The sequence below is a fragment of the Hyla sarda genome, chromosome 10, assembly GCF_029499605.1.
Source record: "Hyla sarda isolate aHylSar1 chromosome 10, aHylSar1.hap1, whole genome shotgun sequence".
NCBI lineage: Eukaryota > Metazoa > Chordata > Amphibia > Anura > Hylidae > Hyla > Hyla sarda.
In genome coordinates this window covers 33,150,509-33,294,687 of record NC_079198.1, presented here as the reverse complement: position 1 = coordinate 33,294,687, position 144,179 = coordinate 33,150,509, and the positions used below count along the sequence as shown (strand labels likewise).

Sequence of the window (144,179 nt, the reverse complement as noted above, 5' to 3'; positions counted from 1 at the left end):
TGCATTGAGGGGTGTGGCCGTGACGTCACAACCCTGCCGCCCGCTCCAAGCTTTTGGAACAAAATGTTCCGAACGCTGGGGCAGCGGAGTACCCCTTTAAGGTCTCCGCCTGTTCTTACCTTAAAGGGGTACTCTGCCCCTAGACATCTTATCTCTTATCCAAAGGATAGGGGATAAGATGTCTTATCACGGGGGTCCCGCCGCTGGGGACCCCTGTGATCTCGCCTGGGGCACCCCAGCTGTCCTCACTCCACAGAGAAAAACTTGCTCTGTGTGTAATGATGGGTGATATAGGGGCCGGAGCATAGTGACGTCACAGCCCACCCCTTAATGCAAGTCTATGGGTGGGTGCGTGACGGTCTCCATGCCTCCTGCCATAGACTTGTATTGAGGGGCGGAATGTGACGTCAAGAGGGGGCAGGGCCGTGACGTCGCTATGCTCCGGACCCTTTTTTTAATTTTATTATTCCATTTCAATAACAGTAATTATACATTCTTTATAATAAATTTCTATTTCCTTAACATATTATCAATATTACAAAAAGTTTTTTTTATTTTTTCCCCTTCTCTTAAATTATTAACCTTCCCCCCTTGCCAGCGAGGAGTGCTGCGCCTTCATGCCCCACTCCTGCCTGACTGTGTTCCACTGCTGATGCGGTTATTGCGCACCCTCCAGGATCAACAATTTCGAGGAGTACATTTAGCCAACTATTGTGCACCTTAATTGAATATATATTAAAAAAATAAAAAATGCTTCCTCCCCTTTATTGCCCATCATTACGCACAGAGCGAGTTTGCTCTGTGCAGTGATGACAGCTGCGGTGAGATCGCCGGGACCCACGCAATTAGACATCCCCTATGCTTTGGATAGGGGATAATGACCGGGCCCAATTTTTCAAATCTGGCATGTGTCTCTTTAATCCCTTAAGGACCCAGCAAATTTTCACTGTAGGACCCGGCCATTTTTTGCACATCTGACCACTTTCACTTTAAGCATTGATAACTCTGGGATGCTGTTACCTTACATTCTGATTCCGAGATTGTTTTTCCATGACATATTCTACTTTATGTAAGTGGTAAAATTTTGTTGATACTTCCATCATTTCTTGGTGAAAAATTCCAAAATTTGATGAAAAAATTGAAAATTTTGCAATTTTTTTTTAACCCCTTAAGGACTCAGCCCAATTTGGCCTTAAGGACTCAGACAATTTAATTTTTACGTTTTCATTTTTTCCTCCTCGCCTTCTAAAAATCATAACTCTTTTATATTTTCATCCACAGACTAGTATGAGGGCTTGTTTTTTGCGCGACCAGTTGTCCTTTGTAATGACATCACTCATTATATCATAAAATGTATGGCGCAACCAAAAAACACTATTTTTGTGGGGAAATTAAAACGAAAAACGCAATTTTGCTAATTTTGGAAGGTTTCGTTTTCACGCCGTACAATTTATGGTAAAAATGACGTGTGTTCTTTATTCTGAGGGTCAATACGATTAAAATGATACCCATTATTATATACTTTTATATTATTGTTGCGCTTAAAAAAAATCACAAACTTTTTAACCAAATTAGTACGTTTATAATCCCTTTATTTTGATGACCTATAACTTTTTTATTTTTCCGTATAAGCGGCGGTATGGGGGCTCATTTTTTGCGCCATGATCTGTACTTTTTTTTGATACCACATTTGCATATAAAAAACTTTTAATACATTTTTTATAATTTTTTTTTTTAATAAAATGTATTAAAAAAGTAGGAATTTTGGACTTTTAAAATTTTTTTTCGTTCACGCCGTTCACCGTACGGGATCATTAACATTTTATTTTAATAGTTCGGACATTTACGCACGTGGCGATACCAAATATGTCTATAAAAAAAGTTTTTTACGCTTTTTGGGGGTAAAATAGGAAAAAACGGACGTTTTACTTTTTTATTGGGGGAGGGGATTTTTCACTTTTTTTTTACTTTTACATTTTTTTACATTTTTTTTTACACTTGAATAGTCCCCATAGGGGACTATTCATAGCAATACCATGATTGCTAATACTGATCTGTTCTATGTATAGGACATAGAACAGATCAGTATTATCGGTCATCTCCTGCTCTGGTCTGCTCGATCACAGACCAGAGCAGGAGACGCCGGGAGCCGCACGGAGGAAGGTGAGGGGACCTCCGTGCGGCGTTATGAATGATCGGATCCCCGCAGCAGCGCTGCGGGCGATCCGATCGTTCATTTTAATCGCGAACTGCCGCAGATGCCGGGATCTGTATTGATCCCGGCACCTGAGGGGTTAATGGCGGACGCCCGCGAGATCGCGGGCGTCGGCCATTGCCGGCGGGTCCCTGGCTGCGATCAGCAGCCGGGATCAGCCACGCATGACACGGGCATCGCTCCGATGCCCGCGGTTATGCTTAGGACGTAAATGTACGTCCTGGTGCGTTAAGTACCACCTCACCAGGACGTACATTTACGTCCTGCGTCCTTAAGGGGTTAACTTTGAAGCTCTCTGCTTATAAGGAAAATTAATATTCCAAATAAATTATATATTGATTGATACATATGGACAAGCTGCCTGAACTTCATGAACCGTATCACAGGAGGAGGGAATGATTTTTCAGCGCAATTCTATGTATTTTTTCCACAATAAATCATCTGCTGCTTATACTAGTCTGTAGACGGCATAAAAACCAGTTCACACCATTCGTAACACTTTTTTTTTTTTTTGTGGTGCTGCACTGTTGTGTCCTGCTGCAGTGCAAAAACGGACTGTAGTGCATTTGTCTGCCCTCATACGTGCATACCACATACCTACATCAAAGCAGTCTACTATTTTGAATCTGTAAATCTCTAACAAGTCTAGATACTGGGTAAGTCCTGGCAAAAGTAATCACGGGCTGGTGTTTTACAAAAATACAGAGTTTTTTGGCGTATTGTAGTGCATTTTTTTGCCCTCATACGTGCATACCTACATCTAAGTAGTGTACCATTTTGTACCTGTTAATCTGTCAAGGGCCTACATACTGTGAAAGTCCAATCAATAGTATTCACCGGCTGGTGTTTTACGAAAATACATTTTCCAAGTGTACTGTAGCGCATTTTTTTGCCCTCATACGTGCATACCACATACGTACATCAAAGTAGTGTACCATTTTGTACCTGTTAATCTGTCAAGGGCCTACATACTGTGAAAGGACAGCCAAAAGTAATCACCTGCTGCTGTTCTAGACAAATACTGTTTTAAGGGTAGGGAAGCGTATTGTTATACCCTCATATATGCACTAAGTATGTCAGGCAGAGAAGTGCCAGGACGTGCACAGGCAGAGGTCGCAGCAGACTAGGGGGCGAGTGGCAGCAGGAGTCGCAGCGAGAGGCCTTAGCTCCCGTTATCAGCTAGCGGTTGTGTCTCGACCAGCAACCCATCTGCCGTCGTCGATTGGTTAACACGTTCATCCACTTCATCACAAGTGGCATCTGACACCCCCAGTCAACAGTCGGTGGGTTCCTCAGACACAACCCTCAGTTGGCATGGCCCGGGAGCAATCCCTGTCCTCCCATTGCCTGTGTCCTATGCTGTTCCCTCTCCTAGAGAAGTATCTTATGCTGTGGGTTCAGCTCCATGAATTCACTGAGGACGATCTAATGGATGACAGTCAGCAGCTACTGGCCAGCCAAGAAGGGGAGGAGACATGCGCTGCTTCCTCCACTAGGAGAGCAAGTAGTGATGCCAGGGTTCAGGGTCCTGAAGCAGACTCTGTTGAGGAACCTGAGGAGGACATCAGTGACGTGCAGACACTTGTTGATGATGATGATGAAGCCGATCGCAATTGGGAGCTGGGTGCAGAAGGGGCTTCATCATCAGGAGAAGAGAGTTGCAGGTTGCCCTTGAAGCAGCAGCTGAGACAGCAAGGCAGTAGCATGGTTGGCAGTCAGCGGGGTGGCAGAAGTGGAAATTCTGGAGCCATACATGCCTGGGGGAGACCACCTGCTTCGCGGCAGCCTACCTTTCCGGGAGGTAATGGAACAGGGGTTCCTGGAGACGGCGGCAGTACCAGTCAATTAGTGCGGACTGTAGGTGGGAAAATCAGCTACTCGGCGGTTTGGCAGTTTTTCATCAAGCATCCGGAGGAGGTTCACGTAGCCATATGCAAGACATGCGGGCAGAAGGTGAACCGTGGCCAGGGTCCCAATGTTGGCACCACGGCCCTACGTCAACACATGCTTCGTCACCATAAAGCAGCCTGGGAGAACCGTGGCTCCGATGTAGTGGTCAAGCCTGCTGCATTACCCAGTTGCCAGCTGCTCCCTCCTTCAGACAGCCAAAGCTCCACCACCTCAGCCAAAGGGAGCTGTGTGTCATACCCTCCTTCTGTCGTACCAGATACTCCTACTTATCCCACTTTTAGTCAGCCATTCCACCAACAATCCATCTACAAAGCCATGTCCAAGAGACAAAAGTATGCGCCCACTCATCCAATGGTGCAGAAGTTGAATATGCTCCTGTCTAAGATGCTCGTGCTGCAGTCCCTCCCTTTTCAAGTGGTGGACTCTGCACCTTTCAGAGAACTAATGGCTTGTGCTGAGCCAAGGTGGAGAGTACCAAGCTGTCATTTCTTTGCGAAGAAGGCAATATCAGCCCTGCACAATTTTGTGGAGGAGAAGGTGGGCCAGTCCTTGAGCTAGTCGGTGTGTACCAAAGTGCACGGCAGCGCCATCGTCTGGAGCTGTAACTACGGTCAGGGACAATACATGTCTTTTACGACTCACTGGGTCAATGTGGTTCCTGCACAGCCACAAGCCCAACTTGGACAGGTCACGCCGCTTCCTCATCCACGCTGTCAGCCTGTTGGTCCTGTGACAGTGTGCGACTCCGCCTCCTCATCCTCCACCGTGTCCTCAGCCTCCACTGCCCGGAAAAGTCTCAGTGGCCCTTCAGCATACCATGTGTGCAGGGCACGGCGGTGTCACACAGTTCTTCACATGGTTTGCCTTGCGAAAAGATTAACCCAGACGAGGAACTGCTAAAAGTCATTTGTAAAGAAACCGTAGCATGGCTTACTCCATGAAATCTGGAAATTGGAACCATGGTGACAGACAACGGGAAGAACATCGTGGCCGGGCTGCGACAAGGAAGGTTGAAACATGCGCCCTGCATGGCACACGTGTTAAATCTGGTTGTCAAGCCGTTCCTGAAGTGTCCCCCCCCCATTTGCAAGACATCCTATGAATGGGAAGGAAACTTAGCATGCACTTCAGTCACTCGTACACCGCAAAGCACACACCCTTGAGCTGCAGTGTCAGAATGGTATCCCCCAACATAGTCTTATTTGTGACGTTGCCACACGTTGGAATTCCACCCTGCATATGTTGGACCGTCTGTACGAACAGAGAAAAGCCATCACTGATTTCTTGATGATACAAGCGGATAGGGGTAATCTGGTGTGTAACTTCAATGTGCACCAGTGACAGCTCATACGTGAAACCTGCCGTTTGCTCAGGCCCTTTGAGGAAGCCACATTATACGTAAGTCACCAGGATTACAGGATGAACGACGTCATTCCACTGCTTCATTTCCTACAAGTGTTGGAAATGATGGCTGGTCAGGGCAATGGAGACGTTGCGCCTACATCTCACGGCCACATGAGCCCTGTGGGGGCTAAACTGGAAGAGGAGGAGGAGGGGCAGAGTGGAGCACAGTTTAGGTTTGATGAGATGGACGGTGTTTCTAGTCATCTGACAGGAGAGGAGGAGCAGGCAGGGGAGCTAGAGGGTTATGAGGAAGGCGAGACAGAGGACCCTGACACACCGTAGCAGTATGCAGTGGAGATGGAGGCAGGGAGTCCCTCTGAGTCACTTGCACAAATGGCATGTTGCATGCTCGCTTGCGTAGTGACAGCCAAATTGTCACCATTCAGGAGCGGAATGACTTCTGGGTGTCCACCTTACTGGACCCTTGCTACCGGCACAAAATGGGTGCCTTTTTTACACCCACTGAGAGGGAGGACAAAGTGACCTACTACAGAGAGATCCTACGCAGTCAGTTGGCTGATGCCTATCGGCGCCATCGTATATCCACTAGCAGGTCATACTCGGGGAGCCGTCTGCGCTCACCTTCCACTGCCATGGCTGCTGGGGAGGGTTGGGGTGGCAGGAGCTGTACCAGCTCCATCAGCAGCAGCCTGATTCTACAGTCGCTGATGAGTAGCTTTCTTCACCCGCACAGTGAAGCAACTCATCAGCAGCAGGTAGACATGGAGTAGGAACTGAACCAGCAGGTGGTGTAATACCTTGACATGCCCATGCCAACACACCTTGAAAATTCGCTGGACTTCTGGGCAGCCAAACTTGATTTGTGGCAGAAACTTGCAGAGTTTTCCTTGGAAAAGCTGTCCTGCCTGGCCAGTAGTGTGGCATCAGAGCGGGTGTTTAGTGTGGGGGGGGGGCCATAGTCACCCCAAGGAGAACTCATCTGTCCATGAAAAATGTGGAGAGACTGTCCTTTGTGAAGATGAATCCGGCATGGATCAGCCAGGATTTCCACCCACCAATGCCAGATGCATCAGAGTAGATTGACCATGGTGCTACACCAACACTGCAGAAATATGGATAGTGCCAAACAGATTTAAGGCACTGCTCCCCAGTTACAAACATTCCAGCCACCTTCATCACCGGGTACTGGTATTGCCCCCCACCGCATCACTCTGTCACCGGGTCAATTTCAGGACTCCTGATGCTGCTGCTGCCATCTCCAGGCTGTTTCATTCAGCCACTATTTTGTCTCCTTATGCTTCTGCCAACTCCAGGCTGTGCCATTCAGCCACTATATGGTCTCCTCATGCTTTGGCCGACTCCAGGCTGTACCATTCAGACACTATATGGGCTCTTATGCTTTCCCCACCTCCAGGCTGTGCCATTCCCCCAATATATTGATTTCTGATGCTGGTGGGCCTGTCTTGGATATTACATTTTTTTTTATGTTAGCACTAGCAAACATACATGCTCAATCGAGATTTCAACATTGATCTTTTAATGTTAGGGGTTGTGAAGCCCTCTTATGTAAGCATCCTGCTGCCTGCTCCAGGCTGTGTGTTTCAGCAACTATATGGTTTAGTGACTCTGCTGGGCCTGTGCCAAAAAATGTTTGATGTGTTTCCAATAGCTAACATACATCTTCTATACAGATTTCAACATACATCTTCTATACAGATTTTAACATCTTCTATACAGATTTCAACATAATGTTAGGGGTTGTGAAGCCATCTTGTAAACTCATGCTGATGCCTGCTCCAAGCTGTGTGTTTCAGGAACTACTTGGTTTAGTGATGCTGCTGGGCCTAGGACATTACCCATATATGTTTATGGTAGCACTAGGTACCATACATCTTCAATGGAAATTTAAAAATTAATTTACTCTGAGAGATTGTGAGGCCCTATTTTCTCCTCATCTGCCGCCAACTCCAGGCTGTGCCATTCAGACACTATATGGTCTCCTTATGCTTCAGCCACCTCCAGGCTGTGTCATTCAGCCACTATATGGTCTCCATATATTGACTGTGTATTGTAGGAAACATGTGGCTATCCTTGAGTTACTCTCCCAGCATTATTGCCATGTTGATACCAGATCAGTAATAAAAGGAATATTGCCAAGGACTAGCAGAAACAGGGAACTGTGGATGCTGACCACCGGCTGTTGGAATTGACTGACTATCCCAGGTGGTAGATTTACCATTTTGAAGTTCCTCAGTTCCTGTAGGCTTTAAGTTGTTCATTCTTTGTTGTTGTTCTTCAGTTGCAGAATTAAGTTGTATCATGTTTTCCTGTTTCTTTGATGAGCTAATGTCACTGGAACACACAATATTCATATTATCACCTAAGGAAGGATCCTTTTCTTCAGAGAACGTATCTATCATTTTATTATTTTGAATGTCAGGTGGTATTCTGACAATTTTTGTGAAGCCCTGGGGTCTCCTCATGCTTCAGCCAACTCCAGGCTGTGCCATTTAGAAACTATATGGTCTCCTCCTACTGATGCCACCTCCAGGCTCTGTCATTGTGCTGACATGTGACATGGGACTCCTTGGTAGACTAGGTCCTTTGTACCCACACGCCGTGGCCCGAGCCACTAAAACTTGGGAGTTAAAAGATCCATTTCAAAATCCTCAATTTCAAAATCTTAGATTTCTATTTAAAATTCTTGTATTTCAATGGTCTCCTCATGCTTCAGCCACCTTCAGGCTGTACCATTCAGACACTACATGGGCTACTTATGCTTTCCCCACTTCCAGGCTGTGTAATTCAGCCAATATATTGTTTTCTGATGCTACTGGGACTGGGATATTAACTCCAAATATGTTCTGGTAGCACTAGCTAACAAAAATGCTTAATTGAGATTTCAAGATTGATCTTTCAATGTAAGGGGGTTATGAAACCCTCTGGTGTACTGCTGATGCCTGCACCTGACTGCTCCTGTGTCTTTCATGAATTACTTGGCTTACTGATGTTTTGGGCTTGGGCCTTACATTTTTGGATGTTTAGCATGAGCTAAATACATGCTTAATAGAAATTTCAACATTGATCTTTCAATATAAGGGGTTATGAAACCCTCTTGGGTACTGCTGATGCCTGCTCTGCCTGCTCTGAAATTTCTATTAAGCATGTATTTAGCTTGTGGTAAACATCCAAAAATGTAAAGGGGTACTCTGGCGCTTAGACATCTTATCCCCGATCCAAAGGGCGTAACAGCTGTCCCCATCGGCGGGACCCCTGCGATCAGGCATCTCATCCCCTATCCTTTGGATAGGGGATAAGATGTCTAAGCGCCGGAGTACCCCTTTAAATTTTTGGATGTTTACCACAAGCTAAATACATGCTTAATCGAAATTTCAAGATTGATCTTTCAATGTAAAGGGGTTAGGAAACCCTCGGGTGTACTGCTGATGCCTGCTCCGGACTGCTCCTGTGTCTTTCAGCAATTACCTGGCTTACTGATGCTTCTGGGCTTGGGCCTTAAATTTTTGGATGTTTTGCACTAGCTTACATACATGCTAAATAGAAATTTCAACATTGATCTTTTAATGTAAGGGGTTATGAAACACTCTTGTGTACTGCTGATGCCTTTTCTTGACTGTGTGTTTCCGGAACTACTTGGCTGACTGATGCTTCTGGGCTTGGGCCTTACATTTTTGGATGGTAGCACTATCTAACATGCATCTTCAATAGAGATTTCAACATTCACCTTTTAATTTTAGGGGGTTGTGAACCCCACTTGGGTACTCATGCTGCTTCCTGCTACACTCTGTCAGCCCTTTGGTCCTGTGACAGTGTGCGACTCCGCCTCCTCATTCTCCATTGTGTCCTCAGCCTCCACTGCCCGGACAAGTCTCAGTGACCCTTCAGCATACCATGTGTGCAGGTCACGGCAGTGTCATGCTGTTCTTCACATGGTTTGCTTTGGCGAAAAGTGTTAGAAACAAATGCTGGTCAGGGCAATGGAGACATTGCTCCTACATCTCACGGCCACATGAGCTCTGTGGGGGCTTGATGAATCTGACCCTTTGTACCCACACACCGGGGTCCGGGACACTAAAACTTGGGAGTTAAAAGTTCAATTTCAAAATCATTGATTTAAATTTCAAAATCTTAAATTTAAATTAAAAAAAATCATACATTTCAATGGTCTCCTCATTCTTCAGCCAACTCCAGGCTCTGTCATTCAGGCAATATATGGTTTACTGATACCGCTGCTGGGCCTGGGTCTGGGAATAAATATTTTGTTATGGTAGGTAGCACTAGCTATCCAAATCTTCAGTTTACATTTCTGAATTCATCTTTTAATCTTAGGGATTGTGAAGGCCTAGTGTTTACTCATGCTGCTGCCAACTCCTGGCTGTGCCATTCAGCCACTATATGGTCTCCTCATGCTGCCAACACCTCCACGCTGTGTCATTCAGCCACTATATGGTCTCCTCATGCTGCCAACACCTCCACACTGTGTCATTCAGCCACTATATGGTCTCCTCATGCTTCAGCCTCATCCAAGCTGTGTCATTCAGCCACTATATCTTCTCCTCATGCTGCCAACACCTCCACGCTGTGTCATTCAGCCACTATATGGTCTCCTCATGCTGCTGCCAACTCCTGGCTGTGACATTCAGCCAGAATATGGTGTCCTCATGCTGCCAACACCTCCATGCTGTGACATTCAGCCACAATATGGTGTCCTCATGCTTCGGCCTCATCCAAGTTGTGTAATTCAGCCACTATATGGTCTCCTCAAGCTTCAGCCTAATCCAAGCTGTGTGATTCAGCCACTACATGGTCTCCTCATGCTACCAACACCTCCACGCTGTGTCATTCAGCCACTATATGGTCTCCTCATTCTTCAGCCTCATCCAAGCTGTGTCATTCAGCCACTATATGGTCTCCTCATGCTTCAGCCTCATCCAAGCTGTGTCATTCAGCCACTATATGGTCTCCTCATGCTTCAGCCTCATCCAAGCTGTGTCATTCAGCCACTATATGGTCTCCTCGTGCTGCCACCACCTCCACGCTGTGTCATTCAGCCACAATATGGTGTCCTCATGCTTCGGCCTCATCCAAGTTGTGTCATTCAGCCACTATATGGTCTCCTCAAGCTTCAGCCTCATCCAAGCTGTGTCATTCAGCCACTACATGGTCTCCTCATGCTACCAACACCTCCACGCTGTGTCATTCAGCCACTATATGGTCTCCTCATTCTTCAGCCTCATCCAAGCTGTGTCATTCAGCCACTATATGGTCTCCTCATGCTTCAGCCTCATCCAAGCTGTGTCATTCAGCCACTATATGGTCTCCTCATGCTTCAGCCTCATCCATGCTGTGTCATTCAGCCACTATATGGTCTCCTCGTGCTGCCACCACCTCCACGCTGTGTCATTCAGCCCCTATATGGTCTCCTCATGCTGCCACCACCTCCACGCTGTGTCATTCAGCCACTATATGGTCTCCTCATGCTGCCAACACCTCCATGCTGTGTCATTCAGCCACTATATGGTCTCCTCATGCTGCCAACACCTCCACATTGTGTCATTCAGCCACTATATGGTCTCCTCATGCTGCCAAAACCTCCACGCTGTTTCATTCAGCCACTATATGGTCTCCTCATACTGATGCCACGTCCAGGCTCCACCTCCAGTGATTCTAAAAGCAATGCCAGTAATCTGCATGTTATTCTGAATAACTGTATTATTTCATTACCCCAGCACACTCCATATTTTTGAAAAGTTCGCTCATCTCTAAACACCACCATACCAGAACAATACTGCCATACCGTCACTAACACTGCAAAAACACATAACGTGACTGAATAACACTGTAATAACACACATAAATATCTATCTCTAACCCCCTCCCATGCAGGGTATATGTCTCACACATACATGAGATTACATATACATAGTGATACCTGTCATTCTCATTGTCAGTTACAGCTTAGTTTAGGTAGCTTTACATTCCATACACACTGGAAGGCCTTGACCATAAATAAAAAATCTTTTTAACCTCTTAAGGACCCAGCCAATTTTCACTGTAGGACCCGGCCATTTTTTGCACATCTGACCACTGTCACTTTAAACATTAATAACTCTGGGATGCTTTTAACTTTCATTCTGATTCCGAGATAATTTTTTCGTGACATGTTCAACTTTATGTTAGTGGTAAAATTTTGTCGATTCTTGCATCATTTCTTGGTGAAAGATTCCAAAATTTTATGAAAAAATTGAAAATTTAGCATTTTTTTTTACTTTGAAGCTCTCTGCGTATAAGGAAAATGAATATTCCAAATAAATTAAATATTGATTCACATATACAATATGTCTACTTTATGTTTCCATCATAAAGTTGACATGTTTTTACTTTTGGAAGACATCAGGGGGCTTCAAAGTATAGCAGCAATTTTTCACAACATTTTCAAAATCGAAATTTTTCAGGGACCAGTTCTGTTTTGAAGTGGATTAGAAGGGCCTTCATATTAGAAATACCCCACAAATGACCCCATTATAAAAACTGCACCCCTCGAAGTATTCAAAATCACATTCAAAAGGTTTGTTAACCCTTTAGGTGTTTCACAGGAATAGCAGCAAATTGAAGGAGAAAATTCAAAATCTTCATTTTTTACACTGGCATGTTCTTGTAGACCCAGTTATTGAATTTTTACAAGGGGTAAAAGGAGAGAAATCTTCCTAAAATGTGTAACCCAATTTCTCTCGAGTAAGAAAATACCTCATATGTGTATGTCAAGTGTTCGGCGGGCGCAGTAGAGGGCTAAGAAGGGAAGGAGCAGGATTTTGGAGAGTGAGTTTTTCTGAAATGGCTTTTGGGGGGCATGTCACATTTAGGAAGGCCCTGTGGATCCAGAACAGCAAAAAAAAAACCACATGCCATACTATTTTGGAAACTACACCCCTCAAGGCACGTAACAAGGGGTCCAGTGAGCCTTAACATCCCACAGGTGTTTGACGACTTTTCGTTAAAGTTGGATGTGTAAAGTTTTTTTCACTAATATGCTAGTTTTCCCTCAAAAAATTTTTTTTTACAAGGGATAATAGGACAAAATGCCCCCCAAAATTTGGAACCCCATCTCTTCTGAGTATGGAAATACCCCATGTTAGGACGTAAAATGCTTTGCGGGCGAACTACAATGCTCAGAAGAGAAGGAGTCACATTTGGCTTTTGAAAAGCAAATTTTGCTGAAATGGTTTTTGGGGGCAAGTCCCATTTAGGAAGCCACTATGGTGCCAGGACAGCAAAAAAAAAAAAAAAAAACATGGCATACTAATTTGGAAACTACACCCCTCAAGGCATGTAACAAGGGGTCCAGTGAGCCTTAACACCCCAGAGGTGTTTGATGACTATTCGTTAAAATTGGATGTGTAAATTATTTTTATTTTTTTTTTTATTCTAAAATGCTAGTTTTCCCTCAAATTTTACATTTTTACAAGGGGTAATAAAACAAAATGCCCCCCACAATTTGTAACCCCATCTCTTCTGAGTATAGAAATACCCCAAGTGTGGACGTCAAGTGCTCTGCTGGCGCACTACAACAGCTTTTGGGGAAAAAAAAATTTGGAATGGAAGTCAGGGGCCATGTGCGTTTACAAAGCCTTCCGTGGTGCCAGAACAGTGGACCCCCACATGTGACCCTATTTTGGAATCTACACCCCTCACAGAATTTAATAAGGGGTACAGTGAGTATTTACACCCCACTGGCGTTTGACAGATCTTTGGAACAGTGGGCTGTGCAAATGAAAAATTACATTTTTCATTTTCACGGACCACTATTCCAAAAATCTGTCAGACACCTGTGGGGCATAAATGCTCACTGTACCCCTTATTACATTACATGAGGGGTTTAGTTTCCAAAATGGGGTCACATGTGGGTATTTATTTTTTTGCGTTTATGTCAGAACCGCTGTAAAATCAGCCACTCCTGTGCAAATCACCAATTTAGGCCTCAAATGTACATAGTGCGCTCTCACTCCTGAGCCTTGTTGAGCATTTTACGCCCACATATGGGGTATTTCCGTACTCAGGAGAAATTGCGTTACAAATGTTGGGGGTCTTTTTTTTCCTTTTAATGCTTGTGAAAATAAAAAGTATGGGGCAACACCAGCATGTTAGTGTAATTTTGTATTTTTTTTTTACACTAACTAGCTGGTGTAGCCCCCAACTTTTCCTTGTCATAAGGGGTAAAAGGAGAAAAAGCCCCCCAAAATTTGTAGTGCAATTTCACCAGAGTATGGAAATACCCCATATGTGGGCGTAAAATGCTCAACAAGGCTCAGGATTGAGAGCGCACTATGTACATTTGAGGCCTAAATTGGTGATTTGGGTGCCTCCAGCTGTTGCTAAATTCCCAGCATGCCTGGACAGTCAGTGGCTGACCGGAAATGCTGGGAGTTGGTGTTTTGCAACAGCTGGAGGCTCCGTTTTGGAAACACTGCCATACAATACGTTTTTCATTTTAATTGGGGGGGGGGGGGCGCAGTGTAAGGGGGTGTATATGTAGTGTTTTACCCTTATTATGTGTTAGTGTAGTGTAGTGTTTTTAGGGTACATTCGCACTGGCGTGTTGCGGTGAGTTTCCCGCTAGGAGTTTGCGCTGCGGTGAAAAATTTGCCGCAGCCCAAACTTGAAGCAGGAAACTTACTGTAAATCTGTCTGTGTGAATGTACCCTGTATGTTCACATGGGGGGGGGGGGGGGCAAACCTCCAGCTGTTTCAAAACTACAACTCCCAGCATGTACTGACAGACCGTGCATGCTGGGAGTTGTACTTTTGCCACAGCTGGAGGCACACTGGTTGGAAAACCTTCAGTTAGGTTCTGTTGCCTACCTCAGTATTTTCCAACCAGTGTGCCTCCAGCTGTTGCAAAACTACAACTCCCAGCATGTACTGATCGCCGAAGGGCATGCTGGGAGATGTAGTTATGCAATAGCTGGAGGTACACAACTACAGCTCCCAGCATACCGAGACAGCTGTTTGGGCATGCTGGGATTTGCAGTTTTGCAACATCTGGAGGGCTACAGTTTTAGAGAACACTGCAAAGTGATCTCCAAACTGTGGTCCTCCAGCTGTTGCAACACTACAAATCCCTGCATGCCCAGACAGCAAACAGCTGTATGGGCATGCTAGGAGTTGTAGTTTTGACCGATCTGGAGGGATACAGTTTAGAGACCACTGTATAGTGGTCTCCAACTGTAGACCTCCAGCTGTTGCAAAACTACATATTCCAGCATGCCCAAACAGCTGTCTGGGCATACTGGGAGTTGTAGTTTTGCAACATCTGGAGGGCTACAGTTAGAGACCACTGTATAGTGGTCTCAAACTGTACCCTCCAGATGTTGCTGGGCACCGATCTTCTATTTGTCGTTGCTTCTGGCGACCAATAGCAGGGATAGGAGGGCTGGCACCCCTGCCACCTCACTGCTATCCCTTCAGGGGGATCGTGGGTGTCTTAGACAACTGCGATCCCCCTTATATTCCGGGTCACCATAGACCCGGAATTACCCGGAATCGCACAAAACGCAAGTGTGAATTCACTTGCGATTTGCCACGATCGCCGACATGGGGGGGGTCTGATGACCCCCTTGGGCATTTGCACGGGATGCCTGCTGAATGATTTCAGCAGGCATCCCGGTCCAATCCCCGCCCGGTGTGCGGCGGGGATAAGAATTCTCCATGACGAACGCGTACGTCATGGGTCCTTAAGTACCAGGGTGTCATGACGTACGCGTTCGTCAAGGGTCCTTAAGAGGTTAATGTTCTTTGTTTAAAAAAAATTATTATTTTTTAAATGTTTTATTTGTGTTTGAAAAGGCTGCCACTAGGTGTCTCCCTACTTGTCCAGAGAACATTTTCCCCCACCTTTTGCACAGACTTCAGACTCCTGCTGGCCAGGCAGAAGTCCAAAAACAGGAAATGCTGAGGGGCGTGTGTGCAGCCTTATACAATCAGAGCTCACCTCACACTGAACTGCTCCGGGCTGTGTGTAGCAGAGTGAGGGAGGAAGTTCTCCCCTGTATGGCCTCAGATGATGTCACGCCTGCTGGGGAACACCCCTTACCAGTCTGTGAATCAGACTGAGCAGAAAATACAGAACAATCTCAAGGTAGAAAACTAAAAAAATAATAAAAACAAAGGCAGGGGTAGATTATCATTCTATGAATGATGATCTTCAAATCTTTCCATGTATTTCCAATGGGATTTAGGTCAACTGGCTCATTTTTCCACTTTTTTTCTCTGATTGAATCCTAATACCCGGCAAAAGTCAACCACCCATTAGGACAAATCAAGTGCAAATTTAATGCCGAATGGACAATATCTTCTGTCTCCAGTACGAACTTCATGTTTAACATGGGAAATTTGCCTTGAATTGTGCAGAAAATCGTTCTTATACAGCTCCTCGTCCACTTGATAATGTAGTGTATCAAGTGACCCAGAGCCCACCACGTGGAGGTGGCTGCATTTCGGGCTCCTCCCCACCCCCACGCCCAATCATAAGTAGAGCTTATGAGGCTTAATCCGACTCTTTAGCAGGAAAGATGGTAGTAAATTGGCCTAAGGTATTCTCTTAGGATGTGGCCAATACCAGTTGTATAAGAACAACAGTGTATAAAATATCACAAAAAGTACACATAGGACAGGCAAACATAATTAACCCCTTAAGGACCAAGGACGTACCGGTACGTCCTTGGTCCTGCTCTTCTGATATAACGCGGGGTTACACAGTAACCCCGCGTCATATCATGGCGGGCCCGGCCTCTAATAGCGCGCAGCGCCGATCGCGGCGCCGCGCGCTATTAACCCTTTAGCCGCGCGCTCAAAGCTGAGCCGCGCGGCTAAAAGTGAAAGTGAAAGTTCCCGGCTAGCTCAGTCGGGCTGTTCGGGATAGCCGCGGCTAATCGCGGCATCCCGAACAGCTGACAGGACAGCGGGAGGGCCCCTTCCTGCCTCCTCGCTGTCCGATCGCCGAATGACTGCTCAGTGCCTGAGATCCAGGCATGAGTAGTCATCCGGCAGAATCGTTGATCACTGGTTTCTTATGAGAAACCAGTGATCAACATAGAAGATCAGTGTGTGCAGTGTTATAGGTCCCTATGGGACCTATAACACTGCAAAAAAAAAGTGGAAAAAAAAAGTGAATAAAGATCATTTAACTCCTCCCCTTTTCCAATAAAAAAAAAACACAGTGTAAATAAAAATAAAAATAAACATATGTGGTATCACCGCGTGCGGAAATGTCCGAATTATAAAAATATATCATTAATTAAACCGCTCGGTCAATGGCGTGCGCGCAAAAAAATTCCAAAGCCCAAAATAGTGCATTTTTGGTCACTTTTTATATCATTTAAAAATGAATAAAAAGTGATCAATAAGTCCTATCAATGCAAAAATTGTACCGTTAAAAACTTCAGATCACGGCGCAAAAAATGAGCGCTCATACCGCCCCATACACAGAAAAATAAAAAAGTTATAGGGGTCAGAAGATGACAATTTTAAACGTATTAATTTTCCTGCATGTAGTTATGATTTTTTCCAGAAGTACGACAAAATCAAACCTATATAAGTAGGGTATCATTTTAATCGTATGGACCTACAGAATACATATCAGGTGTCATTTTTACCGAAAAATGTAATACGTAGAAACGGAAGCCCCCAAAAGTTACAAAACAGCGTTTTTTTTTTCAATTTTGTCGCACAATGATTTTTTTTCCCGCTTCACCATAGATTTTTGGGCAAAATGACTGACGTCATTACAAAGTAGAATTGGTGGCGCAAAAAATAAGCCATCATATGGATTTGTAGGTGTAAATTTGAAAGAGTTATGATTTTTTAAAGGCAAAGAGCAAAAAACGAAAATGCAAAAACGGAAAAACCTCCGGTCCTTAAGGGGTTAAATACAATACAAGAGAAGAGAGACAACGTGTAAAGTACAGTGGTCCCTCAAGTTACAATATTAATTGGCTCCAGGATGACCATTGTATGTTGAAACCATTGTATGTTGAGACCAGAACTCTATGGAAACCTGGTAATTGGTTCTGAAGCCCCAAAATGTCATCAAAAATAGGAAAAAGTGAGGATTAAAGAAAAATAAGTAAATAACTAATATAGATAAAGCAAATTCTTACATATAAAAGTAAGAAAGATCTGCTGGGAGCTGTAAATCACTGTCTATGTCAGTGCTTCCCAACCAGGGTGCCTCCAGCTGTTGCAAAACTACAACTTCCAGCATGCCCGGACAGCCGTTGGCTGTCCGGGCATGCTGGGAGTTGTAGTTTTGCAACAGCTGGAGGCACCCTGGTTGGGAAACAATGGTTTATGTAGAGGACAGGAGCTTCTTTAGGGTCCTATACAGTACACAGTGTCCCAAATGGAGCCACCCTTACTTGGTGTCCAAAGGAGCAGCTAACCCTGGCACAGGTAAGTAGTAGTACAGAACTTGCAGTTCCTTCCTGTACTGTAGGGGGCACTACCAGACACCCAGTCAGTGCAGGCACTTCAGTACTACAGGTGATTTACCAGTAAAATGCCCATTCTGATTGGTCAGTTCTTCCAGTTGTGGCACATTTCACAGATCTGGACTGTCTGTACATTGTATTTTGAGTCTGGTTTCAAGTTACGATGGTCCAGAAAAAACATTGTATGTTGAAACTATTGTATGTTGAGGCCATTGTAAGTTGAGGGATCACTGTAATTAATAGTGTGATGTGGAAGCTTAAAGTTACTGGAGACTAGAGTATATGCATAAGAGACCTAAAAAAGTATACAAACAAGTCCTAAATACCACTTCTCCAGCAAAAATGCAACAATCCCAATGGGGGGAAAAAAGTTTGAAAAAACTACTACTACAGCACATTAAAGATCACCACGTTATACTCACTGGATCCGATCACACACACAGCCCCTATGCCGTTTCGCTACCCGCTTCATCAGGGCTCATTATACTCTTTGTTACGTTACGTGAGGGGTGTATTTTACAAAATGGGGGTGTTTTTCTTTTTTTGCGTTTATGTCAGAACCGCTGTATCCAGCAGCCACCCCTGTGCAAATCACCAGTTCAGGCCTCAAATGTACAGGGTGTACTCTCACTTCTGAGCCTTGTTGTGCGCCCGCTGAGCAGTTTATGTCCACATATGGGGTATTTCTGTACTCAGGAGAAATTGTGTTACAAATTTTGGGGTCTTTTTTTCCTTTACCTCTTGTGGAAATAAAAAGTATGGGGCAACGCCAGCATGTTAGTGTAAAATATAAAAAAAAATTGACACTAACAGGCTGGCGTAGACCCCAATTTTACCTTTTCATAAGGGATAAAAGGAGAAAAAGCCTCCCAAAATTTGTAGTGCAATTTCTCCCGAATATGGAAATACTCCATCTGTGGCCCTAAACTGTTGCCTTCAAATACGACAGGGCTCCGGTGTGAGAGAGTGCCATGCGCATTTGAGGCGTAAATTAAGGATTTTAATAGGGACAGACCCAGATGTAAGCATGGTGTTTGCCTCCTCCACCAAAATACCCTACGGCAATGTTACCCAAACAGGGTGCCTCCAGCTGTTGCAAAACTCCCAGCATGCCTGGACAGTCAATGGCTGCCCGGTAATACTGAGAGTTATTTTGCAACAGCTGGAGGCTCCGTTTTGGAAACAGTGCCTTAGGAAGCGTTTTTAATTTTTATTGGGGGGGGGGGGGGAACCTTCAGCTGTTGCTGCAAAACTACAGGCAGAGCAGGGATTTCAACTTTAACCCCTCCGCTCCTGCGATTGGCCACCTTACTCCTCTCCTTCAGGATGGTCGGAGCTCCGATCATCCCTATTTTCCGGGCGATCAGGTCACCAGAGACCCGATCAGCCCGGAAAAGCAGTGATTCGCCAGTCAGAATTGACCAGCGAATCACGGCGATCTCTGACAAGATATGCCGGCATGGCTGCTGGTAGATATCAGCAGCCATCCTGTTCCCATCACCGCCGGTAAACAGAAACATCCAGGGTGTACAGGTACGCCCATAGTCCTTAAAGGAGAACTCCAGACCATAAAAATTGTCCCCCATAGTGCCGGCAGTAAAAAAATAAAGATGTACATACCTTCCTCCGCTCCGCCGGGGCCTCTGGTAACCATCTACGGTCTCCACCGCAATCCACTTCCTGGTTGAATCAGCCAATCACCAGCTGCAGCGCAGTCCGACTTGGCCGGCGATAAGCTGAGCGGCAGTGTGAAAACGCTTCAGGACACAAAATTCTTCACTACACCGGTACCTGCGGGCGGGGCCGAAAAATTCACACTGCCGCTCAGCCTATTGCCGGCCAAGTCGGACTGCGCTGCGGCTGGTGATTGGCTGATTCAACCAGGAAGTGAATTGCGGCGGAGACCGTAGCTGGTTACCAGAGGCCCCGGGGGAGCGGAGGAAGGTATGTACATCTTTATTTTTTTACTGCCGGCACTATGGGGGACAATTTTGATGGTCTGGAGTTCTCCTTTAAGTACCAGGGAGCAAGGGCGTACCTGTACGCCTTTAGTTCCCAACAGGTTAAACTCTCACCGATCAGCTATGGATGACCTATCCTGAGGACAGTCTATCAATGACACCTCCTTTATACATTGATAGCAGTGATGCTCTTTTATTCAGGTTTGGCTCCCATCTGCTTTGTCAGGGCACAATAGGAGTTGCAGTTTTGGAGTTGGATAGCCAGTTTAACCCCTTAAGGACTGAGCCCTTTTTCACCTTAAGGACTTGGCCATTTTTTGCACATCTGACCACTGTCACTTTAAACATTAATAACTCTGGAATGCTTTTAGTTATCATTCTGATTCCGAGATTGTTTTTTCGTGACATATTCTACTTTAACATAGTGGTAACATTTTGTGGTATCTTGCATCCTTTCTTGGTGAAAAATCCCAAAATTTGATGAAAAATTTAAAATTTTGCATTTTTCTAACTTTGAAGCTCTCTGCTTGTAAGGAAAATGGATATTCCAAATATTTTTTTTTAATTCACATATACAATATGTCTACTTTATGTTTGCATCATAAAATTGATGAGTTTTTACTTTTGGAAGACACCAGAGGGCTTCAAAGTTCCGCAGCAATTTTCCAATTTTTCACAAAATTTTGAAACTCGCTTTTTTTCAGGGACCAGTTCAGGTTTGAAGTGGATTTGAAGGGTCTTCATATTAGAAATACCCCACAAATGACCCCATTATAAAAACTGCACCCCCCAAAGTATTCAAAATGATATTCAGTAAGCGTTTTAACCCTTTAGGGGTTTCACAGGAATAGCAGCAAAGTGAAGGAGAAAATTCACAATCTTCATTTTTTACACTCGCATGTTCTTGTAGACCCAATTTTTGAATTTTTGCAAGGGGTAAAAAGGAGAAAAATTTTACTTGTATTTGAAACCCAATTTCTCTCGAGTAAGGACATACCTCATATGTCTATGTTAATTGTTCGGCGGGCGCAGTAGAGGGCTCAGAAGGGAAGGAGCGTCAAATGGTTTTTGGGGGGCATGTCACCTTTAGGAAGCCCTTATGGTGCCAGAACAGCAAAAAAAAACACATGGCATACCATTTTGGAAACTAGACCCCCTCGGGGAACGTAACAAGGGGTAATGTGAACCTTAATACCCCACAAGTGATTCACGACTTTTGCATATGTAAAAAAAAAATAATAATACATTTTTTTTTACCTAAAATGCTTGGTTTCCCTAAAGTTTTACATTTTTAAAAAGGGTAATAGCAGAAAATACCCCCCAAAATTTGAAGCCCAATTTCTCCCGATTCAGAAAACACCCCATATGGGGGTGAAAAGTGCTCTGCTGGCGCACTACAGGTCTCAGAAGAGAAGGAGTCACATTTGGCTTTTTTGAAGGAAATTTTGCTCTAGGGGCATGCCGCATTTAGGAAGCCCCTATGGTGCCAGGACAGCAAAAAAAAAACACATGGCATACCATTTTGGAAACTAGACCCCTCAGGGAACGTAACAAGGGGTAAAGTGAACCTTAATACCCTACAGGTGTTTCACGACTTTTGCATATGTAAAAAAAAATGAAAAAATGTACCTAAAATGCTTGGTTTCCCAAAAAATTTACATTTATACAAAGGGTTAAAGCAGAAAATACCCCCCAAAATTGGAAGCCCAATTTCTCCCGATTCAGAAAACACCCCATATGGGGGTGAAAAGTGTTCTGCTGGCGCACTACAGGTCTCAGAAGAGAAGGAGTCACATTTGGCTTTTTGAAAGCAAATTTTGCTCTGGGGGCATGCTGCATTAAGGAAGCCCCTATGGTGCCAGGACAGCAAAAAAAAAACACATGGCATACCATTTTGGAAACTAGACCCCTAGGGGAACGTAACAAGGTGTTAGGTGAACCTTAATACCCCACAGGCGTTTCACGACTATTGCATATGTAAAAAAAAAAAAAATTTTTTACCTAAAATGCTTCTTTTCCCAAAAATGTTACATTTTTAAAAAGGGTAAAAGCAGAAAATACCCCCCACAATTTGTAACACAATTTCTCCCGAGTACGGCGATACCCCATATGTGACCCTTAACTGTTGCCTTGAAGTACAACAGGGCTCCAAAGTGAGAGCACCATGCGCATTTGAGGTATTCTACGCCAGTGATTCCCAAACAGGGTGCCTCCAGCTGTTGTAAAACTCCCAGCATGCCTGGACAGTCAACGGCTGTCCGACAATACTGGGAGTTGTTGTTTTGCAACAGCTGGAGGCTCCGTTTTGGAAACCTTGGCGTACCAGACGTTTTTCATTTTTATTGGGGAGGGGGGCTGTGTAGGGGTATGTGTATATGTAGTGTTTTTTACTTTTTATTTTTTGTGGTAGTGTAGTGTTTTTAGGGTACAGTCGCACGGGCGGGGGTTCACAGTAGTTTCTCGCTGGCAGTTTGAGCTGTTGCAGAAAATTTGCTGCAGCTCAAACTTGCAGCCAGATACTTACTGTAAGCCTCCGCCCATGTGAGTGTACCCTGTACATTCACATTGGGGGGGACATCCAGCTGTTGCAAAACTACAACTCCCAGCATGCGCTGACAGACTGTACATGCTGAGAGTTTTAGTTTTGCAACAACTGTAGGCACACTGGTTATGTATCACTGAGTTTGTGACCTAACTCAGTGTTTCAAAACCAGTGTGCCTCCAGCTGTTGCAAAACTACAACTCCCAGCATGTACGGTGCATGGTGTAAGGTGACTGCTGGGAGTTGTAGTTTGCAACAGCTGGAGGCACACCGGTCGTGAAACACTGAGTTAGGTAAAAAAAATAAATGGGTTTCACAACCAGTGTGCCTTCAGCTGTTGCAAAACTACAACTCTCAGCAGTCACCGACAGCCAACGGGCATGCTGGGAGTTGTAGTTATGCAACCAGCAGATGCACCACTACAACTCCCAGCATGCACTTTAGCTGTTTGTGCAAGCTGGGAGTTGTAGTTATACAACAGCTGAAGGTACACTTTTCCATAGAAAAAATGTGCCTCCAGCTGTTGCAAAACCATAATTCCCAGCATGCTCATAAGGGAATGCTGGGAGTTGTGGTGGTCTGCCTTCTGCTGTTGCATAACTACAGCTCCCAGCATGCCCTTTTTGCATGCTGGGAGCTGTTGCTAAGCAACAGCTGTAACTCACCTCCTGCTGCTGCTCCATGCAGGACTGTCCCTCGCCGCCGCTCCTGGGGCCCCGATCCCAACATGGACGCCGGGGATCGGGGTCCCCAGCACCCGGGGTCGTCTTCCCGCACCCGCCCTCCGGAAGAGGGGCGGAGCGGGAGTGACACCCGCAGCAGGCGCCCTGATTGGTCGGCCGGTAATCCAGCCGACGAATCAAGGCGATCGTGAGGTGGCACCAGTGCCACCTCACCCCTGCAGGCTCTGGCTGTTCGGGGCCGTCAGAGACGGCCCCGAACAGCCAGTAATGCCGGGTCACCGGAGACCCGATTGACCCGGAATCGCCGCAGATCGCCGACATGGGGGGCATAATGACCCCCCTGGGCGATATGCCGGAATGCCTGCTGAACGATTTCAGCAGGCATCCGGCTCCGGTCCCCAAACGGCTAGCAGTGGGGATCGGAATTCCCATGGGCGTATGGATACGCCCTGCGTCCTTAAGAGGTTAAAAAAAAAAAATCTCCAAACTTTTTTTGGTGAGTGTTTCACAACCAGGGCGCCTCCAGCTATTGCAGAATTACAACTCCCAACATGCCCGGACAGCCTTTGGCTGGGAGTTTTACTTGCAACAACAGCTGGAGACCCTGGTTGGGAAACTCTATTGTAGGCCTCTGACTGTATGGGCATTCTGGGAGTTGTAGTTTTGCAACAAATTGAGGCACCCTGGTTGGGAGACACTGTTGTTACAGTCCTAAGGTGCAGACTAGAGATGAGCGAACTTACAGTAAATTCGATTCGTCACGAACTTCTCGGCTCGGCAGTTGATGCCTTTTCCTGCATAAATTAGTTCAGCTTTCCGGTGCTCCGGTGGGCTGGAAAAGGTGGATACAGTCCTAGGAGACTCTTTCCTAGGACTGTATCCACCTTTTCCAGCCCACCGGAGCACCTGAAAGCTGAACTAATTTATGCAGGAAAAGGAATCAACTGCCGAGCCGTGAAGTTCGTGACGAATCGAATTTACTGTAAGTTCGCTCATCTCTAGAGCAGACAAAAACTTAATGCAGCCGTGTGCCAGACAGCACTCCTTACGCATTACACCATATTCCCTCCTGCTGACTAGAGGCACGCTCCTTTTAAAACCGCGGGACGCTGTCACGTGACGTGCGTAACACCAGGCATGCCGGGTAACGTAGTCCTGAAGATAGAAAAGTTGTAGTTCTTTACGGCGGAAGCTCCCACCCACCACGGGGTTTCCTACGCTGCGAGCACGGCTTCTCTTCCTTTCTGTCCGACATCTTTGAACGAGCAGCAGCATGGTGAGGATCGGAGTGGCGGGGATTGGATTTGTAGCGAGCTGGTGCGGGGTGGAGAGGCCGTGCTGGCCCGTATGGTTTCCTCAGTGTGCTGCCTATCGCTTGTGCCGTGTACCGGGGCGGGATGAGCCGCTGGGGGGCGCACTCTGCCGGTTGTGATATACCGGCCTGTCCGGACCGCTCTATGTCCGTGTGTTTTTCTGAGGTGTCGGCTCTGCGGCCTGGTGTCCGGATCTATAATGTCCCCGGGCACATAGTGTTTCCGTCAGTCCTCTGCCCGGTGTATCCTATGGAGGTGTCTGCTGACAGAGGCCTTGGTTATATCAGTTCATACACGAATACCTGCACTGCTCTCCATATTGTTTGTGGGGCGCATAGATCTGTGACTGACTACAGAGGGGCTTCTTACATTAGTGGGGGGTCTGACTGCAGGGGTGTCCACTGATTAGAAAATAGGGGGTCATCTGTGGGATTAGACTGCAGTTTTCCCCTGTATCATGTAAATCAGTATTCTCCAAACTGTGGACCTCCCAGCTGTTGCAAAACTACAACTCCCAGCATGCCCGGAGGGCATGCTGGGAGTTGTAGTTTTGCAACAGCTGGAGGTCCACAGTTTAAAGAATATCGATGTAAATGGAGCTGGGGGTCAAGCGTGTACACCACTGCACTTAACACCTTTTTGTACTTTTCTTTTTTACTCATTACCTTTCAAAAAAATCATAACCCTTTAAATTTTGCACAAAAAAAAGAGGGCTTTTTATTTAGCGCCACCAATTCTAATTTGTAATGACTTCAGTCATTTTTACCCCAAAATCTACGGCAAAATGGGGGGGAAAAAAATCATTGTATAACAAAATTGAATCAAAAATGCCATTTTGGTGGCTTGTGTCTACGCAGTACATTTTTTGATGAACATGACACTAGGAATCGGCTTATATTCATGATTTTGGACCTTATTGGTAATTACCTTGCCGATAATGCGCAGCACCCCCCCCCCCCCCCCCACCACCGCTGCTGCCCCATTGCCTCCCCCATCCCCGGTTTTATAATTACCTGTTCCTGGGGTCCATGCTACTCCTGGCTCCTGCTGCATCCTGCGTTACGCTGCGCAATGATGAGACGTCCTCAACGCGACGTTACAGTCGGTGCGCACAGTGACATCTCAGGAGGATCCCGGAGCCAGAGGTAGTGTGGACCCCGGGAACAGGTAATTGTAAAACCGGGGATGGGGGAGGTATCCACCCCACTGGACCACCAGGGACGTGATAAAGGAACCTTTAGGGTATGTTCACACTGAGGAATTGGGGCGGAAATCGAGCAGAAATTTTCTGCCTCAAAATATTGTTACTTTTCCACAAGAACTCACAGAGATTTCGTGCGGAAATGCAGGTTTCATGCGGAGGAGGAGTATAAAGTATTTCTATTCATAAAATATTTTTTTTATTTTTATGCGGAAATTCCGTGCCAATTCCGCGTGGAAATGCTTCTGACTGAAAAAAACAAAACATTGATCTCTATGGGAGAACGACGCTAATTCTGCCTGAAAGAACATGTTTTCTTCAAGTGGAACAGAATACCTCGTCAGAATTCTGCTTGAGGAAATTCCTCAGTGTGAACTGAGGGGCAGAAATTCTGTACAACTCTATGGGGATTTCACTGCTGAATGATTTGGAGAGGAAAAAGAGAGTAGTTACTCGTGAAAATTCCTCAGTGTGAACGTACCCTTAGACGCTGCTGTCAGCTATGACAGCGGCGATCTAAAGGGTTGATAGCCGGCCCCGGCGATCGCAGCATGTCGGCTATTAAAGGAGTACTCCGGCGCGCACTTTTTTCATTTTATCCCGCCTAGGCTGCAAAATAAAAGAAAACACACTTTATCTTACCTGCCAACGAGCCCCCGGAGCTCCGGTACAGGTGTTCGGTCCCCGGGCTGTAGTCTTCTTACTTCCTGTTAGCCTGGCACGTCACACGGAGCTTCAGCCTATCACTGGCCGCAGCGATGTCCTGCCTCGGCCAGTGATAGGCTGAAGCTCCGTGTGACGTGCCGGGCTAACAGGAAGTAAGAAGAATACAGCCCGGGGACCGAACGCCTGTACCGGAGCACCGGGGGAGCGTAGGCACGTAAGATAAAGTGTTTTCTTTTATTTTGCAGCCCGGACGGGATAAAATGAAGGGTGCGTGCCGGAGTACTACTTTAACACCGGCCCCCAGCTACAGGAATCAGCTGGGGGCTGTCCGGTATTACTCGGGCTAGAGTTGGGAACCCGCGTCATACCCCGTTAACGGCACAAGGATGTGTATAGACGTCCATAGAAGTCCATGGTCTTTAACAGGTTAAACAAGGGGCTCCCATTCTTGTGATTGCTGGGTGTCCATGCAGTTAGGCTCCTATAGAGCATATACATATATCCTGTCATGAGGGTATGTGTTAAGCTATGATCTTTGATAAAGCCTTTGACATCACTGGAATATGGCCCAATAAGGAATGTTCTCCTTGCTGTCTCCAAGGATACCTGTTTAAAAATGCCGGCAATTCCATAGCCTGCTGCTAAAGCAAACAGTTTGTGGATTTGACTGAAATCCCAAAGGTTTTCTTGAGACTTCCAGTGAAAATATAGTTCACTTCAACTGCAGACTATGGAGTTGCTGGCAATTTTAAACCTGCATCTTGCGCCACAACATCATTAGAGTTGAGCTTTAAAGGGATACTCCGGTGGAAAAAGTTAGATTTGTAAATTACTTTTATTAAAAAAATCTTTACCCTTCCAGTACTTATTAGCAGCTGTATGCTACAGAGGAAATTCTATTCGTTTAGATTTTTATTTTTTTTGTCTTGTCCACAGTGCTCTCTGACGCCTGATGCTCGTATCAGGAACTGTCCAGAGCAGGAGAAACTCCCCATAGCAAACCTATGCTGCTCTGGAAAGTTCCTGACACGGACAGGTGTCAGCAGAGAGCACTGTGGACAAGACAAAAAAGAAATTCTAAAATAGAAGAATTTCCTCTGTAGCATACAGCTGGTAAGTAGTGGAAGGGTAAATATTTTTTAATAGACATAATGTACAAATCGGTTTAACTTTCTGGCACCAGTTCATTAAAGTTTTCCACCGGAGTACCCCTTTAAGTTTTATTTCTTAGAGAGAACAAAAACCTTTTTTTATTTTTTTATTTGTGGGCTTTATCCAGTGATCATAAAGTGAATGTAATCCTGCCTGGGAACATGGAACTGTGCTAAAATAAGAGCTCATACGGGGGAACTAAATAGAACATGTGGTCTTTCTGCCAACAATCTTTGGTTTCTATGGAGATGGCTAAATATGACACTGCATCAACCCTAAAGGCCCAGAATATGATAGAATTGATGATTAGGTGTCTTTGTGATGTCCTTGTACAATACGGCTCCAATACGCCCAAGTGTGAAGTTAAAATTTGATGCTGCCCTAAAAAAAATAATTTAGTTGCCACATATCTATGTAAATAGGGATCGTGTGGCCGACAATGATGCAAGTGAAGGGCCACTTGAACAATCATTGAGCGCCAATCTGCTAGGTCAGCACTTGTATTGGGCATAGGTCTGCCCACATAAAAGGGTTCTTACTTAGTTGGCATTTGCTTTTAGCCCAGTCAGTATGTTTTGACACATTTGTTCTTGACTTAATGTTGTGTGCCCGTGTATTTGTAGTCTTTAATATTTTACTGTGTCTTGACAGCCGCCTAAAGACGATAAGAAGAAAAAGGATGCGGGCAAGTCCGCCAAGAAGGACAAGGATCCAGTCAACAAGTCTGGGGGCAAGGCCAAGAAGAAGGCAAGTCATTGTCCTCATCCAATGTCTGTGTGAGAATGGGGTCATGGTCCCTTTTGTGTCAGTGGAATTTACCAATCTATTCAAAATCGAAGCATTTTGTGCATTTCCAATTTTTTAATAGCAATTGAAAGTTATTGCCCAGCAGTATGGGGGAAAAAAGGAGGGGCCCACAGAATGGGTTAACAGTACACTTGCCAATCTGCTGCTGTACTGACAGGGCCTGATCACACCCTCCGGGTCTTAACTCGACCAGAAGAAAGCAAATCAATGACAAATCTGTGTATGACTGTGCCTGGTGTTTTGTTTTGGACAATAACACACGTTTCTCTCCTGCTTTGAGTAGAAGTGGTCCAAGGGGAAAGTCAGGGACAAGCTGAACAACTTGGTGCTGTTCGACAAGGCCACATATGACAAGCTGTGCAAAGAAGTTCCCAACTACAAGCTCATCACCCCAGCAGTAGTCTCTGAGAGGCTGAAGATTAGGGGCTCACTGGCCAGGGCCGCCCTTCAGGAGCTGCTCAACAAAGGTGAGAAAACTGGAACAATGGGGGAGATTTATCAAAACTTGTTAAAAGGAATATTTTATCCGTTTTCCATAGCAACCAATCGGATTGCTGCATTTATTTTTCAGAGGCATTTTCAAAAATAAAAGAACCAATCTAATTAGTTGCTATTAACTGGTCAACCTTTCCTCTGCGCAGACTCTGATAAATCTCAATTATGTGTATCACTCAACACATGGCAGGTATCGTCTTGTTTTAGGGAAGCTCACATTTCTACAGGGATCTAAGATGTTGGGACACAAACCTGACAGATTAAAGGTATTCCGGGGGTTAAATCTAATTACTGTCAGACTGATGTACATTAGAAAAAAAACTGCTGAACTTCCTTGCTACCCCAGCTGCTGCTGTTGGCACAGAGCTTGGCCCTGCTGTGCAGCACTCCCGTGTCAGTAAAAAGGCCTGTCTGCCTAGCTAGCAGTGTCTACAACAGTGTCCCACTTCAGCCATTGATGGGCAGGTCCTTGTACTGACAGTGCTGCGCAGTGGGACTGGTCCTTAAAGGGGTTCTCCGGTGCTTAGACATCTTATCCCCTTTCCAAAGGATAGGGGAGAAGATGCCTGATCGCTGGAGTCCTGCCGCTGGGGACCCCCGTGATCTTGCATGCGGCACCCCATTTGTAATCAGTCCCTGGAGCGTGTTCGCTCCGGGTCTGACTACTGTCGATCACGGGGCCGGCGGCGTGTGACGTCACGCCTCCGCTCCCGTATGATGTATATGACGTCACACGGGGCGGAGGCGTGACGTCACATGCCGCGGGACCTTTGGTCGCCGCTAATCAGACCCGGAGCGAATAAGCTCCAGGGACTGATAACAAACGGGGTGCCGCATGCAAGATCACGGGGGTCCCCAGCGGCGGGACTCCAGCGATCAGGCATCTTATCCCCTATCCTTTGGAAAGGGGATAAGATGTCTAAGCACCGGAGAACCCCTTTAATTTTGTCAAGGAAACATGGAAGTACTGAGCAGCAGGTAAGAGCAGGTGACGGTTTACATTCTGTACATAAACAACCTCTGATCTTCTATTTTGGGCTCAGTTTTTGCATCTAGAGATTGTTGACTTTCTGAAGTTTGATTTATGATTCAAACAACTGTCTTGGTATTTACAAAAATTGGCACTGCTTTTAAAAAGAAAATATAAAAAAGGTTTTATAATTGGGGGGGGGGGGGGAGAATCTTATAACTGGACAGACCAGCTTAAAAAATTGCTTCACAAACTTAAAGGGGTATTCCAGGCCAAAACTTTTTTTATACATCAACTGGCTCTGGAAAGTTTAACACAGCGGTCTTCAAACTGTGACCTTCCAGATGTTGCCAAACTACAACTCCCAGCATGCCCGGACAGCCAACGGCTGTCTGGGTATGCTGGGAATTGTAGTTTTGCAACATCTGGAGGGCTACAGTTTGAAGACCACTGGTTTAACAGATTTGTAAATTACTTCTATTAAAAAATCTTAAGCCTTCCAATAGTTGTTAGCTTCTGAAGTTGAGTTGTTTTTCTGTCTAACTGCTCACTGATGACTCACATCCCGGGAGCTGTGCAGTTCCTATGGGGATTTTATTCCATCATGCACAGCTCCCGGGACGTGACATCATCATTGAGCAGTTAGACAGAAAACTTGATAAGCTAATAACTATTGGCAGGATTAAGATTTTTTTTAAGTAATTTACAAATCTGTTTAACTTTCCGGAGTCAGTTGAGATATATAAAAAAAAGTTTTTGCCTGGAATACCCCTTTAAGCTTCCATACTGATCGCTTGGTCTGTCTCAATGCACAGTGGCTAAGGTGGGTCACCGCTGTTTCCAGGGATTGTGGGCCTGTGGTGGTGACACAGAAGCACTGAGCAGCAGAGGTTCAGGACAGGTGTCTCTGCTGTTTGCACTACTTAGGCTGACACTGGGTGAGCTAGTTTATAGGTACATGCTATGCAAATGTAAAACACTGCCTCTTAGGATCTTATCCTATTCTGATAAAATATCTGGTTCTCTCACCATGAGGGAAGAGGGAATACATAGATTCAATAAGGGCTGACCTTCTCCCATTGTCTGCATCTCGGATATTGGATGTCACTGTATTGATATCCCTCACTAGATCTTTGTGCACGGTTTCATTTTGCATATTTTAGTTTGTTCTGTTTGATATTTGTTGTTTTGCTGGGTTGTATCATGGCCACGTGCATATGCTATAATGAACTTAATTTGTTTGGCACTAAAATCTGTGCAACTCATTAGTACTCTGTATTCAAGATCCACCACATGCTTTTTATTTTATTCTTCTGCACGTGAATAAGGTTTAGACCCCCATCCATGTGCAAGCGTCACAAATATTACATTAAAAATTCTAAACTTGGCTGCCTTGTTCAGATATCCCTTTCTGATGTAATTAGTTTTGAGAATTAAGCAATTCCTATGTTCTTTTGTCTATTAAGGTTTGATCAAGCTGGTGTCCAAGCACAGAGCACAGGTTATCTACACTAGAAACACCAAAGGTGGTGAGGCACCTGCAGGAACAGAGGAGTCATAACCAGGTGAGTTCCCGCCAAGACAGCACGTTGTTGGATAAAACATTGTTGCTGTGCCTTTTGTATGCTTTAAAGGCTGTTCTGCCATAAATTGATGGGAATAACTTGCATAACATCATGACACTGCTGTTCTCCTGGGTCTTGTGGGAGACTTGCTTCTGACATCTCTGCAGTGCATTGAATATTACTGTAACTATAGTGCATTTATATTACATTCATAGTCAGCCTAGTAGGTAGACAAAAAGTTTAACTCCTGTGATGCACATTATTTAGGCTTTGATCGTGCACTTCCCCATCCGCTCTGTTTTGCAATCGGTTGAAGTCTGATCATTCAGACCCTGACCAATCAAAAACATTAGTCATGTTTCTTCAAATGTTTATATTTTCCCTGTAAAAAAAGAAAATGGCAGCAGCACACTTGGTCAACAAAATGGAGGCTCTTAGCGCACTTTTTGATCAAAACGTGTCCCCCATCCACCACGCGGAGGTGGCCTCTTATCGGATGGGTCCCTAAACACTCACCTACCTGTATTTTCCCTGCACACTTTAAATGTGAGGACTGATAAATATTAGGCAGTGTATTACTACTAAAATCTGTTCCTTTTTATTAGGATTAATAAGAACATGGTGTAAATACTGAATATGTTCTTCTGTTACAGGTCCTGGATTGGGAGCAGCCATGTTTTCTATGTAAATGATCTAATGAAAATAAAATTGTGACATAACTTGGTGTTTGTGCGGTTCTTATGTTAATCACAAAGTATCTCTCAATAATTAAGTGATTAAAGTCAAATGGAGTGCAACATCCACAGGAAAATCTGCAGCAAACTAAACATTTTTATGGGGATTTTTTTTAAATCTGGTCATAAACATTATAGACAGTTATTGGCCCCCAGAAGCTCCTTCTTATCCCCTCCAGGTTTCTGATTACTGGTTCTTTGCAAAATCATGTGACCTGTAGCCTCGCATGTTGACATCATATGATTATCGCTGGCTGCCAGTAAACTGACTGGAGGGGGGGGGGGGCGCAGATGGTGCATTTAGTTTTCCCTTCGTCATTCAGGTAAGGCCTTACTGGAAGAGCACAGATTAGCCAATCAGTACAGGACCTTGACAGGGGAGCTTTGTCAGGTGAACAATCCTGTTCCCTCAACAGTTCATAAAGTTAAAAAAAAAGAGACCGTAAAGTTCAACCTATATCCATATTGAGTCCCTGCTTAGTAGATCCAGAGGAGGGCAAACAACCTCAACTAAAGGTAAAAAATCCTTCCTTACTCCAAATATGGCATCAGAATAAATCTCTGGATCAACGTTCTGTCCCTATAAATCTAATATACATAATCTGTAATGTTTTCCAGAAATGCATCCAGACCCACTTTAACTCTATTACGGAGTTCCCCATGATCACCTCCTCCGGGAGAGAGTTCCAGTCTCACTCCTCTTACAGTAAAGAACCCCCGTCTGTGCTGGTGTAGAAACCTTCATTCCTCTAGACGTAGAGGATGACCCCTTGTTATAGATACAGTCCTGGGTATAAATAGATCATGGGAGAGATCTCTGTACTGTCCCCCTGATATATTTATACATAGTTATTAGGTCTCCCCTAAGCTGCCTTTTTTTTCTTAACGAAATAACCCTAATTCTGATAATCTTTCTGGGTACTGTAGTCCTCCCATTCCCCGTATTACTCTGGTTGCCCGTCTTTGAACCCTCTCCAGCTCCACTATATCTTGTACACTGGTGCCCAGTACTGTACACAGTATTCTATGTGTGGTCTGACTAGTGATTTGTACAGTGGTTGAATTATTTCCCCTATTAATGCACCCGATGATTTTATTTGCCTGGTCACTCACTACAGCTAAATTTCTTTTCCATATCAATTGTCCCAAGTATTCTCCCATTTAATACACAATCACAGCCCGGATTTTTCCTCCCCATGCGCATTACCTTATTACCTTACATTTATCAGTGTTGAAACTAATCTTCCACTTCCCAGCCCAAACATCCAACCTATCCAGATCCATTTGTAACGGTGCACTGTCCTCTATTGTGTAGTATTAGTATCATCCACAAATCTTGATACTTTACCATGTGTATGCATACAATGAATGCCCAAAATATAGGATCCTATACATTGGATATAAAACAAGAGATAGGCGTATGTAGATCAAAAATGTTTAACTTTTATTGAACATAAATGCATCAAAAAGACATACATTTAAAATCGTTAAAAGAAAAGTTTAAATAATGGCAGACAAGTATGCAGAATGGGAGGTCTGCAAGACATGTAACTACACAAGTATATAGGCTGAGCAAGCATGCAGTATATCAATGTAGACTGTATACTTTAACTGCAGTATCATAGGGTATTAAGATAATATATAAGGGTATACAGGCATCACCTAGTGGGAGCACAGTAGGACCTCCAATACCACCCAATGTTTTGCGTTTGCTTCTTCCAGGGGGCGTGAAGTAGAAGACAAGATGCTGTCTAATCTGGATTTGGTGAGATGTCTAGAAAGAACCAAACCATTTCAGACCATTTAAAATCTTCTAATTCTTCATGGACCAAAGAAGGGTTTCAAGGCTTCAAAGCCAACAATATCTCGTTGGATCTGTGGGTGCATTAGTTTGTTACTCCTCTAAAGGACTCCTGAATTCTCTAGAGCACACAAGATCTGTTTTCAGCTTCTTGGGCTGAACGCAAGTCTGTTCCTCTAGAACATATGTCAATCAGCAACCTAGAATACTCTAACTTTTTTTGAAGCATTACTTAGTTTTTTTTTTTTTTTTTAGATATTTTTTTTTTTGTCTAGCGAAACTATTCGCTAAGGCTGGGTTCCCATTACGTTTTCCACCATGCGGGAGCGCATACGGCATGGGGGAGCTAAAAGCTTGCGCTCCCATATGCCTTTCTATGCGCTCCCGTATGTAATTCATTTCAATGAGCCGACCGCAGTGAAACGTTTGGTCCGGTCGGCACATTTTTCCCCCATATGCGCTCTTACAACCGGACCTAAAACTGTGGTCGACCACGGTTTTTGGTGCGGGGGAAAAGCGCATACGGGGCAAAAATTAGGTGACCGAACGTTTCATTGCGGTCAGCTCATTGAAAAGAATTACATACGGGAGTGCAAGCCTTTAGCTCTCCCCTGCCGTATGCGCTCCCGTATGGGAGAAAACGTAATGGGAACATAGCCAAAGACTGTTAAATTCTGTAAGCCAGGAGAGCCCTCCCTAGGGGTTGGTATGAAAGCAAAAGGAGGAGAAAACAACGTGGCGCTCCCTGTGTAGTATTTCTTAGAAAAAGATACCCGTCACCAATACCCAAGGTGATGTACTGACCTTGAGACGTTGCGCACAGAGGTGTATGGGACCTCTGAGGTATGGTGGGGGGGTAGGAAGAGAGGAAGATGGTTAGTCTGCTGCTCTCACCCCATGTTTTGCGTATTCCCGAGGGAGATGGACAATGATGCGAATGTGGAGAGTGAAATAAAATGGGGTTTGTTGAGAGCGCTCCTGTATGACGACAGAGGTCTGAGCCAGCACTTACGCAGGACTAACGTTTATTGCAAAAAGTCACAGGTAAAACAGGACAACGTGTTTCGGCGCTCACTGGCGCCTTCCTCAGGTCCACAATAGTAGGTATGTGTAGTCCTGGCCAGTGTTCCTGCAGGTGGGCTTGTGGACACATATGATGTGTTGCAATTGATGTACTGTACATGTATACAGATGTACTGTATATGTCTTTCCTATAGATAATGAGGAAAATTCCTTCAATATAAACATAATACTACAACATGTACATCTTGCATGGCCGCATTTATAGGTGCTCATGTTGGTAAGCCATGTTTGGGAATCTGTCTTTTTTTATGTAAAAAGACTAGGGGAAACAAATTGTCCTATAGTGGGTGCTTTTTTTGGAGACACACCTGTATCCACCAGCAAGGGCGGACTTGGCATATATTTATGTATGATTTTGATGACTGAGCTATAGTCCGGACTGTACTGGGTGACAAAGGTGACCGGTAGAGATGAGCGAACTTACAGTAAATTCGATTCGTCACGAACTTCTCGGCTTGGCGGTTGCTTACTTTTCCTGCATAAATTAGTTCAGCTTTCAGGTGCTCCTGTGGGCTGGAAAAGGTGGATACAGTCCTAGGAGACTCTTTCCTAGGACTGTATCCACCTTTTCCAGCCCACCGGAAAGCTGAACTAATTTATGCAGGAAAAGTCATCAACTGCCGAGCTGATAAGTTTGTGACGAATCGAATTTGCTGTACATTCGCTCATCTCTAGTGACCGGTTGTTGTGTGAAATTGAAATGATCTTTATGAACTTTTTTCTGAAGTAAATTGGATTTATTTTTAGACCTGGACAAAGATATTGCACGGTCTATCTGCCATTTCTGATAACCTGTGTCGCAGATGCGATCCGACTTCCTCGGCTTCTGCCTCAAAATCCGCATCGTCTGAGCAGTTGTGTCTAGCTCGTACCAGCTCCCCCACGGGCATATATCTGTCTGTAATGGAGATACCTGTAGGGGGAGTGAACTCTCTCCTGCCAATTCATTAAAGTTGCACCTGTGTGAAATTGGTTCCTCCCCATAAAGGTACTCGAACTCAAGAATATTGTCAGTATGAATAAGATCGCTTAGACGATTGAAACGCGTCACTGCTGTCCTGTGTCTGTGTTGCTATAGCGAATAAATCTTGCAATTGAGCTACTGTGCTGGATATCTCTTCAAAATTTACAAAATGTTGTTTGTTTTTTTGTTTGTTTTTTTTTGGTCCCACATTATTTTTTTGTTTAGTCGTAGATTTTGTGGTGAAATGACTCATTACAAAGTAAATGGTAGCACAAAACAAGCATTCATATAGGTCTGTTGGTAGAAAACTAAAAGCCTTATGATTTTTAGAAGGGGAAGAGGAAAGAACCATCTTAGATGGAAAAAATCCTGAGTTAAGAGTTTATTAAATACATTAAACAGAATAGGACCCCTGTGGTACCCCACTAGTAAGTCACCCAATCAGAATAAGTACCATTAATAACCACCCTCTGTTTCCTATCACTGAGCCAGTTACTTACCTACTTACACACATTTCCCCCAGCTCAATCCTTCTCATTTTATGCACCAACCTTTTATGTGGCACCGTATCAAATGCTATGGAAAAATCCAGATATACGACATCCAGCGATTGCCCCTGGTCCAGTCTGGAGCTCACCTCCTCATAACAGCTGATCAGGTTAGTTTGACTGGACCGATCCCTCATAAAGCCATGCTGATACGGGGTCATACATTTATTTTTATCAAGATACTCCAAAATAGCATCTCTTAGCAAACCATTAAACTATTTTGAGTTTGTTTACTTTCGCCGAAGTTCTCCTTTAATCCTTGCAGTTCCATTTACTAGAACAGTGTTACCCAAATAGGTTGCCTCCAGCTGTTGCAATACTACAACTCCATGCAACAGCTGGAGAACAGTATCCGTTCTAGAACTTGGTAGCATATGAATATGTTCAAACTGGAAATTCAGCGAGGAAAATTTCCTTTCTGAAATTTTGTGGATCTGAAATTTTCTGTGGACTTGCCAAGGACACAAGCACTGTTCCATTGATAAACGGAACTTCTCAGCAAAACTGAGAACTTGCAGTCACAAAAGGGTTAAGAATTTTCAGGGGTTTTTTTTCTCCATGTCCACTGTTTTTACAAATCTTATATCTTGCAGTTTTCAAGCTGGCCACAAAGCCTAATAACAAACTGAACTCTTCTGTAGAGATCACTTCTCAACAGTCAATTTATTTTCTGCAGAGGTACGATTAGGCCATGTTAACATGGTGTAAAATCTGGGGAATATCTGCGTGTAAAACACGTGGACATTGCGCACATTTGAATAATCTGGCAGGAGCTAGCTCATAGACTGCAATGCATTTCTGAGCGAAATTGCAAAAATAGACCTGTCTATTCTTTTTGTGGGACACCTGAATGGGGATTTCTGCGGCAGAAATTCCACCGTGTTAACAATGCTGCGGAATCCCATTGAAATTAATGGAACACTGCTGCACGGGGTAATACAATGAAGTGCAATTTTTTTTTATGTGACACGTTTCAGGGACGGTCCACCCTTTTCTTCTTGTCTGACACCATTCTAAAGTGACACCATTATAAAGAAAATACATTCTTCGCAACACTATGTATGTTATACCTATAGAAAAGTGTAATTGTGGCCTCCATTTAGGTGGTCTCTGGTGGGATTTGCATTTTTCTGCTGGATGGAATAACACAGACCTATGTGGTATCTGGTATTTTTATTTTTATTTTTTTAATCAAAGAAACACAAATAGCATAGCACTATTCCACCCAATCAGGACCTCTAACACGGGCTTGTAGGTTTGACCACAGCTGAAATTCATGCAGGAAAATAATTTTTTTTTTTTTCTTTAGAGGATCTACTGGTGGCATTACCTACCGACCCTCCTCCTACTGGGGGCTTCAGTGATGGCCTGCTTGGCTAATCACCAGGCTAAAATGGGAACTCGGTTCAACCAGTGATCAGCAGAGCTGACTGTTACTTAAGCTTGCCTATTTCCCCAGAGTACCCCTTTAATTGTCATCTTAGATGAGGGTCTGACTCAGTTTTAACTGCCTTTATTAGGGCTCTTTCACACAACCGTTTATATCCTCTGAATCATGCCTGTCATGCTCCCCTATTCTGAACTCCTGATAATGGGTAATTAAGGATCCCATTCATTTCAACGGGTTCCTTTTTTGTATCCTTTATCAGTTATAATTATTATTAGTAGTAGTTATTGGTTTCTTCCGAGTGAGTACTTTATCAGACACGCATCTAGTAGTGTGTTGGATCTCCTTTGGCCCTCAGAACTGCAGCAATTGATCATGGCATAGATTCCACTAGGTGATGAAATTGTTCTGCAGAAATATAGGACAAGATCTTTTTTTTGCTCCTGCAATGTGTTCAATCCCGCCTGCCCCTGCAAACATTCTGACAGCTTTTACAGAGCCCTTCCGAGCAATTTCATTACCCCTCCTGCCATTTCATCAGCCCCTGTGACATTTCAGAGGTTTCCAGGACCCACTGTATGTTCTGTGACCGCCTGCCTCTGCCTGTTCAAGATTGAAAACCACCTGCTCCAGCAAGTTGTATATTGGGCCCTGTGGGACCCGCAAGATCCCAATCCCATTGCAGACCTCTATCCTGATATGCTCTCAACTCATTTAGGGTCACATGTAGCGCATCCGTCCCTAGAGGGTGCCTCTTGCTGTGTCCGTGTGTAATGTGTTGTCTTCTCGTAGCAGCAATCCACCGCTACGAGCAGACACACTGGGATCTGCGAGTCATGCGTGCATGCAGTTTACTCACAGACATCGTGGCTGCTCCCTGAGCTAGATGGAGAGCATCCATGATGTATGTGAGTAAACTGCACAGTGCTCACAACCCGCCAATCCCCGAGTCTGCTTTTAGCGGCGGATTGCTGCTACGAGAAGACAATGCAGGACACATGGGCACAGCAGGAGGCTCACTCTAGGGATGATCATCAGCACATCCGCAGCCTCAAATATGCTGTGGATGCACTACGTGTGTCCCTGTTATAAGGGGGTTATCCAGCTAATAAAATACTTTTTTAATGTACAGAATAGTGAATAAGTGTCTGATTGATAGGAATCCAACCTCTGGGACCCACTGAAATATCTAGAACGGGGCCTAACTCTCCCCGCTAAAGCTCACCTTCTGAAACCTTGCCAGGGACAGCTGGCTGAGACTGAACACTATTGTGACCAATGATTGGCTGAGTGGTCTGTCGCTGCTGAGGAAGGCCTGAGGAAGCGGGTCACCACGAAACGCGTTGCATTGTGGGAATAAACCTTTTTAAGTCTTTACCTGGTCTCAGCGCTCCTATTCATCCCGTTTTGTTGTTTGGAGACATCTTGTTTTTATCATGATTTTAGTCCAGCGGGAAGAAGCTGCAGAGACACCCTGAGGATATACCCTGATCCATTGTTGTACTTGGACGTAGTACAACTTTATGTGGTAAGCGTAGTTCACACATAGCGTTACCAATTGTACTCTGGTGTTACACTACGGAGCGCATCTCTTTGTGCTTTTTTATTTCAGTTATGAAAACAGGACATTTTACAAGAGAAGAAATGGAAGATATATTGGGGGAGAACTATGAAAACCTGTGCAGAGGAGCAGTTGCCCCTAGCAATTAGATTCCAGCTTTCTTTTTAACCTCTTCAGGACATAGGGCGTATGGATACGCCCTGCATCCCGAGTCCTTAAGGACCGAGGGCGTATCCATACGCCCGTGGGAATTTCGGCCCCCACCGCTAGCCGGTTGGGGACCGGAGCCGGATGCCTGCTGAAATCGTTCAGCAGGCATCCCGGCATATCGCCCAGGGGGGTCATTATGCCCCCCCATGTCGGCGATCGCCGCAGATCGCTGGACAATTCAGTCCAGCGATCTGCGGCGATTCCGGGTCAATCGGGTCTCCGGTGACCCGGAATTACTGGCTGTTCGGGGCCGTCTCTGACTGCCCCGAACAGCCAGAGCCTGCAGGGGTGAGGTGGCACTGGTGCCACCTCACGATCGTCCTGATTCGTCGGCCGGATTACCGGCCGACCAATCAGGGCGCCTGCTGCGGGTGTCACTCCCGCACCCACTCCGCCCCTCTTCCGGAGGACGTGAGCGGGTGCGGGACGTGCACCCCGGGAGCTGGGGACCCCGATCCCCGGCGTCAATGTTGGGATCTGGGCCCCAGGAGCAGCGGCGACGTCGAGGGACTGACCTCATGCGGCTGGATCGTTGAAGGTGAGTGACAGCCTCCTGCTGTTGCTTAGCAACAGCTCCCAGCATGCAAAAAGGGCATGCTGGGAGCTGTAGTTATGCAACAGCAGGAGGCAGACCACCACAACTCCCAGCATTCCCTTATGGGCATGCTGGGACTTATGGTTTTGCAACAGCTGGAGGCACATTTTTTCTATGGAAAAGTGTACCTTCAGCTGTTGTATAACTACAACTCCCAGCTTGCACAAACAGCTAAAGTGCATGCTGGGAGTTGTAGTGGTGCATCTGCTGGTTGCATAACTACAACTCCCAGCATGCCCGTTGGCTGTCGGTGACTGCTGAGAGTTGTAGTTTTGCAACAGCTGAAGGCACACTGGTTGTGAAACTCAGAGTTTTTTTTACCTAACTCAGTGTTTCACGACCGGTGTGCCTCCAGCTGTTGCAAACTACAACTCTCAGCAGTCACCGTACACCATGCACCGTACATGCTGGGAGTTGTAGTTTTGCAACAGCTGGAGGCACACTGGTTGTGAAACACTGAGTTAGGTCACAAACTCAGTGATACATAACCAGTGTGCCTACAGTTGTTGCAAAACTACAACTCTCAGCAGTCACCGACAGCCAACGGGCATGCTGGGAGTTGTAGTTATGCAACAGCTGGATGTCCCCCCCCCCCCCCACTGTGAACGTACAGGGTACACTCACATGGGCGGAGGATTACAGTAAGTATCTGGCTGCAAGTTTGAGCTGCCGCAAACTTTCTGCTGCAGCTCAAACTGCCAGCGAGAAACTACTGTGAACCCCCGCCCGTGTGACTGTACCCTAAAAACACTACACTACACTACCACAAAAAATAAAATAAAAAGTAAAAAACACTACATATACACATATCCCTACACAGCCCCCCTCCCCTCCCCAATAAAAATGAAAAACGTCTGGTACGCCACTGTTTCCAGAACGGAGCCTCCAGCTGTTGCAAAACAACTCCCAGTATTGTCGGACAGCCGTTGACTGTCCAGGCATGCTGGGAGTTTTGCAACAGCTGGAGGCACCCTGTTTGGGAATCACTGGCGTAGAATTCCCCTATGTCCACCCCTATGCAAGTCCCTAATTTAGGCCTCAAATCTGCATGGCGCTCTCACTTTGGAGCCCTGTCGTATTTCAAGGCAACAGTTTAGGGTCACATATGGGGTATCGCCGTACTCGGGAGAAATTGTGTTACAAATTTTGGGGGGTATTTTCTGCTTTTACCCTTTTTAAAAATGTAAAATTTTTGGGAAAACAAGCATTTTAGGTAAAAAAAAATTTTTTTTTTACATATGCAAAAGTCGTGAAACACCTGTGGGGTATAAAGGTTCACTTAACCCCTTGTTACGTTCCCCGAGGGGTCTAGTTTCCAAAATGATATGCCATGTGGTTTTTTTTTTTGCTGTCCTGGCACCATAGGGGCTTCCTAAATGCGGCATGCCCCCAGAGCAAAATTTGCTTTCAAAAAGCCAAATGTGACTCCTTCTCTTCCGAGACCTGTAGTGCGCCAGCAGAGCACTTTTCACCCCCATATGGGGTGTTTTCTGAATCAGGAGAAATTGGGCTTCAAATTTTTAGGGGTATTTTCTGCTATTACCCTTTTTAAAAATAATTTTTTTTGGGGGAAAACAAGCATTTTAGGTAAAATTTTTTTTTTTTTAACATTTGCAAAAGTATTAAGGTTCACTTTATCCCATGTTACATTCCCCGAGGGGTCTAGTTTCCAAAATGGTATGCCATGTGTTTTTTTTTTTTTTTGCTGTTCTGGCACCATAAGGGCTTCCTAAATGCAACATGCCCCCCAAAAACCATTTCAGAAAAACGTACGCTCCAAAATCCCCTTGTCGCTCCTTCGCTTCTGAGCCCTCTACTGCGCCCGTCGAACACTTTACATAGACATATGAGGTATGTGCTTACTCGAGAGAAATTGGGCTACAAATACAAGTAAAAATTTTGTCCTTTTACCCCTTGTAAAAATAAAAAAATTGGGTCTACAAGAACATGTGAGTGTAAAAAATGAAGATTGTGAATTTTCTCCTTCACTTTGCTGCTATTCGTGTGAAACACCTAAAGGGTTAAAACGCTGACTGAATGTCATTTTGAATATTTTGGGGGGTGTAGTTTTTATAATGGGGTCATTTATGGGGTATTTCTAATATGAAGACCATTCAAATCCACTTCAAACCTGAACTAGTCCCTGAAAAATTGTGAGTTTGAAAATTTTGTGAAAAATCGGAAAATTGCTGCTGAACTTTGAAGCCCTTTGATGTCTTCCAAAAGAAAAAACTCATCAATTTTATTATGCAAACATAAAGTAGACATATTGTATATGTGAACCAAAAAAAAATGTATTCGTAATATCCATTTTCCTTACAAGCAGAAAGCTTCAAAGTTAGAAAAATTCAAAATTTTCACATTTTTCATCAAATTTACGGATTTTTCACCAATAAAGGATGCAAGTATCGACCAAAAATTACCACTATGTTAAAGTAGAATATGTCACGAAAAAACTATCTCGGAATCAGAATGATAACTAAAAGTATCCCAGAGTTATTGATGTTTAAAGTGACAGTGGTCAGATGTGCAAAAAACACTCCGGTCCTTAAGGCCAAAATGGGCTCCGTCCTGAAGGGGTTAAAGGCGCCTGGAAAATGAAAGTTGGAATCTGGTTGCCATGGGCGAGTGCTTCACACAGTTCCTTTACACAAGGTTTGATAAATCTGCCATAACTGTACCACTGCAATCTACAATAGATAATAACACTACATCTCCCAACATGCCCTGGTGGCCTGTACACTATGGGGGAGATTTATCAAAACTTGTCCAGAGGAAAAGGTGCTGAGTTACCCATAGCAACCAATCAGATCGCTTCTTTCATTTTACATTGGCCTTTTCAGAAATGAATGAAGCGATTTGATTGGTTGCTATGGGCAACTCGGCAACCTTTTTCTCTGGACAGGTTTTGCTGAATCTCCATTCATCAAAACCTGCCTAGAGGAAAAGTTGCTGAGTTGCCCATAGCAACCAATCAGATCGCTTCTTTCATTTCTGAAAAGTCCTCTGAAAAATGAAAGAAGCTATCTGAATGGTTGCTATGGGCAACTATAGTTTCGCTGTAACTTGGTTGGTGTTTTTATAACTTGCTCAGTTTAGACTACATTTCCCGTGAGCCTTTGGACCCGGAAGTGACGTTTTAGTAGCCATCAGGTCAGATGACAGCGGAGACTACGGAAACATGGCGATCTTCAGTGTTTATGTGGTGAATAAGGCTGGCGGGCTGATCTACCAGCTGGACTACCAGAGCCCGCGGGCCGAGACTGAGAAGACGTTCAGCTTCCCCCTGGACCTGGTCCTCAAAGTGCACGACGACCGGATCCAGGTGTCTTTTGGGCAGCGGGACGGCATTCGAGGTAAGGGGGGGGGGGGGGGGAGAGAGTCCTGTGCTGCCTGCTCCGGTGATAGCGCTGCTTCTCTGCCCCTAAAGCGGTATTTCCCAACCAGTGGGCCTCCAGCTGTTGCAAAACTACAACTCCCAGCATGCCCGGACAGCCAAAGGCTGTCCGGGCATGCTGGGAGTTGTAGTTTTGCAACAGCTGGAGGCCCACTGGTTGGGAAACACTGAGTGCACACTAATTAAAAGACCTGCAGGAGAGGAGTGTCACGTAGAAGCCAATCAGATTGCAGCTTACATAGTAGGCCCAGCTGTGTACAATATAAACTGAAATCTGATTGGTTTTCCTCTCTGGGCATGATGGGAGTTGTAGTTTGAGGGCTACAGTTTGGGGAACACCAGAGCAGCACCCTTTCTTTTTACAATTTTAAGACTCATTTCCTTTTATACTTCTTTTTTCCAATGAATTAAAAAACGCAAACAGCGTGCCAGATCATCATGGGTCAAAGAGGTTATCCGGGATAAAAAAATAACAACTATTGTAGTGAATGGTGCTGAGTTTTCCATAGCACACCCGACCTGAGGACAGATGTGATGTGGTGTGCAGTATTTTTGGGAAAAAGCCACTATGTTTGAGAATATATATATATATATATATATATATATATATATATATATAATTTATTTTATATAAACATCTCAAACATAGTGGCTTTTTCCAAAAAAGACCGCACCGCATTACATCTGTCCTCAGGTCGGGTGTGCTAAAGAATGCAAAAAAACGGACAGACCCGTTGTAAGGTTCTGTTCACAATAGTGTCCTAGCAGCTATGATGTATGTAGAGATATATTATAGCTGCTAGGACACTATTATGCACAATGGGTCTGTAATTTTTATTTTTTTTTGCATTCTTTAGAAAATACTAAGGCTGCATGCACACCACGTTTTTGCTATACAGTGCCCGTATCAGGTTTTTGGATGAAACACGCATTCCTCAAAACCGGACTAAACTATATCAAAACGTGTGTACAAATTTTAACCCATATACGGTTGAAAAATGATGTCCGGTTGCATCCGTTTTTTTTTTTTTTTTAAGAAACAAATGTATCTGTTTTTAACTTTTCACTCCATTTTGAATAAAGTTTTACTTGTTTGATTGAAATTTCAAGAAAAAAAAACTGTGCAAAGTCAAAAACCGGATGGTGAAAAATGGATGGAACCGTACGCACATACGGTTCTGTACGGTTCCCATTGACTCCCATGTTTAAAAAAAAAAAAACGTATACGGTTTAATACAGTTTTTCACCCGGACCAAAAAACGTGCTAGACTGCGGTTTTGGGTACGGGTAAAAAAAAAATGGACAAAATCGTATAAGATGCAGAACGGACTAAACCGGATGATGCGTTTGACGTACGGTTTACAATGTTAAGTCAATGCATACAGTTTTCTATACAGTTCCATGCGGTTTTTAATTTGAAACCGTAAACGGGAACTGTATAGCAAAGACGTGGTGTGCATGCAGCCTAACGCTACAGACTACACTGTATTGACCCTGTTGGCTGTGTGCATGTAGCTGTACAAACACTGGAATTAGGGTGCATTCACACCACATATTTGCAATACAGCAGCCAGCGGAGGAATTTAAAAACCGGCCCCTGCTGGCAGGGCTGTGGAGGAGGAGTCGGAGGAAATTTTGGGTACCTGGAGCCGGAGTCGGCAAACAATGCACCGACTCCGACTCCTACTAAATTTAGATTGGAATAAATAAAAAAAAGCAAGTTTAAATGTCTCAATTCACAAAAAGTTATAATTAATGCCTTCTCTACTTTAAGAATAAAGACCAATGCATGCAGTGCCTCATGTAACCGCAAAACGAACACGTTAAGTGACCGTGAAGAAGCTTTTCATGTGCTTTACTATATGGCAAACAACGCACAATTAGGAGCAGCAATACTTATACTTTCCATAGTGTTGTGTTCTGCTGTTACAGGGAACCCATGGGTAACCTAGCCTCTCACTGATAAGGGGCTAAGGAAATATGTTTTTTGCAGGACTAGAGACACTTGTATAAGTGAAGGGAATGGAGGGTCAATAGTTCAAGACTGAAGCTGTAAACCACTGGAAAAACTGCTGCCATTCAGCTAAGGCTATAAAAACTTGTAAACTCGATTGTTAGCTTAAAGGGGTACTCCGCCCCTAGACATCTTATCCCCTATCCAAAGGATAGGGGATAAAATGTCAGATCGCCGGGGTCCCGCTGCTGGGGACCCCCAGGATTGCCGCTGCGGCACAGAGTTCGCTCTCTGCGTAATGACGGGCGATACAGGGGTTGGAGTACCGTTACGTCATGGCTCTGCCCCTCGTGATGTCACGGCCAGCCCCCTCAATACAAGTCTATGGGAGGGGGCGTGGTGGTCTTCACGCCCCCTGCCATAGACGTGCATTAAGGGGGCGGGCCGTGATGTCACAAGGGGGCGGGCCGTGATGTCACAAGGGGCGGAATTTTCTGTGATTTCATCACAGAAAATTCCGGAGTCGGAACATTTATCTACCGACTCCACAGCCCTGCCTGCCGGACTCCATTCGTTTGAATTAGTCGGACGGAGTCAGATAGGGACTCCCATCGGCTAATTTTTGGACCATATCCGTTTTACTGCTGGACAAAAAACTGTGGCATACCCATGTTTTCAGTTCGGCAACAAAACCGGATACAGTCCAAAAATAAGCCGACCAGAGTCACTATCTGACTCCGTCCGGTGGGAGTACGGCAGCAGCCGGTTTTTTAATTCTCCCCTTAGATCCGGCTGCTGTATGCACCCTTACTTGTTTCCCTTCCCTTTCCCTGTGCTGTGTATTCTTATCCTGGAAAAAAAATCTAAAACTTGGCAGACCTATTGTAAGGAAATAGTAGGTTATAATGCAGTGGTCTTCAACCTGCGGACCTCCAGATGTTGCAAAACTACAACTCCCAGCATGCCCGGACAGCCGTTGGCTGTCCGGGCATGCTGGGAGTTGTAGTTTTGCAACATCTGGAGGTCCGCAGGTTGAAGACCACTCTTATAATGCATCCTAAATAAGACACCCACTATAACTAGAGATGAGCGAACTTACAGTAAATTCGATTCGTCATGAACTTCTCGGCTCGGCAGTTGATGACTTTTCCTGCATAAATTAGTTCAGCTTTCAGGTGCTCCGGTGGGCTGGAAAAGGTGGATACAGTCCTAGGAGACTCTTTCTTAGGACTGTATCCACCTTTTCCAGCCCACCGGAAAGCTGAACTAATTTATGCAGGAAAAGTCAGCAACCGCCGAGCTGAGAAGTTTGTGACGAATCGAATTTACTGTAAGTTCGCTCATCTCTAACTATAGCGTCTGTGTGTCCAGGCTTCAGGAAGGCATTGGAGGCTCCCGTTATGTGATAACTTACCTTTACTGCTTGAGGAGTTGGTGCTCAATATGGTGGTTATCGCTCTCTCACTCTCTCTTTACAGTGGGACATGCTGTACTCTCCATTAATGGAATAGATGTGAATGGCAGATATACAGCGGAAGGGAAGGAAGTTCTGGAATATCTGGGAAACCCCTCTAATTATCCTCTCTCCATCCGCTTTGGACGTCCCCGACTTTCATCCAATGAGAAGCTTATGTTGGCCTCCATGTTCCACTCGTGAGTTGTAGAGCGTGTATGACCTAGAGATAACACTTTTCCCTCTCCAGCAGTTACTTCCTAGTGAAATCATTGTTTTTATAATTGTAATACAGAAGGATTTATCAGGGTGCAGCCGCTGAATATAAACAAAGGCTCTTAAATATTTTTCCTTATTTGCTTACGCATGCGAACTTACGGTGAATACAGCCGGTCCCACGCCTAACGGTTGTTTGCTTTATTCTGGGTAAAATAACACCGCTTTCAAAGTGCTCTAGAAGCCCAGAAAAGCTAGATACACTCCTGGGAGGATTAAGACTGTCATTCTAGACTTTTCCAGATTGTTTCGAATTGGCCACATTTAAAGAGAAATGCAGCGGAAAACTTTTACCTTCCCCTGTGCCCGGGCTGCAGAAATAAAAAAAATTAAAAAAAGTTAGCTCACCTTCCTACGTTGCCCAAAACCCCGGCCTCCTTGCGGCGGTATCTGGGTCCCGGTCCTCCGACGCTGCTTGGGTCCTTGCTTTTTGTCCTTGGAACGTCACATGGCGGTCAGCATATCGCCGGCCGCAGCGATGTCCTGCCTCGGCCAGTGATAGGCTGTTAGAAGCAGGGACCCGAGCAGCGCCAAAGGAACGGAACGCTGATACCGGCACAACGGGGGAACGTAGGAAGGTGAGCTAAAGTTTTTTTTTGCAGCCCGGGCACCGGGGAAGGTAAAAGTTTTCTCCCACATTTCTCCTTTTAAATCATAACCCTTTCAATTTTGCATCTAAAAATCCATATGATAGCTTCAAAATTACACCTTCTCTTTATTCTGTAGGTCCATACGATTAAAATGATTAGAGATGAGCGAACTTCCAGTAATTCGATTCGTCACGAACGTCTCTGCTCAGTGTTTGCTGACTTTAGCCTGCATAAATGAGAGATAACGGATAATCAAAAAATCCCATAGACTTGAAGGGGATTTTGTAACGGACGTTTAACATCCGTTATTAAGACTTTTCTAACGGATCTTTTAACGGAAGAAGTTTATAGTGTGAAAGCAGCCTTAGATGCGGCAATCAACTTTTGTCCGGCATTAGCCACGGGTCCTGGCTGCTGATAGCAGCCGGGACTGGGCGGGTGTGATGAGAGGTCAGCTCCTGAGCTCGCTTTGTAACCCTGCCATGCCTTGGCGCAGTTTTTAAATGGCGTTTTCCGGCAAGGGGTTAATGTAAGTTTGTTGAGAACTACAGCTAGCAGCTTGACATACATTTACACAAGTCCAGTCTGCTATGTATTCTTGTCTATTAAAGTCAAGTACTCCGGACCTAGATCTGGACTATAATGTGTCAATAAAAATGGCTTCTAAAGCAAGAAGACTCTGCTTTCTGTTTCCACTGACACTTTGATGTACTTATGCTCTGAGACATACCGTATTTATCGGCGTATAACACGCACTTTTAAAACTTTAATTCAAGGCAAAAAGTCTGCTTGTTATATGCCGATAAATCTTCTGGTCACTGATTTAAAGCGGCCGCAGCGTCTGCTTGTTAAGTATTAACAGCGCGGCCACTTTAAATCGGTGTTTAGTGGCGTCTCCTCCACGCTCTGTCACTTGTTTTCTCCTGCACTATCCACAGGTACTGGTGTGGTGGATAGTGTGGGAGACGCTGATTAAAATGAGCCCTACCTTGTCCGCATCTGCCCTACCTTTTAATCAGCGTCTCCCGCACTATCCACCATACCAGTACCTGTGGATAGTGCGGGAGGAAACAAGTGAGTTTCACTTTTCATTTTCCCTCCCTCCCTCATCATTCCCCCTTTTCCTGCTTTTCATAGATTTTTTTTCGTTACATGTCTACACTTCGGCAGGTCAGGTCAGACGGAGGGTCTTGCGGGGTCAGTGAAGCAGATGAGCGACGTCCTCTGCCGGCTTCTCTGTGCGGCATCACTGACGTCAATTTTCATTTCCTGTAGTCGCCGCCGAAAAGTGACATCCCTGATGCCGCACAGAGAAGCCGGGAGAGGACGTAACTAATCTGCTTCACTGAGCCCGCAAGACAGCAGAAGCGCAGACAAGTATGGAAAGGGGAAGAGTGGTCTTCAACCTGCGGACCTCCAGATGTTGCAAAACTACAACTCCCAGCATGCACAGACAGCATTTGGCTGTCCGGGCATGCTGGGAGTTGTAGTTTTGCAACATCTGGAGGTCCGCAGGTTGAAGACCACTGGATGCCATAGGAGGAACATGATGGGGGGGATGATGAGACGGAGAAATGATGAGGGGGGGATGATGAGACGGGGAAATGATGTGGGGGGGAATGATGAGGGGGGATGAGACAGGGTGGGGGGGATGATGAGGGGGGAATGATGGGGGACATGATGTGACAGGGTGGGGGATGATGAGACAGGGTGGGGCACTAAAGGCTTAATGTCTGTATGGCTAGTGGTGGTTTATGACGGGGAAATGATGAGACATGGGGGGTATGATGAGACATGGGGGGGGTGGCGATGAGAGGGGTAAATGTGGCACAGGGACTGATAAAAGGGAAGGAATGATGTGGCACTGGAGGGGACGGGACCAAACTGAGGTGCAGAAGAAAATGAAGTTGGGGGGATGATGTGGTATTTAGTCCAAGTCATTTATTTTACATTTTATTTTTTTTACTTAAATTTCCCTGTTAAAATGGGGGTGCGTGTTATACGCCGATAAATACGGTATTTTATTATAGATCAGGGGTGACTAAACCTGCTCAACATAAGAGCTACATTCTATAGACTTCAGATGTTTGAGAGCCGCAAGGCATGCACATACATAAAAATTAAGAAATACATGTAGATAGTAGTATTTATTCATATGTAGTATGCATGGATGTACTACATATTAATTTGTATTATATATCTTATTATTAGTTTGAATAGTGACAAAGTAAAAATATACATACGAGCTATAGGCCCCCATATATCAGTAGGTCCTCATCTCCATACAGCACCTATATAGCTGTAGGTCCATATTCCCATGAAGCCACCATATAGCAGTAGGCCCTTGTCGCCATATATATCCCCCATATAGCAATACGCCCTTACCCCCATACAGCAGTAGGCCCCATCTCAAGTGCTCCACAGTGGTGCTTTCTCTTTCTACCTCGTTCCTCTTTGGCAGGGAAAGGGAAGGACATGTAAAAGCAGATGTTCCTGCACGTGGCACGTTTGCTCCCCTGCAGCCACTATGTTCTTAAAGTGGCAGCGATTCTTAAACGTTGACGGATTGGAGGCTGAAGGTCAGCCGGGAGCCGCATGACACCTAGGAAAGTTGCTATTGCTGTTATGCGACCCCCGTTATAGATGATCAGTAGCTATTACTTTATAATTATTAGTTCCCTCTCATTAACTTGTTCTTAAGGCTTTTATTCTGTGTCTCCAGGTTATTCGCAATTGGATCCCAACTCTCTCCAGAGCCTGGAAGTTCTGGTATTGAAATGCTAGAAACGGACACCTTCAAGCTGCATTGCTTCCAGACACTGACTGGTGAGCTTATGTTCTATATTACGGTATATGAAGACCTGCTCTTTAGATTGTGCTATTGTAATTCATGTCCAGATGTATAGTTAGGAAATGTTCCTGAATAATATAAATGAGGTGTAATGCAAAGTTCTTACAATGACCTACATTTACCAATCTGTCTGAGACCAAAACAAGCTCTGGTAAAATGAAAGCTGAGCTATGATTGGTCGCTACGTGCAAAATCAGACCGGACCTTTCTCTGCCTTATGGATATATCTAGGCATTGTTTATTTTTTTTCATGGGGTATCTAATATTTGCAAAGTCGTATCATTTTTACTTTTTTTTTTTTTCTTTTTTCTGTTGTAGTTATTTCTTATCCGCACAACATATTTAACCCCTTCCCGCAAATGGAGGTATATTTACGTCCATTGTGGGCTCCCGCTGTATGACGCATGCTCAGCAGGTGAGCGCGCATTATACCCGGTGGGTATCAGCAACCGGGACTCACGGCTAATGCCAGACATCGCTGATCGGGCAGATGCCCGACATTAACCCTTTAGACGCTGCAATCAAAGTTGACTGCGTCGTCTAAAAGCGATGAACTCCTTTCTCGGCTAGCTCAGTGGGCTGATCTGGACTTCCATGATTTTAGCCGATCAGCTAAGAGGACGAGGGGAGGTGTCTTGCCTTCCTCCTGGCCGTCCGATCGGTTCTCCATGCTTTCAGCGAGCTTTGCCAGGCTAAAGCAATGGAGCACCGATAACGCTGATGACTGCTCTCCTATAGAGAAGCATTGATCAGTGTATGCAATCCAAAGATTGCAAGTTATAGTCAAGAAAGTAAATAAATATGCATTAACCCCTTCCCTAATAAAAGTATAAATCACCCCCCTTTTCCCATTTTTCAAATAAAATGTAAAAAAAAAAAAAACTAAACGTGGTATCGCTGCGTGCGTAAATGTCCAAACTATTAAAATATAATATTAATTAAACCACACAGTCAAAGGCGCAGGCATAAAAAATTCCAAATTACAGAAATGTGTTTTTTGGGTTTTTCCATATACTAGAATTTTTTTTTATAAAACTCGATCAGAAGATGCCATCAAAATAAAAATGGTACCCAATAAAAACTTCAGATCATGGTGCAAAAAATGAGCCCTCATATATCCCTATATATATGGAAAAATAAAAAAGTTTTGGGGGTCAGAAGGGGACAGTTATATCCCCTTGAGGACCACAGGTTTTTCCGTTTTTGCCTTTTCATTTTTTCCTCATCACCTTCTAAAAATCATCTTTCAATTTTGCACCTACAGACTCATATGAGAGCTTATATTTTGTGCCACCAATTGTACTTTGTAATAACATCAATCATTTCACCACAGAATTTATGGCGAACCTAGAAATTAAATATTTGTGGGGAAAATTGGAAAATAAAAGCCATTTTGTACATTTTGGGGGCCTCTGATTCTGATCCTAATTTACTACTTAAAAAAAAAATATAACTACATGCATTAAAATTAGTACGTTTAAAATTGTTCTCTTCTGACCCCTATAACATTTTTTTATTTTTTGGTATATGGGGTGGGTTATTTTACGGTATATGGAGGGATAATTTTTTGCGCCGTGATCTGAAGCTTTTATCGGTACCATCGTTGTTTTGATCTGAGTTTTTGATAACTTTTTATAAATATTTTACAGTATACAAAGTGACCAAAAATATGCAATTTGGACTTTGGAATTTTTTTATATGTTTAGATATTTTTAATATGGAATTTGAGAAAAGGGGGGGGGGGTTGAACTTTTAATAAGGAAGGGGTTAATGTGTGTTTTTAAACTTTTTAAAACTTTTTTATTTTACACTTTTAGTCCCCTTAGGTAACTTTTTGGAGGAATCATTAGATTCCTCATACAGAGCAATGTGGTTCCATAGACCCACATTGATCAGTGTAGTCTGCACTCAATTGATAAAGCCTGATTCTGCCAGGCTTGGTCGTTGTCAGAGCTGCAGCCAACACAGGATGTGAGGTAAGCCCTCCGGCTACCTCAACAGTGGATCACCTATCAGCTACAAGAATCAGGGGGGCCGGCCGGTATGGCGCGGGCTCGAGTCGGCTCGACATGTATACATGTCCATTGTCGTTAAGGGGTTAAACATGCTAATATTGGTGCATGTAGTTGTATTTTTTTTAAAGTAGTAAAATAAAACTTATATAAATTAGGTGTCCTTGTAACCGTATGGACCTACAGAATTAAGATAAGGAGTCATTTGTACTGCAAAGTGCACTGCGTAGAATTGGAAGCCCCCAAAATTTACAAAATGGCTTTTTTTTTTTTTTCAATTTTGCCCCACAAATATTTTCCCGTAGATTTTGCGGTGAAATGATTAATGGTATTACAAAGTAAAATGGGTGGCTCAGAAAACAAGCCCTCATATGGGTCTGTAGGTGGAAAATTGAAAGTGCAAAAATGAAAAATGGCCTGAGAGGTAAGGGGTTAAATCTGTGAGCTATATATTTATTGCCTAAAACTGGCCTGGGTACTGTTGGGAAATGTAGGAAAAATCTTTTAAAAATGCATATTATTTACATAAAGCAATTATGTGAATAAGGCCTTGGAGCAGGCTGGACATATCCTTACCAGGTCCAAAGGTTAGGCGCTGGGAACAACGTTTTGTAAGTTTACACAACCTGGTTGCAGAGGGATTTTTGCCTGGATAAAAAAAAAATGTTTATCTTTTCCTCAGTCATCAGTGCATTCCTCTTTCCTTTTCCTGATGTCTCAGCAGTCACCCCTAATAATCACAGATGGGCAACCATTCTTTAGTTTGTGGTCATAGTAAGTCTTTTCCCTACTATTGCTGCAGTTAAAAAGATTTTAAAAAAAAGACACATGTCAATCATGTTCAAATAAGGTAATTAAGGGGGGGGTGTATTTCTATATTTCTGCATATGCATTATTGGTATTTTTTTCTAAGAATGTATCTAACCCTGTTTTGAAGCTCTCAACCATTCCTGCTGTGACCAGTTCCTGAGGTAGACTGTTCTATAAAATCAGTACTGAACCTTGGGGTAAGCCAATAACAAGTTTCATGGTAAAGAAGGCTTGTCACTCCTGGGGACTAAACTTTTTTTTTTCTCCAGATGGAGGGCATGCCCCCCTTGTCTGGTTTTACCTGGTACCGTTTTTTCCCATATTTTTTATGGGACATTTATATACTTAATTAAGTTGATTATATCCCCCCTTGAATTCCTTTTTCTCAAGTCTAAACAAATGTAATTCTTTTAATTCTTTCCTCATAGCCAAGATGTTCCATGCCCAATATTAGTTAAGTTACGCCTCTGTACCCTTACCAACTCCAGAACATCCCTTTATATGAACTGGTGGCCAAAACTGAACAGCATATTCCAGGTGAGGCCGTACCAATGCTTTATAAAGGGGGAGTATTATGTCCCTTGAGTCCATGCCTCTTTTTATACATGACAATATCCTGCCGGCCTTGGAAGCAGCAGCCTGACATTGCATGCTATTCTGTAGTCTGTGATCTACAAGTACACCCAGATCCTTCTCTACCAGTGATTCTCCCAATGTTACCCCACCTAAGGCGTATGATGCATGCAGTTTTTTTTTTGTACCCAGGTGCATAACTTTACATTTATCCACATTAAATCTCATTTGCCAAGTGGATGCCCAGACACTTCAAATCAGCTTGTATATTATCTTCTATAGACTGTCATCTGCAAAGATAGAAACAGAGATCTTTATTCCATCCTCTATAGCTTTTTAATTATTATATATAACAGAAATGGGCCCAGTACTGAACCTTGGGGTACACCAATAACCATCATTAACCACCACTCTTTGGGTATGTTTCTTAAATAGGCACTGTCAGATACAACTTTTTATATGTTGTACATCTTGGAAAAACATTAACCTTTCTAATATACTTCATAAGACAAATTTATATAGAAATCACAGCTTTGCCCAAGCTGAAGCACAGGCGTAGACAAAGTCTAGTAAGTGAGGGTGGGCTAGGACTGCCTGATAGAACGCAAAGAGAGAGCACGGAGTGCTATCGTACAGGAGAGAGCACAGAGGAGTGCTATCGTACAGGAGAGAGCACAGAGGAGTGCTATCGTACAGGAGAGAGAGAGCACAGAGGAGTGCTATCGTACAGGAGAGAGCACAGAGGAGTGCTATCGTACAGGAGAGAGCACAGAGGAGTGCTATCGTACAGGAGAGAGCACAGAGGAGTGCTATCGTACAGGAGAGAGCACAGAGGAGTGCTATCGTACAGGAGAGAGCACAGAGGAGTGCTATCGTACAGGAGAGAGAGAGCACAGAGGAGTGCTATCGTACAGGAGAGAGAGAGCACAGAGGAGTGCTATCGTACAGGAGAGAGAGAGCACAGAGGAGTGCTATCGTACAGGAGAGAGAGAGCACAGAGGAGTGCTATCGTACAGGAGAGAGAGAGCACAGAGGAGTGCTATCGTACAGGAGAGAGAGAGCACAGAGGAGTGCTATCGTACAGGAGAGAGAGAGCACAGAGGAGTGCTATCGTACAGGAGAGAGAGAGCACAGAGGAGTGCTATCGTACAGGAGAGAGAGAGCACAGAGGAGTGCTATCGTACAGGAGAGAGAGAGCACAGAGGAGTGCTATCGTACAGGAGAGAGCACAGAGGAGTGCTATCGTACAGGAGAGAGAGAGCACAGAGGAGTGCTATCGTACAGGAGAGAGAGAGCACAGAGGAGTGCTATCGTACAGGAGAGAGCACAGAGGAGTGCTATCGTACAGGAGAGAGGGCACAGAGGAGTGCTATCGTACAGGAGAGAGAGGGCACAGAGGAGTGCTATCGTACAGGAGAGAGAGAGCACAGAGGAGTGCTATCGTACAGGAGAGAGAGAGCACAGAGGAGTGCTATCGTACAGGATAGAGAGCACAGAGGAGTGCTATCGTACAGGAGAGAGAGAGAGCACAGAGGAGTGCTAGCCCACCCTCACTTACTGGACTTTGTCTATGCTTGTGCTTCAGCTTGGACAAAGCCATGATTTTATAAGCCATGCGTTTTACTTCTATAATAATGCCCTCTCAGTTGGCTTGTAGCTACATATATAAGCAGCCTAGTAATGTTTATACCTCTGTCATATAACAGCTAGCAGGAGCCAAGAAAGATCGAGCAGCTTCATGTGTTCAATAGGTGGAAGCATCCAGCCACTAAAGGGCAAGGTCAAAATGTTCTAGTCTACATGGCTTTAAGTGCTATGTTCCTGTTAGGGGGGACATTAGGCCATTGGTTTATTGTAATATCTTGCAGTATGTGACCACCCATGGATGCAAGTTTGCTATCCAGCAGCACAAAATTAAGACCACATGCAAAAAAAAAAAAACCTACAAAAAAAAAAAGAACTTTGTGATTCTTAGCTTTAGGGTAGGGTCACATGTAGTGAATACACTTTGTATTTGTTGCTTTGTATTTCTGTGCTAGCAAAGTCTGTGAGTAATAATAAACACCTATAGACGTTGCTAGCACTGAAATACGCAGCGTATAGGTTATGTCTGACCCTACCCTTAAAAGAACATGCATTCCACAACTTTTTGTTTTCGTGTGATAACAGTACACTACACTGTGTACTGTGTGTGAATTAGGCCTTACTGTGCATACATTATATATACTGCTCCCTGTTATTAAAGACCATTGTTATTTGGCTCTTTCTTTGAAGGTATAAAGTTTATGGTGTTGTCTGACCCACGACAAGCTGGCATAGACTCATTGCTCCGCAAGATATATGAACTGTATTCTGACTACGCTCTCAAAAACCCATTTTACTCCTTAGAGATGCCAATCAGGTAATGTCAGCTATATAAAAAAAAACAATTCCACAAAGATAAGTGTGGTTGCATAAAAGACAGCCACTTCTCTAAAATCATCCAGCCCAGCAATAGGTGGTCCAGCTGCCGGGAGGGAAGGGGAAAGGCTGGGGGTTTGCAAGAGAGTTTTTTACAGTAAAAAATAAAATGTAGCATTACATTGTATATATTTAAATGAATGACCATGTATTTCATGGCTGGGCTGGGTCTACCAGTAGAGGGGCTACTTTTACTTATCTGCTGCCTCTGCTTCTATGTCTATGGTGTTCATATATCCCAGTAGGTTATTTTGACGGGGACTGCCCTTGTAAGGAAAAAAAAGGGGTACTCTGCTGCTCAGCATTTGGAACAAACTGTTCCGAACGCTGGAGCCCGGAGCTCGTGACATCATAGCCCCACCCCCTCATTATGTCACACCCCTCCCCCTCAATGCAAGACTATGGGAGGGGGCGTGACTGCTGTCACACCCCCTCCCATAGACTTGCATTGATGGGGCAGGGCGTGACGTCACGAGGGGGCGAGCCTATGACATCACGAGCTTCGGGCTCCAGCGTTCGGAACAGTTTGTTCCAAACGCTGAGCAGGGGAGTACCACTTTAAGCATTTTCCATGTATAAAGATCACTTATAGGCCTTTTAGCTAAGATTAGTTGTAGAAAACTGCATAAAATGTGTTCCAAGATTCTTTCACCTAACCTCATAGGTATTTGGGAAGACCTACTGAAAGTTTATTCCTTGACTCAATTCGAAATTCCTTTCTTTTAGGTGTGAACTCTTTGACCAGAATTTGAAGTCTGCTTTGGAAGTAGCAGAAAAAGCCGGAACATTTGGACCTAGTTCTTAGCTCTCAGCACCAATGCATCCTTACAAAAAGCAGATGCAAAGATCATTCTTTGTGGGACCCTTTTTTACAGCACATATGTGGTCCCTCCTTCAAGAATAATTTCTTGCACTGCTATTACTTGTATATAGTGTAAAAATGGTAACTTAAAACTGTTTCATATTAAGCAAATGTGAGGGGGGGAACTCTACTGTGTTAAAAGGGGTACTCCGCCCCTAGACATCTTATCCAAAGGATAGGTAAGATGTCTGATTGCAGGGGTCCCGCCACTGGGGGCCCCCGGGATCTCGGCTGCAGCACAGAGCAAACTCGCTCTGTGCGTAATGACAGGCGATACAGGGGTCGGAGCATCGTGACGTCACGGCCCACCCATTAAATACAAGTCTATGGGAGGGGGCCTGGTAGCCGTCACGCCCCCTCCCATAGACTTGCATTAAGGAGGCGGGCTGTGATGTCATGTGGGGGCGGAGCCGTGATGTCACACGATGCTCTGGCCCCTGTATTGTCCGTCATTACGCACAGAGCGAGTTTGCTCTGTGCAGTCATGACAGCCAGGTGCTGCAGTCTAGATCCCGGGGGTCCAACTGCGGGAGCCCCGTGATCAGACATCTTCTCCCCTATCCTTTGGATAAGATGTCTAGGGGTGGAGTACCCCTTTAAAGGAAATCTGAACTATTAGCAATTTAAGATGTCTAAGTAGTGCACAATCTGTAGGTGAAATTGCACTATTCTGATCCCTGTAAGTGTCTCTCGAGGTTCCTTTTGCCACTTAGAAAAACCTCAGACTTTGGTTTTCTTGACCATGTAAACAATCTGGCCACCTAAGCTGCCATTTTATTTGCTGTGATATGGGTGCAGTTTGCTGCTGCAACATGTAGCCTTTCCTGCTGTCTAAAAGATACTTAAAATTCCTTACAAACTGTATTGTGTACACTTGATTTCAATTATTGGCTGTACTTAAAGGGGTACTCCAGCCCTAAGACATCTTATCCCCTATCCAAAGGATAGTGGATAAGATGTCTGATCGCAGGGGTCCCGCACAATCTCTCATGCAGCACCCACCTGTCTCAGCTGCACGCAGCGCTGGAGGCTCCGTGTCCGAAACCTTACGAACAAGGGGCCGGAGTATCCTGATGTCACGACTCCGCCCCCTTGTCACGCCCCGCCCCCTAAATGCAAGTCTATGGGAGGGGGCGTGACGGCCATAGACTTGCATTGAGGGGGCAGGGTGTGACATCACAAGGGGGTGGAGTCGTGACTTCTTTATACTCCGGCCACGTGGTCGTAAGGCTTCAGACATGGAGCGATCATCGCTTTGTGCAGCTGAGACAGGTGGGTGCTGCATGAGATTGTGGGGATCAGACATCGATGAGATGTCTTAGGGCCAGAGTACCCCTTTAAAATACTAATAATAATAATAATAATGTCATTATGCCATAAAACAAACAAACAATAAAATGCTAATGTTGATTAGTTTTATTCTGTCACCTGTCTTTCCTGTAAATGTGTTGCAGTCACAAACCTTGTTGTCTTTCTTGCTACCCTTCCACATTCCTCAGTGATTCCCGGGTATCTGATGAATTGGAGAACTTGTGCTGATTTACTTTTCTAGACAGTCAAGACCTTGAGTTTCTGATTAGATGCTTCAGAACTTTATCATGTTGCTTACTAGTACTGCATAAGACAAAGCTTATTCTTAGTCTTCAGATGTGCCAGATTTATCACAATAGCTCAGGTTATTGGATAAATCTATCACATCTGCACATAGTCTACACTATTGGCTTTACAGAATAAATGTGTGCCAAAATGTTGGCTTTATTTGGACTGGACCGGCCCCATAGGTAGGCTGAGCGCACTGTCATGTAAGGAGCTCTGGCCGGCTTCTTACATGACAGCCACCAGGGCTAGCTGTGAATGAAGCGAGAGCAGCGGTGGTGGTTGCCACTCAGTGCTGCGTTATTTTATGCTAGGGACCCGCTGCTTACAGGTGGCTGTGATGTGGCTAGCAGGCTTTTTCACTTTTTAAAAACTTTTTTTTACATTTATTTTAAACTTTGTTTTAGACCATAGGGGACTATTTATAGCAATCATTAGATTGCTAATACTGTTCAGTGCTATGCATAGGGGTAGCACTGATCAGTATTATCGGTGATCTTCTGCTCTGGTCTGCTGAAAGGCAGATCAGTGCAGAAGACCCCGGGAGACGGATGGAGGCAGGTGAAGGGACCGCTGTCCGCCATCTTGGCTGATCTGATCCCATCGGCAGTGCCGCATGCGATCAGATCAGCCATTTTAAGTGCCGCACTGCCGCAGATGCCATGATCTGTATTGATCACTGCATCTCAGGGGCTAATGGCGGACGTAAGGGGTTAAGGACCACAGTTTTATTTTTTATTTTTTTTTCACTTTCCTATTTTTCCACCTCACCTTCTAAAAATCATAATGCTTTCAATTTTGCACCTACAGAGCCATATGAGGGCTTGTTTTTTTTCACCACCAAATGTACTTTGTAATGACATCAATCATTTCACCACAAAAAATGCCATTTTGTAACTTGGGGGCTTCCGATTCTACTCAGTGCACTTTTCTGTAAAAATGACACCTTATCTTTATTCTGTAGGTCCATACGGTTACAATGATACCCAATTTATGCAGGTTTTATTTTATTTTACTTGTTAAAAAAAATTGTAACTACATGCACCAAAATTAGTATGTTTAAAATGGTCGTCTTCTGACCCCTTATAACTTTTTATTTTTCCATATACTGGGATGTATGAGGGCTCATTTTTTGCACCATGATCTGAAGTGTTGATGGGACTTCTTTTATACTTTTTTTGGGGGGTATACAATGTGACCAAAAATACGCAATTTTGAACTTTTGAAATTTTTTACGTGTACGCTATTGACTTTGCGGTTTAATTACTGTTATTTTTTTTTATAAAGATTGTATGGTGAGCCACTTATCCACTTATGCTGTATCCAATTTACCCGAGCAGGCCAAACACCCACACCTAAAGTGAAAAAAATAGCAATTAAAGTGATAAAAGATTTTTGGCGCTCAAGGGTATATGGATATCGAGCTCAAGTGTACAGATAAATATATGTGAAAAACACCATACTATTAGGAACTGGATTAATAATAAATAACAGTATATTATACCGCAATATGAACAAATAAAATTAGGTAGTGTAATCACAGGGCCCTTGTGACACACCCCTCCCTAATAGATATATATTCTAAATATAAAAATAGTATGCAATATTATAAATATATAAAAAGACCTATTGTTATCTGTAATATTGCTATTGGCAAAAAAATACAAATAAATATATATATATATATATATATATATATATATATATCCTTAACCCCTTAAGGACTCAGCCCATTTTGGCCTTAAGGACTCAGACAATTAAATTTTTACGTTTTCATTTTTTCCTCCTCGCCTTCTAAAAATCATAACTCTTTTATATTTCCATCCACAGACTAGTATGAGGGCTTGTTTTTTGCGCGACCAGTTGTCCTTTGTAATGACATAACTCATTATATCATAAAATGTATGGCGCAACCAAAAAACACTATTTTTGTGGGGAAATTAAAACGAAAAACGCAATTTTGCTAATTTTGGAAGGTTTCGTTTTCACGCCGTACAATTTATGGTAAAAATGACGTGTGTTCTTTATTCTGAGGGTCAATACGATTAAAATGATACCCATTATTATATACTTTTATATTATTGTTGCGCTTAAAAAAAATCACAAACTTTTTAACCAAATTAGTACGTTTATAATCCCTTTATTTTGATGACCTATAACTTTTTTATTTTTCCGTATAAGTGGCGGTATGGGGGCTCATTTTTTGCGCCATGATCTGTACTTTTTTTTGATACCACATTTGCATATAAAAAACTTTTAATACATTTTTTATAATTTTTTTTTTAATAAAATGTATTAAAAAAGTAGGAATTTTGGACTTTTAAAATTTTTTTTCGTTCACGCCGTTCACCGTACGGGATCATTAACATTTTATTTTAATAGTTCGGACATTTACGCACGCGGCGATACCAAATATGTCTATAAAAAAAAAAATTTACGCTTTTTGGGGGTAAAATAGGAAAAAACGGACGTTTTACTTTTTTATTGGGGGAGGGGATTTTTCACTTTTTTTTTACTTTAACATTTTTTTACATTTTTTTTTACACTTGAATAGTCCCCATAGGGGACTATTCATAGCAATACCATGATTGCTAATACTGATCTGTTCTATGTATAGGACATAGAACAGATCAGTATTATCGGTCATCTCCTGCTCTGGTCTGCTCGATCACAGACCAGAGCAGGAGACGCCGGGAGCCGGACGGAGGAAGGAGAGGGGACCTCCGTGCAGCGTTATGAATGATCGGATCCCCGCAGCAGCGCTGCGGGCGATCCGATCGTTCATTTTAATCGCGAACTGCCGCAGATGCCGGGATCTGTATTGATCCCGGCACCTGAGGGGTTAATGGCGGACGCCCGCGAGATCGCGGGCGTCGGCCATTGCCGGCGGGTCCCTGGCTGCGATCAGCAGCCGGGATCAGCCGCGCATGACACGGGCATCGCTCCGATGCCCGCGGTTATGCTTAGGACGTAAATGTACGTCCTGGTGCGTTAAGTACCACCTCACCAGGACGTACATTTACGTCCTGCGTCCTTAAGGGGTTAATAGCAAACTGGGATCTGTAGTCCTCCCATAAAGTCTAATATATGGCTTTGAATTGGTAAATCCTTAATTGTCGTAACAAGGTATGCTGGGACTTATTGTTGCCGTCATACAGTTCAAAAGTACGTTATTCTCTGTTCCTTATACCAGTAAGTGTTCAGCATTCTTTACTGATATACATCCAAATGACGACAACCCTGTAAGTGCTCAGTTTTGGTATAATCAGCTAAAGAAGATATCCGGTGCTCACTTTTCTTATTTTATCTGTTCCGGACTGAAAAATAAAACAAATTTTCTCTTACCTGCCTAGGCTCCCCCGGTGCTTCAGTACCGGTGTTCGGTCCCCGGGCTGTATTCTTCTTACTTCCTGTTAGCCCGGCACGTCACGGAGCTTCAGCTTATCACCGGCCGCAGCGATGTCCCGCCTCGGCCAGTGATAGGCTGAAGCTCCGTGACGTGCCGGGCTAACAGGAAGTAAGAAGAATACAGCCCGGGGACCGAATGCCTGTACCGGAGCACCAGGGGAGCGAAGGCAGGCAAGAGAAAGCTTATTTTCTTTTTTTTTTTTTTGTAGCCCGGAACGGATACAATAAGATAAGTGAGCACCGGACATGTCCTTTAATGCTCGTAGCAAACTTCTCCAGATTATATTGCCGTTGTGCCGTATTAGTAGTTGGATTAGATGTTACCCGCTCGCTGTTGAATTCATGGTGGCTGGCGTGCTGTACCTCACGTCTCCACTGCCAGGATCACAATGAAGTCTTTCTGCCGAAGTCGGCCACTTTGCTGTCTCTTGCGTGTGAGACTGAGTGCACAGTGAGTGCGGAATATTTCATTAGATGAGGTATACTGTGGACTGCACCGCTTACCTGGTTATGATCGCCGACTATGCCGCCTGGCAACTGTTAGATTGCAGACTGCGCTGCTCAAGTGTGATGGGCAGCAGGAGATAGAGGATGGGACAGCTGTAAGTAGCGTCCTCGTGCAGTGCTGATGGGAGATCGGCAATAAACAGGGCAAATGGCGTACGCGCAGGTGTCGTTTTTACCGAAAAATGCACTGCGTAGAAACGGAAGCCCCAAAAATTTACAAAATAGCTTTTTTTTTTTCTTCAATTTTGTCACACAATGATTATTTTTGTTTCACCGTAGATCTTTGGGTAAATTGACTGATGTCATTACACAGTAAAATTGGTGGAGCAAAAAAAAAAAAAAAAAACCCTCACATGGGTCTGTAGGTGCAAAATTGAAAGTAATGATTTTTAAAAGGTGAGGAGGGAAAAAACGAAGGTGCAAGAAACAGAAAAACCCAAGAGTCCCCAAGGGGTTAAGGACATATTTTTTTTTTTTTACAAATAATAATAATATCACAGGCAGCAATAGGTCTTTTTTTTTTTATATGGTTATATTATTGTATATTATTTTTATATTTATAATTGATATCTATTAGGGGTGTCACAAGGGCCCTGTAATTACACTACCTAATTTTATTTGTTCATATTGCAGTATAATAAACTGTTATTTAATATTCATCCAGTCCCTAATGGCATGGAGTTTTTCACATATATTTATCTGTACACTTGACCTAGCTACCCATATACCCTTGAGCGCCAATTTTTTTAATCACGTTATATTTTTATAGTTGACGCATGCGACAGTACTATATATATATATATATATATATATATATATATATATATATATATATATATAATTTTATTTTATTTTTTTTTATGAAAGGGGGGGGGGGGGGTGATTCAAACTTTTATTACTGAAGGGGTTAGCAGGCTTGGAGCAACAGAACACCAATCGGATAGCGAGGAGAAAGGAAAGGAACCTCCTGCCATACTCTCAGACCCGAAAAGCCACTGAGCTAACCGGCAAGTGTTTTCTCCTGTTTTAGATGCAACTTTGATGTCGGCGATGTCCGGTATGAGCCGGGGGTCCTGGTTGCTGATAGCTCCTGAGCGCGGTTCACTTAACTGGAGCCAGCCATGGACGTAAATAACGTCCATGGTCATTAAGGGGTTTTAAGCAGGGAATTTGGATCCTGCATGCTCAATTAGTAGGCTTAGTGCAAGCACAGGAGAGGTGTAGGGTCCGTCCTGACGAGGTCACATTACCATGGTGGGATGGTACACATGATAAGAATTTAATTTTTTTTTCTTTGTATTGCAGTATTGCCATTATAAAGATTCATACTATACATACATCTTAGTGCTTTCAGTGTACTGTTGTAATTTTTGTTTTTGCACCAGCCTGATGTCACTCCTAATGTCACCCTCTCAGACTACCATTCATACATTCTGATATGAAGTTTCCACCCATCTGACTGTTTTAATAAAAAGTACAGATAGTGAACAACTAGTAAAATATCTATGTGGGAGATTTAGCACAAAATGTTGCACATGTGCCTAAGCACTTTTTTCTTTTCCGGGTACACAGAAAGTACCAAACAGCCGTACCTAAGCAACTTTCAGATTTCACTTTGCAGTGGTCACAAATTTATGAAGTGAGAATGTAGCACATAGGCATAAAAAACATTGCAAACCTAAAACCAGATCAGACCTGGCTTACAAAACTGCCTTTGGAGAGCACTTTTAAAAAGTTGCACAAAAAGTTTCAGCTGCCGTGTGGAATCATACAAAATGTTCTAAAGTGATTTATTGTTTTTTGCTTATGTGCGCCAAATTTATTAACCCCCTTGATAGTATAAATGTGTCACACATAAGAAAACTCGGGAAAACTGAAAAAGAGGAAAGTACTGGCACTTATAACTTTTTGTATATGTACAGTGGGGGGAATTTATCATTATTTGTCTATTGTAGAGTGTTCTACCCCTTTACACTGCTTGTCTATTGTACACTCTTGCTCAGAATTTACTAAGGCTGTTGCACTCCTTTGATAAATCTTGTGCAAATATAGAATCGCCCCCTCCTCGGTCTACCGTACACTCCTTCTCTACCTCACAGAAAAAATGGACACAGGGATTTTATTCTATTGCTTTGAGGCCTTGATTCCATATAATTTTTTGTCCATCAGCAAAAATGCCAGAAAAACTGTCCCAGCTTTTTCCTGTGTTTTGTCAGTTTTTCTTGTGTTTTTTACTAGCGTTTTTGCTGGTGTGTGGAAACAAAAAAATGTACTAAACTTTTAGTTTTTTTTGTCTTTGAAATTTAGATATGTGAATGCGGACTATGTCAGATTTGGTGGATTGCGACGATGAACAGCGTTTTTTTATTTTTTTTAAATGTCAATAAATGGGTTAACGAGGGCTGTGGGGGGAGTGTTTTTTTTTTTTTTTATAAAATTTTTTTTTCAATGTGTTGTGTCTTTTTATAATTGAATTTTCAGGCTTAGTAGTGGAAGGCGTCTAGTAGACAGAATCCATTACCAAGCAGGGGCTTAGCGTTAGCCCCCAAAACAGCTAGCGCTAACCTCCAAATATTACCCTGGTACCCACCGCGACAGGGGTGCCGGGAAGAGCCGATACCAACAGGCCCGGAGCGTCAAAAATGGTGCTCCTGGGCCTAGGCTGTAACAGGCTGGCGTTATTTAGGCTGGGGAGGGCCAGTAACAATGGTCCTCGCCCACCCTGGTAACGTCGGGCTGTTGCTGCTTGCTTGGGATCAGGCGGATACTGTTAAAATGAGGGAACCACACCCTTTTTTTTTTATTTATAAAAAAAAAAAAAAAACAACAACACATAGGGTCCCCCTATTTTCAGTATCAGCCAGATACCAACCAAGCAGCAACAGCCTGACGTTACCAGGGTGGGCGAGGACCATTGTTAATGGCCCTCCCCAGCCTAAATAATGCCAGCCTGTTACCGCCTAGGCCCAGGAGCACCATTTTTGACGCTCCGGGCCTGTTGGTATCGGCTCTTCCCGGCACCCCTGTGGTGGTGGGTACCGGGATAATAATCGGGGGTTAGCGCTAGCTGTTTTTGGGGATAAACGCTAATCCCCGGCCTAGTAATGGATTCTGTCTATATGACAGCTTCCACTACCAACCCTGAAAATTCAATTATAAAAAAGAAAGACACATTGAAAAAAAAAATGTATTTAAAAAAAACACTCCTACAGCCCTCATTAACCATTTTATTTAAAAAAAAAAACGCTGGTCATCGTCGCAGTCCACTGAATCCGACGTAGTCCTCCGCAATCACGTATCTGAAATGAGAAGAAAAGAAAAACAAGAAATATGGGTTAGTACATTTTTTAACTTTCCCCTGGGAAGAGCGCACATAATGCAGTGTGTTCCTAAACAGGGAGCCTCCAATTGTTGCTAAACTACAACTCCCTTCATGGGGGGCTGTAGTTAAGCAACAGCTGGAGGCATACTGGTTGCAAAACACAGAGTTTGTTACTTAACTCTGTTTCCCAACCCGTGCACCTCCAGCTGTTGCAAAACTACAACTCCCAGCATGTACGGTTTGTCAGTGCATGCTGGGAGTTAGTTTTGCAACAGCTGGAGGCGCACAGGTAGGGAAACACTGAGTTAGGAAACAGACAATGTTTCCCAACCACTGTGCCTCCAGTTGTTGCAAAACTACAACTCCCAGCATGCCCAGGCAGCCGAAGGGCATGCTGAGAGTTGTAGTTTTGCAACAACTGGAGGAGAACAGTTTGGAGACCACTGTGTAGTGGTGTCCAAACCGTAGTCCTCCAGATGTTGCAAAATTACAACTCTCAGCATGTCCAGACTGCCAAGGCATGCTGGGAATTGTAGTTCGGCAACATCTGAAGGGCCAATGTTACAGAACTACAACTCCCAGCATGCCTGGACTGTCTGGGCATGCTGGGAGTTGTAGTTTTACAACATCTGGAAGAGCACAGATTGGAGACTACTGTACAGTGTGGCCCTCCAGATGTTGCAAAACTACAACTCCCAGCATACCCAGACAGCCAAAGGCTCTCTGAGCATGCTGGAAGTTGTAGTTTTTAAACTACCAGAAGCAGCAGTGAAGCGCTTCACTGATGCAAATGCCGCTGCCGCCGCCTCCACTTACCCGCCGCCGCCAACCCGTGTTCCTCCAGCTGTTTGGTAAGTGCTTTGGTCCTCACTGCAGCTCTCGGCGTCATCTTCCCCTGCTGTGCCCGGACTTCTAGCGGCGAGCAGAGCAGGGAAATGAACTTTACCCCCCCCCCAGTCAGCTCATTCACTGTGATTGGTCCACAGGGACCAATCAAATTGATCGCTGACTAGGACCATCGACAGATGGTCCTGGGGGGTGTTGCAGAAGTTGTCCCCTGCTGAAAACAGCGGGGCTTCGGCCAGTTAACCCATGCGATGCCGCGCATCGCCGGGTTAACTGAATGACTTTTATAAAGGCGGATCGCAGCAGATCTCCAGAATGATCTGCATTTAAATGAAAAAGCCGGTGGTACATGCGGCTACATCGCGCTGCCACCGGCTTCTATATACACTGTCATAATTCATAATCCCCGCCGGGAGACCTCATTGGAGAATAGCTATTTACCAATCAGAGCTCTCCTCTCCCGGCGGCGGGGATTATGAATTATGACAGTGTATATAGAAGTAGGTGGCAGCGCGATGTAGCCGCATGTACCACCAGCTTTTACAGTTAATAAATGCGGATTGCAGCAGGTCTCTGGAGAATGACCGGTGCGATCTGCACCTCAGCCCCTGGACTACAACTACCATCATGGGACAGAGTCTGTCCATGATGGGAGTAGTAGTTCTAAATGTCCCGCAGCTGGGGAATGTGCAAGTGCCATCCCTCAGCGTTGCGGGACTACAACTACTCCCATCATGGGATAGACTCTGTCCCATGATGGGAGTAGTAGTCCAAGGGCAGAGGGGCAGATTTATCCACATTTATTAACTTTAGAAGCCGGCGGTACATGCGGCTACACTGCACTGCCCGCCAGCTCCTATATACAGCTCTTATAATTCATAATCCCCGCCGGGAGCTCTGATTGGTTAATAGCTATCCACCAATCAGAGGTCCCCTCTCCCGGTGGCGGGTATTATGAATTATAAGAGCTGTATATAGAAGCCGGTGACAGCGCAGTGTAGTCGCTTGTACCGCCGACTTTTACAGTTAATAAATGCGGATCGCAGCGGGTCTCTAGAGAATGACCCGATGCGATCTGTCCCATGATGGGAGTAGCAGTCCTTACTGTGCCAAAAGACACTTTTGGTACGTGTCCTCCGAGGTGGTGTATATTTGCGCAAGAAAATGCTGTTTACGCATTTTTTTGCGCAAAAAAACAACAACGCAGTTAGTAAATTGATTCTACAGTAGAAAATGCTCTATTGTAGAAATATCCATAGACAAGGGGATGAAAAGTTCTATCAAAATATGCGCAAAAAAAAAGACGCAAAAAACCACTTGCGCTTTTTTTTGCGCAAAAAAATTGACACAAAATAGCTCTATATACAATGATAAATTCCCCCCAGTATGTGTATATGCTTAAACTGTAATGTGCCTAGCCACATGCTTATTTAGCACAGTACAACATTTGTTAATACCACAGATATTGCTGACATCAAACATTGGGGGGTATATGAAGGTGAACGTGGTTGTCAAGGGTATAGGGCTGGTTCAGGCAAATTGCACTTGTCAATTGATCTGGAGCAGAAATTAAAGGGTTACTCTGGTGGAAAACAATTTTTTTTTAAATCAACTGGTGCGAGAAAGTTAAAAAGATTTGTAAATTACTTCTATTTAAAAATCTTAATCCTTCCAGTACTTATCAGCTGTTGTATGCCTCAGAGGAAGTCCTTTTCTTTTTTAATTTCTTTTGAGTCTGACCACAGTGCTCTCTGCTGACACCTCTGCCCATGACAGGAACTGTGGTCAGAGTGAAAAGAAATTAAAAAAAGAAAATAACTTCCTGTGGAGCATACAGCAGCTGATAAGTACTAGAAGGATTAAGATTTTTAAATAGAAGTCATTTACAAATCTATAACTTTCTGGCACCACTTGATAATTTTTTTTTTTTCCACTAGAGTACCCCTTTAATGGTGGTAAAATATAAGACAAAAGACATGAACTTGAATGCAACTGGATGTAGAAACGGAGTAGAGCATTATTAGTCCTGAACAGCTGTCACCTCTGGTGGAAGCTTATCTCCCACAGCAACAGTCATAAGATTAAATCCAACATGTTCTTTTCTCATTTCCCTGACTTCTGCATTCTCTTTTGGGAGAGAATGCTGTAAATACTGTATTTTTCGCCGTATAAGACGCACTTTTTCTTCCCCAAAACTGGGGGGGAAAAGTTGGTGCGTTTTATACGGCAAATACACATTAAAGGGGTACTCCGGTGCCTAGACATCTTATCCCCTATCCAAAGTCTCGCCGCTGGGGACACCCGTGATCTTGCACGTGGCACCCCACTTGTAATCAGTCCCTGGAGCGTGTTCGCTCCGGGTCAGATTACGGGCGATCACAGGGCGGGCGGCGTGTGACGTCACTCCTGTGCCCCCGTGTGACGTCACGCTCCGCCCCTCAATGCAAGCCTACATATAGGCTTGCATTGAGGGACGGAGCGTGACGTCACACGCCGCCTGCCCTGTGATCGCCCGTAATCAGACCCGGAGTGAACACGCTCCGGGGACTGATTACAAACGTGGTGCCGCGTGCAAGATCACGGGCGTCCCCAGCTGCGGGACTCCCGCGGTCAGGCATCTTATCCCCTATCCTTTGGATAGGGGATAAGATATGTAAGCACCGGAGTACCCCTTTAAAACCCTGTCCGATCGCGGTGATGCCCTGTATTAACCCTTCAGACGCGGAGATCAAAGCTGACCGCCGTGTCTGAAACGAAAGTGACACTAACCTGGCTGCTCAGTCGGGCTGTTCGGGACCGCCACGGTGAAATCGCGGCGTTCCAAACAGCTTACAGGACACCGGGAGGGACCTTACCTGTCTCCTCGGTGTCTGCTCCGTACCAGGATCCCCTGCATGGCCGGCGCTCTCCTTCGTCGTCATCACGTCGTCGCGCACGCCGTCACTTCATCCAATAGGAGTGGCGTGCGTAGCGACGTGATGGCGGTGAAGGAGAGCGCGGATACCGGGCAGCAGAGACATTCCAGAGCGACGCGGACACCTCGGGGACGCGGGAACAGCGATGGAGAGCGACATCCAGGGCAGCGGTGACGGGTCCGGAACGGCGGGGACACGTGAGTATTACCTCCTATTCAGTGGTCTTCAACCTGTGGACCTCCAGATGTTGCAAACTACAACTCCTGGCATGCACCAAAAATTCACCACTATTCTATCTGGTGGTGTTAGCTGACCCATCCATTTTTAACTTTCAGCTTATAGTCACATGTTTGTATACTTCACTTTTAGTTTCATAATTTACAACGAGAGCATCATGATTTTAGATGTTATTTGCATTGTTTAATTTGTTTATTATTGCGTTTCCATAATCCAGTTAGTTCTTTCTCCAGTTTATGCAACTTTTCTGTTGAAGGCTCTTTGTCTCCAGTTATATTTAATACCTCTACCATGAAAATCTTATCACCAAGCCTAAAAACAAAACAATTACAGGAAAAGTCCAACACTTCACATGGAGAGGCACTTGCAAAATAAATCACATTTCCTAGTAACCTTGTGTTAGGGGAGCCTTTAAAGGGGTATTCCAGGAAAAAACTGGCTCCAGAAAGTTAAACAGATTTGTAAATTACTTCTATTAAAAAAAAAAATCTTAATAATAAAAATCTTCCAATAATTATCAGCTGCTGAAGTTGAGTTGTTCTTTTCTGTCTGGCAACAGTGCTCTCTGCTGACATCTCTGCTTGTCTCGGGAACTGCACAGAGTAGAAGAGGTTTGCTATGGGGATTTGCTTCTACTCTGGACAGTTACCGAGACACGTTTCATCAGAGAGCACTTAGACAGAAAAGAACAACTCAACTTCAGCAGCTCATAAGTACTGAAAGGATTAGGATTTTTTAATAGAAGTAATTTACAAACCTGTTTAACTTTCTGGAGCCAGTTGATATATAAAAAAAAGTTTTTAAAACTTTAAAAATCCCTTTAAATTCGGCATGCTTTCTTTATGTTAAACAGTGTTCACTTATGATGCTTTCAATGTAGATTTTTTTCTGTCCTGGTCATGTGATGGACACATGTATCCAGCTGATCAATTACATTGGGGGAGATTCATCCTGTGCTGAGGAAAAGTTTTCTTATTTTATTGTTCAGAGGCCTTTTAAAAAAATAAATAAAAGCAATCTGATTGGTTGCTATGGGCAAATGGTCGACGTATTCTCTGCACTAGTTTTGATGAATCTCCCCCATTATGTCTTGTATCCTAGCCATACACCTGTGCATCTGTCACATGACCATGGGAAGATTTCTACCCACAAGAAATTCTAATTAAAATAAAGATCTTCAAAACCGTGAGAAATTGATACAAAACGTAATACAGAAAATATTCCAATTGGAGAGATGGCCTAGCACTGCCTGCATGGACAATGCAGGAGATAGGTGAATCAGCGAAAGCTACACGGGGGGTAAGTATCTTAACACAGTACAGGAACATATGTGGTGCTATACAAAATGAGCAACTCAGATGATAAACTCAAAAACAGAACAAGAAGAGAATCGGAGCACACACCTGAAAATCCTGCTGCAGCACTTTATTCATCATTCATGGGAAGAACATAGATATTGCTGTACCCTGTGTCACAAGCAGGGCTAAGATGGCAATAGAGTACACCCGGATGACAGCCGCAGTTTCACGCCATAAGGTGTTTCATCAGGCCCCTGGGAGCCTGATGAAAAGCCTTACAGCGTGAAACAGCGGCTGTCATCCGTGTGTACACTGCTGCCGTCTTAGCTCTGCTCGTGACAAGGAGCGTACACCCGGACAACAACCGCTGTTTCACGCTGTAAGGCATTTCATCAGGCCCCTGGCAGGCCTGATGAAACGCCTTGCGGGGTGAAACAGTGGCTGTCGTCTGGGTGTACGCTCCTGCTGTCTTAGCTCTGCTCATGACACGGGGTACAGCAAGAACAAGGAATAAAGTGCTGCAGCAGGATTTTCAGGTGTGTGCTCCGATTCTCTCCTTGTTCTGTTTTTGAGTTTGTAATATAGAAAATACTATACCTTTCTAGTATACAAAAATATTTATTTGCTGAAACTTAACTACCATTTTAAGTCATAACGCCTAACTTGGTGTAGGAAGGACCTTCACATATTTCAAAAGACAACTAACAGGAATACTGTACTTGTGGTGTAGGTTCAAACCAAACCCATTATTTTTTTGTTAAAGGGGTTCTCCGGTGCTTAGACATCTTATCCCCTATCCAAAGCATAGGGGATAAGATGCCTGATCGCGGGAGTCCCGATTCTGGGGACCCCCGTTATCTTGCACGCGGCACCCCGTTTATAATCAGTCCCCGGAGCGCGTTCGCTCCGGGTCTGATTACTGTCGATCACGGGGCCGGCGGCATGTGACGTCACGCCTCCACCCCCGTTTGACCTCACGCTCCGCCCCTCAATGCAAGTCTATGGGAGGGGGCGTGACAGCTATCACACCCCCTCCCGTAGGCTTGCATAGAGGGGTGGAGCGTGACGTCACAGGGGGCGGAGGCGTGACGTCACACGCCGCCAGCCCCGTGACCGAGAGTAATCAGACCCGGAGCGTGACTGATTACAAACGGGGTGCCTTGTGCAAGATAACGGGGGTCCCCAGCGTTGGGACTCCCGCGATCAGGCATCTTATCCCCTATCCTTTGGATAGGGGATAAGATGTCTAAGCACCAGAGAACCCCTTTAAGGTAAATATTGTATTTGACATATAGTGCTATGAAATGTGCACCAGACTGCTTCTGACCAAAGGCTCTTCCATGAAATGTAGAAGGATTAGATTCAAGTCTTACATGTTTATAGAGGTATCGTAATCTCAGTATTTCACCTGAAATGACAGGTAATTTTTTCTTTTTCATAAATACTAGAAGAGGATGATTTAAGAGATGTCCTGCAGGTGGAATACATCTGAGACAGAATGGGGAACGGCCAGATAATGTGCTTGGCACATTCAGTAATAATTCTGCAGTACTCAGAAATGAGCGCTACTCATAACTTCGAATCAACTCTCCCTCCTCCCTTCCTCCTGATTTTTCTTTTCAGGTTGTTGCATGTAGTTAGGGGAGGATTCTTGAACTAGGTCTCAATCAGATTTCTTAGGTAAGCGTCCCATCTTGGTCTGTATGTTCCTCATCAGAAAAAAGACTATGGTTACGCCTAAGCAAGCCATTTCAGCCGCCCAGAAAGCTGTATCCCAACCGTAATGTTTGGCAACTGTGCTGAAAGGTAATCCAGCAAGAAATCCTCCAACTGTGAAGAAACAAAAAGGTTTAGTACAAAAAAAATACTCTACATCCATAACAAGTATTAGTTAAAGGGATACTCCGGTGGAAAACTATTTATTTAAATCAAGTTAAACAGATTTGTAAATTACTTCTATTTAAAAATCTTAATCTTTCCAGTACTTCTCAGCTGCTGTATACTACAGAGAAAGTTATTTTATTTTTGAATTTCTTTACTGTCTGTCCACAGTGCTCTCTGCTGACACCCATGTCCATGTCAGGAACTGTCCAGAGCAGGAGCAAGTCCCCATAGAAAACCTCTCCTGCTCTGGAAAGTCCCTGACATGGACAGAGGTGTCAGCAGAGAGCACTGTGGTCAGACAGAAAAGAAATTAAAAAAGAAAATAACTTTCTCTGTAGTAAACAGCAGATAATAAGTACTGGAAGGATTAAGATTTGCAAATTACTTATAACTTTCTGGCACCATTAAATTTTAAATAAATTGTTTTCCATTGGAGTAACCCTTTAAAGAGTACCTGTCATGAGCTTAATACATATTTTAATCCTCCCAGTTCGCTCCCCCTGTTATGATATAAACCACCCCCTGCCTTTATTTTTATAATTCTTAGGTTTTCTACCTTGATATTGTTCTGTATCTTATTCTCACTCTCACTGAGCTCCACAGACTAGGAAGGGGCATTCCCCACAGGCATGACATGGCATAAAGCCCTGTTGGGGAGAACTTCCTCCCTCACTCCTCTACACACAGCCCAGAGCAGTTTAGTGTAAGATGGGCTGTGATTGGCTGAGACAGACCACACACACCCCTCAGCTCTCGAACTCTACTGTGTTCCCAGCAGTTTGCAAAGGGAGCTAATATATATAGCACTATGCACTGAAGACATGGTGACTTTACAGTCTAGCTCAAAGGGAAAAGGAGCTGTAACATTCAGTTCTATACACTACTTGAGGCTGGCTATGGTGCATCCAAGCCTAGCAATGCTTCTGGGGTGAATGGCAATGTATGGAATGTGATAGGCCATTACATTTTTATTTCATACAGAATCTGTATGAATCTGTAAGATAAACTCTTCTGTCAATAAGTGTATTTGAAGGTACAGTTTGGGCCTTCAGCAAGCTATTAGGACAGTATTTTGTTTTCCACACAAAGTCGCAGGGAATGATGCATGAAACGACTGTGTTAGTATTTTAGACTGCAGCAATACATTTTATTATGACTGCCATATTAAGCATCAGGTATAAATAAATGTAGACCCCATAAATGGGCTAGGCACCTTTCCCTCCTGTGCATCAACACTGCAGAATAATAGGGTCAGCAGAATAGATGGATTCCTGGTTATAGGTAAGTCTTTGCAATGAGCCAACAGGGTAGATATGAGGACATGAGGTGGATTTGTAAACTAATAAGATTTTAACTTAATATGAAAACCGGAAAATCATAAAAATAAATGACTAATATAAAAATAACTTACATAATACAATTATGAACAAAAATAATTTTTTTTTTTTAATATCTTTATTCTACTTGTTAATCACATTACAATATACAAAAACAGTTCAACTCCAAGTTATCACATTCAAGTGCATTTTTTCCCTTTTCTCCCCCCCCTTCCCCATCCCTCCCCCCTTGCCCCTCCCTATTTATCTTATTACCCTTCAAATTACAAACATAGAGAAGAGAAAAAAATTAAAAATTTCCTATAAATACTCACTATTTTAATTACTTCTCTCCATTCTTGAATGTCTGGTGCCTTTGGTTCTAACCATTTTCTAACTTTGATAAATTTTGCATAAAAAAGTAATTTTAACAATCTTCCTCTCTCCCCTCTAGGTAGATTTATATTACTATCGTCCCCTAAAAGTATCAATGCCAAATTATTTTTTATTCTACAATTTATCATTTCTTCAACTATTTTAATTATATTTTTCCAGTATTCTTGAATTTAGGCGCATTCCCATATAATGTGCAGAAAGCCTGCCCCCCCCCATGCCACATCTTGGGCAGTTCCCATCCTTTCGTTTACCTATTTTAAAAAGAAATGGCGGGGTGTAATCTATTCTGTAAATAATATTCCACTGGATCAATTGATGGTCTACATTAGGGGATGAGTTCTTTACATTCCTAAATACCTTGGTCCAATTACATGTATTTCCTACACCTAGCTCTTCTTGCCAGTACTTAAAGCATTTATGTTCTTTTTTCTCTTTTTTACCATTCCTCATTGTTTTATATAAATATGCCATTACTCTCTTTGTTATTTTACCTTCTTCTAAGTTCTTTACTATTCCTGTTCTTTCTACTATTCCCCTTTTCTCATCTTTCTCAATAGCCTCTAGAGCCGTTTTAACCCCAATAAACTCCAACCACATATTTTCCCGCAGTCCAAATTCCTCCTTTACTTCCACCCATCTCTTAACTCTTCCTTTCGCCCAGATATCTTTTATCCTTTTACATCCATATAAAGAGAACCTATTTTCCGCAATTTCTTTCAAATTCGAATTAAACCAAAGTGGTGCAGAGTCTAATGTCCCTTCTATTCCTAGCTCATTTTTAAACCTTTTCCATGTCCTATGTAAATCTCTCGCTATTACGTTTTTTCTCCATTTTGGCTCCTCAAGTTGCCCTGACTCTAGCACTTGAAATATATCATCATAATTCCCTTTAGTGATAAAAATCCAAATTTCTTCCACTCTGCCAAAAAATACTTAACTACATCCGGGAATTCAATGCCTCCCTTATCTCTTGCTTGACACAGGTAGTCGAGCGTCCTCTTCCTCCCCCATATAAGTGCATTTAATATTGCAATTATTTTACTAAATACACTCTTTTCACACCATATTGGTGAGGAACCGAACACTTACAATAACTTTGGGAGTACAACTGATCGAATAATAACTATTCTTTCCGCCCTTGAGAGATTCATACTATTCCACGTCTCTGCTTTTTTCTTCAGTTTCTTAATCAGCTGTTTTGTATTGAGATTATGATAATCCGCAATCTTTCCAGAGATCTGAATACCTAAATAACAACATTTTCCTTCTCTATCTAATTCTTTTATTTCTCGCATGGGGCCGATCTCTTTTCTTCCTATGGGCAACATTTCTGATTTTTCCCAATTTATCGCTAATCCTGCGTATGAACCATAGTCTTTGATGATATTCATAACACTACATAATGATTTTTCTGGTTCCTTTAAGAAAACCAGAATATCATCCGCATATAGAGAAGTTTTGTCTCCTCCTCCCCCCGCTCCGAACCCTTCTACTCCTTGGTCTGCTTTTATTCGGGCCGCCAAGGGCTCGATGACCAATGTAAATAGCAGGGGGGAGAGGGGACAACCCTGCCTTGTCCCTCAAGAAAGGCTAAATGTTTCCGATCTCCTACCCTCGATCGTAACTCTGGCCTCTGCCCCTGAATAAAGTAGTTTAATTAGGTCTACATACTCACTTCCAAAACCAAATTAATCCAGCACTCCCCAGAGGAACTCCCACTCCACCCTGTCAAATGCCTTGACGGCATCTAATGACAGGATGGAGTGGGACCCCTCCCCCAGCTGGATATTAGACAGTACTCTGTAGATGTTATGTTTTGTCATCCTGCCTGGGATAAACCCACATTGGTCTACATGCACCAGATCGCAGATTACTTTCTGCAACCTAAGTGCCAAGGCTTTGGCCAATATCTTCGCATCCGTATTTAATAATGAAATGGAAGTGACACTTACCATTAGCTGAGAGTGCCACAATGGCGTGGGAAGTTCCACAGAAATTGGAAGGAGCACTTTCATTAGCAATAACTCCAAACAGAGCTATGGGACCATAGGAAGAAAACCCAAAGATAGCTCCTAGAATGAGGATCCACACCTACCACAATAAGAATATCATATTAATGCTATGCTTTTACATAAAAAATAAAGCAACAATGAAAATGTTGTAGTCATTTCAATCTGTAAAACATAACCTATAATTATCTTGCATTAGTTGGCACTGATGTTAGCCTAATTTTGGTTTTATCTTTGGGGTGCGCTTATTTTGCGCCCATAAGCATATTGTAGGTATAGCAATTCCTCCCACCCTAAGCGCCTGGAGATAGTAAAAACATCCTAAGGGATGATAGTGTTCCCTTTCATGGGTTATGCAGTTTGTGCTGTTATAATGTCTGTGCCTCTTTGAGGGGGGGAAATTATCAAAACCTGTGAAGAGGCAAAGATGCCCAGTTGCCTTTTCAGAAGCCTCTAAAGAATGTAAGAAGCAATCTGATTGGATGCTATGGGCTACTGGGCAACTCTGCCTCTGCACAGATTTTATTAAATCTCCCCTTAAACCTCTTATTCCAACCTGTGGGGAATTAATGCATCTAAAGGCACTGTATATGCCGAGACATAATTATGTTAGCCATATACTATAAATGGCACTTGCTTTGTGTAGCATAGTCCTGCCTGGTACAAATCACGGTTGCCAATTAGCCTGGTCATCCTCAGACTGGTGGAATTTGTATACCATGTATTCTTGATTTATGTGCATTATGTGTAACACTGACGGTTGGAATCCGCTGTGTACTGTATGTCCTGGCACTCACCAGAACCACATTCTTTGCTCCGTGTCTCCACTGTAGGCCCCCAGGCTTGCTCCTTTGCACTCACTTCTGCTGCTTCTACCACTGCTGCCGTTCCTGCTCTGCTCTCTAGGGGCCATGCGCAAGCACTGGCTGTGTGTGCTTCTCTAAGTTTCCCTCGCCCATTCCTGTCAGGCACCACATATATAATGCTGCACACCCACCTCCTGTTGCCTGAGCAATTGTGTAGTTTACTACTAGCAAAGGTGTCAATTCTGTCCTGCTGATCCATATTCATGATCTGTGACTGTTTTCCAGACGTTGCCTCGTTCTTATACCTAGGTACCTTGCTGATTTTCCAGTGTATGATCTGGACTGTTGACCATGCCTGACCACGGTGAAAACCAGGGGCATACTTTCATTCTTAAACTCTACATAATGGTAGAGTTACTCTCTCTTCCTATGTTTTTGGTGGTAACAATTTAGTAACCAATGTGACTGACATTATAGTACTACCTGATATTTTTGTGCTAACATTTTATACAGACTCCATATTCGGGTATGGCTTCTTTTGTAACTATTTTTTTACCTTCCTTGTATGGTGGTTTTTAATGCAGATGTTGAATAAAACTTATTTCTTACAGCACCTCAATTTAGTAGGTATGGTTTATAATGTTTTTCCGTGAGGTTTTTATCTTGGTAGACATGCAGCCACATTTAGTACATGTATCTCTGTAATTGATATTATCTTACTGACCCACAAAATAAAGATAACTTGTAATTTTTACTGTACAGTGAACTTAAAGGGTGCCAATGAAAAGTACAACTTGTCCATAAAACACTCCCTCACTGGTGTTTCTCAATGGAAAGATAAAAACAGGCAGAAGCTGCCTCAAAATTGAATTGAATGAGTGAGGCGGGACAACCCCTTTAAGTGTATTAAATCAGTATGGTAACACCCAAATAATAATCACAAGTCTGTTATTAAAGGAAATCTGCCACCAGTGTCACCTGCACTAGCCTGTTGGTACCAACAGGTAGTGCAGGTGACACTGATGACAACGGTACTTACCTTGTCCCTTTCCATGCAGGGGATCTCCCGTATTCTTCTCCGGTATGCTTCAGCTCCAGGCCTGGCTTGGGGCAAGGGGGCAGAGCTTAGTGACATCACTGCTGCTGTTCTGTAGCAGCGGGACACAACAGAGAGCAGCAGTGGCTTGGGCAGAGCTTAGTGACGTCACTGCTGCTGTTCTGTATCAGCGGGACACAACAGAGAGCAGCAGCGGCTTGGGCGGAGATTAGTGACATTTCCGCTGCTGCTCTCTGCTGGGTCCCGCTGCTAGAGAACAGCAGCAGTGACATCACTAAGCTCCGCCCGCGCCCCAAGCTGGGTGCCCGGAGCTGAAACTAATGGAGAAAATTACCAGAGATCCCCTGTATGGAACAGGACAAGGTAAGTACCATTGTCATCAGTGTCACCTGCACTACCTGTAGATACCGACAGATTAGTGCAGGTGACACTGGTGACAGATTTCCTTTAATACATGAACATTTTTATAGTTTTGGAAAATTCTGCTTAACTTTTAACTATTAACCAGTCAGTAAAGTAAAGAAAATGTTGATCATAAGTGTGTAATGCAAATTCCTGAGCCTCAATGCCAGGTGAGAAGCAGCAAATTCTAACTTTTAGTCAGGTGGAAAAGAACAGAAAAAAGAAGTAAAAGAAATACAGAAACCTCTTGTTCATTCAGATTAAACATCTCAGCGAGAGGCTGGAGAGCAAGAGACAAGATCCCATCAACCTAAGAGAATGTGACAAGCAAAGAGTATATTTAAAGCATACAAAGAATGAGATAAAAGAATAAGCAATCAGTGTACTAAGACATGCAAAAGGTGAGAATCAACTGGATCTAGCATTCACATGTAACCTTTCTGCACAAGCTTTATGGTACCTTGGGTGATCCTGGGGTGACTGTAACACGGAACAGAAACAAAGATACAACCATTCCAGCCATCATAGACAGCAGAAGACCATGCCGAGGGTTGCCATAGTTCTTCAAACCTGCCTAACAATGAGGATGAAAAAGACATCATTCAAACAGTAAAGAAACTGGTGAATACAAGTGTAATTGATAAAATATCAATCTCTCGCAATATTAATATCTCTTTTCTGCACCTTTCTCTTTACTTATGCGTAGCGCCTATTTAAAGAAGCAATCCATCAACTTTGGACATATAATACTAACTCACCACTAGTATTCTAGTAGTGTAATTTGTTTATTCAGGTGATACCACTAAGCTTTAAAGGGGTACGCCGGTGGAAAACTTTTTTTTTTTTCAAATCAACTGGTACCAGACAAAAAAAACAGATTTGTAAATTACTTATATTTGAAAATCCTCCACAGGACGTAGTGTAGTTCTTTCCAGTCTGACCACAGTGCTGTCTACTGACATTTCTGTCCGTGTCAGGAACTGTCCAGGGCATGAGCAAATCCCCATAGCAAACCTCTTCTGACACAGACAGATGTGGAAGCAGTAAGCACTGTGGTCAGACTGGAAAAAATACACAACTACCTCTGGAGCATAAAGCAGCTGATAAGTACTGGAAGGATAAGATTTTTACAAAGAAATCATTTACAAATCTGTTTAACTTTCTGGCATCAGTTGATGTGAAAACATTCTTTGTCCTCCAGAGTACCCCTTTAAGATTCAGAGCAGAGCAAATGCAGTGAGGAGGCTGCATCCCCTTTGTTTCTACAAAGTCATAAGCATATTGGGAAAAGTAGGTATTAACATAGCCATATCGGGGGCTGAAGGGGAAGAAGAAATCAAGATGGCAGCCAATCTATGGATGACTCTCTTTAGGGCCCATGTCACATAATCCATCAAAAACCCCTCCAAAAATACAGCATTTAGGGTTTTTTTGTCTGGTCAAATGAATGGACGACATATTGGAAACCAGACAGACCCCATTAAACTCAATGGGGTCTGTTGAGCTCTGTAAGTATATGGCATGCAGCAGGCCTTCTGTCTTCTGTGGAAGCCCCAAGCTGAACATCCAACACAGATTTTAACATAGTCTTAGTGACAAGAACGTGATCAAACTCTACCATGTAATCAGAAGCTTTTCTGAAGGTTGGTTTGAAAAAATTTCCCAATTACATTAAAGATAGGATCAGATCTTGTTCCAAGTCGCCTTGGGTCACTTTTACAGGGCTGTATTAGGGCCACATTTTAGTGGCTGCAATAGCCAAATAATCTGCAGTTCTACAGACCAGGCCTTAAAATCAAAGGGTTTTATGATTATTTAAGTTCACATCATTAAACCTGGTAGAGGTTCAGGTACTGAAGCCAAAACAGTGGCTAAAATGTGGCCCCATTATGGACCCTTTAGATACTGACATCAAAATAAATTTCTGCTTTGAAGCCTTACAGCATCAATAATATCTGTCTTGTGTAATTTTACAGTAAAAAAAAATGTAAATAAAAAGATGCATTTGTGATGGTTGCATTGATAGTTCTTACTTTTGCTACAGCACGGTCCGACAGTAATCCAGCAGCAATACTTCCTATTAAACCTCCTACCTCTAGAGCACTCATGTATGAGCTTCCTGTTAAAGAACAATGGGAAAGAGTGAAAATGCCAGTATAACATAGAAAGATAATTTATGCATAAAGCCCTCCTATAAGAAATGGTTCGCTATGGCCCCAGTGAAATGGCCCTCTCTATGTGCAGCATTTATTTTTTATTTAAAAAAAAGGATTGCCCAATCTTACATAAATATGGCTTAAATCACAAGGAAATTTTCTGTATTGTATAATTTAATTTCTTATTTTCGCTGTTAAAATAAAAGTTTTTTAGTTTACAGTCAAAGCATGGAAATCCATCCTGATAGGTTAAAGGGGTACTCTGCTCAAAGGATAGGGAATAAGATGTCTGATCGCTGGGGACCCCCATGATCTCGGCTGCGGCACACCAGACATCCAGCGCACAGAGCGAACTTTGCTTCGTGCCGGATGACTGGCGATACGGAGTGGAGGCCAGCTCGTAATGTCACAGCCACGCCCACTCAATGCAAGTCTATGGGAGGGGGCGTGATGTCCGTGGCCATGATGTCACGAGGGTGGCATGGTCGCGCCGTCACGAGCCTCCGGCGCTGCAACCGATGCTCTAAATGAACGCTGGGTGCAGCAGAGAGATCGCGGGGGTCCCCAGCGGCGGGATCACCATGCTCAGACATCTTATCCCCTGTCCTTTGGATAGGGAATAAGATTAGAGATGAGCGAACTTACAGTAAATTCGATTCGTCACAAACTTCTCGGCTCGGCAGTTGATGACTTATGCTGCGTCAAATTAGTTCAGCCTTCAGGTGCTCCGGTGGGCTGGAAAAGGTGGATACATTCCTAGGAAAGAGTCTCCTAGGACTGTATCCACGTTTTCCAGCCCACCGGAGCACCTGAAAGCTGAACTCATTTATGCAGGAAAAGTCATCAACTGCCGAGCCGAGAAGTTTGTGACAAATCGAATTTACTGTAAATTCGCTCATCTCTAAATAAGATGTCTAGGAGCGGAGTACCCCTTTAAAAACAGGCTACTGAAGTCAGCAGGTGACATTATAGTACCTACAAAGGCCAAAAATACATGTGTGGCTTTGGTTTGCATGTCAGAGTGAGGGGATTTCTATTGTGTAAACTATATTCAATGATATCTGCTGTGTCTGTCACTAACCTATCAATGCAGACTGCCCCTTGTCCTGAATCAAGAAGAGCTGCCCCCAATCTGTGCAGCATGTCTTCACCCCGAATACCACCAAGTACCCAGCGCACAGCAACCATAGGTAAGGAGAAAGAAGGAACTCTTTGAGAGTCGTCTCATCTGCAGATTTGGAACCTGGTATAAATAGCAGCAAAAGGGAAGGTGCTTAATAAAACATGAAGAAAAATCAAAAGACAAAGTATAATACAAGTACATGATCCACTCATTCATCATACGGGCTAAGGTGTGTATTTTTCAATAGACCTTGTATGTTTCAGTGTGGACAAATGCATATGTTTTTACAGGGCATTGCCAAATTTACAATGTGGTTACTGGCAGTAAACAGTAAGGGGGAGATTTATCAAAACCTGTCGAGAGGAAAAGTTGTCCATTTGCCCATAGCAACCAATCAGATCGCTTCTTTCATTTTGCAGAGGCCTTGTTAAAATTGAAAGAAGTGATCTGATTGGTTGCTATGGGCAACTGGACAACTTTTCCTCTGGACAGGTTTTGAAAAGTCTCCCGCTAAATGTTTAATTTAAAATTATTCTTATTGTTTGATTCTGTTGCATTTATAGGAATTTGTATAGGAAGTTGTAATTTAATAGGAAGGAAACTGAACAAAATGGTGATGGATTAATAGGAAGTTGTAATTTAATAGGAAGCAAACTGAACAAAATGGTGATGGATTAATTTAGACAAAACTTGTATTTAAAAAGATCTCTGTTCACATCTAGCAAAAAATAGTAGACTACATCAGAAACTAACCAGACCCGGAACTTTCCTGACAGGAAAATGTACTGGACATATTAAAATGTTTTGTTTAATATGACTTTATATCCCTAAAACAAACAATTCATATCCTGCACATTAATATTACAGTACTCTTCGTACTGTAGACAGTTTATTGTGTATTGAAGAACTTTTAATGTGATTTGAATGGAGGGGAAACAAACCACAAACTACACAAATTTGTGAGTTTGTATGGCATTGTGGTAAAAAATGTCAAATAAAATGTTAAAATGCTAACACCAAAAGGTTTTATATAAAGATATTGGCCCAGATTTATCAAAGAAAACTGGAGTAATTGGAGTAATTGTCCCACAGCAACCAATCACAGCTCAGCTTTCACTTTACCTCAGCTCTTTAGCTCAGCTGTGATTGGTTGCTGTGGGAAAATCTCTCCAATTTTTCTCTCTCACAATTTGATAAATATTGGCCATTAACTATAAAGATATTGGCCCTCATTTACTATTCTAAACCAGACCTCTTTTGTCGGGTTTTTTTGTCGCATCTTTGTCTGTGACATGTCGCAGACATCGTGCGCAAGTCTGCGACACGATGCAACATTTTTTCCCGACGGACCCGATGTGGATTCTCCCAAACCAGAAAAAGGGGCGTAACCCGACATTTCTGAGCTTTCCCACGTATTTATAATTTTTTCCAACCCGAATTTATTCAATTGTTGTGGATTTTTTCCCGACAACTCAGAGGAGTTAGAAACCAAAACCTACAAAACCCACGTGCGACAAACAGGATGCGACATAATAATAAATACCAGGGGAAAAAAGCAATCGGGTAAGAAAGCAACATAGACTTACGACCCGATTTTCTAAGTAAATGAGGGCCATTAACTACAATACTGGTTAATCACTGACAAAAAAGAGACTGTGTATGGGGCAGGTTCAGCTCCTGAGTTCATTTCAAACATTGTTAACGTCTCCATGATTTACATCTATATTATGGGTTATTAACAGGTTAAAAGGAGTTGGCCAGTGCTGGGGCTCATGCAGGGCTCATGCTGCCTTAGGGTATAAGCTCACATGTACTATATATACTGCAGATTTTATGCTGATGACTGCATGCTGCACATTTTATGCTGCTCAATCAATAATAAAATCTGCAGCAAATATAATGTGTGAACATACTTTAAACAGATGTTCCATAGAAAAAAAAAATTTCTTAAAAAATTGCTAAAGTTACACTTTTTATTATAGTAGTAATAAAAAGTGTATATGGATATAGCCTGACGAAGGGTCAGTTTCGGACCAGAAACGCGTAGCTTCTGTATCCACAATAAAGCCTTTTAAAGGAATGCAGATGTGTTCCTGATCTTCCTTTAATCCAGAGCTCCAGCGCCAAGATTAGTCCAATTTTTCTACTATACCTGCTAAGATGTCACCAGAAGCTCAGATCAGTTGGGACAGGGCACTGTGAACATGGCAACAGCGTGGACTTGGGCAGGTGAGTATGGCTTATTTTTTTGTTTTTATAGCAGAATTAGCCTGTTAAAAATGTTCCTGAACAACAAAATCCCTTTAAAACAAAGCATATTAGTAAGTTAAACTAAATAACTTTGGAAACCATTTTGCTTAATAATCTTAGAATGTTTAAAATTTTATGCTACTGAATATTATTATAAATCTTTTTCTCTGATACAGTTCCCACAGACCTTAATAATATATCTGCATACAGCAAGCTCCTAAACACCCCCTAGTGAAGACTACAAGCAAATAGAACTTTATCTACTCGTACTTCCACTTACAATGCGATTAAGTAGACCAATGTGGTATACATGTAGGCTTTCTGCAGCTTATAAATAACTGGATAGAAACTTTAAGTTGTTCACCTTTCTTTCCTTTCTTGGGCCCCAACTCAACGTTCTTTAACCCCACATCAGATGGCTCATTCTTGATGAGTATAAGGCAAATGACTGAGGCTCCAACGCAGATGAGACCTGAGAAGGACAGAGTACTGCGCCAGCTGTAACTAGCTGCTAATAGAGTTGCGATAATAGGACCTAAACTTCCTGCGAGGTTCATGCTGCATGACAGCACTGCCCACCACGTGCCAAACTGTGAAGGCTCGAACCACTGACAAGAGAAGAAGTGTAATATTTATTTAAAGAAGAAGAATAAGACAAATGGTAACATGTACATAATTTGATTATATGCATTTTCCTTCATTTAGTTCATGTGCTACAAACCCTGAAAAATCTGGACATCAACTTGGAACATTACAACATCCCTGTGTATAGAATAAGCAATGTGATAGGAGCACAGTAAAATAGTACATAAAGGGAAGATTAACATGAAGACAGGTCAGGAAATATAATAAGCGGAGGTCTGTGCCTTGTGGCCTCATCTCTACTAAATTAAGGGGATGGGGTGGTTACTGTATCAGAAGACATAGCGTAAAATCTGTCTAAAGAGCACATTGTAGTCTTGTTCTGGAAAATATTGAACCACTTGGTGCACAATGGATGTAAACATTTTGGGGGAGATTTATCAAAACAAGTGCAGAGGAAAAGTTGCTGAGTTGCCCATAGCAACCAATCAGATCACTTCTTTCATTTTTGAAAAGGCCTCCGAAAAATGAAAGAAGCGATCTGATTGGTTGCTATGGGCAACTGGTCAACTTTTCCTCTGCACAGGTTTTGATAAATCTCCCCTTTTGAGTTCAGTATGTTATGGTTATGTTTGTTATGGTGATAGTGTGATTGCACAGAAGCTGTGCTCATGTGAACAACTGGAGCCTGATGATTGATGGCAGAGCTGGGCCCCCGCTGCAATGGCTGAGATCACAGAGATGTCCGATCCCAGGGATTTAACCCTGGAAATGCACGATCTAATGCAACTGTGGCATTTAAAGTATTTGAAATGGAAGTGACCATTGAAAGTGGATCGGTCAGCAGCAAAACAGAGGTAAAAATAATACCATGGCAAGATAGGATTTCTCATTAGAATTCTAGGCATAGATTTTTTTAAATCTCCATAGTCTTTTCCAAATGCTGAGATTTAGGCCTTTGTATTAATAATATGAATGAGGATCAAGGATCCAGGGGGTGCATCCCAACACCGCAAGATTGCCAGCCCATCTCCTCTTACTCACTGCCCCATGCCTGCTGTTAATCAAAGGAGGGTACGTAGGCATATGGAAGCAGGCATGTAAGAGGTGAATGATGATGGGGAATGCCCCCTGAACCCTTGAGCCTCATTTACAGATTACATAAAGGCTTATATCTCACTGCTGAAGACTGTTCCCATTTCAGCCCAGAAGCCAAAATCTGCACTAAATACGCAGTGTTGCTGTGAATCAGTAGTAAAATCTGCATCTGTAAATACACCCACAAAAAATCTGCAGCAGATCTGTCTCATGTATACGAAGCCACACTATGGTTTCACAAGAGTGTGCATGGTCCTGGCCTGGTCAGGCCAGGCCAGGACTTGGTCAAGCCAGGACTTGCATCTGTAATGTAGGCGAAAGAATGTGCATGTATTATGCCCATATGAAACCTGTGGTCATACACAACACAGGTGACAGTTGTGGTTGACTTGACAATATTCCATTAAAAACTACACTTACCTTTCGAAGAACCTTCCCACAGGGTGGCCAGCCAAGTCCTTGTGCAAGACCATTAAAGAACCAAAGAATGGCAAAAATTGTCACACTGGAACTCCAGGAAAACAGAACATTCACCACACCCACTAAACAGAGTCCTGAAGAAAAGAGCCATCGAGCACTCAGTTGATCAGACAGGACCCCACTGATGAACTTGCTTATCGCATAGGCTGCTGACTGGCTGCTGGTGATAAGACCTGTGGGTAATATATTGTTGATTACACATTTATTAATCTCATTATTCAACCTTCAGCACATAATATGCATAATTAAATTGGCCAATAATTCTAAACATAAACAGTAAACAATATTAATCAATATTCAATCAAAAAGAACCTGTGACATTCTCAGGGCCTCAAAGATGGGCCCCAGGAGGCATCGAGCATAAAAGACCTTTTAAATACTGTGTGCTGTGGTTGGTATCCAGTCATGGGAAAGAGGACGCGCAGCTTCCAGTCACACTTACCAATCCCTGCCTCTCACCAGTCAGGCTTGTTGTGCAGAGCTTCTCCCTTCACTCAGGATGTTAATGAAGCCAGTCTAGGCAGGAGAAGTGTGGCACACATGATGACTGTATGCAGTCATGTCTCCTCCGGTGTGACTGGATACCAGTCACAGTGCTCAGCATTTTTTCTCTATGTGGCACTGCATAGAGCAGAGGAGAACAGAGTCAGAACGCTTTTTTCCACACCTGTCAAGTGCTGGGGCCCCTCTGTGAGGCCCCGGGGACCTGTCAGGTTTTCTTTTATAACCTTTCCCATATACCCTGTTAGGGCAATGGACCCGCTAGTATAATCTGTGACTTAATACTAGCTGCACTGGCAAGCAGACACATGACAAAGAACTGCTAGAAGTTACAAAATACTTTGACATCTAAGTCATATCATCAAATGCCTTACATGGAGGCATTGTGTAAGATATGGTTCATTGGCCTGAAAAGCACAATGTATAATTTAAAAGTTGGCTATAAGACCATATATCAAAAGCCAAAGCAAATTTATAAATGGCTCTCATTGTTATAATTCGTGGACTATTACTGTTTTACTGGCTTTTCAACAATGCAGAAACAAAACTAAGTACTAGGTTTTCTGCAGACAACACTATGCATTGTAGGTTTTACCTCCATAGGAGGGCCTGAAGATAATGGCTAAATGGGAAAAAATATTATGAAAATTACACCCTAAATAGAAGAATACCGAATCTGCACACTAAGACTGATTCTGCAAAGCAAAATAATTTTGGTGCAGTCAGGTCAATCTGCTACCTGTACAGCTAACAAGAGGTGGCAAACACATGGCCTGCAGGCAACATCCTTTCTGTCAGGCCATCTTTTGTGGCCCATCTGGATCTTGTAGGCCACAAAAAAATGATGTGCTGATGCCTGCTCCCTATGCTTCATCCACCAAGCACTGGCTGTGTCCTTTATGTCTGCTGCATTTCATATACAGCAGACTAGGAGGACTTTGGGGCCTGTGGCTTCCTGAACATAGGAGTGGTATATGTGGGTAGTGTGGGGGCTTAACTACTATATGGGGCATTGTAGGGGTCCTAACTACTACATATGGGCAGTATTAGGGTCATTACTACTATATGGGGGCAGTGTGGGACAACTAACTACTAAATTGGGACAGTGTAGGGGTCATAACTACTTTATTGGGCAGTGTGGAGGTCCTAACTACTACACGGGTGCAGTGTGGGGATCCTTACTACTATATAGGGGCAGCGTGGAGGTTCTTACTACTATATGGAGGCACAGACCGGCCTAAGTATTATATGGGATCATAGAAGGGCCTAACTACTATATGGTAGCAAAGAGGAGCCTAACTACGATATGGGAGCACAGAGGGGACCAAATTACTATATGGGGTCAATGTAGGGAGCCTTTAGAGGCAACCATAAGGGTGATGTGGCCCTTGGTAAAAATTAGTTTGATACCCCTGTTAGAGTGTTGAAAGCATCAATAAATTTGTAACATACCGTTTAAATTTGGGCACCTTGTATATAATGAACATCTAGCAACTAGAACAAAGCAACCATAAGCGCAGTACAAGCAGGCTCTGACTTTTAGGATCTGTAACAAGAATACCCTTATTTAATTTTTAGGCTTGGGTCACACTAATATTGTTTGTTCTACTGTTCTGCTCCATCAGTGGACCAGACCAACAGAAAAAAGGTGCTTGCAGATCTGTTGCAAGCCAGAACCCCCAACAGCATCCAACTAACACCATTGATTTTATTAGGTTTCAGTATTTTACTAGACAAAAAAGTAACTAATGACAGCTCCAGGTCAAAAGCACCTTAATAGGAACGCCTTTAGATTTTTTAGACTCATTCCTCATGTCGAGTTCCACAGATTTTTCCTGCAGTTTGTGTATGAGCTTAAAAATCTCAAAGACTTTGCAAATGGAAATTCAGTGCAAATAATATGACGCAAATGTGCTACATATGGGTTATTTCCAACCAAGGGTACTATTACACGTACCTTATTTATTTTTTATTTATATTACATGCATTAAATTTGTTTTATTTAATTGTTCAACGATAATTATTTATATATAAATGCAGAATGCATGCAAAAATGCTATATGTAAAAGCACCTTAGAGTTGTTTAGCTGCAACACCACATGGCCACTAACAAAAAGGCTACGTTCACATGGCGAAATTCCACAAAATAATTTCGCCAAAATGTACTGCAGATTATGTTCAATGGGATTCCTCATTCACACAGCCAGAAAAAGACCTGTCTTCTGCGGCGGAAGGTCAATGAGGCTTCGAATTTCGGCTGAGCTGCAAAAAATCTGAGGTCTCATTTTCTGTGCGTAATATAGCCTTAAAGGGGTACTCCGCCACAAACATTTTATCCCCTATCCAAAGGGAGACCCACCACTGGGGACCCCCGCAATCTCTGTGCCGGCAGCGGCATTGTCAGGAACGCGTAAGCTTGCAGCTTCTGCATTTGTGACGTAACACCACGCCCCCTCCATTCATGTCAATGGGAGGAAGCGTGATGGCTAGGAAGTAGCCGTCACGCCTCCTCCCATAAAAGTGAATGGAGGGGTGTGGCGGCTGCATCGCCAGTCATCGGGCATGGAGCGGAGTTCGCTCCGTGCGCCGAATGACGGGGTGCCACGCCAGAGATCAAGGGCCTCCCCAGCGGCAGAACCCCCTCGATCCAACATCTTATCTTTTAGATAGGGGATAAGTTGTTTGCGCCGGAGTACCCCTTTAAACTGCTTTTAGCTGCCATCAATTTGAACCCTGCTCCAGTGTGTATGTCAGCATGGTCTCCTTCACACCACAGCCTAACAAGCACTTTCAATTACATCAAGAGGTGAGTAAACATAGTGATCTATGTGATGCAATATGCTGTCGAAGCCTTCTGGAATCACCTCAAACATGGCATAAAGTGACAGGAGACGATACTCGGAAAGGGGGAATGTGGTAGCTGCACAGACATTCTGAAGGCTACCTGTATTCTTATGCATCTAATAAAGAAATGAGCAGAATACATACATAATTGTTACACTACTTACATTCTAATACTGTATTAGGGCACTGATACTGAAACTACCACATATAAAAAAGTAGTTATGTTTTGGAGTTAAGAGTTTATTATTAAAAAACTAAGCAGGCAGAAGTGCAATAGTTATATAATGTTTAGACGTTACCATCTCCTCATTCACACATATGTACATAGGCTACACTACTATAAAAACTTTGTACGTTGACATTGTTAGGCTGGGTACACACATATTTTGATCAGTATTTTTTATCCAAAACCAAAAGTGGAAGTGACACAGAGAAAACCTAAAATGGAAACATCTGCACCTTTTTCCTATCTTAAAATGCGGACCAAAATACTACAGGTGAACCCAACATAAAAAAGTCAAACTTTAAGAAGTGTGTGAACCAAGCTTTAGATGAAGAAATTAGTTTACAGACAACTTACTGCAGGAGTCATGTTTAAAAGGCTATTAAAGGGGTACTCCGGTGGCCAAAAAAAAAAATTCAAATCAATTGGTGCCATGTTTATTTTTGTTTACATCATTTTTTTTTCTAAATGGGAAAGGGTTAATTCACAGTTATTAACCTTTCTTTTTTTCTCTAACATTTTTTTTTTTGCTATTATTTAGTTAGGACCTTCCCGCTTTCCTCTCAGCTGATTGGGACCCTGTGATTTCACCGGGAGTGCCCCAATCAGCCCAATGACTAGCCATGATACGTTTTTTTACAATTTAGACGCCCCAATCCACTTTGACCGCAACGTCAAAAGTTTAAGATTTTAGCAAAACAGGCTTTTCAAAAATGAGATTAGTCATAAATGAGTCCCTATCAGACTGGAACGGATTACATGGAGTCCAGGAGAAATGGGACTACTTAAAAGACGCATTATTGAAGGCAACAGAAAACTGCATTAGACTTGTTAGTAAAAGCAGAAAAAGGAAGAGACCACTGTGGTACTCAGCAGAAGTGGGCAAAATCATAAAACACAAAAAGCTCGCATTTAGTAATTATAAAACAACCCAGAGCAATGAAGAAAGGGAAATCTACAAGACTAGGCAGAAAGAGGCCAAGCAAGTTATACAAACTTCTAAAGCGCAGGCAGAAGAAAAACTAGCTCAGTCTGTGAAAAAAGGGGATAAGACATTCTTCAGATATATAAATTAAAAAAAGAAAATTAAAACAAGGAATAACTAAATTAAAAACAAAGGAAAGAAGGTATGTAGAAGAGAATAAAGGGCTAGTGGACTGCCTTAACCCCTTCAGGACCAAGCCCATTTTGGCCTTAAGGACCAGAGCGTTTTTTGCATATCTGACCACTGTCACTTTAAACATTAATAACTCTGGAATGCTTTTAGTTATCATTCTGATTCCGAGATTGTTTTTTCGTGACATATTCTACTTTAACATGGTGGTACATTTTTGTGGTAACTTGCATCCTTTCCTTGTGAAAAATCCTAAAATTTGATGAAAAATTTAAAAATTTTGCATTTTTCTAACTTTGAAGCTCTCTGCTTGTAAGGAAAATGTATATTACAAATAAAAAAAATTTTTATTCACATATACAATATGTCTACTTTATGTCTGCATCATAAAAGTGACGAGTTTTTACTTTTGGAAGACACCAGAGGGCTTCAAAGTTCAGCAGCAATTTTCCAATTTTTCACAAAATTTTCAAACTCACTATTTTTCAGGGACCAGTTCAGGTTTGAAGTGGATTTGAAGGGTCTTCATATTAGAAATACCCCACAAAAGACCCCATTATAAAAACTGCACCCCCCAAAGTATTTAAAATGACATTCAGTCATCATTTTAACCCTTTAGGTGTTTCACAGGAATAGAAGCAAAGTTAAGGAGAAAATTCCCAATCTTCATTTTTTACACTCGCATGTTCTTGTAGACCCAATTTTTGTGTTTTGTGTTTCCCCCCAAATTTCACATTTTTCCAAGGGTTAATAGCAGGAAATACCCCCCAATATTTGTAACCCCTTCTCTTCTGAGTATGGAGGTACCCCATAAGTTGACCTGAAGTGCACTATGGGCGAACTACAATGCTCAGAAGAGAAGGAGTCATATTTGGCTTTTTGAGAGCAAATTTTGCTCGGGGGGCATGTCGCATTTAGGAAGCCCCTATGGTGCCAGAACAGCAAAAAAAAAACACATGGCATACCATTTTGGAAACTAGACCCCTTGAGGAATGTAATAAGGAATAAAGTGAGCCTTATTACCCCACAGGTGTTTCACGACTTTTGCATATGTAAAAAAAAAAAAAAAAATTTCCACAAAAATGTTTGTTTCCCCCCCAAATTTCACATTTTTGCAAGGGTTAATAGCAGAAAATACCCCCCAAAATTTGTAACCCCATCTCTTCTGAGTATGGAGGTACCCCATAAGTTGACCTGAAGTGCACTATGGGCGAACTACAATGCTCAGAAGAGAAGGAGTCATATTTGGCTTTTTGAGAGCAAATTTTGCTCGGGGAGCATGTCGCATTTAGGAAGCCCCTAAGGTGCCAGAACAGCAAAAAAAAAAGAAACACATGGCATACCATTTTGGAAACTAGACCCCTTGAGGAACGTAACAAGGGGTACAGTGAGCATTTCCCCCCCCCCCACTGGTGTCTGACAGATCTTTGGAACAGTGGGCTGTACAAGTTTTCATTTTCACGGACCACTGTTCCAAAGATCCGTCAGACACCTGTGGGGGGTAAATTCTCACTGCACCCCTCATTACATTCCGTGAGGGGTGTCGTTTTCGAAATGGGGTCACATGTGGGGTTTTGTTTTTTTTGCGTTTGTCAAAACCGCTGTAACAATGAGCCACCACTGTGCAAATCACGTCAAATGGCCCTTCTGGGCCTTGTTGTGCGCCCCCAGAGCACTTTGCACTCACATATGAGGTATCTCTGTAGTCGGGAGAAATTGCGTTACAAATTTTGGGGGGCTTTTTTCCCTTTTACCTCTTGTGAAAATGTAAAGTATAGGGCAACATCAGCATGTTAGTGTAAAAAATTTGATTTTTTTACACTAACATTCTGGTGTAGACCCCAACTTTTCCTTTTCATGAAGGGTTAAAGAAGAAAAAGCCCCCCCAAACCTTGTAACGCAATTTCTCCCGAGTACAGCGATACCCCATATGTGGCCCTAAACTGTTGCCCTGAAATACAACAGGGCTCCAAAGTGAGAGCGCCATGTGCATTTGAGGCCTAAATTAGGGATTTGCATAGGGGTGGACATAGGGGTATTCTACGCCAGTGATTACCAAACAGGGTGCCTCCAGCTGTTGCAAAACTCCCAGCATGCGTGGACAGTCAACGGCTGTCCGGCAATACTGGGAGTTGTCGTTTTTCAACAGCTGGAGGCTCTGCTTTGGAAACAGTGGTGTATGTGTATATGTAGTGTTTTTAACTTTTTATTTTATTTTGTGTTAGTGTAGTGTAGTGTTTTAAGGGTACAGTCACATGGGCGGGGGATTACAGCGAGTTTCCCAGCGCAAAATTTGCTGCATCTCAAGATGCGAGAAACCCACTGTAAAAGCCTCACCCATGTGAATGTACCCTGTACATTCACAGGGGGGGTGCACCAGCTGTTGCAAAACCACAACTCCCAGCATGCATGGTCTGTTAGTGCATGCTGGGAGTTATAGTTTTGCAACAGCTGGAGGCACACAGGTTAGGAAACACTGAGTTAGAAACAGACAATGTTTCCCAACCAGTGTGTCTCCAGTTGTTGCAAAACTACAACTTCCAGCATGCCCAGACAGCTGAAGGGCATGCTAGGAGTTGTAGTTCGGCAACATCTGAGGGGCCAGATGTTGCTGAACTAAAACTCCCAGCATGCCTGGACATTCAGTGCATACTGGGAGTTGTAGTTTTGCAACAGCTGGAAGAGCACAGATTGGAGACCATTATACAATGGTCTCCAAACTGGGGCCCTCCAGATGTTGCAAAACTACAACTCCCAGCATGCATGGTCTGTTAGTGCATGCTGGGAGTTATAGTTTTGCAACAGCTGGAGGCACACAGGTTAGGAAACACTGAGTTAGAAACAATGTTTCCCAACCAGTGTGTCTCCAGTTGTTGCAAAACTACAACTCCCAGCATGCCCAGACAGCTGAAGGGCATGCTGGGAGTTGTAGTTCGGCAACATCTGAAGGGCCAGATGTTGCTGAACTAAAACTCCCAGCATGCCTGGACAGTCAGTGCATGCTGGGAGTTGTAGTTTTGCAACAGCTGGAAGAGCACAGATTGGAGACCATTATACAATGGTCTCCAAACTGGGGCCCTCCAGATGTTGCAAAACTACAACTCCCAGCATGCCCAGACAGCCAAAGGCTGTCTAGGCATGCTGGGAGTTGTAGTTTTCAGACTCCTAGAAGCAGCAGTGAAGATCTTCACTGCTGCTTCTGAGGACTACATACTTACCTGCCGGTCCCGTCGCTGCTCGTCCACGTGGCCGGTCCTGCCGCTGCTCCTCGGTCCCGCCAGGTAAGGCCGCCGGTCCCCTCCTGTTCCCCCCCTATGCCGCAGGTCCCTGCGAGCCCCTGCAGCCATCGTCCCCCGTTCTGCCCGACTTCCAGGGGCGGGCAGTGCGGGGGATCTGAACTTTCACCCCAGATCACTGTGATTGGTCCACAGGGACCAATCACAGTGATCGCTGACCAGGACCATCAATGGATGGTCCTGGGGGGTGAAGCAGAAGTTGTCCCCTGCTGGAAACAGTGGGACTTCTGCCAGTTAACCCGTGCGATGCTGCGCATCGCCGGGTTAACTGAATGGCATATATAAACGCCGGGATGCGCGAGCGCACTGCACAACCCGGCGTTTATATATGCCATTCTGCGGGAAGGGGTTAATGAATACTTCTGTTCAGTTTTTACAGAAGAAAAAGAAGGAAAAGGACCTCAATAAGGGAGGAAGACTAATGAATTGTTTGATGCATGTGTCTTTACAGAGGAAGAGGTTCTTCGTTTGCTTTCTAAAGTGAAGACAAATAAGTCACAGGGGCCTGATGGGATACACCCAAAATTATTAAAAGAGCTTAGTGGTGAGCTAGCAAAACAGTTAACAGATTTATTTAACCAATCACTGGTAACAGGAGTCGTCCCGGAACATTGGAAATTAACAAATGTTGTGCCCATTCACAAGAAAGGTAGTAGGGAGGAATCAGGCAACTACAGGCCAGAAAGCCTGACATCAATAGTGGGGAAATTAATGGAAATCCTACTAAAGGATAGGATTGTGCAACATCTAAAATCCCATGGATTGCAAGATGAAAAACAACATGGGTTTACTTCAGGGAGAGCATGTTAAACAAATCTTATTGATTTTTTTGACTGGGTGACTAAAATAATAGATGTCGGAGGGTCAGTAGACGTCACATATCTAGATTTTAGTAAGGCACTGTCCCACATAGAAGACTTATCAATAAACTACAGTCATTGAGCTTAGACTCTCATATTGTTGAGTGGATTAGGCAGTGGCTGAGTGACAGACAACAGAGGGTTGTAGTCAATGGAGAATATTCAGAGCAAGGTCTTGTTACCAGTGGGGACCTCAGGGATCTGTACTGGGACCAATTTTGTTTAATATCTTCATTAGTCTCGATGGTAAGGTATGTCTTTTTGCTGATGACACAAAGATATGTAACAGGGTTGATGTTCCTGGAGGGATATACCAAATGGAAAATGATTTAGGAAAACTAGAAGAATGGTCAGAACTCTGGCAACTGAAATTTAATGTGGATAAGAGCAAGATAATGCACCTGGGGTGTAAAAACCCTCAGGCAGGATATAGAATATTTGACACAGTCCTGACCTCAGTATCTGAGGAGAGGGATTTAGGAGTAATTATTTCAGAAGACTTAAAGGTAGGAAGACAATGTAATAGAGCAGCAGGAAATGCTAGCAGAATGCTTGGATGTATAGGGAGAGGTATAAGCAGTAGAAAGAGAGAAGTGCTCATGCCGCTGTACAGAAGACTGGTGAGACCTCACTTGGAGTATTGTGCGCAGTACTGGAGGCCATCTCCAAAAGGATATAGATACTCTAGAGAGAGTTCAGAGAAGATACTAAACTAGTACATGGATTGCAGATTAAAACTTACCAGGAAAGGTTAAAGGACCTTAACATGTATAGAAGAAAGAAGAGACAGAGGGGATATGATAGAGACTTTTATATACAGAAAGAGAATCAACACGGTAAAGGAGGAGAGTATATTTAAAAGAAGAAAAACTACAAGAGGACATAGTATTAAATTAGTGGGTCAAAGGTTTCTGCAGTAATATCAGGAAGTATTACTTTACTGAGAGAGTAGTGGATGCATGGAATAGCCTTCCTGCAGAAGTGGTAGCTGCAAATACAGTGGAGTTTAAACGTGGAGAAGAGTACGGCAATGCCGTCGAGCTTCCTGCACTCACCGCTACAGCTTCCAAAGGTATGCTCCTAGACTACTTCCTCCAGCGGGGACTCTAGATGACAGGGGTGCTCCCCTCGAGTCCCCGCTGGAGGAAGTCGTCTAGGAGCATACCTTTGGAAGCTATAGCGGTGAGTGCAGGAAGCTCGGCGGCATTCCCGTACTCTTCTCCACGTTTGATATTGTGTTTTCTATTAACTTTACAGCATACTTTGGATATCTGCACAGTGCTGGTTGTTTCATTACCCTCATTAGGCTTTCTTAATCAGTGGTGCAATCCAGATATTCTTTTTTGTATTTACAGTGGGGTTTAAGCATGCATGGGATAAGCATAAGGCTATCCTTCATATACGATAGGGCCGAGGACTATTCATAGTATTCAGATTATTGGGCTGACTAGATGGGCCAAATGATTCTTATCTGCCGACACATTCTATGTCTAAAAAATGAATGCCACGATAGGTGATGTGCGCGGCATTAGCCATGGGGATCATCCCACTTTAATGCATGCTCACCTTCTGATGCAGATTTTCCGCTGTGGAAATTCCACGGAGGAACGTCTTCCTTAATTGTTAACAAATAAAATACTAGAGGCATAGAACCAGGTTATCCTTATTTCATCGTGTGTCTGAAAGTGGGAACAAGTTTAGTAATTGCCAAGAAGAGCATCAGTGGTAGAGACATTTCCCAGCATGCTCTGATCAATTTACTGACCCTGTGGATGGCATGAAAGAAGGCACAATCACCAATTGATCACACTCCCAAAATTCAGCTCTTTATTCTTCAATATGAATTTTGCTCTTATAATTTACATGAAATGAATAAAAAATAAAATGAAATGTGAGTAACACCTTCACTTTATGCTTGCTCAGAGGACTAGCCCTGTTACATATACAGTGTAAGCAGTCACATACCGAGAATTAATGACTCTATGCACGTTGTATGGTATGAAGTAAAGCAAAGGTCACTTACCCAAATCATCCTTGTCTAGTTTTATTTCCTGCATAACAGATGGCATGACAAAAGAGAAGGTCTTTCGATTGAAGTAATACAAGCTGTAGCCCACAAACATGGCCCCAAATATGACTGTCCTGTAGTAGCCATATCCCTGCCCTTGTGCGCCCATCTTGCCTTGTGTCCACAGGATGATCTTAGAGGCTTAAAACCAATGCTGCATTTAAAAATGGCAGAGCAAGCACAATTCCAGCAGAACTATATATATATATAGATCAGCACAGCTCACATATGCTAAAGGGATTCCCAGTAAGAAAACAAGCCACAGTGTGAGCCCCGAGACAGTCGGAGGAGGGGGAATGCTTCTGTCAATCTCTTGGTTCTGCTGAGCTATGAGTTTTTTCCCTGTTCTCTTTCAGGTAGGAGTTATATCTCTTCTGGGCCAATGATTAACCTGGAGGTGTCACACACAAGTTGCCCTGCAGGGATAGGAAGAAAGGAAACAAGTCACTGAAACATGCAGAGTGAGTGTAAATAGGACACAACAGCAAATAACAAGTGCTCAGAGCATAAAACTTCTAAGAAAGCTGTTCCAAGTTAGAGGGCATAGGACAAAAACATCCCCCATGCATCCAACTCAAAGGAGTAAGCAGACACCCTGGGGGAGGTTTATTATTATTATTCTCTTACTATGGTGCATAGAGCGATTTTTTACACATATTTTGTGACATACTATGTACTAAAATATGCATGTAAAATGCCCCCATTGATTTAAATGGAAAATAGGAACCATTACTCGCTGTATTTTTTACATTTTATTTATATTTTTTAAAACATCCTGCCTAAAATAAGGCGACACCTTATAATAATATATTGTGCCTGTATTAATTTGGCCTTTTCTGAAAGAAAGAAAAAAAAAACTTCGGAACACCTCCAAAATATAAATAAATAAGAGTACAAGGATGATTTCCTGCTACTAGTAATATGGGAATAAAGTATTCCACCTATTAGTCCAAAGCAATGAAAATGATATATGTTGCTGTCCATTAGTATTGTTGGCACGCGCACTTTGGGCTCATGCCCTTGCCCTACAGTCTTCCTAGACTATGCTTTTGTATTTCACAAACAAAACAAATAATTTAGTGAAACAGACAAATACAGTCACTAAGTAAGCAGGCAACGTTTATTTTGAGAATCATTACCCATGTTATCTAACACTCAAAACTTAAGAGTAAACCATGTTGTAAAAGTTGAAAGTGAATGCGCTGTATATGGACACATTCCAGAAGGTGTTTTTCTCCCTATGGGCAGATGGGCCTTATGTAGACAAAGGTGAAAAAAACAGCAAAACAAAATTTACAAGGTTTGACCTCTGACAAGGTTCTAATGTACAAACCACATTTACAGCCAAGATTGACCCTCACAATGTCCAGACAAGTACAGCTGCTATAACAGGATAGCACGCATAAGGCTGGGTTCACATATACAATTTTTTTAAGTATCAGAGGCTCCAGTAAGGCTGGTTCACATCACGTTTTCCCCATACAGGAGCACATGTGGCAGGGGGGAGCTAAAACCTTGCGCTCATTTTTGCGCCGTATGCGCTTTTTCCACAGACCTAAAACTGTGGTCAACCATGGTTTGAGGTCCGGTTGTAAAAGCGCATACGGTGCAAAAATGAGCCGACCGGACCGAACGTTTCACCCCGGCCGGCTCAATGAAATGAATGAGTTACGGGAGCACATAGGAAGGCATACGGGAGCGCGAGGTTTTAGCTCTCCCCTGCCGTATGCGCTCCCGTATGGGAGAAAACGTAGTGGGAACCCAGCCTAATACAGCAACAAATCCTGTGCATACAATGGGCCTCATTTATTAAAATGGCTGACTGAAAACTGGCTTTGCTGCCCTTACAAAACAAAAACAGTTTTGAGCACTTACTGTCCACAAGGCTACGTTTTACTTTAGAAAATGTGGATAGATTAGTCCCAGTGTATCCAAAAATTAGCTTTTTGGGGCCTGCCATATTATTTTTAAACTGCATGGCTTAGGCTGGGTCCACACTACGTTTTGTCCCATACGGGAGCGCATACGGCAGGGGGGAGCTAAAAGCTCGCGCTCCCGTATGTGACCGTATGCGCTCCCGTATGTCATTCATTTCAATGAGCCGACCGGAGTGAAACGTTCGGTCCGGTCGGCTCATTTTTGCGCCGTATGCGCTTTTACAACCGGACCTAAAACCGTGGTCAACCATACGGTTGCATACGGGAGCGCGAGCTTTTAGCTCCCTCCTGCCGTATGCGCTCCCGTATGGGACAAAACGTAGTGTGGACCCAGCCTTATCCTCATCCATAAACCCTGATGCAAAGCATTCCCTAACACTTCTTCCATTAAGCATTATAAAAAAATTAGCTTCTGACATCTCACGCAGGCATGTCAAACAGATCAGTCAGGGTCACAACACCTTGCCATCTTAATCCTTTCAATAATTATCAGCTTCTGAAGTTAAAGGGGTATTCCAGGCAAAACCTTTTTTTATATATATATCAACTGGCTCCGGAAATTTTAACAGATTTGTAAATTACTTCTATTAAAAAATCTTAATCCTTCCAATAGTTATTAGCTTCTGAAGTTTTCTGTCTAACTGCTCAATGATGATGTCACGTCCCGGGAGCTGTGCTTGATGGGAGAATATCCCCATAGGAACTGCACAGCTCCCGGGACGTGAGTCATCAGAGAGCAGTTAGACAGAAAACAACAACTCAACTTCAGAAGCTAATAACAATTGGAAGGATTAAGATTTTTTAATAGAAGTAATTTACAAATCTGTTTAACTTTCTGGAGCCAGTTGATATATAAAAAAAAGTTTTGGCCTGGAATACCCCTTTAAGTTGTTGTTTTCTGTCTGGCAACAGTGCTCTCTGCTGACATCTCTGCTTGTCTTGGGAACTGCACAGAGTAGAAGAGGTTTGCTATAGGGATTTGCTTCTAAACTGGGCGGTTTCCGAGACACGTGTCATCAGAGAGCACTTAAATAGAAAAGAACTACCCAACTTCAGCAGCTCATAAGTACTGAAAGGATTAAGATTTTTTAATAGAAGTAATTTACAAATCTGTTTAACTTTCTGGAGCCAGTTGATATATAATAAAAAAAAAATCCTGGATAACCCCTTTAAACTTTATATGTGTTATTATAATGATGATATATGTCATTTGAGCAAAAAAATAGGTTTATTGAAGAAAACAGCACAACTGAACAGAGGCTCCTATACCCTGTTGGCCCACCTCTCACCTGGATAGGTTGGGTATGAAGGCATATAGGTGCCCTATGGCATCCTGTAGCACACTTTCCCACAGATGTTGCCGCTGGGCCTGTAGATCCTTCACACTCACAGTTGTTGTGTGATGCTTCAGAGTAAAGGAAGGACTGAAGTGCTCAGCATGCGGCCTCAATACACGAACGTGATGAAATCACAAACATGGATTCATCTGGATTTATTGCTACAGACAATACATTTCTAGTTCATGGCAGTCCAGGTTTCTTGTTTATTACACCACTGCAAACAAGAGCAACAGTGGCTGGCTATCACTGGCAGCACACGTAATAGGCGCCATTACACCAAATTTCCTTCTGCTTAGTGCTTGGAAATGGTTCGGGCAGAGAAAGGGGTGCGTGATGAAGAGACAGGGGTATGGAATGAAGGTACTACCTGTGTGTGGATTATGGACAAAGAAACCGTGGAAGCTGCTTGTGCTTGTGTGAGGAACAAGTGATCTTTTCTACTGGTGGTCAATCTGGGCCACCTAGAGCCTCATGTTCTCACTAATCCTAACAATTTGATCAGAACGTCCTAGATGTCAGGACAATTTGTTTAAACAAACATTCTGCTTCTATTAGTCCAACAGTGTGCCCCGTCAAAGTCTGCCAACAAAATATTGTAAAAGACTGTCTAGTCCTTACAAAATATATTATTAATTAAACAGCACGGTCAATGGCGTACGCACAAAATAATTCCAGAGTCCAAAATAGCGTATTTTTGTTCGCTTTTTATATCATGAAAAAATGAATAAAAAGTTATCAAAAGTCTGATCAATACAAAAATGGTACCACTAAAAACTTCAGATCACGGCGCAATAAATGAGTCCTCATACCGCCCCATATGCAGAAAAACAAAAAAGTTATAGGGGTCAGAAGATGACAATTTTAAACGTATACATTTTTCTGCATGTAGTTATTTTTTTCCAGAAGTACGACAAAATCAAACCTATACAAGTAGGGTATCATTTTAATTGTATGGACCTACAGAATAAAGAGAAGGTGTCATTTTTACCGAATAATGTACTGCGTAGAAACGGAAGCCCCCAAAAGTTACAGAATTGTGTTTTTTCTTCAATTTTGTCGCACAATGATTTTTTTTTTCCGTTTCATCGCAGATTTTATGGGTAAAATGACTGATGTCATTACAAAGTACAATGTAGATGAGTTGCAATGCGCTTGGGTGAACAATGTAGGGGATGCGGTGCTTCCAAGAAGTCATTCCACCCCCCCCCCCCCCCCCCCAATTAAATAATATCCTATGGAGATAACCCTTGAGACCACATAGACAAAAATGATCTGTAATGTAATTTGTTTAGAAAGAAGCCAAAAGATGAAGATCTGAAAGATTGTTATAGCATTAACACATTCATTCATTGTAAATCAATAAGCCCATTACAGCCCTCCATTCATTCAGACATTACAGGCTGCACTACCTGCTCGGTAACTTCTTCTGTGGTCTCTGCTGCAAGTTGGGAGCAGAACACAACACATGAAATGCACTGGCTAAATATAAAACGTGCTGAGCTGTGCAGCTCTGGGGGCTGGCGCTCTGCCCTTCTCAAATGGCAAAAGTGCGAGGCACTTGGAATAATTAACTCTTCCAGTTAAAGGACACTGTACGTCATAAATACCATAAAATGGCGATAGAAACTCCAACTTTCAAAACTACACAAAACAGATCCATTTCCAGAAACTGTTACGTTAACAATACAATATATTTCATTTGCAGATTTTCAGGCTTTGTGCACACAGTGCAGTATTCTGTGTTTAAATTTAAGTGACGTTATAGCTAAATTGTGCTATTTTATCGCAATTTGCGCAGTAAAATTGCACCATGTTTGCCTAGTTTTCTGAAAAAGCTAATAAAAATAAATGGAGAAAAACTTGTGATATTTAGCCCAGTTGTACACTACTTACTTTTAGTTCAAAAACAGAAATTAGGCACAATCTGCACCACTGCTGCAAGCTGTTAGGCTAGGTTCACACTACAGAAATTCTAGAGAGAGGGAGGAAGGCGCCTCATGTGCGGGATCAGCAAGTCTTGTTAGTGGGGGAAGGGGACGGTAATTCCCAAGCCGCTTGCCAGAGTTGGTTGTGCGCCAAACACACAACAAGGTAAAGTAAAGAATGAATATATGTATAGGTCCACTGCAGCCCTCCTGGGTAGAAGTAGAATCAAAACAGGATGACCGTAAATTCAGGAGTTAGTCCGGCGCAGAGAGGAACCATCAGGGAGCCAGATAAAATCAATGGATTTATTGGATGCAACGCGTTTCGCTGCGCATGCGCACGCGTTGCATCCAATAAATCCATTGATTTTATCTGGCTCCCTGATGGTTCCTCTCAGCGCCGGACTAACTCCTGAATTCACGGTCATCCTGTTTTGATACTACAGAAATTCTGGTACAGCAGAATTTGATTTCTGTCAATGGGGTTCCACTGCACAGGGAACAATACGAAATATCCACCAAAATTCTGCCACTGAAAGAATGATCTTGATTAATATTTCGGTGGAATCCACAATGGTCACGCAATCCTGGCACCAACTGGTTCAGTTGGCAGTGGCCGCTCTCATAATCTCAAATTGGAATAATTCCAGCCGGAGACTCCTCAGTCGGAACCTAGCCTTACAGAGAAAATTCACCTATTACCGGTATGCTCTTAAATGGGTTGTCAGGAAAAATCTAGTATAACAGGAATTACTGCATCACAAAGGAAGGGGCAAAAATGGAAAACATGTGTCCTGTAAGCTAAAACAAGCCACATCCTTAAGGGAATATCATATGCGACAGATCTGTTGCCAAAATTTCTGCAAATGGAAATCAGTTTCACACATTTGAATTGTTTTGCTGGGGTTTTGTTTTAAGGGTATGTTCACACGGCGTAATTTACGTGCAGAATTCTGCAGAATTTACTTAAAATTGATTTGAATGAGATTCCGCAGTCCCAATCAGACAGCAGAATGTGCCAGAGTGACCTATGGGTTCTTGGTCATCTCTCTTACCAAGGCCATTCTCCCCAGATTACACAGTTAAGTGGGGCTGCCACCTCAAGGAAGAATCCTGGCCATTCCAGAATTCCACTTAAGACTGCTTTCACACTATAAAGAGATTGTATAATGTCTCGTAATGAAAACCCTTGAAAACGGGGATTAAACGGCCGTTACAAAATCCCATACGGCCGTTACAAAATCCCATTAAAGTCTAAGGGATTTTTACATTATCCGTTTTAACACATGCACTATTTTTCTTCCATCACAAAATAATGTCCGCTATGACAGGTTAAAACTGATAATGTAAAAATCCCATAGACTTTAATGGGATTTTGTAATGGCCGTATGGGATTTTGTAATGGCCATTTAATCCCGTTTTTAAGGGTTTTCATTAAGAGACATTATAACAGCTCTTTAAAACGGAGAAACTTTATAGTGTGAAAGCAGCCTTAGAATTAAAGACGCATTTGAGCTCTTAAGAACTTTCAGTGCAGCAGAAATATTTTGTACCCTTCTCTAGATCAGTGCCTTCTCACAATCCTGAGCTCTATAGCCAGTTTTTTCCACCTCATGGCTTGGTTTTAGCTTTGATATGCATTGTGAGCCATAAGACCTTATATACAGTGCCTTGCATAAGTATTAACCACAGATTCAAATTTATTTTATTGTAATTTTATGTAACAGACCAACACAAAATAGTCCATCATTTGGAAGTGGGGGAAAACATTAAATGGATTTAAAAATTATTTACAAATAAAATCTGAACAATGTTGAGTGCATATGCATTCAACTCCTTTATTGTAAAACCCCTAACAAAGATCTAGTGTAACTAATTGCCTTCAAAAGTCCGACCTGGAAGTCTCATACTTAGTAAATAGGGTTCCCTCTGTCTGCATTTTAAAGGGGTAACTATACTGGCCAGCATTCAGAACATCTAGTTCCGAATGATGACCACATGCTACGGGGGTCGAACAAGCCCCCTCGTGACGTCAAGCCCCACCCCCTAAATGCAAGTCTAAGGGAGACTCCCATAGACTTGCAATGAGGAGGTGGGGCTTGACGTCACGAGGGGCGTGGTGACCCGGCAGCGCGCACACAGTGTTCGGAACTAAATGTTCCGAACGCTGGCCAGTGGAGTACCCCTTTAATATCAATACAAATACACCTGTTCTGTGATGGTCTCATAGTTTGTTAGAGAGCATTACTGATCAGGAGCAAGAAGATCAAGGAGCTAACCAAACAGGTCAGGAACTAAGTTATGAAGAATTAAAAAGCAGAGATAGGCTGGGTTCACACCACGTTTTGTTGGGAGGAGGGGGCGGGGCTTAATCGTGGCGCCCGCACTCAGCCGTATTCGGGAACCGTATTTAACCCCTTAAGGACGCAGGACGTAAATGTACGTCCTGGTGAGGTGGTACTTAACGCACCAGGACGTACATTTACGTCCTAAGCATAACCGCGGGCATCGGAGCGATGCCCGTGTCATGCGCGGCTGATCCCGGCTGCTGATCGCAGCCAGGGACCCGCCGGCAATGGCCGACGCCCGCGATCTCGCGGGCGTCCGCCATTAACCCCTCAGGTGCCGGGATCAATACAGATCCCGGCATCTGCGGCAGTTTGCGATTTAAATGAACGATCGGATCGCCCGCAGCGCTGCTGCGGGGATCCGATCATTCATAACGCCGCACGGAGGTCCCCTCTCCTTCCTCCGTGCGGCTCCCGTCGTCTCCTGCTCTGGTCTGTGATCGAGCAGACCAGAGCAGGAGATGACCGATAATACTGATCTGTTCTATGTCCTATACATAGAACAGATCAGTATTAACAATCATGGTATTGCTATGAATAGTCCCCTATGGGGACTATTCAAGTGTAAAAAAAAATGTTAAAAAATGTAAAAGTAAAAAAAAAGTGAAAAATCCCCTCCCCCAATAAAAAAGTAAAACGTCAGTTTTTTCCTATTTTACCCCCAAAAAGCATACAAAACATTTTTTATAGACATATTTGGTATCGCCGCGTGCGTAAATGTCCGAACTATTAAAATAAAATGTTAATGATCCCGTACGGTGAACGGCGTGAACGAAAAAAAAAAAAAAAAAGTCAAAAATTCCTACTTTTTTAATACATTTTATTAAAAAATAAATTATAAAAAATGTATTAAAAGTTTTTTATATGCAAATGTGGTATCAAAAAAAAGTACAGATCATGGCGCAAAAAATTAGCCCCCATACCGCCGCTTATACGGAAAAATAAAAAAGTTAGAGGTCATCAAAATAAAGGGATTATAAACGTACTAATTTGGTTAAAAAGTTTGTGATTTTTTTTAAGCGCAACAATAATATAAAAGTATATAATAATGGGTATCATTTTAATCGTATTGACCCTCAGAATAAAGAACACATGTAATTTTTTCCATAAATTGTACGGCGTGAAAACAAAACCTTCCAAAATTAGCAAAATTGCGTTTTTCGTTTTAATTTCCCCACAAAAATAGTGTTTTTTGGTTGCGCCATACATTTTATGATATAATGAGTGATGTCATTACAAAGGACAACTGGTCTCGCAAAAAACAAGGCCTCATACTAGTCTGTGGATGAAAATATAAAAGAGTTATGATTTTTAGAAGGCGAGGAGGAAAAAATGAAAACGTAAAAATTAAATTGTCTGAGTCCTTAAGGCCAAAATGGGCTGAGTCCTTAAGGGGTTAATGTATGTCTATGAGCCAACCGGAGTGAACCGCAGCCTCCGGTCGACCACGTTTTTGCCTGCGGTCGGGAAACAGCATACGGCCGAAAACTAAGCCGACCGGAGGCTGCGGTTCACTCCGGTCGGCTCATAGACATACATTAAATACGGTTCCCGAATGCGGCAGTGTGGGCGCCACGATTAAGCCCCGCCCCCTCCTCACAACCGTATACGGGAGCCATATTTAACAAAACGTGGTGTGAACCCAGCCTTAGACTTCTTTCACACTGCCGTTAGGGCATTATAGTAAATGGGATCCATCGGGCCCTGTCCCAATAACAGCCGTTAAAGACTGGAAAAAAAAAAAGACCTAACGGCTGTTTAAGGGCGGGGCTCAGTGGCAGTGTGAAAGTAGCCTTTGGATGAAGAAAAAAAATCCCAAACTTTGAACATCTCCATTAAAATGACAAAAGTGACAGATCAATCACAAAATAAGCTGGGTCTTATAATGGGGTCTGTCATTTGACTGTACATTTGCTGTACATTTTTCCCAACAACTTTTTTTTTGTCATTTTATCCGGCTTTCAAAAATAAAAAATAGATGTATACAGGGCTGAAGTAAAAATATTCATAGCGGGCACAGGCTCTATTTAAGCAGAAAACCATGTATAACTTTCCCCACCAAATTTAACGCAACCTCCAACATAGATATAAATGGTCATGTCTCACTGGAAAAAGATAGATTTATGACATTTGTGTCTTTCAAGATCTTCAAATGCAAATAAAAAAAATGTTTTTTGATTTGCATCTGCATCACTGGACTAATATGGCTACTCAAATTTACTACAAGATCTTCAAACAAGGTGAAAAATTAGAAAAAGAAGCAGAGCCTCAGTCAGAATGTGGGAATGGTTCAACAACTTTAACAGCACATTCTGTCCAACCTGTTTGTTGACAACAAGAACTTGTATTGATCTGTATAAAGGTTGATGGAGAGATTTTGCATAACAGTCAATATTACATTACAGAATGTGCTAAAGTGTATCAGCATTAAAGGACAACTGTAGTGGTACACTTTTACATATGCCTCAAAAAAACAAACAAAAAAAACAACAACTCATACATACCTTCCTACGAGCCCCGTTGGCCTGGCACAGGCCTCACGGTGATGTCATTCCACTTCCTGGGGACGGGGACACCGCAGAGCCGTCGGCGTATCACCGGCCGTAGTGATGTCCCGCCCCGGCTGGTGATAGGCTGAGCCCACTGTCATGTAAGAAGCCGGCCAGAGCTGGTCCGACAAACGGACAAATGCGAGGAGAAATGGTCGCCATGGAGGTCCGCTGAACCCAAAAATGTACTGGCAGGAGAGTGGAATTGACTTCCGTCGAAAAGAAACAATACGCAGGGCTACCAAGGCCTGACCAAAACGAGGAAGATAGTGACATATTAACCCCATTAAGAGATACATCCAAGCCAAGGAAACATGGCGAGGAAAAGCCAACTGCCATAAGATGAACTAGCTTGAGAAGCTCAAAAGGAAAGCCCTGCAAGGAGGCCAGCCTCAATGTCAGGAGCACGCTCAAACTAGAAGCCGCTGGAAAGGATGAAGAGAAATACAACAGAAGACCCGCGTCCAGACTTGGGCGCAGGGACCAGTCGGCCAGGAAGAGGCTAGGGCATGGACCACATTGCCGACAACCAGACTGAGAGGCCCAGGTACCGAAGCCACAGTCCCAAAACCACCCCACGGCAAACCGGGTTGAAAAGAATACTCAAAGAGTATGCCGGAAAGGTGGGGAGAAGTACACGACAGAAAGGACTATGCCTGTCTAGGAAGCGCATATTTATCAGACAGGGGAACCTGGATGACCTAAAGGCCCTCGGCCACAAGGTCCGCACATCCCCAAGAGAGGCGAAGGTATGCAAACCGACCAGAGAGAAGGCAAGGTCTGTCCAGCAACACCGGAGCAGCCGTCATCAGAACCAGTTTCCCAGATCTGGAAAAAAGGGAACTCAGAGTCCCGTACCAGCTGATATCGAGCAAAGTCGGAGCGAAACACCTCAGGCGACATGTGCCCAGACAGAAACCGGAGTCGGAGAGGTGGAGGGAGACCAAAAAACCACCAAGTATCAGGAAAACCAACCTGGAGAACGAGACAAGGAACAGTTACCTGAAAGGCAGCTCAATGCAAGAAGGCCCTGAAAAGGTAGAACCATGAGGGAGAGAGTCCCAAACGAGTCTAGAACCGCAAAGGGAAGGAGTCCTATACCCTAGAACAGTGGTTCTCAACCTTTTTTGATTGAGAACCCCTTGACAGCCCATTCCCCAAAAAAATTACCCCCATATTAGAGACATTTTGTAATGATTATATTATAATTCATATGCTTTACTTTCCTCTATAACATGCCTCATGTTGCTCACGCTATCTCCCCAGTCCCCTGATTTACAGGTGACGTCTTCTCTAACCGGAGTTATTTATTTTTCTTTTCTTCACTATCTGGCCTAGACCACCAGATAAGATTTCTCCCATAGAAGGCTTCTCCACAGAACCAGCGAAACAAACATTTTAGGCTCCTTTCTGCAGTACAATACCCACTTATTTACAAACTCCCCATGTTTATTGTCACACACAGTAATAGTACCCGCTTTGCATACCCCCTCTGTGCCCCCAAATATAGATGTAGGCCCTCAAACTGCCCCCATACATAGTTGTAGGCCACCATACTATCCCGCTTTGGTGCTCCACTGCTCCTCTGGTCTGGGGACCTATTGCTATGGCACATAGCAGTAGGTCCCTAGTCTGCAGGGACAGTGGAGCAACAAAGCTGATGGTAGTTACTGCCCATAGCAGCCCAGTGCCCGCGCTTTCCCTTTGCTGTCCTCCTGCTCTGCTCCTCGGTGCAGTGACGTCATCCTATAATTTTTTTCAAAGTGGTCCAGACCAGTAACCAGTAGCTGCCATTACTGATTTTTTTTTCAAGTACCCCATGGAGAACTGCTAACTACCCCTGGGGGTACTTGTACCCCAGGTTGAGGACCACTGCCCTAGAAGAGAAAAGCGGGCAGAGGAACAGGCCCTGCTACCACTGGAATCACTGTGCCGCCCAGCACTCGCAGACAAGAGAAAGGAGGACAGACAAGTCAGAACCAGCACTGAACCCCAACGGTCAGAACTGACCGGAGAACTCTGAGGTGCTCTGACCGGACCCAGCTGAGGTGCTAGTCCAGCCGAAGTTAGATAGCGCCAGAACAGAAGGCACGGTCTGGATGCAGGAGGTTGCCCACCAAGGCCGTCATCCAGGCACGGAACAACCAACAGTCAACAAGCAGGAGAATTGACATGCTGCAACCGTAACTGTCGCAGAACCTCGAGGAGTCAAAGGCAGCTGAAACAGAAGAGTCACAGGAGAAAGGGCCTGAAACACCCAAAGCAGAGACTGCTGGAGAGAACAGCTGAGGTGAAACTGAGAGCACCCTCACTGCAAATGGAAAGGAAGACATGAGACCGATAGCAGCCAGACAGAACCACACCAGTACTGCCATGATCGGGAGTTGCGAGGCAGAAGCTGCCCTAGCAGTGCCAACAAGCCCCTAAGGAAGGGCAACCTGAAGGCTAGGACAGCAATAGCTGTAACTACACCAATCCTGCAGCACTCTGCTGAAGGGGAAGGACGATGGCAGGGAGAAGAATAGAAACCAAAGCAACAAACCCTCCAATAATAGAAAGCCGAAGGACGACAGCTGCAAAAGCAAAGGCAGGAACCGCACAAGACCTGCATAACTCCCTCTAGGAAGGGGAAGCGGAAGGGCTGAAATCCCAAAAAAACAACAGCACCCACCAAGCTACCCCATCCGGCAGCGGAAGGGAATAAAGAGATGGCTGGACCAGCCATAGCAGGAGTCAGATATGGCGAATACCTCCCCTAGAGAGGAGGAATGCAAAGACCATAAGAGAAATACAATGACCAAATTAGTAATCGTAGACATCTTACCGGCAAGAGTAGCAAGTCGCAAGATCATGAATACAAGCTGCATGTCTCTATTTTAGAGCCGTTACTCCGTAAACCTGCCCCTCCAAAAGGGAGGGGCACCAGTGCGTTGGCTGCGAGGGCTACAGCAAAAAAACTCCAAATTACTGCCCATGGAAGGCCACAGATACTCCACGTATGGAGGGGGGCATGTTCCATCACTGACATGCACCCATTTTACACACAGGGCCCACTCCACTGAATCCCCAGTGGTAGTGGCAGGGGCCCTAACAGCCACCACGGAAGAGGGAATTCTAGCACAGACTACAGCCAGAACAACAGCAGACAACTCTGCAACCAAAAGTACACCATCCATGGTGGCAGTAAAGTGATTGCTCCCGCTGTAGAAGGTACATGGCATCTGCTTGTATACAGATCTGCTTGTATACTCCCACTGATAGTGGGGGACTGGAAACGCAGCTGCAATGCGGAAGACTGTGCACTCCCCTGGATGGTGTAGAGAGTCCATTGAACACTCAGGGTTACCCTTTCAGCAACACCCACAGGTGGAGTACAAGACTGCAGGTGCGGGTGAGGAGGCATCATGCTCTCCGTAGTGCAATAATGGGTCCATGCGACATCCGTCCACCCACACGTACAGTGAGGTACCGGAACTGCGGATGCGGCAGACCACACGCTCCCTACAGGAGACGTAGAAGGTCCATCGCTCATCGGTCAACTCCCACTCACAGTGGAGTACCGGAACTGCAGCTGTGAATGTGAGAGACACCATGCTCTCCATGGGCGTAGGAACGAGTCCATGCTACATCGCTCTACCCACACATATAGTGAGGTAACGGAACTGCAAGCAGATATCACGCTCCCCACAGGAGACGTAGAGGGTCCATTGCACTTCGGTCAACTTCCACTCGCAGTGGAGTACCGGAATTGCAGCTGCCTGCGGCAGACAAAACGCTCCCCGAGGGCATCATTGAGGGTCCATTTGACATTATCCCCATGGTGGCTGCAAAGAGTCCGTTGCACATGCCGGGTCACCCCTTCTAGCCACCTCACCAGGTAACGACCAACAGGTTGCTGTGGAAAAACAGACCAAGGCCCGAAGCAGCTGCTCAGGAAACAGAGGCTAGAAAGTACATAGTGTGGACTCTAGGTCCGCGGGCTATGAAATCAAATTGGTAAAGTACTGAAGGTATGCGCCACAAACACCTGGACTCAAGGCCAAGCCCTTAACAACAATGGACATAAAGTCATGGTGCCATGGTACTTAAAGTCATGGTGCCATGGTGGTAAATGTAAGTCATGGTGCCATGGTACTTAACGCACCATGACGTACATTTACGCTCCGCCATGACCGCGAGCACCGATTCGGTGCTCGAGTCATTTGCGCGGCAGGTCCCGGCTGCTATCAGCAGCCAGGGACCCGCCGGTAATGGCGGACATCAGCAATCGCACGGATGTCCGCCATTAACCCCTTAGATGCCGTGATCAATACAGATCCCAGCATCTGCGGCAGTGCAGTACTTTAAATGGATGATCGGATCGCCCGCAGCACTGCCACGAGGATCCGATCATCCAGCATGGCAGCCGGAGGTCCCCTCACCTGGCTCTGGCTGTCTCCCGGGGCCTTCTGCTCTGGTCTGAGATTGAGCAGACCAGAGCAGAAGATCACCGATAACACTGATCAGTGCTATGCACAGTATTAGCAATCAAATGATTGCTATAAATAGTCCCCTATGGTGTCATAAAAAGTTTGAAAAAATTTTAAATAAAAAAGTAAAAAAATTTGAAAAATACCCTCCCCCAATAAAAAGGTAAAATGTCAGTTTTTCCCTTTTTACCCCCAAAAAAGCTTAAAAAAAATTAATTAATACACATTTTTGGTGTCGCCGCGTGCGTAAAAGTCTGAACTATTAAAATATATTGTTAATTATCCTGTACAGTGAACGGCGTAAACATAAATTAACTTTTAAAAAGTCCAAAATTGCTGATTTTTTGTCACATTTTATTTAAAAAAAATGTATAAAAAATTTCTAAACAGTAAAACCTAGGCAAAAGTGGTACTGATAAAAACTACAGATCATGGCGCAAAAAATTTGCCCTCATACCACCCCATATACAGAAAAATGAGAAAGTTATAGGTGGTCAAAATAGGGCAATTTCAAACATACTAATTTTGTTAAAACGGTTTGAGATTTTTTTAAGCGGTACAATTATAGAAAAGAATATAATCATGGGTATCATTTTCATTGTATTGACCCACAGAATAAAGATTTTTACCGTAAACTGTACAGCGTGAAAATAAAACCTTACATAATTTGCTAAATTGGGGTTTTCTTTTCAATTTTCCCACATAAATAATATTTGTTTGGTTGCGCCGTATATTTTATGGTAAAATAAGTGATGTACAATTGGTTACACAAAAAAACAAGCCCTCATATGCGTCTGTGGAGTTATGATTTTTAGGAGGCGAGCCGGAAAAAGTGAAAATGCAAAAATAAAATTGATCTGGTGCTTAAGGGGTTAAAGGGGTACTCCAGTGGAAAACTTTTTTTTTTTTTTAAATCAACTGATGCGAGAATGTTAAAAAGATTTGTAAATTACTTCTATTAAAAACTCTTAATCCTTCCAGTACTTATTTGCTGCTGTTTACTACAGAGGAAATTCTTTTCTTTTGGGATTTCTTTTCTGTCACGACCACAGTGCTCTCTGCTGACACCTCTGTCCATGTCAGGAACTGTCCAGAGCAGGAGAAAATCCCCATAGCAAACATATGCTGCTCTGGACAGTTCCTAAAATGAACAAAGTTGTCAGCAGAGAGCACTGTGGTCATCACAGAAAAGTAATCTCAAAAGAAAAGAATTTCCTTTGTAGTATACAGCCGCTAATAAGTAATACAAATTAGGGCTGGGCGGTATATCGGTTCATACCGAATACCGACATTTTTGGGCTGCACGATATGAATTTTTCCCATACCGCAATACCGGTTGGGCCCCTCCCCCTTGAGAATGAATTATTAGTCCAGCGCAGCGCTGTCCGGGGAACTAATCATACGTGACCCGCCAGCGCTGTTCTGCTCCCCCCCCCCCCAACTAATTATCAGCCCAGCGGGGCAATACTCACATATGTCACCCGCAAGCACTGCCCTCCTCCTCTTTGTTGGCAGCTGCTGGCGCTGGAACTCACTGTACGCCAGTGGTCTCCAACCTGCGGACCTCCAGATGTTGCAAAACTACAACTCCCAGCATGACCGGACAGCCAACACTGTCCGGGCATGCTGGGAGTTGTAGTTTTCCAACAGCTGGAGGTCCGCAGGTTTGAGACCACTGCTGTACTCTGTATCCCTATGCCCGGGCTGCAAAAGATAAAGAAAATAAACTTTAACTTACCTACGTCGGCCTTACGCTGGGGACTGGAACGTCTGAGAGCCGTCAGCCTATCACTGGCCGCAGCGATGTCCGCCCCGGCCAGTGATAGGCTGAGCCCACTGTCATGTAAGAAGCCGGCTTCTATATAGAATATATAGAAGAATGGAGTAACATTGTAGAAAAAGAGCGTAAATATGAATCTATATATTATCTTGGGAAAAAGACGTGTGGAGAATAAGAAAGAATGGGAGAGATGGGTATAAAGAGGATCATGTGATCCTGTAGCGCAAGCTTCGGACTGACGGCAAAGGGGGAGGGAGGAATAGGGAATTGAGGGGTATGAGGGAGTAAAAGGAATATGTAATATAGCGTATTATGTATGAGAAATGTTTTTTGTGTATTTTGTAAAAGCGAGAGAAAAAAATTAAAATAAACATATCCTAATAGTATGTTCACACAATGGAATTTCCATGCAGAATTCCGCACAGAGATTTCAAAGCAGCATCAATGGGATTCTGCTGTGCTGTGAACACGGCAGAATTTTTCCCGATTCCAGAGTAGGCAGAAAGAATGGACATGTCTATTCTTTCTGCAGAGTCGGCACGGAAATGCATTGCCATCTATGAGATGACACATTTTCGAGTGGTCCTAGCGCCGACATGTTCCGCCAGCGCTCCACTGTCAGGGGAATGTCCGCACGGAAATTTCCTGTGTGAATATAGCCTAAGGCTGCATTTACACCACATTTGGGTCTTACGGCTGCCGGATCTATCGGGAGACACAATCTATCGGATCTGACAGGAGTCACTTGCTGACTCTGTCTTACTCATTGCCGTACCCCTGGCGGACCTTTGGTGGCAACCGGTTTTCCTGGCAGGTCTGGCTGCCATATGCCCCAAATGTGGTGTGAATGCAGCTATATATAGTTTTTCCCAACCCAAGTGCCTCCAGCTGCAAAACTACAACTCTCATGAACTGTAGTTTTGCAAGAGCTGAAGGCACACTGGTTGGAAAACACTGATCTAATATGCATTTTTCGCTAAAATCGCTGTTTCCGTTACAGTCCCTTTCATTTTGCTGTATGCAACAACATGGTCAACTACGTTATTGACCAAAGTATACGCTACGACCCTTTTTTTTTCTTCTTTTTTTAAGTAATGTGAAATAATTTATGCTGTATGGCATGTCCCATAGACATGAATGGAAGGAGCGTGGTTTGACCGTGACGTCACATCCGCGTCTCAGAAGCAGCACAGAATGCCCAGGGGCTGCACAGAGATCATGGGGGTCTCCAGCAGCGGGACCCCTGCGATCATACATCTTATCCCCTATCCTTTGGATAGGGATAAGATGTAAAACCCGGAATACCCCCTTAATGTACAGTCATAGCCGTAAATGTTGGCACTCCTGAAATTTTTTAAGAAAATTAAGTATTTCTCACAGAAAAGGATTGCAGTAACACATTTTGCTATACACATGTTTATTCCCTTTGTGTGTATTGGAACTAAACCAAAAAAGGGAGGAAAAAAAGGAAACTGGACATAATGTCACACCGAACTCCAAAAATGGGTTGGACAAAATTATTGGCACCCTTCACTTAATATCCAGTAGCTTCTTTATAACCATCAATAAGCTTCTTACACCTTTCAGGAATGTTGGACCACTCTTCCTTTGCAAACTGCTTCAGGTCTCTCTTATTGGAATTTTCAGAGAAAACGGGAAGAAGAAGACCTATCGCCCTGGCGCTGCGAATGCTTGTCCCAAGAATTTCAATGGGGACAGGAGTATGCAAACGTAGATCCCTCGGCAGGGACCACTTTATTAGGAAAAAATATAAAATGCGGGGTACAGATTACATGTTTCGAGGGAAACACCCTCTTCATCAGATCTGATAAAGAGGGTGTTTCCCTTGAAACGCGTAATCTGTACCCTGCATTTTATTATTTTTCCTAATAAAGTGGTCCCTGCCAAGGGATCTACTTTTGCATACTCCTGTCTCCATTGAAATTCTTGGGACAAGAATCCGCGGCGCCAGGGCGATAGGTCTTCTTCTTCCTGTTTTCTCTGAAACTTCTCCAGGATTGGAATACTCCGGCTTCCTTTGACCTCCCGGCTTCAGCAGAGGATCTCATCTTATGGTCCCCTATACAATAGGGTGACAGGCGCATTTATTCATCTCTTGAGGTGAGCGGCCATGCACTAGAAGCATCGGCAGCCCCGACATCTAGTTTCTCTCTCTCTTGCTGGGGGTAATACACGCGGCAACATGCGTGCAGTCTCTTTTTTTCTTTACTCCTCTCTTATTGGAAGGCGCCTTTTCCCAACAGCAATTTTAAGATCTCTCCACAGGTGTTCAATGGGATTTAGATCTGGACTCATTGCTGGCTACTTGTTGCCATCCATTTCTGGGTGCTTTTGACGTATGTTTGGGGTCATTGTCCTGCTGGAAGACCCAAGATCGCAGACGCAAACCCAGCTTTCTGACACTGGGCTGTACAGTGTGACCCAAAATCCATTGGTAATCCTCAGATTTCATGATGCCTTGCACACATTCAAGGCACCCAGTGCCAGAGGCAGCAAAACAACCCCAAAACATCATTGAACCTCCACCATATTTCACTGTAGGTACTGTGTTCTTTTCTTTGTGGGCCTCATTCCGTTTTCGGTAAACAGTAGAATGATGTGTTTTACCAAAAAGCTCTGTCTTGGTCTCATCTGTCCACAAGTAGTTTTCCCAGAAGGATTTTGGTTTACTCGAGTTCATTTTGGCAAAATGTAGTCTTGCTTGATTTCATTTAAATGTCGACGGATAGTTCACGCTGAGCCTGCAGGACAGCTTGAATATGTTTGGAACTTGTTTGGGGCTGCTTATCCACCATCTGGACTATCCTTCATTGACACCTTTCATCAATTTTTCTCTTCCATCCACGCCCAGGGAGATTAGCTACAGTGCCATGGGTTGCAAACTTCTTGATAATGTTCCACACTGTGGACAAAGGCAAATCTAGACTTGTAACCTTGAGATTGTTGATATTTTTCCACAATTTTGGGTCTCAAGTCCTCAGACAGTTCTCTTCTTCTTTCTGTTGTCCATGCTTAGTGTGGCACACACAGAAACACAATGCAAAGACTAAGTGAACTTCTCTCCTTTTTATCTACTTTCAGGTGTGATTTTTATATTGGCCACACCTGTTACTTGCCCCAGGTGAGTATAAAGGAGCATCAAATGCTTGAAACAATCTTATTTTTCCACAATTTTGAAATGGTGCCAATATTTTTGTCCAGACCATTTTTGGAGTTTGGTGATATTATGTCCAATTTGCTTCTTTTCCTCCCTTTTTTGGTTTAGTTCCAATACACACAAAGGGAATAAACATGTGTATAGCAAAACATGTGTTACTGCAATCCTTTTCTGTGAGAAACACTTCATTTTCTTGAAAAATGTCAGGGCTGTCAACATTTACGGCCATGACTGTCTATGTTTTGAGTATAAAATGTATGCGTCAAACAGAAAGCAATAAAGTGTGTGAACACATCTTATAGTACCTGATCCAGATGAAATGTGACAGACCCTAAGGCCAGTAGAGTAGCTTGTAACGTCTGGGCCCCGATGCAAAATCTGCAAGAGGCCCCATATGCCAATTATAATACTGGTCTCTAATAGGGAAGATGTGCTTTGGGGCCCCCTTAGGCATAAGGGCCCCGGTGCAACTGCTACCTCTATAGCTAAGCCCCTGCCTATAGCTATATTGACACGGGGAAATGTCTGCACGGAAAATCTCCGTGAGGACATTGCCCCTGACAGAAATATTTTCAGTATACCGGCATATCATGCCGGCGCTAGGGCCGCTTGGGAATGTGCCATTTCATAGACGGCAATGCATTCTGAGCGGAGCTCGAGAAAGAATAAATTTGAATTTCCGTTCCAGATGTTTCTGGTGTACCACAGAATCCTATTGAAATCAAAGCGACTCTGCTGCGGAATTTGAGCTGTGTGAACATAGCTTAATAATCCTGTATATAAAAAGGATTCCCAACAGAAGATGTCATTGGATTGGGGACAACCAAGTGGGGTCCTGAGGGTAATGATCCTATGTATGGGGACAATGAATGCCAGTGTACCAGGAAAAATTCTGTCCCTGTTCTTGAGATCATTGGGGGTTCCATAGGGCAGTGTTTCCAAACAGTGTGTCTCCAGCTGTTGCAAAACTACTGAGACAACCCCCCCCCCCCCCATGTCGGCGATCGCGGCAAATCACAGGTTTAATTCAGACCTGCGATTTGCCGCGATCCGGGCAAATCGGTTCACTGGTGACCCGATCTCCCGGAAAATAAGCATGATCGGAACCTGTCAGAGACAGCTCCGACCAGCCTAAAGGATAGGAGCAAGGTGGCAGGTGGCGGGGGGGTTAGAGTTCATTTCCCCGCTCTGCCCACCGATTGAAGTCGAGGCAGAGCGGGGGGGGAGCACGGCACGGCTTACCCGGACCTTCGGAGGCGGCATCCTGGAGCAGCGGCAGGGGGAGCAGCGGCCGGAAAGTGCGGCGGAGAAGGCTGCAGTGAGGATCGCGGTAAGTGATCTTCTCTGTGGCCTTCAAAAAGCAGCAAAACTACAACTTCAAGCATGCCCAGACAGCCAAAGGCTGTCTGGGCATGCTGAGAGTTATAGTTTTGCAACATCTGGAGGGTCACAGTTTGGAGACCAAACTGTAGCCCTCCAGATGTTGCAAAACTACAATTCCCAGCATGACCAGACAGTCAGGGATGCTGGGCATGTAGTTCTGCAATCACTTGGCGTTGGTATGCGGGCTCTGGTATGTCCTTCATATAAGGATATACTGGCTAATGTCTCAATTTTACATCAGTTTTGAGGGTTAGCCAATGTCATTGTTACATCCACCACACCAGTGCATTTAAGTTGTGTTTTTTACTTTTCTATGTTCACATCCACACACCCATTCATCGGGTAAGGATGATATTGTTGGTCCTTGTGGTCGGTTGCAGATATCCTCCATTGTATGCATTTATTGCTGGGGATTGCCCTTAGCAACGGACTACAAGTGCAGGACTTGCTATTCCCTATAAATGCACATCAGCATTTGGGCTCGAGCACTTCCTGACATTTTAGACCACATTCTTGTTGTGTTTGCTGTGTGAATGTACCCTAAAAACACTACACTACACTACACTAACAAATAATAAAAAGAAAAACGCTAAACATACACCCCCTTACAAGTCGCCCCCCCCCCCCAATAAAATGAAAAACGTCTCATACAGCAGTGTTTCCTAAACGCCGCCTCCAGCTGTTGCAAAACCACAACTCCCAGTGTTGCCGGACAGCCATAGACTGTCCTGGAAGGCTGGGAGTCTTGCAACAGCTGGAGGCACCCTGTTTGGGAAACACTGCTGTAGGGTTTTGGTGGAGACAAGCCCCGTCCTTGTAACCGGGTCCACCCCTAGTGCAAATTCCTAATTTAGGCCTCAAATGCGCATGGCGCTCTCTCACTTCAGAGCCCTGTCGTATTTCAAGGCAACAGTTTTGGGCCACATATGGGGTATCTCCGTACTCGGGAGAAATTGCACTACACATTTTGGTGGGATTTTTCTCCCATTACCCTTTGTAGAAATGGTAAATTTGGGAAAAAAAACTGCACTTTAATGAAATTTTTTTTTTTTCATTTACACATCCGAATTTAACGAAAAGTCGTCAAACACCTGGGGGGGTTGTTAAGGCTCACCGGACCCCTTGTTACGTGCCTTGAGGGGTGTAGTTTCCAAAATAGTATGCCATGTGGTTTTTGTTTTTGCTGTTCTGGCACCATAGGGGCTTCCTAAATGCGACATGTCCCCAAAAACAATTTCAGCAAAATTCACTCTCCAAAATCCCATTGTTACTCCTTCCCTTCTGAGCCCTCTACTGCGCCCGCCAAACACTTGACATACACATGAGGTATTTCCATACTCGAGAGAAATTGGGTTACAAATTTTGGGGGGCTTTTTCTCCTTTTACCCCTTGTAAAATTTCTAAAACTGGGTCTACAAGAACATGTGAGTGTAAAAAATGAAGATTTTGAATTTTCTCCTTCACTTTGCTGCTATTCCTGTAAAACACCTAAAGGGTTAACAAACTTTCTGAATACTTTGAGGGGTGCAGTTTTTATAATGGGGTATTTCTAATATGAAGGCCCTTCAAATCCACTTCAAAACTGAACTGGTCCCTGAAAAATTCCAACTTAGAAAATTTTGTGAAAAATTGAAAAATTGCTTCTGAACTTTTAAGCCCTCTGGTGTCTTCCAAAAGAAAAAACATTTCAACTTTATGAGATGAGCGAACTTATAGTAAATTCGATTCGTCACAAACTTCTCAGCTCGGCAGTTGATGACTTTTCCTGCATAAATTAGTTCAGCTTTCAGGTGCTCCGGTGGGCTGGAAAAGGTGGATACAGTCCTAGGAAAGAGTCTCCTGGGACTGTATCCACCTTTTCCAGCCCACGGGAGCACCTGAAAGCTGAACTAATTTATGCAGGAAAAGTCATCAACTGCCGAGCCGAGAAGTTCATGACGAATCGAATTTACTGTAAGTTCGCTCATCTCTAATGCCAACATAAAGTAGACATATTGTATTTGTGAATTAGTATATCATTTATTTGGAATGTCTATTTTCCTTACAAGCAGAGAGCTTCAAAGTTAGAAAAATGCTAAATTTTCTATTTTTTCATCAAATTTTGGAATTTTTCACCAAGAAATGATGCAAGTTATTAATGCTTAAAGTGACAGTGGTCAGAATTGCAAAAAATGCTCCCGTCCTTAGGGTTATAATGGGCTCCATCCCCAAGGAGTTAAAGAGGTACTCCACTGTAAAACATTTTATTTTAAATGAACTGATGACAGAAAGTTAAACAGATTTGTAAATGACTTCAATAAAAAAATATTAGACCTTCCAGTACTTATCAGCTTCTGTATGCTCCACAGGAAGTTCTTTTCTTTCTGAATTTCCTTTCTGTCTGACCACAGTGCTCTCTGCTGACCCCTCCATGTCCATGTCAGGAACTGCCCAGAGCAGGATAGGTTTGCTATGGGGATTTGCGTCTACTCTGGACAGTTCATAAAATGGACAGAGGTGTCAGCAGAGAGCACTGTGGTCAGAAATTCAAAAAGAAAATAACTTCCTGTGGAGCATGCAGAAGCTGATAAGTACTAGAAGGATTAAGATTTTTTAATAGAAGCAATTTACAAATCAACCATTTGATTTAAAGGAGATGTCCGGTGCAGACTTTTTCTATTCTGTCCTGCAAAAAAAGACAAAACAAACTTTCACTTCCATATGTTCCCCCGGAGCTCCGCAACAGCTGATCGGTCAGCCGGGCTGTTTACTTCCTTTAGCCCGGTACGTCACACGGCGCTACAGCCTATCACCGGCCGAGGCGGGACATCACTTCGGCTGGTGATAGGCTGAAGCGCTGTGTGATGTACTGGGCTAAAGGAAGTAGGAAGCAGACAGCCCGGTGCATTGCCATAGAATGAGATGCTCCGCCTTCATCACATCCTATTGGCTCACACTTGTCACGTGACATATTTATACATCACGCATCGATGCGCACAGCAGTCTCAGTTTGGCTATCACAGGGAGAGGATCGCCTCTCCCTGTGATAGCTGAAGCTGCACGGAGCTCTCATGGCCTCTGTGGCCCGACAGAAGTTCACACATGTACCAGCTCATACGGCTGGCTCATATACACTTACTCTATTATTACATGTACTGTTGATCCACAGCGCTATCGGGATCCCTATGCCCGATGGCGCTGTCATCAGTGTGCGTCCCCGTGAGCGCCCCACGCCCGCAGCTCTACTCCCCGTCCCCCGCAGCTCTACTCCTCGTCCCCCGTTAACGCTAAGGGAGTGATCCACAGCGCTTTCAGGATCCCTATGCCCGATGGCGCTGTCATCAGTGTGCCTCCCCGCGAGCGCCCCACGCCCGCAGCTCTACTCCCCGTCCCCCATTAACGCTCAGGGAGCGGGGAACAGAAAGTAGAGCATTGGGCGCAGGTAAAGTAGTACTGCGCATGCGCAGCACTACGCAAATAGCGTAGGGCTAAAGTTAGTACTACGCAGGCACAGCACTACGCAAATAGCGTAGGGCTAAAGTTAGTATTGCACATGCTCAGTTGTCCTTCCCTACGCAATTTGTGTAGTGCTGCGCCTGCGCTGTACTAACTGTAGCCCTACGCTATTTGCGTAGTGCTGCGCATGCGCAGTACTACTTTACCTGCACCCGATGCTCTACTTTCTGTTCCCCGCTCCCTGAGCGTTAATGGGGGACGGGGAGTAGAGTGCTCGCGGGGAGGCACACTGATGACAGTGCCATCAGGGCATAGGGATCCCGATAGCGCTGTGGATCGCTCCCTGAGCGTTAACGGGGTACGGGGAGTAGAGCTACGGGGGACGGGGAGTAGAGCTGCGGGCGTGGAGCGCTCGCGGGGAGGCATGCTGATGACAGCGCCATCGGGCATATGGATCCCGATAGCGCTGTGGATCAACAGTACATGTAATAATAGAGTAAGTGTATATGAGGCAGCCGTATGAGCTGGTACATGTGTGAACTTCTGTCGGGCCACAGAGGCCATGAGAGCTCCGTGCAGCTTCACCTATCACAGGGAGAGGAGAAGTTTGTTTTGTCTTTTTTTGCAGCCCGGGCAGGACGGAATAGAAAAAGTCTGCACCAGAGATCTCCTCTAACAAAAAATGTTTCCCAGTGGAGTACCCCTTTAACTCAGAGTCCAGTAGTAGCACTGCTTTCCTGAACATAAGGGGGCGCTGTGACTGCAGAGTGGAGGACAGATTTGTGTCATTTACCATTATTCAAGCCTGTGTAATAGAATAGTATAACATGAGCTTTCTGCAACCCTCAGCAGAGCACAGTGCAACCGGCCATGTAACAGCTGCAGGAGGGGAACAGCAGCAGCAGCCGGGGGCAGTAGATGACGAGACCCTGTGTGCCAACATGGCAGCTCCACGACCTGCAGCTTTCCCCTCAGCTTGTGGCTCAGTTGCAGAGTAGCTCTTGCCGCAGGTCACGTGTTTACATGGCGCGGTCCCTATATAACGAATAAGCACAAAATGTACAGCTTGGGACGATGTCACCTCAGCCCTGTCCTATGCGTCCGCCATGACAAGAACCTACTGCCTGTAATGCACTGCAGCAGTGTGTACAAGGCCGCTATTCCAGCCCACGCCGCCCTGCTTCTTACCCACAGCATTGCCCCCGCCCGCCTCAGTATGGTCAGTCCATGGAGCGATTACCGGCCGCTGTCCCCGCCTCTCTCGGTCTGCCCCGTGTCACGGTGTGGGTGTTGCAGGGAAGGTGTCCTTGTCTGCAGAGTCTATGGACTGTTATACAGATGCTTAAAGGGAAAGTCCTCGTGGAGTCATCTCTGAAAACATTAGTACATTACTAAACAGCACTGCCCTCTCCTCTCTAAAAATAAAGCCAGGAAAAAAGTTTGTCCCAACAGTAGGTTCACACTGTGTTCGTTTTCCCCAATACGGGACCGCATATGGCTGGGGGGTGCATTCAAACCACGTTGCAATACAGTTCCCGTATACGTGTTCTATGTGAAAACCGTACGGAACCGTATTCTATGTGAAATCCGTATGGAACCGTATTGAAAACCGTATGCATTGACCCTCCATTGAAAACCGTATGCCAAAAGATGCATCAGGTTGTGTCCGTTTTGCATCCTGTACGGTTTTGTCAGTTTTTTCCCCCATACCCCAAACCATAGTCTACCACGGTTTTTGTCTGGGTGAAAAACTGTATTAGGGCTGGTTCACACTACGTTTTGTCCCATACGGGAGCGCATACGGCAGGAGGGAGCTAAAACCTCGTGCTCCCGTATGCCTTCGTATGCACTCCCATATGTCATTCATTTCAATGAGCCGGCCGGAGTGAAACGTTCGGTCCGGTCGGCTCATTTTTGCGCCGTATGCGCTTTTCCCCCGGACCTAAAACTGTGGTCAATCACGGTTTTAGGTCCGGTTGTAAAAGCGCATACAGCGCAAAAATGAGCCAACCGAACGTTTCACTCCGGCCGGCTCATTGAAATGAATGACATACGGGAGCGCATACGAAGGCATACGGGAGCACGAGGTTTTAGCTCCCCCCTGCCGTATGTGCTCCCGTATGAGAGAAAACGTGATGTGAACCAGCCCTACCACGGTTTTTTGTCTGGGTGAAAAACTGTATTAACCCCTTAAGGACTCAGAATTTTTCCGTTTTTGCACTTTCGTTTTTTCCTCCTTACCTTTTAAAAATCATAACCCTTTCAATTTTCCACCTAAAAATCCATATTATGGCTTATTTTTTGCGTCGCCAATTCTACTTTGCAGTGACATTAGTCATTTTACCCAAAAATGCACGGCGAAACGGAAAAAAAATTAATTGTGCAACAAAATAAAAAAAAAAACGCCATTTTGTAACTTTTGGGGGCTTCCGTTTCTACGCAGTGCATATTTCGGTAAAAATTACACCTTATTATTCTGTAGGTCCATACGGTTAAAATGATACCCTACTTATATAGGTTTGATTTTGTCGCACTTCTGGAAAAAATCATAACTACATGCAGGAAAATTTATACGTTTAAAAATGTCATCTTCTGACCCCTATAACTTTTTTATTTTTCCACATACAGGGCGGTATGAGGACTCATTTTTTGCGCCGTGATCTGAAGTTTTTATCAGTATGATTTTTGTTTTGATCGGACTTTTTGATCACTTTTTATTCATTTTTTAATGGTATTAAAAGTGACCAAAATACGCTTTTTGGACTTTGGAATTTTTTTGCACGTACGCCATTGACCGTGCGGTTTAATTAATGATATATTTTTATAGTTCGGACATTTACGCACGCGGCGATACCACATATGTTTTTTTTTTTTTTTACACTGTTTTATTTTTTTTATGGGAAAAGGGGGGTGATTCAAACTTTTATTAGGGAAGGGGTTAAATGACCTTTATTAACACTTTTTTTTTACATTTTTTTGCAGTGTTATAGGTCCCATAGGGACCTATAACACTGCACACACTGATCTCCTATGCTGATCACTGGAGTGTATTAACACGCCTGTGATCAGCATTATCGGCGCTTGACTGCTCCTGCCTGGATCTCAGGCACGGAGCAGTCATTCGTCGATCGGACACCAAGGAGGCAGGTAAGGGCCCTCCCGGTGTCCGGTCAGCTGTTCGGGACGCCGCGATTTCACCGCGGCGGTCCCGAACAGCCCGACTGAGCAGCCGGGTCACTTTCACTTTCACTTTAGAAGCCGCGGTCAGCTTTGACCGCCGCTTCTAAAGGGTTAATACCGCACATCGCCGCGATCGGCGATGTGTGGTATTAGCCGCGGGTCCCGGCCGTTGATGAGCGCCGGGACCGACGCGATATGATGCAGGATCGCGGCGCCATCCCGCTTCATATCGCGGGAGCCGGCGCAGGACGTAAATATACGTCCTGCGTCGTTAAGGGGTTAAACCGTATACGTTTTTTTTAACATGGGAACCGTACAGAACCGTATGTGCGTACGGTTCCCTCCTGTTTTACCATACGTTTTTTGACTTTGCACATTTTTTTTTCTTGGAATTTCAATCAAACAAGTGAAACTTTATTCAAAATGGAGTGAAAAGTTAAAAACGTATAAATTTTTTTCTTAAACGGATGCAACCGGACATCATTTTTCAAACTGTATACTGTTTTTAACTGTATACGGGTTGAAAATTGTACACACGTTTTGATACAGTTTAGTCAGGTTTTGAGGAATCCGTTTTTCATCAAAAACCTGATACGGGAACTGTATTGCAAAAATGTGGTGTGTATGCACATTTTGTTTTAGCAATACGGTTCCCATATCTGGTTTCAGTGTAAAAACCGTATGTATAGACATGTCATTGAAAACCGTATGCCAACCGTAGCATCCGGTTGTGTATGTTTTGCATCACTTACGGTTTTATCAGGTTTTTTTCTCGTACAAAAAAACGTAGTCTACTATGGTTTTATATCCGGGTGAAAAACCGGATACAACACGTAAACGTTATTTATTTATTTTTTTTAAATGATGGTGAATGGGAACTGTACAGAACTGTATGTGCATATGGTTCCATCAGGTTTGCACCATACGGTTTTGCAGTTTGCACATGTGCAGTGCACTCCGAAAGTTCTTTCCACAAATAGAACAAGAACTTTATTTGATTAAGGACAAACATAAAACCGTATCCATTTTTTCAAATAAAAAACCTATTAAACCGTATGCAACCGGACATCCGTTTTCAAACCGCATACAGTTTAAAACCGTACAGAGGTACATACTGTTGTACACAGTTGTATACAGTTCAGTCCGGTTTTGAGACATACGTTTTTTTTTTTTACCTAAAACCTGATATGGGAACCGTATTACAAAAAAGAGATGTGATTGCAGCCTTATGCTAGGTTCAGACTACAGAATTTATGCCTGCAATTCCGCTTTGAAATTACAGGCAGAAAATCTGTTTACTAAAATGTATTATGCTAGTGAATGCGTTTTCCATTCACCAATTCACACTTTGGATTATTTGAAGCAGAATTTGTGAACGGAAAATTTGCTTTCAAATTTGCACCTGAAGAATGGCGTTGCTCATTCTTCAGGAGGAAATACTCGCAGAACACATTGCAATCTATTGGGGACTGCAATGTCCGAGTGGTCCTAGTGCCGACTGATTCAGTCGGTGCTGGCCACACTCTGAATCTCTAGATGGAAATTTTCCGTAGGAGATTCCGTAGTCTGAACCAAGCCTAAGGGTCTATTTACACGGGCGGAATTTTTGCTTGCGGAATTCCGCCTCAAATGGAAGCCTAGTAGACTTCTATGAGATTCCACACTTCTGAATTTCCACACAAGATCAGCACAAGCCAGTAACCACCCAAGGAAGTAGAATTGGTGCGAAAATTTTGCCCGTGTGAATAGACCTTTAGGCGATGTTTACACAGCAGAATTTCCGTGCATAATTCTGTATTGGAATTCCTGACGGATATTTCCGGAGCAGAAGAGTCCCATTGTATTCAATGGGATTCTGCTGCGCTGTGCGATGTTTCTGGAATAGAAATTCCGATTTCCCTGTTCGCAGAAAGAATGAACATGTTCATTCTTTCTGCAGACTATGCACGGAATGCATAGCCGTCTATGATGTGTGGGCACCCGCAGCCTCCAGAAAATCTCTGTGCAGACATTCCAGACATGTGAACATAGACTTAGGGTATGTTCACATGGTGGAATTTCACAAATTATGCACAAATTCTGTTCAAAAAAGCTTGCTGAGCGGAATTGCAGCAGAATTTCTGTGTTCTCAAAACTTCATCAGGCATGTCAAATGGGTCAACTACACCTGGTTATATACCAGATGGAGTTAACCGCTTCATAGAAAAACATTAAGCACAGAAATTAACCCGTGTATAGCCAGCATTGCATAACGGAAAATGAACAATACTTGAGAGTACACATATGCAAAAGATTCCATAAAACAATAAAAAAATTGCACATTTCTTATATCACCTTTTAAAAGGACATATAATAATTTTTATAGAGTAAAAAAAAATTTAAGCAGGGAGGGGGTTAGTGAGAGATGGGCAATAGACAGGGACAGGAAAAAAAAAAAGGATGGTGGGAGCTACTCTTTAACGTATATTTTCAATGGTCTCATTTAGACCTTCAGGGTGTTCCTAGTTTTTGTATCCAGAAGGACTCCCGGTTTATGAGGTGCTGATATCTATTATGGAATTCCGGAGGATGGATTCAATGATAATTAATCTCAGAGGTTCCAAACAACTTTGATGCATCAAAGAAAAATGTCGGGACACACAGTGAAACATGAAGTTATGTTTAATGTTAAATCTGTGTTTATTCATACGTGCCCACGTACTGAAAATTACAGCTACAGTTGAGTAAATAAATGGCGAACATCGTGTCACAAGACAGTGAATCTTTAATTAAAAATGTCCTTATAGTTTGTGTGGAGGTGAAGCTGGTAGTGGGAGTGGAAATGAGGTCACAACATAAGCATCTATTCTTTTTGCATGGAACACATCCTGCACTTGTCTGAACTGTGCTGATAACAGAACTGTTCTCCTTTTAGTCTGCTGGGCGCAATAAGGTTTTGTAAGTTTTCTGAGTCACGAAAGGTAATCCTAGGGGTTTCCGGAACCAAATTTATGAGAATGGTGTCCCTCTCGATGATAAACCAGTTTTTCTGTAGTATCTTTTTTATTTGGGTGGCCTCACAATTGTAATCTGTTACCCTTCTCCTTATTCACCTTGGTTAAATTCAGTTGTTTCTTATGGTTCACTCTCCCATATGCGCCTGCTAATAAAGCCCTGGGATATCCTTATTCACAAAAACGCGTTTGTGGATTGCAGCTTGCACTTCAAAATCGGCATCAAAACTGCAGTTACTGCCCATACGGTACTCCCTTCAACCAACCCGGATAATGGGCACTGCTATAATCTAAAAAACTGTTAACATCAACAGATTTAAAATGAGTTTTAGTGGCTATGCACCTAGTAGGGGTTTAAAAAATCTCTAGATCTAGAAAGTGAATGGCTGCCGATGAGAAGTGCATAGTAAACTGCAATCCCCAGGTGTTACAATTAAGTTCCTGAGTAAAGTCTCTTGCTTCAGATTCTGTGCCAAGCCAAATAATGAACAGGTCGTCAATATAACGACGAAAAAAATACACTAACAAACTAAAAACAGGGGACTGTGCCATAACTAGGGACTCAAATCGCCCCATATACAAATTTGCATAACTGGGGGCTTCACATTGTTTTGCATGGTACACAACCAACTCTGGTGAGCGACTGCCTTCCCCTTTTCCCCTCCCTGTGGGACTGCTTGGAAATCCTGCACAAGAACGCACCTTCTCCCTCCTCTCTCTACCCCTGTTAAGTGTATCTGTCGGCATTCCATCGAAAACATGATGCTGATGTATACTGTTAACGGGAGCAGCGGACCCCATTCCCCTCTATTGCTGAATGGAATCACCTAGTGACTCCTATCCGGATGTGTGCACTATTTCAAAAGCGCAACAGCCTCCATTATGAGTCTGCTTAAAATGGAGGATACGTAGGAGTGACTCTGTTCGCTTATAGAAGCAAATGGGATCCCCTGTTTATGTTAAAGAGCACCTATTATCAACTAAACTTTCCCTAATTCCCCTCTCCATCTGTCCCTGTCTCTAACTCTATCTATCCCTAGCGTTTATTTGAATTAAAAACCACTTAAAATGACCTTTTTATGTTCATCTTCTGAGAAGGGAGGAAGTGGGCGGGGCCCGGCAGCCGCAACGTCATCTGAGACCTCGCCGGGCGGCTTCCGCCCTTCTTCCTCTATGCTGTATGTATATATACATAACATATATGGGGGAAAACTTATGTGGCAGACCCACAGTACAATGCAACAAATTATTCTTTTATCTTGCAGAGCTGCGCTAAACTGACTCTCAGCCAGCAGGTGCCGGCTCTCCTTGTCAGCGCCGCTGGCCGGCAGAGTCAGGAGCACGCCCTGCAGGGATGCGCACACAGCGCTCGCTCCCGCCTGTCTAATTGACAGGCGGGGAGCTGCGCTGAGTATGCGATTTCGGACTCAGCTGCCAGGCCGGCGTGAGTCAAAAATCACAAAAAAATGTACTCCTAGGGAGACCCCTAGTGGACAAAAGTTTAAACACAAAAACACATTAAAGCATACATTTTTTTTAATAGAACCCAATTAGAAAGTTAATCTAGGGATATTGAACTATAAAATATAAAAAGTTTTATTGATGAGAGGTACTCTTTAACAGTATATGTCAGCATACCGTTTTTGATGGACGTCAGCATTTCGTTTTCACAGAGTGCTAATGGTGGATAAGGTGGGAGAATCTCAATACCGCGACCTGCAGAATCCACCCTGAACCCCATTAATATCAATGATGGTACGATCACACTGCATTCCTGCCCTCCTTTAATCGTATCTGTCGGCATTCCACCAAAAACATGATGCAGACGTATACTGTTAATGGGAGAAGCAGACCCTATTCACTTCTATGGCCGAACAGAGACCCCATTATGAGTCCACTTAAAATAGCGGATACTTCTGAGTAAAGTTACTGGGGCTGACTCCGTTCGACCAAAGAAGTGAATGGGGTCCCCTGCTCCTGTTAACAGTATACGTCCACATCCCGTTTTTAGCAGAATGCCGATGGATACGATTAACGGGGGTAGGAACACAGTGTGATTGAATCGTGAGTCTTTGGATGGCTAGTTTTGCAACTGTATCCGGTTTTTGAATCGGGCTGAAAAGCGCAGCAGACCACAGTTTTCAGTCTGTTTTGGGGTTTTTTAAACAAAAAAACAACATGGTCTGAAAATGAGGCAAGTGTAGACACTAGCTTACTATGGTGGGGGCTCATTGAAATAATGGGGTACGGCGTGGATCTTGCAGTGATACAGCAGGAGGCAATTTTAAAATGTCCCTGTTGTAACCACAAAACTTAGATGTGAATGCCCCCTTAGACATATAAGTCAGGGGGAGTATCCAACGCAAAGCAATGACGGATGACACTTAGGGGGAGATTTATCAAAAGTTGTGCAGAAGAAAAGTTGCCTAGGTGCCCATAGCAACCAATCAGATTGCTTCTTTCATTTTGCAGAGGCCTTGTTAAAGGTTGCTATGGGCAACTGGGCAGCTTTTCCTCTGCACAGGTTTTGATAAATCTCCCCCAAAATTAGTGCATAGGTATATCGCAGAGTATAAGGCTAGGTATAAATTGGCATCTCGCAGAGAATGAGATACCGACATATACTATGGCAGAGAGCAGCAGATGTCATTCATTTCAATGGCCCAGTGTAACCTGAGCCATTAACCCCTTAACGATGCCGGACGTAAGTGTACGTCCTGGTGAGCTGGTACTTAATGCACCAGGACATAAATTCACGTCCCATACATAACCGCGAGCATCGGAGCGATGCTCCGGTCATGAGCGGCAGGACCTTGCTGCTGATAGCAGCCAGGGACCCGCCGGTAACTGGGTACATCAGCGATCGCACGGATGTCCGCCATTAACCCCTCAGATGCCGTGATGAATACAGATCACGGCATCTGCAGCATTGCGGTCACTAAAATGGATGATCGGATCGCCCGCAGCGCTGCCGCGGCGATCCGATCATCCTGAATGGCAGACGGAGGTCCCCTCAACTGCCTCCGCTGCCTTCCACGGGTCTTCTGCTCTGGTCTGCGATCGAGCAGACCAGAGCAGAAGATGACCGATAATACTGATCAGTGCTATGTCCTATGCATAGCACTGAACAGTATTAGTATTCGAATGATTGCTATAAATAGTCCCCTCCCTATGGGGACTAATAAAGTGTAAAAATAGAAGTAAAAAAAGTAATAAAAAGTAAAAAAAATGTGAAAAACCCCCTCCCCCAATAAAAACATAATTTCCCCCCCCCCCCAAAAGTGTAAAAAAATATATTTTATATACATATTTGGTATCGCCGCATGCGTAAATATCTGATCTATTAAAATAAAATGTTAATGATACCGTACGGTGAACAACTCAACTTCAGCAGCTCATAAGTACTGAAAGGATTAAAGGAGAACTACGGGATTGAAAAATTTATCCCCTATCCTAAGGATAGGGGATAAGTTTCAGATCGCGGGGGGTCCGACCGCTGGGGCCCCCCGTGATCTCTCGTACGGGGCCGCAGCTCTCTGCATAGAGAGCGCGTGTCGACCCCCGCACGAAGCAGCGGCCGACACGCCCCCTCCATACACTGCTATGGGAGAGCCGGAAATTGCCGAAGGCAGCGCTTCGGCTCTCCCATAGCAGTAAATGGAGGGCGCGTGTCAGCCACCGCCTCGTGCGCGGGGTCGACACGCGCTCTCTATGCAGAGAGCTGCGGCCCCGTACGGGAGATGGTGGGGGGCCCCAGCGGTCGGACCCCCCGCGATCTGAAACTTATCCCCTATCCTAAGGATAGGGGATAAAATTTCAATCCCGTAGTTCTCCTTTAAGATTTTTTAATAGAAGTAATTTACAAATCTGTTTAACTTTCTGGAGCCAGTTGATATATTAAATTTTTTTTTCCTGGATAACCCCTTTGAAGGGGTTAAGCAGACTCAAAGGAGTGGTTTAGTACATTGTCCAGTCCTCTTAAAATAAATATATGGTCCGAACTGAGTCACTACCTGAAAATGAAATGAATGGCAATCGCTGCTCACTGCTACAGTATACGTCGGCATTCTGTTCTTGGCGGGTTGCTGATAGATACCTGTGAGGAGCCACTAAACCCAGTATGAACTGAGCCTAATTTTTTTTTTTTTTTTTTTACAGGGCCTAGCCAGATAGAATTGTGTTTTAGTCTGCGCTTTTTTATCTGGCAAACCTTGATGTATACTTTCCGAACAGAGGACAAAATGACAAACCTTTGGCCTCTGTCAGGTGAAACTTCAAAGGGCTTTATGGATCTATTTAACACATACGCCAGGACTATTCCAGCACTACTGTTAACCCCTTAAATGGGCACTGTCATTAAAATTATTTTTTTGCATATGATACAGCAGGTAAAACCTTCATGGCCTTTTAAATCTGGCCACTAGGGGTCTCCCTTATGGTCCAGACTGCATTCCGTTTGCTCAAAAGCATAGACTTTGGTCTCCTAGCAGGAGACCAAACTCAGGAAGCGCTGTCTGGCCATAGGCAGTGAAAAGCACTTGCTCTCTCTGTTTCATACACAGGCAGAGAGCAAGTGCTATTCACTGCCTATGGCCAGACTGCACTTCCTGAGTTTGGTCTCCTGTTAGTCCAGCAGGAGATTAAAGTCTGTGCTTTTGAGTAGATGGAACGCAGTCTGGACTAGAAGGAAGACCCCTAGTGGCCAGATTTATAAGGCCATGAAAGTGCCATAAAAATACTTTTTTTTACAGGGTGTAAATTACAAATCTTAATTATTTTACCTGCTGCATCATATGCACAAAAATAATTTTAATGACAGTGCCCATTTAAGGACACAGCACAAGTTGGCTTTAAGGACACAGACAATTTCTTTTTTGCAAAACAAAAATTTAGAAACATAGCCGCACATCCACAATTTGTATTGTGATCTACTTGCTTCTCAGCAAAATTTCAAAAACTAACATGTTGTTAGTATACATTTTGATCAAAAAGTACAAGCCCACTCGCCACATCAAGGCCACCTAGTCAGAGGGGGTCCCTAACCTAACACTAGCGTAGCGCCAGGCAGTGACCACTGCCTCCGAGACACCAAACTTACAGGGGGAATGACACAGTGGCCAGGCAGCCCCACTGCTGCCCGACCAAGCACCCGGCTCCGGGCCACACCACCCCGAGTGGGCTTGTACTTTTTGATCAAAATGTATACTAACAACCCAGGCTGCACAACAAGCTTGGAGTTAAGAGACCAAGGGTCCATTTGCACTTAATGTACCTCCGTGATTGCACAATGTTAAGCCCACCAGAACCTCTGGTTTTGCTATAAATGTTGTGATCGGTAGATGCCGTGAAGCACAACTTATCCGCTATTAGTGCTCCCATAGAAATTAATGGAGTGCATGTGGAGTCTGCAGCGCTCACTCTCTCTGAGCCGGGGCAAAGTTTTGAAGATTGCATACCCTAAGGCTATGTGCACATGTTTTGGGGTAATTTTTTTTCACGCTCGTGGCCTCATTACTGGCCCTTTGACATGGGCTGAATATCGAGAACCACCTTTTCACTTATTCAGCTGCCATGTTATTCTGATGCCTGCAAATGTTGTTGCTTGTATCTTTTATCACTTCCTGACTGGACAGATTTATTTTTTTGAGGACATGCAGATCTAAAAGTCATAAAGTCTCTTCTTGTTCAGTGATCCAAATAATTTTGCAATTATAAACATTTTTTGCTATACTGTACTGAAAAAAAATTTAAGAAAAAAAACAAACAAACAAACAAAACAGAACTGAAATATGTTTTGTGCCACAAAAAAAAAAAAAAAAAAAGAAACAGCTTTCGGTTTTATTGGTTTCCATGTAGGGGATGGATATCCCCAGTTTCCGCCAGTGGTGCTTACTATCTAATTTCCCTACCTTAAAGGGGTACTCCAGTGGAAAACTTTTCTTTTAAATGAACTGGTGCCAGAAAGTTAAACAGATTTGTAAATTACTTCTATTAAAAAATCTTAATCCTTTTGGTACTTTTTAGCAGCTGTATGCTACAGAGGAAATTCTTTACTTTTTGAATTTCATTTTGTGTTATCCCTAGTGCTCTCTGCTGACACCTCTGTCCGTGTCAGGAATTGTCCAGAGCAGCATAGGTTTGCTATGGGGATTTTCTCCTGTTCTGGACAGTTCCTGATACGGGCATCAGGTGTCAGCAGAGAGCACTGTGGACAACACAAAAAATTAATAAAAAAAATAAAGATTTTCCTTTGTAGCAAACAGCTGCTAAAAAGTACTGAAAGGATTAAGATTTTTTTAATAGAAGTGATTTACAAATCTGTTTATCTTTCTGGCACCAGTTCATTAAAAAAAATAAAAAATAAAAATAGTTTTCCACCGGAGTACCCCTTTAAGCCAATGCGCCATTACAACACAACATGTACAGTTATCAAGGTGTGCTATTATACTCCAATATGTTTGCATATTTACGTGTGTTGCAGATGGGACATGTTCCATTAATTTCTATGGGAGCACTGGAGATGCCCAAGTACAGCACTTATGTCTTTTTGGCTTTCCCATAGAATTTAATGGAGTATGTGCCATCAGCAGCACGCACTCCTGTCAGAGAGTTGGGATCCCAGCTGTTGGACCACCCGCGATCAGACACTTATTCTCTATGCTGTGAATAGGGGATAAGTTGTCTTTCACTGGACATCCCCTTTAAAAGGTCACTGTCATTTAAATTAACCTTTCTCGCACAGGCATTTCAAAAGTTAAAGGGTGGCTCTGGAGAAAAATAAATGTATTCAAATCAACTGGTGCCAGAAAATTATAAAGATTCATACATTACTCTCTGCTGACACCTCTGTCCATGTTAGAAACTGCCTGGAGCAAGAGAGGCTTGCTATGGGGATTTGCTTCTGCTCTGGACAGTTACTAACACAGACAGAGGTGACAGCAGAGAGCACTGTGGTCAGACTGGAAGGACTACACAACTTCCTCTGATAAATACTAAAAGGCTTACAGGAGTGTCACGTAGACTGTAGCTGTTATAAGGGTTTGATCAATGGTTAGCTGCTCCTATGCCGCCAGATACGATTAACAGGGGCAGGAGTATGATCATACCCTAAGGAGATCCTCCATACAGCAACTTCCCTCCAGTTGGGTCACTACTGAACTAATTAAAATGGAGTTGCTGCATGAAGGTGCATGAGATTTGTGCAGCCTGTTGTAGCTATAATGGGGTCCTCCATACTAATTACATTAATCCTTTATTGAGCAGTTAAAGGGGTACTCCAGCATTTTAGGATATCCCCACAGGATAGGGTCTGATCGAGAAGGGGGTCTGACCTCTGGGAACCCTGCAATTTCCAGAACGGGGCCATGAATCTCCCAGCTCCACAGAGTATGGGGTCGGCATGTGTTCCATGCATTCTCTATGGAAGCACCGGAGATACAAGAGTACAGTGCTCTATATCTATCTATACAGTGGGGCAAAAAAGTATTTAGTCAGCCACCAATTGTGCTAGTTCTCCCACTTAACAAGATGAGAGGCCTATAATTGCCATCATAGGTATACCTCAACTATGAGAGACATAATGAGGGGAAAAAAATCCATAAAATCACATTGTCTGATTTTTAAAGAATTTATTAACAAATTATGGTGGAAAATAAGTATTTGGTCACCTACAAACAAGCAAGATTTCTGGCTCTCACAGAACTGTAAGTTCTTTAAGAGTCTCCTTTGTCCTCCACTTGTTACCTGTATTAATGGCACCTGTTTGAACTTATCAGTATAAAAGACACCTGTCCACAACCTCAGTCACACTCAAAACTCCACTATGGCCAAGACCAAAGAGCTGTCGAGGGACACAGAAACAAAATTGTAGACCTGTACCAGGCTGGGAAGACTGAATCTGCAATAGACAAGGAGCTTCATGTGAAGAAATCAACTGTGGGAGCAATTATTAGAAAATAAAAGACATACAAGACCACTGATAATCTCCCTCGGTCTGTGGCTCCATGCAAGATCTCATCCCGTGGTGTCAAAATGATCATAAGAACGGTGAGCAAAAATCCCAGAACCACACAGGGGGACCTAGTGAATGACCTGCAGAGAGCTGGGACCAAAGTAACAAAGGCTACCATCAGTAACACACTACGCCACCGGGACTCAAATCATGCAGTGCCAGACGTGTCCCCCTGCTTAATCCAATACATGTCCAGGCCCCTCTGAAGTTTGCTAGAGAGCATTTGGATGATCCAGAAGAGGATTGGGAGAATGTCATATGGTCAAATGAAGCCAAAGTAGAACTTTTTGGTAAAAACTCAACTCATTGTGTTTGGAGGAGAAAGAATGCTGAGCACCATACCTACTGTGAAGCATGGGGGTGGAAACATCATGCTTTGGGGCTGTTTTTCTGCTAAGGGACCAGGACGACTGATCCGTGTAAAGGAAAGAATGAATGAGGCCATATATCATGAGATTTTGTGCGAAAGCCTCCATCAGCAAGGGAATTAAAGATGAAACATGGCTGGGTCTTTCAGCATGACAATGATCCCAAACACACCGCCGGGGCAACAAAGGAGTGGCTTTGTAAGAAGCATTTCAAGGTCCTGGAGTGGGCTAGACAGTCTCCAGATCTCAACCCCATCGAAAACCTTTGGAGGGAGTTGAAAGTTCGTGTTGCCCAGCGACAGCCCCAAAACATCACTGCTCTAGAGGAGATCTGCATGGAGGAATGGGCAAAATACCAGCATCCAGCAACAGTGTGTGAAAACCTTGTGAAGACTTGCAGAAAACGTTTGACCTCTGTCATTGCCAACAAAGGGTATATAACAAAGTATTGAGATTAACTTTTGTTACTTATTTTCCACCATAATTTGCGAATAAATTCTTTAAAAATCAGACAATGTGATTTTATGGTTTTTGTTTTTCTCATTATGTCTCTCATAGTTGAGGTATACCTATGATGAAAATTACAGGCCTCTCTCATCTTTTTAACCCCTTAAGGACTGAGCCCTTTTTCACCTTAAGGACTCGGCCATTTTTTGCAAATCTGACCACTGTCACTTTAAACATTAATAACTGTCACGATTCCGGCTGGCAGGTAGTGGATCCTCTGTGTCAGCGAGGGATTGGCGTGGACCGTGCTAGTGGACCGGTTCTAAGAGGCTACTGGTTTTCACCAGAGCCCGCCGCAAAGCGGGATGGTCTTGCTGCGGCAGTAGCAACCAGGTCGTATCCACTAGCAACGGCTCTACCTCGCTGACTGCTGAGAAGGCGTGGGACAGAAGGACTAGGCAGAGGCAAGGTCAGACGTAGCAGAAGGTCGGGGGCAGGCGGCAAGGTTCGTAGTCAGGATGGGTAGCAGAAGTTCAGGTACACAGGCTTTGGACACACTAAACGCTTTCACTGGCACAAGGCAACAAGATCCGGCAAGGGAGTGCAAGGGAGGAGACTAGATATAGCCAGGGAACAGGTGGGAACCAATTAAGCTAATTGGGCCAGGCACCAATCATTGGTGCACTGGCCCTTTAAGTCTCAGAGAGCTGGCGCGCGCGCGCCCTAGAGAGCGGAGCCGCGCGCGCCAGCACATGACAGCAGGGGACCGAGACGGGTAAGTGACCTGGGATGCGACTCGCGAGCGGGCGCGTCCCGCTGTGCGAATCGCATCCCCAACGGCCAAGACAGTGCAGCGCTCCCGGTCAGCGGGACTGACCGGGGCGCTGCAGGGAGAAAGACGCCGTGAGCGCTCCGGGGAGGAGCGGGGACCCGGAGCGCTAGGCGTAACAGTACCCCCCCCCTTAGGTCTCCCCTTCTCTTTGTCCGGTAACTGCCTCCCCTGGGATGAGGACACCTGGAAAGAATGGAGGGTTTCCTCAACGGCAGGCAGTACAGCAGGAGTGGGAATGGGGAGGGAGGGCAGAGGGCGAGGCCTGGCACGGGGCAGTGTGACACCAGGACGGGGGCCATGGGGTGGCACAGAGGCTTGCCTGACGGGACTGGGAGGGGGGGAGAGGCACTTCCTGTGGCAGGCAGAGTCCCAGTTCCTGATCTCCCCGGTGGTCCAATCAATGGTGGGGGAATGAAGCCGGAGCCAAGGCAGACCGAGGAGAACCTCAGAGGTACAGTTGGGGAGAATGAAGAATTCAATCCTCTCAAGGTGGGGTCCAATAGACATGAGGAGGGGCTCTGTGCGGTAACGCACGGTGCAGTCCAATCTGGCTCCGTTGACCGCGGAAATGTAGAGCGGCTTGACGAGACGGGTCACCGGGATGCTGAATTTATTAACAAACGACTCCAGAATAAAATTTCCTGAGGCACCGGAGTCCAAGCAGGCCACGGCTGAGAGGGAGGAGCTGGCTGAGGAAGAAATCCGCACGGGTACCGTGAGACGTGGAGGAGCAGACTTGGAACCAAGAGACGCCACACCCACGTGAGCTGGGTGCGTGCGTGCGTTTCCCAGGCGTGGAGGACGGATAGGGCAATCCACCAAGAAATGCTCGGTACTGGCACAGTAAAGACAGAGATTTTCTTCCCTACGGCGATTCCTCTCTTCCTGGGTCAGGCGAGACTTATCCACTTGCATGGCCTCCTCGGCGGGAGGCCCAGGCGTAGATTGCAACGGATACTGTGGGAGAGGTGCCCAGAGATCTAAGTCTTTTTCCTGGCGGAGCTCTTGGTGTCGCTCAGAAAAACGTATGTCAATGCGGGTAGCTAGATGGATGAGTTCTTGCAGGTTGGCAGGAATCTCTCGTGCGGCCAGCACATCCTTGATGCGACTGGATAGGCCTTTTTTAAAGGTCGCGCAGAGAGCCTCGTTATTCCAGGATAATTCTGAAGCAAGAGTACGGAATTGTACGGCATACTCGCCAACGGAAGAATTACCCTGGACCAGGTTCAACAGGGCAGTCTCGGCAGAAGAAGCTCGGGCTGGCTCCTCGAAGACACTCCGGAGTTCAGTGAAGAAGGCCTGGACTGTGGCTGTGGCAGGATCATTGCGGTCCCAGAGCGGTGTGGCCCAAGACAAGGCCTTTCCTGAAAGAAGGCTTACTACGAACGCCACCTTAGACCGTTCTGAAGGAAACAAGTCCGACATCATCTCCATATGCAAGGAACACTGAGACAAAAATCCACGGCAGAGTCTGGAGTCCCCATCAAATTTGTCCGGCAGGGACAAGCGGAGGCTAGGAGCGGCCACTCGCTGCGGAGGAGGTGCAGGAGCTGGCGGAGGAGATGGTTGCTGCTGTAGCAGAGGCAGAAGTTGCTGTAACATGGCGGTCAACTGCGACAGCTGCTGTCCTTGTTGGGCAATCTGCTGCGATTGCTGAGCGACCACCGTGGGAAGATCAGCGAGACTTGGCAGCGGCACCTCAGCGGGATCCATGGCCGGATCTACTGTCACGATTCCGGCTGGCAGGTAGTGGATCCTCTGTGTCAGCGAGGGATTGGCGTGGACCGTGCTAGTGGACCGGTTCTAAGAGGCTACTGGTTTTCACCAGAGCCCGCCGCAAAGCGGGATGGTCTTGCTGCGGCAGTAGCAACCAGGTCGTATCCACTAGCAACGGCTCTACCTCGCTGACTGCTGAGAAGGCGTGGGACAGAAGGACTAGGCAGAGGCAAGGTCAGACGTAGCAGAAGGTCGGGGGCAGGCGGCAAGGTTCGTAGTCAGGATGGGTAGCAGAAGTTCAGGTACACAGGCTTAGGACACACTAAACGCTTTCACTGGCACAAGGCAACAAGATCCGGCAAGGGAGTGCAAGGGAGGAGACTAGATATAGCCAGGGAACAGGTGGGAACCAATTAAGCTAATTGGGCCAGGCACCAATCATTGGTACACTGGCCCTTTAAGTCTCAGAGAGCTGGCGCGCGCGCGCCCTAGAGAGCGGAGCCGCGCGCGCCAGCACATGACAGCAGGGGACCGAGACGGGTAAGTGACCTGGGATGCGACTCGCGAGCGGGCGCGTCCCGCTGTGCGAATCGCATCCCCAACGGCCAAGACAGTGCAGCGCTCCCGGTCAGCGGGACTGACCGGGGCGCTGCAGGGAGAAAGACGCCGTGAGCGCTCCGGGGAGGAGCGGGGACCCGGAGCGCTAGGCGTAACAATAACTCTGGAATGCTTTTAGTTATCATTCTGATTCCGAGATTGTTTTTTTGTGACATATTCTACTTTAACGTAGTGGTAAAATTTTTTGGTAACTTGCATCCTTTCTTGGTGAAAAATCCCAAAATTTGATGAAAAATTTGAAAATTTTGCATTTTTCTAACTTTGAAGCTCTCTGCTTGTAAGGAAAATGGATGTTCAAAATCATTTTTTTTTATTCACATATACAATATGTCTACTTTATATTTGCATCATAAAATTGATGAGTTTTTACTTTTGGAAGACATCAGAGGGCTTCAAAGTTCAGCAGCAATTTTCCAATTTTTCACAAAATTTTTCAGGGACCAGTTCAGGTTTGAAGTGAATTTGAAGGGTCTTCATATTAGAAATACCCCATAAATGACCCCATTATAAAAACTGCACCCCCGAAAGTATTCAAAATGACATTCAGTAAGTGTTTTAACCCTTTACGGGTTTCACAGGAATAGCAGCAAAGTGAAGGAGAAAATTCACAATCTTCATTTTTTACACTCGCATGTTCTTGTAGACCCAATTTTTGAATTTTTGCAAGGGGTAAAAAGGAGAAAATTTTTACTTGTATTTGAAACCCAATTTCTCTCGAGTAAGCACATACCTCATATGTCTATGTAAAGTGTTCGGCGGGTGCAGTAGAGGGCTCAGAAGGGAAGGAGCGTCAAATGGTTTTTGGGGGGCATGTCACCTTTAGGAAGCCCCTATGGTGCCAGAACAGCAAAAAAAAAACACATGGCATACCATTTTGGAAACTAGACCCCTCGGGGAACGTAACAAGGGGTAATGTGTACCTTAATACCCCACAGGTGATTCACGACTTTTGCATATGTAAAAAAAAAAAAAATTTTTTACCTAAAATGCTTGGTTTCCCTAAAGTTTTACATTTTTAAAAAGGGTAATAGCAGAAAATACCCCCCAAAATTTGAAGCTCAATTTCTCCCGATTCAGAAAACACCCCATATGGGGGTGAAAAGTGCTCTGCTGGCGCACTACAGGTCTCAGAAGAGAAGGAGTCACATTTGGCTTTTTTGAAGGAAATTTTGCTCTGGGGGCATGCCGCATTTAGGAAGCCCCTATGGTGCCAGGACAGCAAAAAAAAAACACATGGCATACCATTTTGGAAACTAGACCCCTCGGGGAACGTAACAAGGGGTAAAGTGAACCTTAATACCCTACAGGTGTTTCACGACTTTTGCATATGTAAAAAAAAAAAAAAAAAAATTTACCTAAAATGCTTGGTTTCCCAAAAAATTTACATTTATACAAAGGGTTAAAGCAGAAAATACCCCCCAAAATTTGAAGCCCAATTTCTCCCGATTCAGAAAACACCCCATATGGGGGTGAAAAGTGCTCTGTTGGCGCACTACAGGTCTCAGAAGAGAAGGAGTCACATTTGGCTTTTTGAAAGCAAATTTTGCTCTGGGGGCATGCCGCATTTAGGAAGCCCCTATGGTGCCAGGACCGCAAAAAAAAACCACATGGCATACCATTTTGGAAACTAGAGCCCTCGGGGAATGTAACAAGGGGTTAAGTGAACCTTAATACCCCACAGGCGTTTCACGACTATTGCATATGTAAAAAAAATAAAAAATTTTTTACCTAAAATGCTTCTTTTCCCAAAAACTTTACATTTTTAAAAAGGGTAAAAGCAGAAAATACCCCCCAAAATTTGAAGCCCAATTTCTCCCGAGTACGGCGATACCCCATATGTGACCCTTTACTGTTGCCTTGAAATACGACAGGGCTCCAAAGTGAGAGCGCCATGCGCATTTGAGGCCTAAATTAGGGATTGCATAGGGGTGGACATTGGGAATCACTGGCGTAGAATACCCCTAACAGGGTGCCTCCAGCTGTTGCAAAACTCCCAGCATGCCTGGACAGTCAACGGCTGTCCGACAATACTGGGAGTTGTTGTTTTGCAACAGCTGGAGGCTCCGTTTTGGAAACCGTGGCATACCAGACGTTTTTCATTTTTATTAGGGAGGGGAGGGGGGCTGTGTAGGGGTATGTGTATATGTAGTGTTTTTTACTTTTTATTTTATTTTTTGTGGTAGTGTAGTGTAGTGTTTTTAGGGTACAGTCACACGGGCGGGGGGTTCACAGTAGTTTCTCGCTGGCAGTTTGAGCTGTTGCAGAAAATTTGCTGCAGCTCAAACTTGCAGCCCGATACTTACTGTAATCCTCCGCCCATGTGAGTGTACCCTGTACATTCACATTGGGGGGGACATCCAGCTGTTGCAAAACTACAACTCCCAGCATGCGCTGACAGACTGTACATGCTGAGAGTTTTAGTTTTGCAACAGCTGTAGGCACACTGGTTATGTATCACAGAGTTTGTGACCTTACTCAGTGTTTCAAAACCAGTGTGCCTCCAGCTGTTGCAAAACTACAACTCCCAGCATGTACGGTGTATGGTGACTGCTGGGAGTTGTAGTTTGCAACAGCTGGAGGCACACCGGTCATGAAACACTGAGTTAGGTAAAAAAAAAACTCTAAGTTTCACAACCAGTGTGCCTTCAGCTGTTGCAAAACTACAACTCTCAGCAGTCACCGACAGCCAACGGGCATGCTGGGAGTTGTAGTTATGCAACCAGCAGATGCACCACTACAACTCCCAGCATGCACTTTAGCTGTTTGTGCAAGCTGGGAGTTGTAGTTATACAACAGCTGAAGGTACACTTTTCCATAGAAAAAATGTGCCTTCAGCTGTTGCAAAACCATAAGTCCCAGCATGCCCATAAGGGAATGCTGGGAGTTGTGGTGGTCTGCCTCCTGCTGTTGCATAACTACAGCTCCCAGCATGCCCTTTTTGCATGCTGGGAGCTGTTGCTAAGCAACAGCAGGAGGCTGTAACTCACCTCCTGCTGCTGCTCCATCGCAGGCTGTCCCTCGCCGTCGCTCCTGGGGCCCCGATCCCAACATGGACGCCGGGGATCGGGGTCCCCAGCACCGGGGGTCGTCTTCCCGCTCACGCCCTCCGGAAGAGGGGCGGAGCGGGTGCGGGAGTGACACCCGCAGCAGGCGCCCTGATTGGTCGGCCGGTAATCCGGCAGGCTCTGGCTGTTCGGGGCCGTCGGAGACGGCCCCGAACAGCCTGTAATTCCGGGTCACCGGGTCACTGGAGACCCGATTGACCCGGAATCTGCGGCAGATCGCTGGACTGAATTGTCCAGCGATCTGCGGCGATCGCCGACATGGGGGGGCATAATGACCCCCCTGGGCGATATGCCGGGATGCCTGCTGAACGATTTCAGCAGGCATCCGGCTCCGGTCCCCAACCGGCTAGCGGTGGGGACCGGAATTCCCACGGGCGTATGGATACGCCCTGCGTCCTTAAGGACTCGGGATGCAGGGCGTATCCATACGCCCTGCGTCCTTAAGAGGTTAAGTGGGAGAACTTGCACAATTGGTGGCTGACAAAATACTTCCGTATGGATTTGGATAATACTTGGGCATATGTTACTTATATGTCAA

At 44.0% G+C, this 144,179-nt stretch overlaps 3 protein-coding genes across 6 annotated transcripts; 2 read left to right on the top strand and 1 right to left on the bottom strand.

Moving 5' to 3' along the window:
- The first annotated feature begins 24,396 nt into the window (after window positions 1-24,396).
- On the top strand, window positions 24,397-32,071 carry RPS25 (ribosomal protein S25). The gene is made up of 5 exons (XM_056541625.1): window positions 24,397-24,459; window positions 28,167-28,262; window positions 28,606-28,789; window positions 31,254-31,352; window positions 32,006-32,071. Exons 1-4 carry the CDS (start codon window positions 24,457-24,459, stop codon window positions 31,346-31,348), a joined length of 378 nt encoding a protein of 125 aa, XP_056397600.1. The 5' UTR covers window positions 24,397-24,456; the 3' UTR covers window positions 31,349-31,352; window positions 32,006-32,071.
- An 11,205-nt stretch (window positions 32,072-43,276) lies between these two features.
- TRAPPC4 (trafficking protein particle complex subunit 4) lies at window positions 43,277-58,888 on the top strand. The gene is made up of 5 exons (XM_056541624.1): window positions 43,277-43,591; window positions 47,065-47,239; window positions 50,628-50,731; window positions 56,426-56,552; window positions 57,338-58,888. The coding sequence occupies exons 1-5, from the start codon at window positions 43,417-43,419 to the stop codon at window positions 57,414-57,416; spliced, it is 660 nt and encodes a 219-aa protein (XP_056397599.1). The 5' UTR covers window positions 43,277-43,416; the 3' UTR covers window positions 57,417-58,888.
- A 13,927-nt stretch (window positions 58,889-72,815) lies between these two features.
- Window positions 72,816-123,855, bottom strand: SLC37A4 (solute carrier family 37 member 4). Of its 4 annotated transcripts, none has more exons than XM_056541618.1 (10): window positions 123,600-123,855; window positions 98,023-98,483; window positions 87,102-87,334; window positions 85,366-85,609; window positions 82,710-82,871; window positions 81,506-81,591; window positions 79,933-80,046; window positions 79,717-79,782; window positions 77,151-77,289; window positions 72,817-73,432 (listed from the first exon to the last, which is right to left on the bottom strand). In XM_056541618.1, the coding sequence occupies exons 2-10, from the start codon at window positions 98,174-98,176 to the stop codon at window positions 73,266-73,268; spliced, it is 1,365 nt and encodes a 454-aa protein (XP_056397593.1). In that variant the 5' UTR covers window positions 98,177-98,483; window positions 123,600-123,855; the 3' UTR covers window positions 72,817-73,265. The 4 variants fall into 4 exon arrangements, with proteins under 4 accessions (XP_056397598.1, XP_056397593.1, XP_056397594.1 ...); XM_056541619.1 differs by having other exon boundaries at window positions 123,652-123,855; XM_056541622.1 differs by lacking the exon at window positions 123,600-123,855 and adding an exon at window positions 102,754-102,792.
- Window positions 123,856-144,179: the final 20,324 nt, after the last annotated feature.

What these genes read in the sequence shown, in the direction of transcription:
- SLC37A4 (XM_056541618.1), bottom strand. Translation starts at nt 98,176, where the DNA reads ATGGGCGCACAAGGGCAGGGATATGGCTACTACAGGACAGTCATATTT. An exon ending in ACTAGACAAGGATGATTTGG is followed by an intron (nt 87,335 to 98,022) that starts GTAAGTGACCTT and finishes TATTACCCACAG; the next exon opens with GTCTTATCACCAGCAGCCAG. An exon ending in TTAATCTGAATGAACAAGAG is followed by an intron (nt 77,290 to 79,716) that starts GTTTCTGTATTT and finishes TTATTGTGGTAG; the next exon opens with GTGTGGATCCTCATTCTAGG.
- TRAPPC4 (XM_056541624.1), top strand. Translation starts at nt 43,417, where the DNA reads ATGGCGATCTTCAGTGTTTATGTGGTGAATAAGGCTGGCGGGCTGATC. An exon ending in GCAGCGGGACGGCATTCGAG is followed by an intron (nt 43,592 to 47,064) that starts GTAAGGGGGGGG and finishes CTCTCTTTACAG; the next exon opens with TGGGACATGCTGTACTCTCC. An exon ending in TTGGCCTCCATGTTCCACTC is followed by an intron (nt 47,240 to 50,627) that starts GTGAGTTGTAGA and finishes CTGTGTCTCCAG; the next exon opens with GTTATTCGCAATTGGATCCC.
- RPS25 (XM_056541625.1), top strand. An exon ending in GGGGCAAGGCCAAGAAGAAG is followed by an intron (nt 28,263 to 28,605) that starts GCAAGTCATTGT and finishes TGCTTTGAGTAG; the next exon opens with AAGTGGTCCAAGGGGAAAGT. An exon ending in TCAGGAGCTGCTCAACAAAG is followed by an intron (nt 28,790 to 31,253) that starts GTGAGAAAACTG and finishes TTGTCTATTAAG; the next exon opens with GTTTGATCAAGCTGGTGTCC.